The sequence below is a fragment of the Ornithorhynchus anatinus genome, chromosome X5 (genome assembly GCF_004115215.2).
Source record: "Ornithorhynchus anatinus isolate Pmale09 chromosome X5, mOrnAna1.pri.v4, whole genome shotgun sequence".
Taxonomy (NCBI): domain Eukaryota; kingdom Metazoa; phylum Chordata; class Mammalia; order Monotremata; family Ornithorhynchidae; genus Ornithorhynchus; species Ornithorhynchus anatinus.
In genome coordinates, this window is record NC_041753.1 from 46,747,067 (window position 1) to 46,891,245 (window position 144,179).

General features: G+C 41.9%; 1 protein-coding gene across 2 annotated transcripts; it reads right to left on the reverse strand.

The window, feature by feature from the left end:
• Positions 1–53,845: 53,845 nt before the first annotated feature.
• On the reverse strand, positions 53,846–96,325 carry LURAP1L (leucine rich adaptor protein 1 like). 2 transcript variants are annotated; one of them, XM_007655622.2, is made up of 3 exons: positions 95,423–96,325; positions 82,571–82,725; positions 53,846–54,942 (listed from the first exon to the last, which is right to left on the reverse strand). In XM_007655622.2, exons 1-3 carry the CDS (start codon positions 95,790–95,792, stop codon positions 54,568–54,570), a joined length of 900 nt encoding a protein of 299 aa, XP_007653812.1. In that variant the 5' UTR covers positions 95,793–96,325; the 3' UTR covers positions 53,846–54,567. The 2 variants fall into 2 exon arrangements, with proteins under 2 accessions (XP_007653812.1, XP_001506869.1); XM_001506819.5 differs by lacking the exon at positions 82,571–82,725 and having other exon boundaries at positions 95,423–95,814.
• Between the last annotated feature and the right edge of the window lie 47,854 nt (positions 96,326–144,179).

The following is a 144,179-nucleotide window of genomic DNA, read 5'->3' on the forward strand; positions in this document are numbered from 1 at the left end:
TCCCATCTTGGCATTGTCTAAACTGTCAGTGAGTCATATGAATGGAAATTTTCCCTTCTCCACAGGGAAAGATGAAATCAAACAGTACATTTAATTGAAATGGTTTTCCAAGGCTCTTAAGAAGTCAATATCTGTACAGTCTAACTAGTTTTAGTAATAATAATAATAATGGTGGTATTTAAGCGCTTACTATGTGCAAAGCACTGTTCTAAGCAATGGGGGGATTCAAGGTGAACAGGTTGACCAACGTGGGGCTCACAGTTTTAATCTCCATTTTACAGATGAGGTAACTGAGGCTCAGAGAAGTTAAGTGACTTTCCCAAAGTCACACAGCTGGCAAGCGGCAGAGTGGAGATTAGAACCCATGACCTCTGACTCCCAAGCCCGGGCTCTTTCCACTGAGCCATGCTGCTTTTACAAGGCTTCCAGTGGGTGCTCAAAAAAACACTATTTCTACTATTCTTTCCTGAACTATTTCCATACAGATATATGAATATTAGCTACTTTAACCCTGGGAAAAGCCAATCGATTTTAGGTGTTATACTGAATACATATATGGAATTCTTGCAAATGCTAGAATTTGTCTTCCTCAATTTTAAAAATTTCAAAGCAAGTTTGTAAACCACGTTTTTCATTTTTCCTATGGCAGCAAAGACAAAAAGATTGTGACACCCAACTCTTGATCAGGCAACATAAAGCCAACCATAAGAAAAGCAAGCAGTTTCCAGATGTATACCCTAAAGTATCCTAAAACCTGCTCCTGGAGACAAGGGAAGCTGTGACCAGACCAAGTGTTATAGCACTAGCGACCATGAGGACTGAATGTATTAGAGGATAGATAAACATTTGAAAAATGTTAGCTACATACGTACTTAAATTACATCACATATTTACTATTTATTGAAAATACATTTACACCAAAACCCTACTGATTATGCCTAGATTTGAATATATGAATATATGAATGTGTATGTTTGTGTGTATATGTGTGTTTGTATTGAGTAGGTTCTTTTCAACAATAAAGATTCTAGACCAATTTCCAATCTGACCTTGGCTAAGAGGAAGGGCTTAATAATGGTACCAGAAAGTCTAAAAGGTAGAGTGCTGAACTGCTGGCTAGGGTAGGGCTGGTTTTTTATAAACCTCCTCCTTACACTTGTTTTTCTTAGGTGTTTATTCTCTTGCCATTTATTGGGCACCCACTGTAAGTTTTTAACCTCTCTCATTATCTGAGCTATGGGGCCCTCATTCCATGCATTCCTAAGAAACTAAGACCAGTAGTTATTTGTGATGGCCACCACTATCCCAACTGAATGATTATTACCTTAATCCAGACTGACACAGCATGGCCAGATGGAAAGAGCAGGAGCCTGGAAGTCAGAGGACCTGGGTTCCAAGCCTTACTCTGCCAATTGCTTACTGTGTGACCTCAGTTGAGTCACTTAACTTCTCTTTGCCTCAGTTACCTCATCTGTAAAATGGGGATTAAGAGGGTGAGGCCTATATGGGACAGGGACTGTGTCCAACCTGATTATCTTGTAATAATAATGTTGGTATTTGTTGGTATTTGTTAAGCGCTTACTATGTGCAGAGCACTGTTCTAAGCACTGGGGAGGATACGAGGTGATCAGGTTGTCCCACGTGGCGCTCACAGTCTTCATCCCCGTTTTACAGATGAGGGAACTGAGGCACAGAGAAGGTGAAGTGACTTACCCAAAGTCACACAGCTGGCAAGCGGCAGAGCAGAGATTAGAACCCACGACCTCTGACTCCCAAGCCCGGGCTCTTTCCACTGAGCCACGCTGCTTCTCTTGTAACTATCCCAGTGGTTAGAACAATGCCTGGCGCAAAGTAAACACTCAACAAATGCCATAAAAAGGGGAGTGGTAAACAATATCAAATGAGGCCAAGGAATCTCAGTTCAGTGGAGTATACAAAGTTTTTTTATTGAGTTTTTAGTCCATTTTATTGTTCATTATCAAATAGTGTGGAGCATTTAGAAATAAATTATCTTTATAAATTCAATGGTTCTGGTTATTATTTAGATACCCATGAAATCAACACAATGTGATTTTACTCAGGTAAAATTGTAATCTAATTTAAGGGCAGTTGATGGATTATTTTCTTCAGAGTAAAGACTCTCTTGCAGTTGAAAAACAATGTAGTAAACATTTACTCCAGAGGAGAGAGACCTATAAATTAGCATAACTTCCAACCTTCAACAGGCACTTCAAGAAACTGGTTTGGCTTTCAGTTTTAGTGCACCCTTTCCTTTCTTAGGCTTAAAAAAAAATCTACTCAAGGAAGACATTTGTGTGGTCATTTTCAAGGGGTGGATGCTTAAAATCCAAATTCCTGTCCCTGAGAATTGTATTCAAGTTCCTGGTGAATGATCTAAGTTCATTTTAATAGTCTTCCTCATCTTCCTGGATGTCATCTCTAGGGAACGTACCTAAGATGCTTTTATTTGTGGTGCAGCACAAATGACAAGTCTTGAAAGTTTTCAGAATAGACCTTTGGCTTCAGAAACAAAATGTCCCTCCCCTCTGGCCAATTAGAAAAATAGGAGCCTACCTTATTATGTACCAAAGCTATTCCTTATTAGTAGGAAAAGCAGCATGTCCCATGGGTGTGAGTATGGGCCTGAGAGGCAGGAGAATTGGGTTTTAATTCAGGCTTTGTCACGTCCCTGCTGTATGACCTTTGGCAAGTCACTTAACTTCTTTGTCCGTTCAGATTTCTCCATCTGTGAAATGGGGATTCAATACTTGTTCTCCCTCCCATTAGACTGTATGCTTCATGGAGGACAGGGATTGTGTCTGACCTGATTATCTTGTATCTACTCCAGTGCTTAGTGTAGTGCTTGACCCATAGTATGTGTTTTTAACAAATACCATAGTTAATATTATTTATAGTAGCAGCAATACAGATGCTTGGGAATCCATAGAAGACACCACCACACCATTTACTATACTAAATCCATTAGTGTTTTGCACTGAACACTTGATTGTCCATCAAGGAGGAATTTATATCTTGGAAAGGTTTTTAGTCTTTTTCTCATGGATGATTTTCCCAAAGGAAAGAGATTGAAGGAGCAAAAAGTAGCTAAACCTATTATCCATTATCAAAAAAACAGCCTAGCATAGTTAATAGTCCTTGAAGAATTCACTCCTTTCCATTAGAGATGCAGCATGGCCTAGTGGAAAGAGCATAGGCCTGCGAGTCAGAGAGCTGAGTTATAATCCTGGCTCCGCCACTTACCTGCTGCGTGACCTTGGATAAATCATTTAACTTCTCTGTGCCTCAGTTCTCTTACCTGCAAATGGGGATTCTCCTATTCTCCCTCCTGCTTAGACTGTGAGTTTCATGTGGGACCTGATTATCTTTTATCTACCCCAGTGCTTAGTACGGTGCTTGATCCATAGTGTTTAATAAATACCACCATAATTATTTCATTCTTGTGTATTACTATTTTGAATGATGTGCTTACATTGACACTAAGGAAAAGGATTTACACAGAACTCTACTTAATAGCAAAAAATATAAGATTTCACCATAGTTAAAAGTAAAGTGTACAATCTTCAGATGGCACAATCAAAGGACTGCTCTCATATCATCCAGAGAAAATGCAGGAAAAAAAAATTACTGATAGGTCACTTTCCCATGAGACTCATTTGAAACCACTTGGCAAACTTACAAAGAAACTGGAAATGTATGCATGCAGTCAAACATGTTAAACAGGTGCCATGGAGTATTTTAATATTAACCGTGTCTGTTGGAGCTGACAGCCAAATGATTCTTTGAGTTTGGTGACTAGACCTGATTTATCTACACTTGATTATTATGAATCAGGGACTCTGTTTTAGTTTGAGCCAGGACCTGAAATATTTGGTTCAGATTTACAAGCTGCTGAAGCAAAATATTTCCTTCAAACGGAGGGCATTTTCATACTATTTGATTAACATGACTACCAGGAGTTTATCACAATATGGTAGCAATTTTAATCAAGGCAACTTGCCAAGAATAGATGCTATGCAATAGGAATGTTTCAACAAATAGGAATGTTTCCTGGGTAGATTCATAAGAAAAACAGGAAATGTTTAAAATGATGGAGTAAAGTCACTAATGTGTCAGTGAGACAGGAGTTTCTTGTGCAAAATGTTTTCAAGTGCTCATCTCTGAAAACCTAGAATCATTAGGTAAAGAGTGGATTGGAGAGGTGAAGCTTCTACTGAAAAGATTCTTTGTTGTACAAATGATGACATTTTTACCTGACTTGTATTATTTCAGTGATTCCTGGTATCCCTGCCAGATCCCAGGGGAGGAGTCAGGCAAAGATGCACCTTGAGACACTCAAGATAATGAAAACTCCTACCCCTCATACTACTGCTGCACACCCAGGGTACATCCCAGTGAAGAAGAGCATAAATCAGGGCAGGGCAAAGGGAGGACCATTATGGAGCACATAGATAATTATTCTCCCAATGTTCCTGCTGGGTCTGCTCAACTATCTACACTGGGTGGTCAAAATATGAATAGAAGACATAAGTCTCAATCGATGGAAAAACAGAGGCTCAGTGGAGGCTCTCCTTCCTTTGTCCCAAGAAAAAAACATAGCCTATGCTCTGGGTACCAGAGAAAGAACCAAAATTACAATTACTGAAATAGACAGCAGAGCAATGTACACTTAATAGAATCAATAGTTCGTCCATTTTACAAGGTTCTGAGGGCTTGTAATTTGAAGAATTTGAGGCATCCTATCTTAAATTGTATGCTGCATCTTAGAAAAAGATAGTTAATTTAGGGGAAAAAAATCAGGCATGCCACCTTTTAATTCTGAATAGTGTTCAATGAATCATCTCAAAGGATGTGGCTGTTGGTGACTGCCATTTGCCTTTAACCTATGAGGAAATATTAATCTCCTAGGGAACAGAGCTGGTGTCTACTAAATCTGTGGTATTCTTCTAAGCAGTCCATATAGTGGTCTGCATATAGTAAGTGCTCAGTCAATATTACTGATTAACAAAATATTACCATGGTGCAGCGTGGCTCAATGGAAAGAGCCCGGGCTTTGGAGTCAGAGGTCATGGGTTCCAATCCTGGCTCTGCCACTTGTCAGGCTGTGTGACTGTGGGCAAGTCACTTAACTTCTCCGTGCCTCAGTTCCCTCATCTGTAAAATGGGGATAAAGACTGTGAGCCCCACGTGGGACAACCTGATTCCCCTATGTCTGCCCCAGCGCTTAGAACAGTGCTCTGCACCTAGTAAGCGCTTAACAAATACCAACATTATTATTACTTTTTAAACACTTACTGTTCTATGAAATAAGTATGAGTTTATCAGTTTGGACACAATCCCCATCCCACATAGGACTCACAGTCTAGGTAGGAGGCAGAATAGGTATTGAATTCCCATTTTACAATTGAGGAAATTGAGGAACAGAGAAGTTAAGTAACTTACCCAAAGTCACACAGCAGACAAGTAGCAGAGCTGGGATTAGAACCCAGGTCCTCGATTTCCAGGCCTATGCTCTTGCCACCAGGCCCCTCTCCTTCACAGGTAGAAGAAGTGTAAATCACATGAGTAGGCTATCTTCTGTTCAGGAACTCCCACTGCTATTACTCTTTTTTGAAAGACGGTCTGACACCTGCAGTTAGTTCTGGTTAATTAATTCCCAGCAATCAGTAAAAACACGTATTGCTCAAATAAATTGGCACAGCATAATACAGAAGCCAAAGGGAGAACACAATGAAGGGTGGGGCCAATTCAAGTTTCTGGGACATCTTGGGCAACAAACCCTAAAGGGTCTCTGGGGGCCCCCTCCCCAGAGTACACATGCATGGCTTACATTTGCATGTATGTAAACCTACCTTCACATTCTGTTTCACTCGCTGGTGCTACTAAGACTCTCTTTAAGCTGGAGCAGTTATGGAGGTAAGAGTGGGTGGAAGGGATATGAGGATGGCTGTGGATGTTTACTTGGCAGCAGGTCTGGAATAATTTTGCCAGTTGTGAGTCACTGAAGAAGATGAAGAGGATACTTGTGAAAAGGTGAATTTACAGGGAATATATTAAATAAAAGAACAAGCAAATTGTGAGGGGAAAAAAAGGCCTCCCATGAAATTCCCTTGGAAGACCTTTATAATGATCTAGATAAAATAAATTCTCTATGCCATCTGCACTTGATCTCAAGTGATCAATCAGAAATTTTGTAATAATAATAATAATGTTGGTATTTGTTAAGCGCTTATTATGTGCAGAGCACTGTTCTAAGCACTGGGGTAGATACAGGGTCATCAGGTTGTCCCACATGAGGCTCACAGTTAATCCCCATTTTACAGATGAGGTAACTGAGGCACCAGGAAGTGAAGTGACTTGCCCACAGTCACATAGCTGACAAGTGGCAGAGCCGGGATTCAAACCCATGACCTCTGACTCCAAAGCCTGGGCTCTTTCCACTAAGCCACTCTGCTTCTTTTATAGTGATAATACCACCATTTTGATTCTGTATGTATAATATTGAAAAATCCACATCAGCCCTGGGGACTATAATGTGTGTTTTAAATTGAATGGAGAAAATAGCCAGCTCTGACCAAAAGTCCACATCTCTTCCCGTGTTTGTTCTGGCAAATAACACACCTATTATCTCAGACTTTTTGAACTTCCCAGGATCTAACATTTTGGTGCGTCTCAAGTCTTTGACCTTCTTTTGTGATTTGTATATGTTATATACATTTTTCTGTGAGATTGGAAGATAAACTACATCTTGGACTTAGCTTCTTCTAGAACTTTTCCTGTGGCGTAAGGTTAATTGTTCATAGTGTGTGTTAGAAAAATCATTTAAGCTTAGCCTTCCTTATACCCAATCATTTGTGGCTTTGATACTTTTCATGGATTGCTTTTGTGATAGCATAGCAAGTGTGATGACTCAAACAGATTTGGGATGGTGGATGATGGAATTCACTATTTGAAAACCATTACCATAGGTAGGTTTTCAGTAGACAATATGTTGTGGTCACAGTGTTTTGTCAGTTCCAGTATATTTTGGAGAACAGAGATACTAAATCAAAGCTCATTAACAGACAATTCTGTATGTGTGTCTATGAACAAGTGTAAGTAATCAAATAATATGACACTATTGTAAAGCTCTTTTATTAAGGTTTTAATAGTCTATGGATTGAGAGTATATTGAAGTACTGAATGCACTAAAAGGCCATTTTAATTTTGTCCTAAAAGTCATAAATACGTGATTTAGAAATGCATTTTAGGTTCATGTTACTGGACAAAGTGATTAAGGGAAGGTTGACTTATCTACAATGTTGTACATTATCAGACATACAGATTCAGCTGACAAATTTAAAATATAATAGCATTGACTGTGTTAAGGGAAACCACCTTACTGAACTGCTGCTGTAACACTGAGAGAGATTGGCTTATTCATGGAAAGAAAAGAGTGACCAAGTAATGGAACATTTCATTTTTCTTCTGGCATGATTGGACAGCAGAAACTAACTCTCTTTTGTGTATTTGCTATGAAGCCTGATAGAGCAAATGTTACTTTAAGCATAGCTTCAATCTTCCTTTTTCCTGATGTCAGTGACTGAAGTAGCTCTTTGAGAAAATCTACCAAGTGGGTGTGCCACCTCTGAGGCTGAAACAATGGAATCATAGAAAAGGAAAGAAAAGAACGGAAGAAATAAAGAACTCTCTGTAGTTTATTTCATGTTGTTAAGCCTCAACGTTTCTGTCCAAGCCAAACAGTTTAGCAATGTGATTTAAGAATTATGCAATAAAAGGCCTCTGTCTTGGTCAATGTTCAGTATGTCTTAATAAAGTCTCAGTGATGCATAAAATTTTAATGGAACACTAGATGAAAGAGCAGAGTGTGGATTTGCCCATTTGAGATTAAAGCATCAGGGCCGATCGGATTTATGTTAATGGACTATCTTTCTTTGGAACCACTTGAAATGGATGAAGAAATGTTCATCAGCTCCTTGTGGGCAGGGAATATGCCTAGCAACTCCACTATGTTGTAGTCTCCCAAGTGCTTAGTACAGTGCTCTGCACACAGTAAGCACTCAAAATATACTAAGGATGGACTGATCATTCAATGTGCACTGGTCTGCATTATATGTTTTTAGAAGCATGACTGTTAAGTGTGGTTTAATAGGTCCTGCAGTCCCTTCATTCCTACTCATGCACTTAGGATATTTTGAATATTTCCTGATAACTTCTTGTAGCTCTTCTTTGGGCTTTGAGACAGATTATTTTGCTGCAGCATAATTTCACTCCCTGGCTTTCCAGCTGTATCCCAGCTCTCAATATTTCACGACTGGTACTAAATTATACCCTTGAGCTACTTCTTCTGCCTGTCCGATTATCCCCTAGTATTATACAAATAATTCAGATTCTGGTATAAGTTCTCATAAAAGACCTGATCCAGTCACGTAAATTTCTTGAAGGAAGGGATCATATCTTCTATTTTTTTAATGTACTCTCCTAAATGCCTAGAAGTAGTAGCAATGATAGTTTTTGAGTGTTCGTTGGGTGAAATGCATTGTAGTAAGCACTTGTAAGAGTGCGGTTGAAGCAAGAAATTTGTTCCCTGCCCATAAGAAGCTTATGCTTGAATCAGTGATATTTATTGAGTTCTTACTCTGTACAGTGCATTTATACTAAGCACTTGGAAGAATGTTATACAACAGAGTTGTTAGACATGTTCAGTGCAGGGGGAGACAGACATTAAAATAAATTATGGAGATGTACATAAATGCTGTGGGCCTGAGGGTGGGGTCAATACCAAATGCTTAAAGGGTACACAAGTACAGAAGCGGGAGCAGTAGTGGAAAAGAGGGCTTAATCAGGGAAGGCCTCTTGGAGGAGATGTGATTTTAATAAGGCTTTGAGGGTAGGAAGAGCGGTGGTCTTTCAGATATAAAGGGGGAGGAGCTCCTGGTCAGAGGAAGATGCAGGCAAGGAAGGGGTTGGTGGTGAGATAGATGAGATCAAGGCACACAGAGTAGGTTGGCATTATGGGAGCAAAGTGAGCAGCCTGGGTTGTTCGAGGAATTCATCGAGGTAATATAGTAGGGGGCAAGGTGATTGAATGCTTAAAGACCAGTGGTAAGAAGTTTCTGTTTGATGTGGAGATGGATGGGCAGCCCCTGGAGATTCTTGAAGAATGGGGAAAAATGGATTGTTATTTTTTTTTTAAAGAAAAATGATATGGATAGCAGGGTGAAGTATGGACTGGAGGGGATGTGGGCAAAAAACTATTTATGACAAGTATCAGCAGAATAAACAATTGAAGATACAACTGAACATACATTTGAAATGCTAGAGGTGGTTGAATCAATATACTCTTGGGCACTGGAAATTAATTGGGGAACAATTGTTACAGGGACTGGGAGTTGAGGAGGTTTATGACCATGAGGAGATGAGTGATCTGCCAGATTTGCGGAGAGAGGGGGTTCCTGACTGGTGAACTGCATGAACAAAGTGGGAAGGGGTAGAGTAAAGAGTGAGGTAGAGCTGCGTGAACATAGTAGGTACTCCGTAAATAATATCGAATGAATGAAAAATAGAAAGTGAGCAGTTATGATCCCATCTACTCCATGGTATATACTTTTGTGTACATTTTGTGTTAGCTATCATAAAACATACAGAGACTTGCTTGGAAAAATATATATGAAGTGGGAATTGGCTTCATGAGGGATGAGGATGTGGTGGACATCTAAATTGCATCTGAGACTATGCCCTAAAAGGTTTTGGCATTATTTTTGAAGTTGATTTAGAATCTTGTCATCATCTGGCTGTATGCTTTGATAAGTGTTACAGGAATTGTAACTTTGGAAATAGGGCAAGGAATAGCACATAAATATTTTATGTATTTATAAAAAGTAGATTAAGGCCATAAAGCCTTATTGAGAGACAGCACAATGAGAGAATCAGTCAAATTGATATTAGATTCTAGAATTCTCAAAGCAATAATGTCACAACCTACAGTGAAAGTGAAACAAAGCATATTCTTTCAGTCTTTAACCCCAGGTGTCATTCATCCATCTTTAAATATTAGTAGATTAATTTTTTTTAAAGAAACTGATAGTTAAAAATTCCAGACTACATAAGATAAAGATAATTTGACTCATAATTATTATTTTATGACAAAAGTAGAGTGAAATAACAAGGCCCATGATGGCTTGTTTAAGTATGGATTTATTATCTGAAGGTCTGTAGGAAGGTACAGATAGGTGTACAAAAGTGGGAATTCAATTTTGTAAGTTTTCCTTGCTACTTGATTTCAAATTTAGAAGCAGCTAAATGAAGAAGCAGAGAAGCAGCTTGGCTCAGTGGAAAGAGCATGGGCTTTTGAGTCAGAGATCATGGGTTCGAATCCCGGCTCTGCCACTTGTCAGCTGTGTGACTTTGGGCAAGTCACTTAACTTCTCTGTGCCTCAGTTCCCTCATCTGTAAAATGGGGATTAAGACTGTGAGCCCCACGTGGTACAACCTGATTCCCTTGTGTCTACCCCAGCGCTTAGAACAGTGCTCTGCACATAGTAAGCGCTTAACAAATACCAACATAATAATAATAATAATTATTTAAACCTGCAGCTACTAAATGAATAGTGATGATAGACATTTAAGTGTGACAACGTTTGTGAAGGGATACAGATTTTACTTTTGTACCCTCTGAAAGTGGTGTTTGTGCCATCATCACCATTACTGGACTTTAATTCTGTTTCTGTTCCTCTCCCATCATTCTTCTCTTTCCTCTCTTCCCAATACAACCACCTCTCTTCTTGGGCTTACACCAAAAGCTTCTGAAGTTTTGCATCCGGTAATCTGGTACTGATGGATATGTGTGTTCCCTCTCCAGCTCTGATTGTGAGAAAACTATGCAAAGAAAACCACGTGTTTATTTCTGAGTCCATGGCATCCATCCAACAATGTGTCTAATTTGTCAAGAGTGTCTGAAGCCTTTTTATCATATGTTGGTGAAATGATGTGCCTGAAGGGGAAATGAAGCATTAATAAAATGAATGAATTACACATTGTTGGTGGAGTCTAAATCATATACACTATCTTCTGTGTATTACACATGCCTGTTTTTTTTCTTCAGATACTCTACCTGGTCAATAATCCTGCATATCAGATCTTAAGAAAGAGCTGTGAATTGATAGAAGTAGAGGATACTTAAGTGACTGAGGGAAATGAGTCCCCGACTTGATCATAAAACTTTGTGTTTCCTCTTAACATGCCTAATCTTTACTCAAAATGACCGACTGCTCAACATCTTGACTTGACTCACTCGGAGTCCATGCCCTCTGAACCCTAATTCTGCACTTGTGTAGTGGTGTACTCAAGGAAAAGAAACAAAAATTTAAAAGTGGGATTATTCTATTTAAAAAAAGTGTTCTTATTTTGAGTTTGTATCATATTGCTCTTTTATGTGTTTCAAAGAAAGAGGAGCAGTTTCTCTCATCACATTAGGGAGGAGATAAATAGAGACCAGTTTGGTTACATAATGCATTTCTTGTTCTTTCTCATTTTAAGTTCCTTTTATGATATTGTCTTCTTAAGGTCCTATCGATCTGTCTTTGAGGATGTCTGCTTCATACCTGGCAGTGTTCCCTCAGGTTGATGTTGCCCTATTTGAATGGCAATTAACTAATGGTATTTATTGAGGATTTACTGTATGCAGTACACGGTACAAACCACATGGAAGAGTATAAGACAGTGTTGGTAGACACCATCCCTGTCTTTTAGTCAATTACAATCCACAGGGGTAGATATTCATTAAAACGAATTACTGGTAGGAAAAGTGGTAGAGGATAAGGAACCTGATAAATTGTTTCTATCCCAACACTTAAAACAGTGCTTGACACATAGTAAGTGCTTAAGAAATACAATTTTTAAAATGATAGCACTTAGTACAGTGCTCTGCAAACAGAAAGCTCTCAATAAATACAGTTGAACAAATGCCATTCACTCCCCTCCTCAGAAACCTCCAGTGGTTGCCTATCAACCTTCACATGAAGAAATAACTCACTATTGGCCTTACAGCTCTCCATCATCTTGCCCCCTCTTACCTCACCTCCCTTCTCTCCTTCTACAGCCCAACCCGCACACTCCGCTTCTCTGCTGCTAACCTCCTCACTGTGCTTTGTTCTCGCCTGTCCTGCCGTTGATCCCTGGCTCACATCCCACCACTGATCTGGAATGCCCTATCTCCTCACATCCACCAAACTAACTCTCTTCCCCTCTTCAAAGCCCTACTGAGAGCTCCCCTCCTCCAGAAGGCCTTCCTAGACTGAGTCCTCCCTTTCGCTCTGCCCCTTCTCCCCTCCCCATTGCCCCTACTCCCTCCCTCTGCTCTACCCCCTTCCCCTCCCCACAACACTTGTGTATATTTGTATATATTATTTATTACTCTATTTTATTAATGATGTGTATATACCTATGATTGTTTTTATTTTTATGGTATTGATGGTTGTCTACTTGTTTTGCTGTCTGTCTCCCCCTTTTAGAATGTGAGCCCGTTGTTAGGCAGGGATTGTCTCTATCTGTTGCCGAATTGTACATTCCAAGAGCTTAGTACAGTGGTCTGCACATAGTAAGTGCTCAATAAATACAATTGACTGAATGAATGAATAAGGGCTGTGGGGATTGGGGAATAACTAAGTGCTTAGGTGGTGGGACAAAACATATGGGAGAGTCAGGGGATGGGAGATGAGAGATTTGTCTGGGAAGGCTTTTCAGAGGAGCTATGATTTTACTAGGGCTTTGAAGACTGGAGAGTCTGGTCTGTCAGGTAGGGGAAAAAGTGAGTTAAGGATCGATGGCAGGTGAAGTGAGGGCAGTGAGTAGGTTGGTATTAAGGGAATGAAGTGTGTGGGCTGGGTTGTGTAATGACAGTGAGGCAGATAAGGGGGAGAGAGCTGACTGAGTGCCTTGAATCCAATGATGAGGAGTTTCTGCTTGATGTGGACATGTAGATGGACAATCTGGAGTTTTTTGAAGAGTGAGAAAATGTGCACATATTTTTTTAAGATGATCCAGACAGCAGAATGAAGTATAAATTGGAGAGGGGAAGGACAGGAAGCAGGGGTTGTCAGTGAGAAGGCTGATGTGGTAGTAAAGATGGGATATGACAAGTATTCACCAACTTGAAAATTCTCTGTCTCAGGGTACATGTGAGTGTGCCTTTGAAAGTGATGGTTTCCTGTAGGGAAACAGAAAAGAAGGAGACCATGTGTAGGAATGTTTGTAAAGTGTGTTCATGGTCTTATTCAGATGGTTGTGAATCCATTCACAGAATCAGCATGGTGATCCATACTGACAGTAATTCTGAAGAAAATGGAAGTTATGGAGATTCTATACATTACCAAAGATTTTCACTAGAATTTAATGTTGTCACCAAATTTTGCTGGTGAGCAGTACACTATCAAACAGTGTATGGATAAACAAAGACATAGACAACTGAATAAAGAAGCCAGCATAGCTTTAGGAAGATTAACAGAGTTTTACAAAAGTGAAGCTTCCTGCCAAATCGCTACAGTGTAGAAAACTGTGGTAGTGTCAAATCTGGGAGTCAAAAGGTCATGAGTTATAATTCTGGCTCCACCACTTGTCTGCTGTGTGGTCTTGGGCAAGTCACTTCACTTCTCTGTGCCTCAGTTACCTCATCTGTAAACTGGGGATGAAAATTGTGAGCCGTTTGCAGAACAGGGACTGTGTCCAATTCTATTTGCTTGAATTCACCCCAGCACTTAGTACAGTGCCTGGCACATAGTAAACGCCTAACAAATACCATAATAATAAAGAGCACAGGTCTGGGATTGATGACCTGGGTTCTAATCCTGCCTCTGTCACTTGCCTGCTAAGTGATCTTGGGTAAGTTACTTAGCTTCTCTGTCCTTCAGTTTCCTCATCTGTAAAAAGGGGATTCAATGTCCCCTTGGACTGTGAGCCCTATTTGGGACAGAGACTGTGTCCAACTTAATTACCCTATTTAATTCCCAGGGCTTGGAGCATAGTAAATGCTTAACAAATACCATGATTATTATCACTACTGAAATACTTGCCTCAAAATAACATCAAATCCGTGATATTTATTGAGAGCTTACTGTGTCAGAGCACTGTAGACATGTTCCCTGCCCACAAGGAGCTCATAGTCACATACATCCAGTTCTATAATGTGGGGTGTTGCGTTCTTGCAGGAGCCTTTGTTAAGGAGCTCTCACAAGTACATGCACAAAGTTTCTTCTGACGCTGTACTGCACAGTATTCAGCAAGACCCATGTTGTCTGAAGAGCGCTCCTTAATTCTGTACTTGTACTCTAGCCAAAATGTGTAGCAAAAACATGTGTTCTGGCACATCCCAAACACCTTGTAACTCCTCATGACACAACCAAAAAGGAAGCAAATAAGAGCCTGTAGGGCTTTTAAGATGTAAAATTGGCAATTTCTATATAATGCCGAATAATGTTTATGAATGAACGCACATTGAATGCAACACTGAAGAGTAAAGACAACAGTCACCTTCACTATAGAGAAAACTGAAAAGATCACGATCAAACGTCACCCATCTCCTTAATACACTTTCTAATGTCATAATGAAATCTTAGTAAGCACAGCTATTCGACCAAGATTCTTCCTATTCTCTCCAATAATAAGAATTGTGATATTTAAGTGCTTACAAGATAATCAGGTCAGGCACAGTCCCTGTCTCACATGGGACTCATAGTCTAAAGGGCAGGGAGAACTGGTATTTTATTCTCATTTTACAGATGAGGAAACTGAGGCATGGAAAAATTAAGTGACTCCCACAAGATTGCAAAGGGGGCAAGTGACACAGGTGGGCTTAGAACCAGGTCCTCTGACTCCCAGTCCCATGCTCTTTTCACTAGGCGACACTGCTTCTCTCACTCACTCATTCTCCTTTATAAAGGAGATTCTCATTTTTCCCTCCATTACAGTTAATCAATTAGAAAGGTCAATGATACATAGGAGTTCTTGTCCCTTGGTTTCCTCTTTTCCTTTGCAGACTTATTTTTGAAGAAAGTAACTAAAGTTGCCCTGTTGAAAATCAGCAATGAAAGGAATTTGGATGACTGTAGTTTTGGCACAGCGTAACTCATAGCTGGGGTAAGAATCATATCACTATTTAAATCACTGACTGAAGAGAGAACTAAAGGGAACAACTATTTTAATTGCTTTGCTCCACCCCATCATCACCATCAGATTACCCTAAGGATTACTTTACTGGGAAAATACTGTCACAGTAAATTGAAAACAAAAAGCACAATATTCCCAAGGGAAAGGAATCTTTTATCAACGATTCATCACAATTCGTGAATATAACTCAAATGTGAATTGAAAATTACTCATTTCCGCCCCCCCTTGGAATTCCTAAAACAGGTCCCATTTTAAAGAAAAAAAAGTCTCTAATACCCTGGGAGAGCTCACTGAAAATTCTTAGAAAAGTTTGTGAGAATACACACACACACACACGCACACACACACACACACACACACACACATGCAGAGTTATAGATTTTTGCAGCTGGTATGAAATCCAATGCCTTCATATTTTTGGGGTGAGCCATAAGTGGGTGGTTCCCCGTTGAGCCGCTTTCAGAAGTTGTTTGTCCAGGTTTAACTTTTCATCATCAGAATAGCTCTCTGTGCAGAGTTGGCTCTACCTGCCTCTGATTAAATATCCTGGTTCAATAACCCCCACATGATCCTTCATGCATCTGTGCAGATGTATCTTCCCCTCTCTTCCCCCTCACTATTGTTTCTCCAGCATGCATTCATGTGAACCTGTCAGTTCCTCCCAAAAGAGAGAATTAGGTAAAATATTTAAGTACCTGCTTGCACAGTGCTGTTAGGCATTGTGTAATTAAAGCTGACATGCACAGTCCACACTCATTATAGAGCACGTACAATTTCAATCAGAGGGTAGACAGGGACACAACTCTCCTGTGAAACATTTTCTTCAAACACAGGGAATGTGCTGTAGAACAAGGAAGATGATAAAGTCATTATTTGACAAATTTTACTTGGTTTATTCTACATTCTTATTTTTCATTTCAAGCATTCCTGCTACTGATGGTCTTTATTAAGCATTTACTAGGTGCCAAGTCACTGTCCTAAGGATCTGGGGTCCACACAAGATAAACAACTTGGAAAGAGTGCCTTAACAAATACCATCATTATTATTATTATCAGATAGGGCTCAAAGTAGGAGGGAGAACAGGCAGCTATTTTATCCTCATTCTACAGACAAGGAACTTGAGCAAAGCATCAGGTAATATGGAATCTCAGCTGAAAAGTGGGAGATCACTCTCCCAGACAGGCTAAAAGTAATAGCATAGGAGAGGCTTTTTTGAGCAGAAACTTCGAGAGGATCATGACACAGACACAATAGCCAAGCATGACAGCACAATAAATGCCAGTGTGTGTTCCCTCCTCCCCTCCTTAACTTCTATTTTTAACTGCTCACTCTCCAATGGCTTCTTTCCCTCTGCCTTCAAACATGCCCATGTCTCCCCCATCCTAAAAAAAACCCTCTCTCGACCCCACTTCCCCTTCCAGTTATCTCCCTATCTCCCTACTACCCTTCCTTTCCAAGCTCCTAGAACGAGTCGTCTACACTCGCTGCCTAGAATTCCTTAACTCCAATTCTCTCCTGGACCCCCTCCAATCTGGCTTCCGTCCCCTCCACTCTACCGAGACTGCTCTCTCAAAGGTCACCCATGACCTCCTTCTTGCCAAATCCAATGGCTCCTACTCTATCCTAATCCTCCTTGACCGCTCAGATGCCTTTGACACTGTCGACCATCCCTTTCTCCTCCACACCTTATCTCACCTTGGCTTCACGGACTCCGTCCTCTCCTGGTTCTCCTCTTTTCTCTCTGGCCGTTCATTCTCGGTCCCCTTTGCAGGCTCCTCTTCCCCCTCCCATCCTCTAACTGTTGGGGTTCCTCAAAGGTCAGTTCTTGGCCCTCTTCTGTTCTTCATCTACACACCTCCCTTGGTGAACTCATTCGCTGTCAAGGTTTCAACTATCATCTCTATGCAGATGACACACAGAGCTACATGTCTGCTCCTGTCCTCTCCCCCTCCCTTCAGGATCGTCTCTCCTCCTGCCTCCAAGACGTCTCTACCTGGATGTCTGCCTGCCACCTAAAATTCAACATGTCCAAAACTGAGTTCCTTATCTTCCCTCCCAAGCCCTGTCCTCTTCCTGACTTCCCTATAACTGTGGATGGTACGACCATCCTTCCCGTCTCTCAAGCCCGCAATCTCGGTGTCATCTTTGACTCGGCTCTCTCATTCACCCCACACATCCAATCCGTCACCAAGATCTGCCGGTCTCACCTTTATAATATCGCCAAGATCTGCCCTTTCCTCTCCACCAAAACGGCTATTTTACTGGTACAAGCTCTCATAATATCCCGGCTGGATTATGTGTCAGTCTTCTCTCTGATCTCCCTTCTTCCTGTTTCTCCCCGCTCCAGTCTATTCTTCATTCTGCTGCTCGGCTCATCTTCCTGCAGAAGCGCTCTGGGCATGTCACTCCCCTTCTTAAAAACCTCCAGTGGTTGCCTATCAACCTCTGCACGAAACAGAAACTTCTCACTCTAGGCTTCAAGGCTGTCCATCACCTTGCCCACTCCTACCTCTCCTCTCTTTTCTCTTTCTACTCCCCACCCCGCACACTCCGCTCCTCTGCCGCCCACCTCCTCACCGTCCCCCGTTGTCGCCTATCCCGCTGTCGACCCCTGGCCCACGTCCTCCCGCTGTCCTGGAATACCCTCCCTCCTCACCTCCGCCAAACTGATTCCTGATTCTCTTCCCCTCTTCAAAGCCCTACTGAGAGCTCACCTCCTCCAAGAGGCCTTCCCAGACTGAGCTTCTCCTTTTCCCTCTGCTCCCTCTGCTGCCCCTCTACCCCACTCATCACCTCCCCTCAGCTAAGCCCCCTTTTCCCTCCCTTTCCCTCTGCTCCTCCCCCACTCCCTTCCCTTCCCCTCAGCACTGTGCTCATCCGCTCAATTGTATATATTTTTTATTACACTATTTTGTTAATGAGATGTACATCACCTTGATTCTATTTATTGCTTCTATTTTTGTCTGTCTCCCCCGATTAGACTGTAAGCCCGTCAGTGGGCAGGGACTGTCTCTACCTGTTGCCAATTTGTACATTCCAAGCGCTTAGTACAGTGCTCTGCACTTAGTAAGCGCTCAATAAATACTATTGAATGAATGAATGTGTGTGTCTGTGTGTTTGCAGGTGCACATACATGCAAACTGTGAGGTTGGGCCTGTGGGTTCTCCATGCTGGGATTCTTGTCCACCCACACACCAGTAGGATGGATTTCACCATCACTTGCTTCTTTAAAGATGACAAAAATCAGACTCAATCATTTAAATAATCAGTGGAATTTACTGAATGTTACTGAGTGTGGAACAATATACTAAGCACTTAAAAGAGTATAGCAGAAGCAAGACAAACATTTTCTGCCCTTAAGGAATTCACAGTCTAGACTGTAAGTCATTCATTCATTCAATTGTATTTATTGAGAGCTTAATGTGTGCAGAGCACTGTACTAAGTGCTTGGAAAGTACAATTTGGCAACAAATAGAGACAATCCCTACCAAACAATGGGTACTGTAGGCAACGAATGTGTCTGCTATATTGTTGTGCTGCACACTCCCAGCAAAGTGTACTGCACACAGTAAGTGCTCAATAAATATAATTGATCGAAGAGGGATGCCGACAGACAAAAATTATGAATAGTGTACGACAAATGATCTAAAGTAATTCAAGTTTATCAGGATGAAATCCTGATATTGTGAAGTAGAATAAGCTGAAAATAATAATGATTTTAAAGTGCTTACTGTGTGCCAAGCACTGTATTAAGCCCTGGGATAGACTTGATAAAGGCAGATAGACACAATAAAAGCAGATAGGACATTGTCCCTGCCCCACATGTGGCTCAGTCTAATGAGGAGGAAGAACAGGTATTTGATCCTCATTTTACACATGTAGGCACTGAGGCACAGAAAAGTGAAGTGATGTGCCCACGGTCATGCAGCAGACAAGTGGCAGAGTCAGGATTAGAACATAGGTCTCTGACTCCAAAGCCTGAACTCCTCCCAGTGTGCCATTCTGCTTTTTGATGAAATTAAAATCCCAATACAAATATACATAATATTGAGAGTAGGAAGTAAAAGAAAAGACCAGTTCAGTCATTTTAGAAAACCAAAAAGCATGGGTAAAATAATGCCTCAACAAAGCTTGGAAGCTTTTTATTTAGGTCACACCATTGCATCCACTTCTCAGGTGATATGTCCAAGTCCCAAACTTTTCAACCTTTACTGCATGAGCAGCATGGTAAGACTAGAAAACCTTCAGCCGCACAATTGTTGACAGTCGTGTGGCATTGGAGAGTGCCACTCCTGATTAGCTGTACATCTATATTACTACTGAACAAAGGTGGTATAGCAAAAAGAGGTAACTGACACACAGCCACTCAGGGATATTCCTGCCCTTCCCAGTGTAAGTGTGGTAAGGGATTGGTGAAGACAGTGTGCCTGAGCTGAAAAAAGACTCCAAACTTGGTCGCTTGAATTGCACCACTGAAGCAGGACTGAACATCCCAAGCCTTGATAACCACACAAGCTCTATGAATCGCTATGATTCCAGCGATGAAAGCTAGAAGCTCTTGCCTAAGAAATGCCACTGCTGCCCTGATTGCAGTGGGAAAGGCCTGGATAATCCACAACATGGATAAACCACAGCAGGATAATTAAAATATGCTTTATGCAGCAATGTCCTTTGTTTTTGAAGATGGTGCTACCAAAATGAAAATCTTATCCATGTGTGCAGGTGTGGCCCAAAAAGAGCAACTAATGGCTTAACTCCTCTGTGTTTTGTGCATGGCAAATTGGTTCAGTACTGTTTTGTCACATTTGCCTAATGAAGGAACTCTCTCTGTTTTCAAGATTACCTCTTGGTATCCCAATTTTTGGAAATCCACTGTTTAAGGAGAACATCTCTTTTACTACGCTTATCAGGCCCTGTTACTTCACTTTGTTCTAGATTGTGCTTCACTATATTTTAAAATTTATTCAGCTTTCCATAATAATAATAATAATAATGGTATTTAACTATTTGCTAAGCACTGTTCTAAGCGCTGGGGTAGACACAAGGTAATCGGTATCCCTCTCAGTTCATCATGAAAAATATGTTTGGCTAATCTACTGTCATCTATTATCCTTACATGTCTCATCTATTGAACTGTGCTGCTATAAGCCTTGCTTCAACATTGGTGATCCGCCTTTATTCCAGGACCTCATTGTTGCTAACCTTATCCTACCATTTTATGTTAAGTATGGTTTGTAGGCCACACTCGTGAAACAGCTCAAGTATCTGGATGTGTCTTCTTTAGTAAATCCAGGTCTCACAGCATACACATTAAGCACTCAATAAATGTGATCGATTGATTAACATGGAAGATACCACAATAGCCTGGTAGGCTTCTATTGGAATCAACCTCCATGGCCCAAGTCACTGAACTGTCTGTGTCTCAAGTCAAGCTAGCCTTTTTAATTCTTAACTTCACGGACTTTTCTATATGTGCATCTTGGACAGTTTTCGAGAGAATGGAATTCAATCATCACGTAAAGTTCTGTTACTGATGAAAATCTATGAATATGATGCAGAGTTGTCCTCACTAAGATAATATATGACCTTGGTTTGCCTTGCATTTTTTTGTATATTTACAGTATGTGCCAACCCTGCAAAGTGACGTTTTTATGGTATTTGATAAGCACTTACTATATTCCAGGCACTATTCTAGGTGCTGCGGTAGAAACAAGTTAATCAGGTTGGACACAGTCCATGTCCCCCTTGGGGCTCACTGTCTTAAACCCTATTTACCAGATGAGGGAACTGAGACACAGAGAATTGAAGTGACTTGCTCAAGGTCACACAGCAGATGCGTGGCAGAGCTGGGATTAGAACCCAGGTCCTCTGACTCCTATGACTGTCCTCTATCCACTAGGCCATGCTGCTTCTCATGATGATCCATAATCACTTGTGTGCCTTTGTGTATGTGAACCTCAAACCCACAGTTGTCAGCATAGAGCAGTACCTGGATGACTTTCTCTAAGACTTTTGATGGTGCTCATTGCCAGATGAGTTAGAAGAGTTTCCTGGTGGATTGGAAGCATATGCAGGTGAACCCATATTAGACAGCCAAGCATGGCAGCATAGAATGGTTTCAATAAGGACTAAATCTTCCACATGGCTTGTTCTGCTCCAGTTACTATGGGGAATGGGTCATTTGAGGAACCTTCACCTCTGACTTGACTGACATTACTGTCATGGAGTAGCATCAAGATTTTTGGTGAATTCCTTATGACAGCCAGTGTGGCTCAGCAGTTGTCAGAGACTGGTCTGCTGATTAGGTCAGTTGTTTTGGTAAGGTTTCTGTAAACAGACCAGGCATTCATCAACTTCAGATACTTAGAGTTACTGTGCATGGCACAGCAATAATTCTAAATTTACATTGTTTCTGCATTACAACATATCGGTTTCGGATATACAGCACTAGCTTCCTTTATGGTGCTGACTCCATAGGTAAAGGTGGTATGTGGGTGAGGGATGCACCAGGGAATCTCTGTAAATTTTGGAAGGAATGCCATCAAATCAAGGTACTTTACCATTTTGCATGGCTTTAACTGTGAAAGTTACTTCCTCAAAAAGTTAGAGTCTGCACATTTTGGATGGTTTTCTATGCTATAAAAGACTTAGTGGTGGAAGGCATTTCCAAAGATCATTGTAATGGCCTTGCCATATATCTAAGATTACCTTTACCTCTGTGATGAAGGTGGTTCCATATGCTTTCCTAAGTAGCACTGTGATGGAGTGGATGGGGTCATATATCTTCAGCATTGAATAATGGTCTTCCCTTTGGTGGTGGTCAGCATATGATTGGATTTCTGCAATTTTTGCATTCCACCGTTTACTAGTCCATGTATCTTAGCTTGATTTGCATGTTTCATCACAGGTTTTTGTAGGCTTCTATTTTGTTAAAATAATGAGAAGCTGCAAGATAGTAAGTACTCTTGCTTTGCTCCGCTCCTCAAAATCCTGTGCCCCTACACATCAAGAAAAAACTCACAATTGGCTCCAAGTTGCTTCACTAACTCACTTCACTTCTATATCTATTTTCTTCACCTGCTACTTCACAAATCTTTCTTTTTTTTCTTCATTCTTCCCAAGTCCACCTTCTAAATGTACTTTTCTCTCAATTCTCCCATTTCAGTCCCCTTACTCTCATTTTTCCCCCAGCTTGGAACTTCTTTCCACCTCAAATCTGAAAGACTAGTGGTCTTCCTATATTCCAAATCCTCCTACAAGCCCACCTCCTCCAACATGCCTTCCTCTTTAAATGCCAGCATCCCATCATATAAACCCAGTGGCCTCCTCTTACACTGAAGTACTTATCCTCACCTTCAGCCCTTGTGTTGATACATATTTATTCAATTATACATTCAAATGTAATTTTTTAATATACTCCGTAAATACTTTTTTGTCTGACTCCCCTATTAGATTTTAAGCTCCATGTGGTCAGGGAATGTGTCAGCCAGTGGGCAGTGAATAAATGCTGTTACTACTACTTTGCAGCAAGAAGTTTAAATCCGAATCACTTCTATTAATTCATTCAATTGTATTTATTGAGCGCTTACTGTGTGCAGAGCACTGTACTAAGCGCTTGGAATGTACAATTCTGCACAGTTAGAGACAATCCCTGCCCCACAATGGGCTCACAGTCTAAAACGGGGAGACAGACAGCAAAACAAATAGACAGGCATCAATCCCATCAAAATAGATAGTCATAGATATATACACATCATTAATAAAATTGAGTAATAAATAATATATACAAATATACACAAGTGTTGTGGGGAGGGGAAGGGGGTAGAGCAGATATTCACCATACTGTCTCCTTGCCAAGGCCAAGGTATTACTGACTGCCTAATGTACAGTGAATATACACTCTTGGAGAGGTTTTTGCAGCAGTCAGAAGAGGATGTGTAAGTAGTGCCATCCAGACAGAAAGGGGTTAATCAAGTTCATTATATGTAAAAAAAGTACAATAAATGCTTCTTTCTTGATTGCCTCAACCATCATTATTGACTTCTTGTATTTGGAAATAAACCCACAGGCTATTAGAATGACTCATGGGTCTTATGACTATAATGTACACAAAAATTGATAAATGGATAAACAAAGTGTGGCCAATTGTCTGAGTTTCTCCAGCTGTGATTACCTTTCTTCAAGACCGATCTTAATGATGTTCAGCCTAGATAGTGCAATTAAATCCTTCAGGAAAGATTGTTTTTTGAAAACATGCTATCTGAATGTGTTTTTATAAGGCAATGTGCTTTTAAAACAAAAATATGTCACAGTTATATTCTGTCTTTCAAGGCCTAAAACAAAATCAACTGATTAGTGAAAATGCATTTTTATGTCTGGTCATTGCTATAATTTTGTGTAAAGCTCCATTTGCCAAGCAACTTCATTTGTTTATTCAGGATACATATAAATCCACTAACTGTGAACCCAGCTGTTTTATTCATTGTTTGTTGCACTCAGAGACATAAATAGAAAAATAAGAAAACAAAGAAGTACAAAAGCTATTGTATTTTCCTTGCCCAGTGTTTCAGTGTGTCTGTGATCTTTCTGGAAAGAAACCATAAGACAGTGATTAAAAACTGAGGTGCCAAGACCTCCCATAACATATCCTGAGTAATTCCCAACCATTCTTCTACAAAGGTACCCATGAATTCACATCGACCAGAGTTAAGTTTATATCTCCCAGTTAATTTATGTACTACTATTTTCTATGTTTGTCACTCCTCTCCTTTCATTGTTGATATAGATTCTGGATGAACTGTAAGAAAGCGTTGTCACTGGAAAGTTACACTAGTTTTGTTCACTTTATTTAAAAGAATAGTTCTTTTCATGCAGTTTTCTGGCCATCCACCATGCATACCATATGTCATGATTCATAATAAGTTAATGCTTTATTCAGATCAAAATTCAACTTCCACATTTTTGGCTTTGAAAGCTCTACAGGGATTCCCTCTCTTTGGCTCATGTACAAGCCAACCTTGATTAAGGAGGCAGAAGTTAAACAGAGTCTGTATTTCTCAGTCACAGAGCTTTGTTTCAGAATATCAGACATTTTCCCCACAACTCAAGGGGTTCCTCTCAGAGCCAGCAGGCCCAGGCAATCAGGAACAATACTGTGGTCAGGGAGTGGTGGGGCTGGGAGGGGAATGGGCAAGTTAGGGTCCTGACAACCAATGCTACTATCCCCAAAGCAACTCCAAGCAGACAACTTCAGAGTTTTAAGTCTCTGATTCTCCTCTCAGGCATGGTAAATGCCTAGTGTATAAACCAATTAAAGGTCTGTCCCCTTATCAGTTATATAAAAAAAGTCCAGATCCATTGAAGTTTCTACTCATCAGTTAACAGGCATGGTTGGTTATTACGCACATATGGAGGAGTAATTTCAATGCTATCTTCTTGTGGTGGCTTATGTGGCCTGCCCCTGCCTCTAGACATAAAAAAGCTAGAGCAAGTTTGAAATAAAGAATTTGAACTGGTTTGTTTTCTTTCTTCACGGATATTGAATTATGTTAATGACCTGATCTCCAGTCAGGTGCAACATCAAACAGGAATACTTTATTGAATTATAGTCCACTTCACTCTACGTTCCAAACACAATGTCCATATTAGAGAAGCAGTGTGGCTTAGTGGAAAGAGCACGGATTTGGGAGTCAGAGGTCATAGATTCTAATCCCGACTCCACCACTTGCCCCCCCGTGTGACTTTGGGCAAGTCACTAAACTTCTCTGGGCCTCAGTTACCTCATCTATAAAATGGGGATTAAGGCTGTGAGCCCCACATGGGACAACCTGATAACCTTGTATCTACCCCAGCATTTAGAACAGTGCTTGGCACATAGTAAGCACTTAACAAATGCCATTATTATTATTATTATTATTATATATGTATGGGTAGGGAGCATTTCTACCAGCTGTGTTGTATTGCTGTGTGACTGTGGGCAAGTCACTTAACTTCTCTGTGTCTCAGTTACCTCATCTGTAAAATGGGCATTAACTGTGAGCCTCATGTGGGACAACCTAATTACCCTGTATCTACCCCAGCACTTAGAACAGTGCTCTGAACATAGCGCTTAACAAATACCAACACTATTGCGTTCTCCCAAGAGCTTAGTACAGAGCTCCACACATAGTAAGGGCTCAAAAAATGCCATTGATGATGATGCTGTATCTTTCTATACATATATATGATCATTCAATTATTTACTCAGGTATTTCATTCTGTTATGCTTGCATTACTTCCTACTATATCCTTGTTCTTTGTCCTGTTCCCCTATTAACAAATAATTTTCATCTTTTCGTTTCTCCCATTAGATTTTTAACTTCTTGAGGTCAGGGATTGTGTCTACTAATTATTGTATTCTTCCAAGCAATTAGTGCAGTCTTCTAAAATGTTTTTCAATTAATACTATTGATTGATCTGACTTGCTGGTTCCTCTCTTCATAGGCTCACATCCCTGGTCAAATGCACTCTTCACTTTTCCTAGGAAAGGCCAAGAATCCAAGAGCTCTTCAAATATAGAAAGTGTATACTCTCAAAGTTAATTAATGACCAACTCACCCCCTTTGTTTCTGATTATCTGTTAACTATCTTACCATAGTCTCTTTCAAGGTTGTGTGTATTAATACCCATGACTGCCCTTATTAGTCAAAATACTTAGGCATTCAATCAATCAGTGGTATTTAATGAGCACTTACTGTATGTAGAGTACTGAAATAAGCACTTGGGAGAATTCAATACAACAGAGTTGATAGAAGAGTCCCCTGCCTACGAGTTTACAGTTTGGAGCTTACAGTCTAGGAATTCCTTAAAATACTCTTCTTTTTTTTTTTCGTTAGCAATGGATGAATGTCATTGAATGATATTTTAGGTCCAAAACTTTTCATTGTATTTAATGTGCCCTAATCCTAAGGCTGTGCAGCTATTTAGCTGTTGCATATATACATGCCTGTAGAATGGGGAAAATACACTCCTAGTGAGGCAAGCTCATCCTGCAACCTTTACCATTAATGGAAGAGCCAGTTGGCTGCTAGCAGTTCTTGCCTCCAGAGAGTGTAGAGTTCGTATGCAAAAAGGACACAAAACTCAAATTTGAGTAGGAGATCCACAGCTGACCACATTGCTATGTACTCACAATAGCATTTATTAGGATGAATTTTAATATTTAAGCACTAGAAATTTTGTAGTCTTAGAAATTGGATGTGAAGTCTTTGAATAAGAAATTTTTGCTTTTCTTTGTTTTTTAGGCAGATGAAAAAAGAGAAACAACTCATGAGCCTTACAACTTCTGGTCTTGGCCTGAAACATTTCTTTTTTTTCATAATGCATAAACCCATTTTTAAAGAAGTTAAGCAAAACTTTTAAAAGTGCCAAGAAATATTTGGTTTGGATGCCATTTGAATTGCATCACTAGGTTGAACAAAGTCTTGTTTAAATCTAAACTAGTTTAGCCATAAGCCAGAATGGAGACCTTGTTAGATCCTGAGAAGATGTAACTGGGCTTAGATGAATAGTCTTGAGGAGAAACCTTCAAATCTCCTTTGGTTACGTCTACTGATACAAATCTGAACATGGCACATTAAAAAGGCTCAGCTGACTGCTACCAAGGTTTAGATTTTATTACCACAATGTCATGCTACAACAAGAAGGAGATTCAAGCAACTTTTCACATGAAGCCCTGCCCATTTTCTGGAACACAGGCAAAGGAAGGAGGCTGGGAAACAGAATCCAAATTTCTGTGGTTTTTCATACTCCTTGTTGGAGCACATCTGAATGAGAAACATGTGAGCAGATCTCTAGTTCAAAGAAAATGAGAAGCCATTATATAAACAGGAGAGATTGCTACCCCCAATTCCTTCTCATACCTTGCCTTTTCTTTAGTTTTGAATGAGCATTTGGTATAAATGAGAAGCAGCGGCTTAGTCGAAAGAGTCCGGGTTTGGGAGTCAGAGGTCATGAGTTCTAATTGGGGCTCTGCTGCTTGTCTGCTGTGTGACCTTGGGCAAGTTACTTCACTTCTCTGTGCCTCAGTTACCTTATCTGTAAAATGGGGATTGAGTGTGAGCCCCACGTGGGACAACCTAATTACCTTGTATCTACCCCAGTGTTTAGAACAGTGCTTGGCACTTAGTAAGTGTTTAACAAATACCATAACTATTATTATAAACTGTTTCTATCTCTTGTAGGTGAACTCCACTTGCCATTTTCTCTGAAATACAGGGCAAAATATGAATATTATGAATATTTATATTGTGTAGAGAAGAAATGAGGGGCATAAAGATTTAGCAAATACTTGAATCAAGTAAGGAAGACTTGAGTGAAAAGTTATGTCATGGCTTATGTGATTCTCAACCTGTTGGTTTCCCCATACAAATTTGTTTTCAACAATCTTGAGTGTGGGTAATTGTCATACTGCATGACATTAGTCAATAAATCAGTGGTATTTGAGTGCTTATTGTGTGCAGAGCACTGTTCTAAACATTAGGAGAATGCCATACAACAGAGTTGTTGGATATGTTTCCTGCACCCAGAGAACATCTTAGATATTAAGATAAATTATGGATGCATACATTAGTGCTGTAGGGCTGAGGGTGGAGTGCTTAAAGGGTACAGATCCAAGTGCATAGAAGGAAGAGGGGGTAGGAGTAGACGTAGGGAGTAGTATATTCTCTACCCCCACCAACTCTGAATTCCCTCTGTCTGATCATGACCTTCTCACCTTCCTTCTCTCCCACACACTCCCTCCCTGTAAGTTTGTCCTGTTCCCTCACAGAGACTATGGTATTTTGACCTGCACCAATTTTCTCAAGTCAAATGCCGCTGGCAGAAATCCGGATTTCAGGTCAAACTTGTCAATCTCAACATCATCCTTGCCTGCTTTAACTTTGCCCTCTCCACCACCTGGCAACATCATTTCCTAATCTTGGCTTTGCTGACACTGTCCTCTCCTCATTCTCCTCCTATCTCTCTGGCCTTCATAAGTGCGTACGTGCTGAAGTAACTTTTATTATCATTCACATTAATTAAGGATTTACACTGTGAAAGGTACTGTACTAAGTGCTAGCTTAAGTACAAGAAAATCAAATTAAGATCCTTGGCTCACAAGAGACTCACAATCTATGTGCGGGCAGTAAAAAATATATAACCGGATTTGACTCCTGCAGTTCTCGGGAGGAGGGGAAATGCTGATCTGGGCAGAGGGCAGCCCTCTGCAGTCGCCAGTGGCACTGGGGCTCCTCCATTTGACCAACATCCACTAGTGCAAAGAGATCCAACCTACAGAGACAAAGTATAGAAGGTATAATAGTGTTGCTTTATTAAGGAGAAATGGTCTTCATTCTCAGTGCTAGAAAGAGGAGTATAAGAAGTATCGTTCTATCCAGCAGTGCCCAGGAAATATTTCAGGTTTTAAAATTAATTTAGAGACACTTAAGTCCACTTTTCCTTCAAGATGAGGCCTGAGGGAATCCTTTACCAATTTCTGAACTGCCTGAAACTCAGAAATTTCTAGTTTCACACTGCCCTAGATGAGCCCAATGTGAGGTTATACGTAGTCTTGTAAAGGAGCCCAGAATTCTTTTCACTGCTATTTGTGCAAAGACATAGTAGCTAATGAATTGCTAATTGGTCCACGGGAATTCTGGACCATAAAGTCCTAGAAGGCTAGGTCTAGGTCCCCCATGCGCTGGGCAGGTGGAGCAAGGGAATGCATTGCTGTGGTGATTCTGCTGTAATAATTCCCACAGTGGGGTTTAAGGGAAATTCCTATTCTCTGTTTCCAGAGGGCACAGTATTGTTGCATAATAAAGATAATCAAGGCAGATTCACCCCAATTTCTTGAAAGCAAATTTCTCCTTTTTCACTTTTACTTCATAAAAACATCAGTTAGTGCCTTACTGTGCCATATTGGCTGTTCTACATGTGGGCAATCTAGTATCCTTTTCCCCTCATCCTCCATCTCTTGCCCTTAATGATGTGGCCTTATACTTTATTGCAAAAATTAAAACCATCAGGTATGAGCTCCCAGTGTGGCCTAGTGGATAGAGCATGGGCCTGGGAATCTGAGGACCTGGATTCTAATCCTGGTTCTGCCACTTGTCTGTTATGTGACCTTGGGTAAGTCACTTTACTTTTCTATGCCTCAGTAATATCATCTGGAAAATGGGGATTAAGACTGTGAGCTCTGTGTGGGACAGGAACTTTGTCCAATCCAATTACCTTGTATCTACCCCAGAGCTTAGTACTGTACCTGGCACATAGTAAGTGTTTAACAAATACCACATATTATTGTTATTATTATTGTTACTATCATCTCCCTAAAACTTCTCCTCTCCAGTCCTATTCTTCTCCTGACCCTTATTCAACCTCTCATCTTTCCCAGGAGTATCTCAAGAAGAGATCTCCTACCTCCTCTCAAAGTCCACCACTTCCCAGCACCTCCAAACCCTTTCTTGGTACATTATCTAAACCCCTGCTCCTTCCCTTCTCCCCTCCCTGACCACCACCTTCAACTGTTCACTCACCAATGTCTCCTTCCACACTTTTTCCAAACTGTTTCAAATGTGCTCATGTAACCCTATCCTAAAATACCCCCATAACTCCCTCCAGTTATGTCCCATTTTCTGCCTAGCATTCCTCTCCCAACTCCTTGAGTAAATTGTCTACACCCACTGACTCCACTTTCCCTTCCAGTTCTCTCCTTGTCCCACTAGAATCCGACTTCTACCCGCTGCACTCCACAGTAACTGCCCTCTCTAAGGTCACCAATGACCCTTTTCTTGCATTCAAAAAGTCAGTGATATTTATTGAGCATTTAGTATGTGGAGAGCATTGTACTGACTGCTTGGGAGGTTACAATACAACAGAATTAGTGGACATGTTCTCTGCCCATAGTGAATTTTACAGTCTAGAGGACTTGCCAAATCCAATGGCCTCTACTCCACCCTAATCCTCGATCTCTCAGCTGCCTTTGAAACTGTTGACCTCCCCCTTCATGAAACATCATCCAACCTTGGTTTCACTGTTACTGTCCTCTCCTCATTCTCCTATCTCTCTGGATATTCATTCTCAGGTTCTTTTGCAGGATCTTCCTCTGCTTTCCAGTTTTAACAGTGGAAATCTCTCAAGGCTCAGTTCTGGGTCACCTTCTATTCTCCATCTACACCCATTTGTTAAGAGCTTACTGTATGCCAGGCATTCTTCTAGCCCGAATGAGAGCTCACCTCCTCCAGGAGACCTTCCCAGACTGAGACCCCCCTTTCCCTCTGCTCCCCTTCCCCTCCCCCCCACCCTCTGCTCTTCCCCCTTCCCCTTCCCCCAGCATTGTGCTCATTTGTATATATTATTTTTATATATTATTTATTACCCTATTTATTTTGTTAATGAGGTGTACATCCCCTTGATTCTACTTATCTCGATGATGTTGTCTTGTTTTTGTTTTGTTCTGCTTTGCTTTGCTTTGCTGTCTGCTCCCCCGTTTAGACTGTGAGCCCGTCATTGGGCAGGGACTGTCTCTTACTTTTGCCGAATTGTACATCCCAAGAGCTTAGTACAGTGCTCTGCACATAGTAATCGCTCAATAAATACTATTGAATGAATGAATGAATGAATGTTCTTGGAGAACTCCTTTGCTCCCACAGCTTCAACTACCATCTCTACAAAGATGATTCCCAAATCTACCTTTCCAGCCCTGATTTCTTTCCGCTGCAGTCTTTCTTTTCCTCCTGGCTTCAGGATATTTCTACCAGGATATCCCACTGACAACTTAAACCTAACAAATCCAAAACAGAACTCAACCCTCTACCAAAACCTTGTCCCCTCCAGTCTTTCCCATCACTGTTTTCAAAACTATACCTCCCTATCTCACAAGCTGATAACTTTGGCATTATCTTCAACCCATATATTCGATCTATCATGAAATTCTGTCAGTTATACCTTCATATCATTTCTTACATCTGCCCTTTCCTCCCATTCAAACTGTTACCACACTAATCCAAGCACTTATCATGTCCTGCCTTGACTATTACATCAACTTCCCTGCTGACCTCCTTGCCTCCTTTCTCTCCCCACTCCATTCCATATTGTACTCTGCTGCCCAGATCACTATTCTAAAAAGGCATTCAGTTCGACTCTGCCCCTTGTCAGCTGTGTGACTGTGGGCAAGTCACTTCACTTCTCTGTGCCTCAGTTCCCTCATCTGTAAAATGGGGGTGAAGACTGTGAGCCTCACATGGGAAAACCTCATTCCCCTGTATCTACCCCAATGCTTAGAACAGTGCTCTGCATGTAATAAGCGCTTAACAAATACCAACATTATTATTATTATTATTCATGTCTTGATCTAATCTACCTCTCCACTGCCCTTTGCCCAAATCCTCTCTCTGGCCTGGAACTCCTTCCCCCTCCATATATGATAGACAGCCACAAATCTCCCCACCTTAAAAACCTTAATGAAATCACATTTCCTCCAAATGGCCTTTCCCAATTAAGCCCTCTTTTCTCCAATCAATCAGTTGCATTTATTGAGTGCTTTCTGTATGCAGAACACCATACTGGGCACTTGGAAAGTACAGTATAAGGGAGTTGGTAGAGGTGTTCCTTTTCCACAGCAAGCTTGCAGTCTAGAGGGGCAGAATAAAGGGTATCAATCAAAGTGCAAAGGTAACATAGAAGGGAGAGGGAGGGAGTAGGGAAAATTGAGGAATTATTTGAGGAAGACCTCTTGGAGAAGACATAATTGTAAAAAGGCTTTGAAGGTGGAGAGAGTGATGGTTTATAGGCTATGTAGGGGAAGGGCATTCTAGGCCAGAGGCAGGACATGGATGAGGGGCCAGAAGGGAGATAGAAGAGATTAAAGTACAGTGAGTAGGTTGGTGTTAGAGTAGCAAAGTGTGTGAGAGAGATCATAATAGGAAATCAGTGAGGTAACGAGAAGGGGGTGAGTGCTTGAATGATAATAATTATGGTACTTGTTAAGTGCTTACTATGTGCAAAACACTGTTCTAAGCACTGGGGTAGTTGCAAGTTAATCAGCAATCCCTGTCCAGCATGGGGCTCACCCTTTCAATCCCCATTTTACAGATGAGGTAACTGAGGCCCAGAGAAGTTAAGTGACTTGCCAAGGTCACACAGCAGACATGTGGCAGAGGTGGGATTAGAACCCAGGACCTTCTGACTCCCAGACCTGGGCTCTATCCACTAAGCCAAATACAGTGTTTGAAGTGGAAATGGATGGGATACCACTGGAAGTTCTTGAGAGTGGGATGATGGGAACTCAAGTTTTTTTAGAAAAATAAGCCATACAGCAGAGTGACGTTATGACTGGAGTAGGGAGAGACAGGAGTCAGGGAGGTCAGCAAGGAGGCTGTTGCAATAGTCTAGTTGGGTTATGATAAGTGCTTGGATCAGTGTACCAGCAGATTGGATGGAGAGCTGAGGGAAGGTTCTAATGATGTTGTAAAGGCAGAGCCAACAGGATTTAGTGACAGATTAACTATGTGGGCTAAATGAGAGATGAATTAAAGATAATGCCAAAGTTATGGACTTGTGAGACAGGGAGGATGCTGCTGCTGTCTACAGTGACAGGAAAGTCAGGGGGGAGGACAGTTGCCCAGATCAGCTTTTCCTCTCTTCCTAAGAACTGCAGAAGTCAAATCCTGTTATATGTTTTTTTCCTCCTACATTTAGAGTACCTAATTTGATTTTCTTGCACTTATCCTAGTACTTAGTACAGTACCTTTCACAGTGCAAATTCTTTATTAATGCGAATGATAATAAAAGTTACTTAATCACTTAACCTTAGCATTTATAGAATGGCTTAGTTGAAAGGGTGTAATAATTCAACTTTCTATTCGTTATGCTAGCATGATATATCTTTAAAAGTAGGAAGATTTAGAATCAGGCACAGAATACTGCAGCAAATAGCCCAAATCAATTAGAGAAAGTAAAGACTTTGTGAGAGATTCACTTCTAATTATTGCTAGTTGAATATTTTTTATGGTATTTGTTAAATGCTTACTATGTCCCAGACACTGTACAAGCTAATAGATACAAGCTAATCGAATGGGGCATAGTTCCAGACCCACATGGAGCTCACAGTCTTAATCCCCATGGGGATCAAAGTGGCCTAGTGTATAGAGCACAGACCTGGGAATCAGAAGCTCTGAGTTCTAATCCTGGCTCTGCCACTTATCTGCTGTGAGACCTAGGGAAGTCACTTAACTTGTCTGTTCCTCAGTTTCCTCACTCAGTGTGCACTCAAAAGTTCAAAAACAACTAGAAGCAGAGAACCATAGAAGCAGCGTGGCTCAGTGGAAAGAGCACGGGCTTTGGAGTCAGAGTTCATGGGTTCGAATCCCAGCTCGGCCACTTGTCAGCTGTGTGACCTTGGGCAAGTCACAACTTCTCTGTGCCTCAGTTACCTCATCTGTAAAATGGTGATTGAGACTGTGAGCCCCACGTGGGACAACCTGACTCCCCTGTGACTACCCCAGCGCTTAGAACAGTGCTCGGCACATAGTAAGCGCTGAACAAATACCAACATTATTATTATTATTATATCCTTTTTGAGATATTTTCCACTGACTCTCAGGAGCAAGTCAAACTCTATACAAATTTTTTCGAGGTGTGAGCATCCTTCACACTCAGTTCTACTTTCCAGGTGCTCTAACTGGTCCATGTCTAACAAGGGATCATTCTTCACTCACCAGCCCTCACTTTGTATTCAATTCACTCCTGGTTTCATTTGTATTTTGACTGAAAAGCAAACCAGTTCCTGCATGTTTTTATTAAACAACAAATCTCTTGTCTAGTCATGGGCTTTAGATGCAGGTAGTCCTCAGGCTTGTAACACAACTGGTTCTTGAGTACTGTGTTGTAAGTAGAAATGTTCTAACTTGACCAATTTTTTCCCCTGGGAAATTATTATAAATGGGGGATTGTGTTTCCTCAGCCAAGATCAGTTAACTTATTTTTACCCAAATCACTCAAAATTGGGTACTCAGTGAATTACAGATGTGTAATTTATTTTAATTTCTGTGCCCCCTGGAGACTGTAAGCTCCTTATGGCTGGGGATCATATCTACCAACTCTATTATATTGTAGTTTCCTAAGCACTCAGTACAGTCCACTGCTCACACAGTAGGTGCCCACTAAATACCACTGTTTGACTCGTTAAAAGAGCTATATTAATACATCTGTATGGATTCTGAGAAGTTACCCAATAGGCTAGTCAACTTTAACTTCACTGGAAGTAAAATGGGTTCTCCTTAGTCATTTTTTATGGTATTTGTTAAGTGTTTACTATGTGCCAGGCACTGTACTAAGCTCTGGGGTAAATACAAGGTAATGTTTGGACACAGTCCATATTCCACATGGAGCTCCAGTCTTAATCCCCATTTTACAGATGAGGTAACTGAGGCACAGAGAAGTGAAGTGGTTTGCCCAAGGTCACACAGCAGACAAGTGGTGGAACTGAGATTAGAACCCAGGTCCTTCTGATTCCCAGGCCCGTGCTCTATCCACTAGGCCATGCTGCTTCAGCCCAGCCTAGTCATTTGACTGGGTTGGTAACCCTTTCCCTCTCTGTCTCCCCTGAAACCCCTACTCTCTGCCCTGTTCAAACTTACACCATTTTCCACCCCTCCCCTAGTTGTAGTTTTTGTCATTGTTTCTTCATTTTCCAGTGACTCCCACGTGTCACATGTGAAAGAAAAACTTCACAGACTCTGCATTGTGTTTAAAAGGGTATGTGAGAGACAAGGTTATTACTACTAACACTCGTCCAGCACTAGTAGGGAGAGGCAGTTGCCCGGCAGAGATTTCCCTGCTAGTCAAGGCCAGCTCAACTTCAAGCAATACAGAGTTTCTTTACATAATGTTGGTATAGCATTCATGACAATCAGAAGAATACCATATAAGAGAAATATTTTAGGGTAGAAAGTAGTAAATCCCTCGGGCATTTTCAGTTCAGCCCCAGGCAGGCTTTGTTTTAGATGATCTGATACTACTGATAAACAGGGCTGGGGTTTGATTAGTTCAAGGGAGTAGTTTGATCGTGTCCTAATGTGCTTGACTCGTATCGAACTTGGCTACTTGATTTGAGTCATTCATGAAACCAAGTTGGATTGAGTCAATCAAGTGACCAAGTTACCGACTCAATCAAACAACTAGACTTGGCTTTAGTAAATCATGCCATTAGGCACAGCTAGAGTGGTCAAGCAGGCCTAGAGTGGAAAAAACTCAGAGGGGAAAGGTCATAGAAAAAGGGGGGACAAATGCAGGGCCTTGACCATTGTGCTTTCACATACGCCACAAACCCCGCAACTGCCTGTGCCCCAGAACCAGTGCCATAAAGGAGGCTGGTCTCTGTGAAGTCAAAACTGAGGTGTTTTAAAGCTAAAGCAGGTTGTTATTTTTGAAATGTTACAAGTGCCATCTCTATTGACTTGAAACATGTTAAGGAGAGGGTAGCTGCATGGCCTAGTGGAAAAAGCATGGACTGGGAGTCAGAGGACCTGAGTTCTAATTTCAGATCCTCCACTTGTCTGCTGTGTGACCTTGGCCAAGTAACTTAACTCCTCTGTATGTGTTACCTCATCTCTAAAATAGAATAATAATTGTGGTATTTTTAAAGTGAGCAGTGTAAGCCAACTGCTGTACTAAGAGCTGGGGTAGGTAGAAGATAATGAGGTTCCAAATGGGTGAGCCCGTCAATGGGCAGGGATTGTCTGTATCTGTTGCCGAATTTTACATTTCAAGCACTTAGTACAGTGCTCTGCACATAGCGCTCAATAAATACTATTGAATGAATGGAAGTAGGAGTTTACAATTTAACAGGAGAGACATGTTAAAATTAATAATGAGTGGGAAAAGCAGCTGCATATAAGGATATGTACATATCTGAGGGTGGGGAGTGAAGTGAGTACCTAAATGCTTAAACAATGCTTAAGGGGGTATGAACTCAAGTGCATTGTAACACAGTAAATTGGAAAATTATGATGGGGAGATGAGAGATTAGTCAGGGAAGGCTTCCTGGAGGAGATTTGATTTTAAAAGGGCTTTAAAGGTGGGGAGAGTGTTGGTCTCTCATATGGGAATGGGAAATATTTTTTTTTAATGGTATTTAAGTGCTTATTCTGTTTCAAGCAGTGATCTAAGCAATGGGGCAGGTACAAGTTTATCAGAGTTTATCAAAGTTCCTGGCAGGAGGAAGGGTGTGAACAAGGGTTTTACAGGAAGAGACAGTGTTAGAAGAGCAAAATGTGAGGGTTGGATTTTAATGGGAGAGGAGTGATATCAGGTAGAAGGGGGAGAGCTGATTCAGTGCCTTGAATCCAATGGAGAGGTGTTTCAACTTGATGTAGAGTTGGATAGGCAAACCATTTGAGGTTTTTGAGGAGTAGGGTGACGTGCACAGAAGAATGTATTAAAAATACCAATGCCAGAGCAAAGACAACTCCAGATTTCACCAATAGGGAGGTTGGAACCAATGAACTTGGCTCCTTAATAGCTATGGTATCTATTAAGCACTTTTGCTCCAGAGCATTGCTCTAAGCTCTTGGATGGATACAAAATATATCAGATACGATATGGGACCCACTTGAGTCTCATAATCTAAGAGGTAGGGAGAGAAGATGTCGTATTTCCATTTTACAGATAAGGAAACTGAAGTACAGAGGGGTTAAATGACTTGCCCAAGGTCCTCCAGCAGACCAGGGAAGAATAAGGACTAGAACCCAAGTCTTCTGATTCCCAGTCTTATGCTCTTTCCAGTTTGGTCATACTCCTGGCTCTATTATCTGGGTTGTGAGAATTGATGAAGTTAAATTTATGTTGAATTTAATCTTGTCAGTGTAGAAAAAATCCAGAGTTCACTTTGATGTTAGATTGCCCATTGTCCTCCCCTTTTGCTTCTGCCTTGCCAGCCCAGACAAGAAATGAGAAATGTTTTCCTGCTGTGCATCTTGTTTCCATTTTCCAGTTCATCTATAGCAAAATATAGATATAGCCTAATGCTGGAGGATTAAAAAAAATGTTTTTAGAAAAAAGGTAATTCCCAATTCTTTTGCATAAGTATTCATTTTGTAGACACTGTTTGCACTGGTAGTTATTTTTAATTGAAATTTTTCTTCCAAAGTATTTACATTCTTTAGCCAAATTCTAAGGCTTGTTTCACAGAAAGGTTAAGTGAAGTCAACATTAATCTCTACTTTTTTATCTACACTGGTGAAAAGAGACTATTTATTTTGGAGGAGGATGTTCTTATGCTTGCTGTTGCTAAACAAACATAATTTTCTTTATAAAAAAATACATAATTGCAGTATTTCAGCATCATTTGTTTCCTAGAAAAGTGGAGAACAAAGTTTCTTTCTATGAAGAGACAACTTAGTTCCTGATGATCTCATGATCTATAGACAAATTAATTCAGTGTGCCAAGAACTCCTTAGACAATCAACACAAATTAATAACTTTGGGTTCTGTACAAAAAGAAACTTTTTTTGGCCATAGATTCTATAGTCACTCTGATTGAATGATGTGGATGAAACATACAGTAGCCACAGCCCAGAGAGTATACCTTCTAGAATTATCTTTTTGTCCAGTGGGCTAACGCATACACCTAAATGAGTCTGCTATTAAATATAGCTTCGTCAGTCAGCTCCAGATTGAAAATGATTTTAACAGGTCATCTTTCAGAAATAGAAATTATGTCTTCCATAACAACTTGAAAGAATAATACACATGAACTATAGAAACCAAGGCTAATTCTTCTAAATTCAAGGACTCTTCCATCCAATTAGAATGGCCTAAACTGTATCTTCTATTCTGATAGTGGAATTTAAATTATCTTTAAGACTCTGAAGAAACAATCCTTATTTTAAATAATCACTCTAGTTTCCCTCTCATTACTTAGTCCACATCAACAGCTCCAGGGCCCTCCTGTTAAAGAGAAGAAAAGAGAAAGAGAAGAAAGTAAAGGAGAAGGAGAGGGAAAGAGAGCGAAAGCGAGAGAGCAAGCACGTGCCGTTTTTCACTACCATTCTCCAATGTTAGATTGGACACCACAAGGCTAGCAGTGTTGCCGGTTGCCTCTGCCAGCTGCAATCGCTATCAGGGTCATTTAGGTGGGGGACTAATGGGTTTTTTGATGCATGATGTAATTACATATAACCACATTGGGACTGTCTCCCATATTAACATTATCAATGATATTTATCAAGCGCTTACTGGTGTAGAGCACAGAGGTTGGAAGATTTCAATATAACAGAGTTTGTAGACACATTCCCTGCCCACAGTGAGCTTACGTTCTAGTGGGGGAACCTCTCCCATTCACTTCAGCTTCCTCACATAATTCTCCCACCAAGTGGGAAGTGATGACTATTTGTATGTTCCTCGGATCACTTCTTTAATAATCACTGATCTCCTCTATGGTCGCACTGGCTAATTGATCAGGTTTTGCCACTGGGGCCAGCAGGTGTGGCTCCACCCTGGTTGACTCTCTTACAACTAAGGATTTGGGGAATGGGGATGACAGCTCCTTCCCTTTCCTGACTTACAGAAACTGACCTGGGATCTTGTAAAGGGGGCAAGCCAAGTGGCCTAGTGGAAAAAGCATGGGCCTGGGATTCAGAGTACTTGGGTTCTAATACCAGCTCTGCCACTTGTCTGCTGTGTCACCTCGGGAAAGTAACTTCTCTGTGCTTCAGTTTCCTCATCTGTAAAATTGGGGGTTAAGACTATGAGCTTTATGTGGGACAGAAGCCGTGTCCAACCCGATTATCTTGTATCTACCTAGGCACTTAGTACAGTGCCTGGCACATAGTAAGCGCTTAACAAACACCACAATTATTATTATTATTATTATTATGTACTCCTGCCCATTGTCCCCAGGGTGAGTGTTTCTCAGGAGCGTAGTGATTTGGGGAAAGTAGAATCCTTCCAGCAGCTTTTGATAGGGCTTGCAGTGGTTCTCAACAGTTCATACCTGGGGTATTTATTAATAGATTAATTGTTCAGTTTATGGTGCCTGCTAGTTTGTGATGCTCTAGCATAGCATCAGACCTATGCTGCAGTAACTTTGTCTTCAATGGGCATAGCATGTAAAAACAACCAACCCCTTTGCTTGCACACCTTTGCAGTGTGCTGCACTCTTGCTTGACTTGTTTGTTGCTCTTTATGTCTCAGCAGGAATATAACCAACAGATAAATGAGAGAATGAGAGAATGAGAAAGGGGCCGAATAATAATTATCACTGTTATCAACTCTTTCATATGGGTTATCTGTCTTGAGGTCTCAGGACTGATTCATTCATTCATTTATTGAATGCTTACTGTGTGCAGAAGACTGTACTAAGAGCTTGGAAGAGTACATTATTACAATAAACAGATAAAGTCCCTGCCCACAAGGAGCTTAAAGTCTAGATGGGGAGACAGACCATACAAAATAAATTGAAGATATATTCATAAGTGCTGTGGGGCTGGGAGCGGGGATGAATAAAGGAAGCAAATCAGGGTAACTCAGAATGGAGTGAGAAAAGAGGAAAGGAGGGCTTAGTCCAAGCCGCCTGGAGGAGACATGCCTTCGGTAAAGCTTTGAAGGGGCAGGGGGTGAGTAATTGTCGGATGCGAGGAGGGAGGGCGTTCCAGGACAGAGGCAGGAGATAGACGAGATTGAGGCAGAGTGAGAAGGTTAACGTTAAAGGAGCGAAGTCTGTGGTCTGGGTTGTAGTTGGAAAGTAGTAAGGTGAGGTAGGAGGGGGCAAGGTGACTGAGTGTTTTAAAGCCAATCGTGAGGAGTTTTTCTTTGATGTCAAAGTGTATGGGAAGCCACTGGAGGTTCTTGAGGAGTGAGGAATCATGGCCTAAACATTTGGCTCAGTGGCAAGAGCCTGGACTTGGGAGTCAGAGGTCATGGGTTCGAATCCCGGATCTGCCACAACAGCTGTGTGACTGTGGGCAAGTCACTTAACTTCTCTGTGCCTCAGTTCCCTCATCTGTAAAATGGGGATTAAGACTGTGAGCCTCACGTGGGACAATCTGATTACTGTGTATCTACCCCAGCGCTTAGAACAGTGCTCTGCACATAGTAAGTGCTTAACAAATACCAACAATATTAATACATCATTCTCAACAGGAGATTCCACCATAGTGCAGGAAGAACATCAGATCCATGTTAATTACTCCTTTTGTCACATTCTTGATTAAAAGAATGTCTTGTGTATTTTGGTTTTACTATGCTTAGTTCTTGACAATCCTTAAATTTCAACTGTATATGCTAATCATTATTTTAAGGTTTCATCTAGTGTTTTTGTAAGTCTCTGTCTTTGAGGTCAAGCAGTCACAGCCAACTTGACATCTTTTATCAAATGAAATAAATGATTCCATATTAAAGACATACCAAAGCTCTCATTTTCTTCTATAGAATAATACCCTCAGGTTAGTTCCACTGTCCAGAGATTTCGAGGAGGGAAATGATAATATTTGAAAGAAAATAATACAATACTATTGTAATTTCCTCCAGTGATGATTATTGGAAAAAAAAGGGGGGTGGGTACTGAAGTGCCCATTAAACCTGAGACCCTCTGCACAGGCTTCACCTATAAATAGAGAGTGAAGAAAAAACTCAAGATTTGTTTGGCACACAGTGTTCACTTCTGACACGTTCCAGATATTACCATGCCGGCATTTAGTTGGATTTCTGAACTTCAGCTGTACATTTTCAATGAAGGGTCTCATCATTCAAAAATGTTCCAAGCCATTGACCTGAGAAAAAATCCCTGTTGGGTTTTCTCTAGACAAGTATGGTCTTGACTTTTTGCAAGATCTCACAGGGCATGTAAACAGCACCAGCTTTACTGACATGGCAAAGTTGAAGTTTACTTAATTTCAGCCACAAATCTGCTTCATTTTGTACATAACTGGATATGGATGTCTTGTAAAGTGGGAAGGTTGAGGCTGAACATTTCTATTCATTCATTCAATAGTATTTATTGAGCGCTTACTAAGTGCAGAGCACTGTACTAAGCACTTGGAATGTACAAATCGGCAACTGATAGAGACAGTTCCTGCCCTTTGACGGGCTTACAAGTCTAATCGGGAGAGACAGGCAGACAAGAACAATGGCAATAAATAGAGTCAAGGGGAAGAACATCTCATAAAAACAATGGCAAATAGAATCAGGGCGATGTACATCTCATTAAACAAAATAACTAGGGTGATGAATATATCTACAGTTGAGCGGACGAGTACAGTGCTGAGGGGGTGGGACGGGAGAGGGGGAGGAGGAGAGGGAAAGGGGGGAGAAGAAGGTTTAGCTGCGGAGAGGTGAAGGTGGGGGTAGAGGGAGCAGAGGGAAAAAAGGGGGGAGCTCAGTCTGGGAAGGCCTCTTGGAGGAGGTGAGCTTTAAGTAGGGATTTGAAGAGGGGAAGAGAATTAGATTGTCGGAGGTAAGGAGGGAGGACATTCCAGGACCGCGGGAGGACGTGGCCCAGGGGTCGACGGCAGGATAGGTGAGACCGAGGGACGGTGAGGAGGTGGGCGGCAGAGGAACGGAGCATGCGGGGTGGGCAGTAGAAAGAGAGAAGGGAGGAGAGGTAGGAAGGGGCAAGGTGATGGAGAGCCTTGAAGCCTAGAGTAAGGAGTCCCAGGATTTCAATATGGAGATTTCCGAGCACACATAGCTCATTACTAGAAAACTGTTCTGTTACAGAATATCAGTAACTCCAATTAGAACTATGATATACCTTTCCCTTTTGGTTTTTCCACAGTAATCTGCTGGAGCAGAGCTGACACAAATTTTTCAATTATCCAGTAAGGGGGAGGGCAGGGGAATATGAGCCATGAAGGACTTTAGCTTCTAGTATTAGATTCAACCTGCTCCAAGGACAGTATTCGGTGGGAGTTTGTAGTATTGCACCTGCCAAACTGAAACACCTGTGTCTTAAAGTGAGTCCACGGAGGACCAAAACCTCCAGTGGGGCCAAAGTGGAAAAGCTCACTCGTTCTCAATTTCACTACTGATACCTACCTTCAAAGTGGAATCTCACTCTCCTGCTGCAATTTGGAAATTTTAGGATATGGCAAGGACCCCAGTCTTGTGGCAGCTAAGAGGTATCTCTTGTAGTTCCTTCTCCCAATTGGAAGTCTGGGGTTCTTCGCTCGAGCTTGTCTCAATCAATTAATTGATCAACTGTATTTATTGAGAACTTATTGTGTGCAGAGCACTGTACTAAGAATTTGGGAGAGTACAATATAATAGAGCTGGTAGACATAATAATGTTGGTATTTGTCCAGTGCTTACTATGTGCTGAGCACTGTTCTAAACACTGGGGTAGATACAGGGTAATCAGGTTGTCCCACATGAGACTCATAGTCTTAATCCCCATTTTACCGATGAGGTAACTGAGGCACCAAGAAGTTAAGTAACTTGTCCAAAGTCACCCAGCTGACAGGTGGTGGAGCAGGTATTAGAACCCATGACCCCTAACTCCTAAACCTGTGCTCTTTCCATTGAGCCACACTGCTTCTCCTTGCTCACAACAAGATTACATTCTAGAGAGGGAGACAGATGGTAATATAAATAAATAAATTACAGATATGTACATAAATGCTGAGGGGGTGAGGGAGGAATGAATAAAGGGTGCAAATTAAAGTGCAAGGGTGATGCAGAAGGGAGTGAGAGAAGAGGAAATGAGGACCTAGTCAAGGAAGGTCTCATGGAGGAGATGTGCCTTCAAGAAGGCTTTGAATGTGGGGAGAGTGATCTTCTGTTGGATATGAAGAGAGAGGGCATTGCAGGATGTGGGCAAGAGGTTGGCAGTGAGATAAGCGAGATTGAGGCAGAGTGAGTAGTTTGGCATTAGAGTAGCAAAGTGTGCTGGCTGGGTTGCAGTAGGAAATCAGGGAGGTAAGTAAGGAGCGGGCAAAGTGATTGAGTGCTTTAAAACAAATGGTAAGCAGTTTGTTTGATAAGGAGGTGGAAGGACAACCACTGGAGGTTCTTGAGGAGTGGGGAAACATGGACTGAACATTTTTCTAGAAAAATAATCTGCGAAGCAGTGTGAAGTATGGACTGGAGTGGTGGAGATAGGGGCCGATGCAGTAATCACCTCCTCCCTCCTCACCTCCACCAAACTAACTCTCTTCCCCTCTTCAAAGCCCTACTGAGAGTTCACCTCCTCCAAGAGGCCTTCCCAGACTGAGCTTCCCCTTTTCCCTCTGCTCCCTCTGCTGCCTTTCTGCACCACCCCCCTTCACCTCCTCTCAGCTAAGCCCTCCTTTTCCTCCCCTTTCCCTCTGCTCCTCCCCCTCTCCCTTCCCCTCCCCTCAGCAATGTGCTTGTCCACTCATTTGTGGTATATATTTTTATTACCCTATTTATTTTGTTAATGAGATGTACATCCCCTTGATTCTATTTATTACTGTTGTTTTTGTCTGTCTCCCCCGATTAGACTGTAAGCCCATCATTGGGCAGGGATTGTCTCTATCTGTTGCCGAATAGTACATTCCAAGCGCTTAGTACAGTGCTCTGCACATAGTAAGTGCTCAATAAATACTATTGAATGAATGAATACTGAGAGCTCACTCCTCCAAGAGGCCTTCCCAGACTGAGCTACTCCTTTTCCCTCTGCTTCCTCTGTTCCCTCTCTGCCCCTCCTCCACCCTCTGCTCCTCCTTCCCCCCTTCACCTCCCCTCAGCTAAGTCCCCTTTCCCTCTGCTCCTCCCCCTCCCCATTCCCCTCCCCTCAGCACTGTGCTCATTTGTATATATTTTTAATACCCTATTTATTTTGTTAATGAGGTGTACATCCCCTTGATTCTATTTATCGTGATTATGTTGTCTTGTTTTTGTCCGTCTGTCTCCTCCAATTAGACTGTGAGCCCATCACTGGGCAGAGATTGTCTCTAATTGTTGCCGAATTGTACATTCCAAGCGCTTAGTACAGTGCTCTGCATATAGTAGGCGCTCAATAAATACTATTGAATGAATGAATCAATCAATCAAGGCCACATAGGATTAATGCTTGGATTAACATGGCAGCAGTTTGGATGGAGAGGAAAGGGTGGATTTTAGGGATGTTGTGAAGGTTGAACTGACAAGATTTGGTGACTGAATAGGAGGGTTAAATGAGAGAGTTGAATCAAGGACTATACCAAGTTTACAGGTTTGTGAGACAGAGTGGATGGTTGTGATGCCCACAGTTTCAGGAAAGTCAGGAGGAGGACAGGGTTTGAATGGAAAGATGAGGAGTTCTGATTTGGACATGTTAGGTTTGAGGTGTCGGTGGGACATCCAAGTAGAGGTGTCCCAAGGGCAGGAGGAAATGAGAGACTGCAGAGAAGTGCAGAGATCAGGGCTGGAGATAAAGATTTGGGAATCATCTGCTTAGCGATAATAGTTGACAGTTGAAGGCATCGGAGTGAATTTACCCGCCAGAGGAGTTGGTATAGACGGATAACAGAAGGGGACTCAGAATTGAACCCTGAGGGAATCCCATAGTCGGGGTGGGAGGCAGAGGAGGAGCCCGTGAAAGAGACTGAGAATCAACAACCAGAGAGATAGGAGGAGAACCGGGAGAAGACAATGTCAGTGAAGCCAAGGTATGATCATGTTTCCAGGAGAAGGGGTTGGTTGACAGTGTCGAAGGCAGCTGAGTGGTCGAGAAGGATTAGGATGGAGTAGAGGTCATTGGATTTGGCAAGAAGTAGATCATTGGTGACCTTTGAGAGGGTAGTTTCCGTGATGTGAAGGGGATGGAAAGCAGAATAGAGGGGGTCAAGAAGAGAATTGGAGGAGTGGAACTGAGGGCAGCGGATATTGACAACTTCCTCAAGGAATTTGGAGAGAAATGGTAACAGAGTGAAGGGGTGATAACTGGAAGGAGCCGTGGAGTCAAAGAAAGGATTTTTTTGCCGCGGCGGGGGCGCTAGGGCTCCTCCCAGGCAATGGGGAGCGCCCTTCTCAGAAGAACAGTGATGCACTCCCTATGCTTGGTGAAACTTAGAAGGCCAACCTCCTAGCATTCATTCATTCAATCATATTCATTGAGCGCTTACTGTGTACAGAGCACTATATTAAGCGCTTGGCAAAATTTCAGCTATAAAATCAGCTGAAATCATGTTGTCAAATCCTATAAGAGAAGGTGTTTTTGCAGTTTGGTGAGGTAGTGCGTGGCTCAGTGGAAAGAGCCCGGGCTTTGGAGTCAGAGGTCATGGGTTCAAATCCTGGCTCTGCCACTTAGCTGTGTGACTGTGGCCAAGTCACTTAACTTCTCTGTGCCTCAGTTACCTCATCTGTAAAATGGAGATTAAGACTGTGAGCCCCACGTGGGACAACCTGATTCCCCTGTGTCTACCCCAGCGCTTAGAACAGTGCTCTGCACCTAGTAAGCGCTTAACAAATACCAACATTATTATTAGTGCCCCCAAGGGACAGGCACCATGTCTCATTCCCACCTATTCCCTAGGTGGGAATTCCCTATTCCCTATTCCCTATGTCTCATTCCCTAGAGAAGCAGCGTGGCTCAGTGGCAAGAGCCTGGGCTTTGGAGTCAGAGGTCATGGGTTCGAATCCCGGCTCGGCCACTTGTCAGCTGTGTGACTGTGGGCAAGTCACTTCACTTCTCGGTGCCTCAGTTCCCTCATCTGTAAAATGGGGATTAAGACTGTGAGCCCCACGTGGGACAACCTGATTCCCCTGTGTCTACCCCAGCGCTTAGAACAGTGCTCGGCACATAGTAAGCACTTAACAAATACCAACATTATTATTATTATTATTACCTATGTATTCTCTCCCAGTGCTCAGTTCAGTGCTCTGCACAAAATGCCTAATAAATACTATTACTACTAGTGTTTGGGAGAAGATAAATTCACTAGCAAATATCAATCAATGTACTTATTGAGCACTTACTGTGTGCAGAGCACTGTACTAAGTGCTTGGGAAAGTACAATATAACAGAGTCGATAGGCACATTCCCTGCCCACAGAGAGCTTACAGTCCAGAGGGGAACACAGATGTTAATATACATAAATTACAGATATGTGCATAGGTGCTGTAAGGTGGAGGGTGGGGTAAATAAATGGTATATATCCAAGTGTGAGAGTGATGCAGAAGGGAATGGGAGGAGAGGAAATGAAGGCTTTGAATGTGGGGAGAGTGATCGTCTGTCAGATGTGAATTGGAAGGGAGTTCCAGGCCAGAGATAGGATGTGGGCAAGGAGTTGACAGTAAGATAGATAAGATTTAGGAACAGTGAATAGGTTGGCACTAGAAGAATGAAGTGTGTGGACTGGATTGCAGTAGGAAATCAGAGAGGCAAGATAGGAGGGGGCGAGGTGATTGAGTGTTTTAAGGTCAGTGGTCTGCTTGATGCAGAGGTTGATGGGCAACTACTCAAGTCTTTGAAGAGTGGGAAAACACACGCTGAACAGTTTTGCAGTAAAATAATCCAGGCAGCATATAGTATATCATTCTTGAGGAGTTATAAATGGAATCCCCAGACAACGCTTGGTTACCTATCACTTTCTAGCTGTTTGATTTGGCAGTAGGTTAGGCATCATTTCAACTCCTTTCTTAACAGAGGGTTCTACCTTTGACAACCTCTAAAATAAACTGTTTAACAGCAGCATCATAAATCTATCAGTGTAAGCAATGATTCTTTATCTAATGTAATATCTTTGAGGGATCTAGAGGAGCAGGTGACACTTTATAGTGCTTTATATTTCTTGAAGTTCTTTCAGCATAGCACTAAGCGATATAGGAAATAGCATATTAATAATGCTTTGGAATATTCCCGATTGTGAAAAATTGTGTCTGCAGATTGGTTGGCCTGCCAAAGTGATTTGAGTAAATGAAACCTGGATTTAGCACATTTATTGAATCATAATAATAATAATGGTATTTAAATGCTTACTATGTGCCAGGCACTGTCATAAGCGCTGGGGTGGATTCAAGCAAATCGGGTTGGACACAGTCCCTGTCCCAGATGGGGCTTACAATCTAGATCCCCATTTTACAGATGAAGTCACTGAGGCACAGAGAAGCTAAGTGACTTACTTGCCTAAGGTCACACAGCAGACAAGTGGCAGAACTGGGATTAGAACCTGTGATTCTGACTCCCAGGCCCGTGTTCTGTCCACTATGCCATGCTGCTTCTCATGATGAAAAGGTGACAATTGCATGAAAACATAAAGCTGATATTCTAGACCTTACTTTGCTTAATATATATGTTTGAACTATGACTCAAAAAACAGTCGAGAAACAACCACTTTTAGTTCTTTTAATTCATGGCTATCTCTCTCTCTGTTAGGTAAGGTAGAAGTATTAATTTTGAAGTGGCTTTTTGGCAATAGCTTTGCAACTCTGGAAACTGGGGTGGCAGGAGTAAAAACTTGGGTTGAGAGAAATATATCAAAGTGCAGCTGTTTATCTGAAAACCTATCTTCGAGTGTCTGGGGAAATGGTTTCTTTTTGTTGGAAACACTGAGCAATTTTAGGTGAACATGCTGTGTGTTTATCTTACCAATTCCAGGCACAAAACAAACCCTTAATAAGGAGAAGGAAAAGGAGGTATAAAATATTTATAGTTTCTCTTTGGACTAGGCAATAAAATATCTGTTACATTTTATAAAAGTACACAATATTCAATAAATGTTTTTGGTACTCATTAAGCCTTTCTCTATTTTTCAGGATCCCTCAATCTATCTTTGCCTCCTGATTCTCCCAATACCTCTAAATATCTCTAAATATGCAAAACGGTCTCATCAATCTTAGCCAAACTGGTTGCATCCATAAGAAGAATTCAGTATTTCAGCACTGACCACTGTCACATAAAAGGAACTGGGTCAACTCAGTGCACTGGATACCACACACCAGTAAGAACACTTTAATACTGTTGCTTTTAGATTGTTCTGAAAATAATTTGACAAACATTATTTTTATTCATTCAATAGTATTTATTGAGCACTTACTATGTACAGAGCACTGTACTAAGCGCTTGGAGTGTACAATTCTGCAACAGATAGAGACAATCCCTGCTCAACTACGGGTTCACAGACTACATCCATACTTGTGTATAAATCAAATATAGCTCTACTCATTACCTCTCAATATTTTTCTTATTCTATTGAATATGCATGAGGAGGCAGGAGATCATTTCCTCCTTTATTATTAAAGTATTCCTCCTTTTATTTTTTTTCCCTCTTTCTCTTACTCTTTATGGAAAGCTAGGGAGAAGCTTCTCAGTCAATCACTGGAAGTTTATTAATTGTGCCAATCTCTGCCAATGTCCTCCTTTAGAAGAATAATTGATTTTTAATTAAATTTGGTTGCCTTCAAATAGGCTTATCCTTGCATAAGTTATATAGCATCACATCAACGCTTTAATCAGAAATTGTTTTTTAATCAATCAGTGGTATTTATTGAGCTTTTACTGTATCCAGGACCTGCACTACAGCATGGCTCAGTGGAAAGAGCATGGGCTTTGGAGTCAGAGGTCATGGGTTCTAATCTAGGCCTCTCCATTTGGCAGCTGTGTGACTTTGGGCAAGTCACTTAACTTCTCTGTGCCTCAGTTACCTCATCTGTAAAATGGAGATTAAGACTGTGAGCTCCACGTGGAACAACCTGATTACCTTGTATCCCCCCCAAACCCTTAGAACAGTGCTTGGCCATAGTAAGCACTTAACAAATACCATTATTATTATTATATGTTTGGGAGGATATAATAGAGTTAGTAGGCATGATCTCTGCCCTTGAGGAGTTTACAGTCTAGCAGGAAAACTGGTTTACTTTATAGATAACAAAATGTGAAACAGTGGTAAAGTTCCTTTCCTCTAATCCACAATCTTAAATGGTTATTGGAAGGAATTTCTGATATATGGGCTGTGGGTAATTACATCATTATCCCAGTTTACTGAGAACCATAGTGGTGGATGGATACAAATGTGGGCGAGGCACTTTCCCTTTGAACCTCATTTGAATCAGCCAAACATATTGATTGAGTGTGGAAGTGTGTTCAGGGAAAGATAAGGAGACTTGAAAAATAAGATTTATGTTTTACTTGAAATTGGGAGTCTGTGATCACTATAATTGGTTTCTTCTGTAATTTGAAGTGTATGGCTAAACACAGCAAGTGAAATGGACAGATCACTGGAAGGGAAAACTGCTCTTGAGAGGAGATAGACTAGTTACGCCCAATCTCCAAATTATCCAGTTTGTGGCCTGGATGATAGATCATGGGACTGGAGGTTAGGAGACCTGGGTTCTAATCCTAACTCTGTCACTGACCTGCTGCGTGACCTTGGGAAAATCACGGTACCTCCATTTTCTCATCTGCCAAATGGAGATGACGTATATTCCCACTCCTAACTACTTAGACTGTGAACACCATGTGGGGCAAGGATTGTGCCTAAACTCATCTTGTAACTATCCCAGCATTTAGCACAGTGTTTAATACATAATATATTCCACAGCTAATAAATACCCTAATTAACTAATAACGATTCACCAGATAATTGTTAAATTTCTTCTTCACTGAACCTATATTGATATTGCTTTAATTGCAATGATATCTTTACTTAATTACTGAACCCAGACCACTAGTTTCTGTCACCAAGTGCTAAAGTAAGAAGAGAAGGAAAAAAATGGGATTGTAGTGGGGTTCATTAAAAGGATGGAATTTAAAGAGAGGTATTTAGTTGCCTTCAGTTTAAAGATAATGCTCTTGATGATGAGCTTATTAGCTTGTGTGGGTGTGTCTGACAGATCCTTTTGCTCCACTGTTGCATCTGTTACTCATAGTGCCTGGCACTATTCTCTGGCTCTTAGTGCTACATTCTCCATGAATACTTTGCCTGTCCTCCTTTTTAAAGTTTCCTCATTTTTATTTCAACTCACTGTAGAGCATCTGTTTAGGTAGTCTGATATCATCCATTCTCCTCACATGTCCTACCCCCTGAAAATGTGATATGCCTAGCATTGTTTTGATGCCATTAGTCCAACTGAATTCCAGGATTTCTTTGCCTTTGCTCATGTCTTACCATTTGGTGATAAATATTGCATGTAAGTGATATGACTGGAGCTATTCGAGAAGGCAAATGAATGACCATGGTAGGTCCAAGTCTCTGAATTATCCTTTTGCTAATTAATGGCTGTAAGCTCATTTTGTTCTTGTAGGGTGGATAATCATGTGGATGTGAATATTTCCCTACTCAACTGTCTTATGGTAAGGAGAGAGAAAAAGGGGTGGGTAGCTCATGTTATGTCAGATTAAAGGGCTCACTGACAGAATGATTGAATGTCATAGCATTTAAAAGATAGCATTAGAGTCAAATAGGTGTGATCTAGTGGAGATAATTTGGACCTGGTTTTAAATCCCGGCTCTGTTTCTTGGCTGCTGTATGACCTTGGGCAAGTCATTTAATGTGCTTCAGTTTCCTTATCTATAAAGGGGGGATAAAATACCTGTTCTCGCGTCCTCTTAGACTGTGAGTCTCATTTAGGATGGATACTATATCCAATATGCTTGTATTGAATCTACCCCAGGGCTTGATATAATGCTTTGCTTGTAGTAAGTGCTTAATGAATGCTATTGTTATTATTAGTAATAATGTTGGTATTTGTTAAGTGCTTACTATGTGCAGAGCACTGTTCTAAGCGCTGGGGTAGACATAGGGGAATCAGGTTGTCCCACACGGGGCTCACAGTCTTAATTCCCATTTTACAGATGAGGTAACTGAGGCCCAGAGAAGTTAAGCGACTTGCCTACAGTCACACAGCTGACAAGTGGCGGAGCTGGGATTTGAACCCATGACCTCTGACTCCAAAGCCCGTGCTCTTTCCACTGAGCCATGCTGCTTCTCTAAGTAGTAGATGTATTCGTCCAAGATTCTTGAAAAAGAAAACTTTAATAAAGGTTCTCCATGACTTCTGAGTTGGGGTAAATTTCAATTTGTGTAATCTTCAATAATTTTAGTTACTTTATCTTCAGATTATTGAGAATATGTTAATATGATATGAGTTTGAGTTCACAGATAATTGATTTTTACTCCTATTTAGACAACATTAAATATCAATTATTCTACTTGTGAATGCCACAAATAACATAGCTGAAAACTGCTATCAAGTATGCTACAAAGTCTGAATGGGGTAAAAAGCATGAATAAAATTTCTCGAGAGGGTCAACACTCAGAGACTCTAGGGCTAGGAGCAACCATTCCTGTAAAGGGCCCTAGTAGTTTGGGTGAAGAGGGGATTTAAAGAGCAGAAACTCTGCCTTTACATCTCTTCCCCCATTCCTGATTGAAGTAGGCATTTTGGGAATCAATCAATGGAATTTATTGAGCACCTATTGAGAGCTGTACTAAGTGCTTGGGGGTGTACAATAGAATCAAGATACAAATTCTCTAACCTCAATGAACCATGAGGTTCACACCATTTTCAGTTATTAGAATCCAGAGAAGAATTTGGGATCACTCTAGCTAGAATTTGGGGCCATGTGGCTAAAAACCAAAAATCAAAACCAATACAGCCATCCTGTGTTTAGGAGGATCAAAGGAAGATATTGATTTAGAAATTCCACCCAGGATTCCATTAAGAAACCTGTATAAATTCCAGGTGCCATGACTAAGCTGCACCCACAAATGGGCAAGAGAAAACAAACATCAAATACTGAGGTGGAGTTTCACATGATAATTATCTACAGCTCCTGAAGGATTTTCAGATTGGTTAACAGACTATCGATCTTGAAATCAGTCCTTAATCCGCTAACCAAATGGACTTAGGCCTGAGCTGCTTGGGAGGTCCCTGCAAATCTGAGTTTAAACTGAAATCATCCAACAACATTGCTTATAACAAACACGGTTAACCTATACTAACTTTCCATTTTATATAAGATGTAGTTTGGAAAAAGGGAACTATCTTACCACGTGGTGAATTAGGCCTTAGGCCTTTAAGGACCAAATCAGAACCTCCTATCACATTCCTAGCTCCCAGCAAAAGTACCTTTTTTTCCTTCCTCCCCTTTGACAGCCAGTTCATCTGACCCCTGCATTCTGCAGGAGAGAAGGAAGCCAGGAGAGTCACTCCCTGAGGGAAGTGTAAATACTTGGCTGTGCCAATTGGGGAGACGGAGTGGGGAAGAAGTAAGGGGTCAGATAGTTGGAGGGGTAGACCATCCACCAACCTGGGGATGAGAGGGAGTAAGCTGCATGCCTGGGAGAGCAGGACACAGGGAGAGCTCTTGCTGTGGACCCTAGATGGACACAGGACATAGGAAAGGATCCAGAGGATCCAGTATTAGGATTAGGATACCCCGGAGGTTTGGGCTCCAGAGTTAGGACTCTAAATGAACAAGGCAGGAGAGGGTGAGACTGGAACTGGGGACTTCCCAAGAGAAGAGGAAGCAGCATGGCCTAGTAGATAAAGCACAAGCCTGGGAGTCAGAGTATCTGGGTTCAAATCCTGGCTCCATCAGTGACTGCTGTGTGGCCTTTGGCAAGTCACTTAAATTCTCTGTGTCTCAGTTCTTTCAACTGCAAAATGGGGATTCAATACCTGTTCTCCCTGCTACCTAGACTGTGAGCCTTATGGGGAACAAGGACTATATCAGGCTTGATTACCTTGTATCTATTCCAGAGCTTAGAACAGTACTTGGCACATATTAAGTGCTTAACAAATAAAAGATGGGGGGAAGACCAGAGGAACATGAGTCTCAGGATGCCTACCGGGGAGTACTAAGGGTCTTTGGGGAGAAAGTACTGGAGCTAGGGAAAAGTAGTTTGCATTGGAATTGTTTTCATAGTTTGTAAATTAAGGGATCTTGGTTTCTTTCTGTGGCAGGGGCTGTAGGAGAAGCTCCAGGCACTAGAGAGACACATGGGACTGGGAAGCCAAGGCCTTGGGAGGAAGTTCTTTCCCCATAGGCTGCCTGTAACCCAGCCCCATGGAAGGGGGGCTGGTAGGCTAGTTTCTGATGACCCCTTCACCTTCAGGGAGGGACTTTTCATTCTGTTGGCCTAAAAGTCATTTTCTCACCAGATAATTCCAAACACCATGAAAGGGTGGGTGGAGGGGGGACTTTACTAACCTGATGGCTACCTGTGGCTTGGATAACATCTGTGCTTTCTCAGGGAAATGAGTTTCTGAAGAGCTGCCATCATGCAGGGCAGCAGGGGAGAAACAGAGGGCTCCAGTGACTTGGGAATGCAACTGCTATTCCCTTTCCAACTACCTTGTACAGGAGAAGCTCTGTGGAGTTCCACTGACTGGGAGGCCCAGGGGTGAAGCCTTGGATACAAGGACTGGGTCAATTAACTGCTTAGTCCTAACCTGGAGATATCTCTAGTTAGGTTATAGAAATTTCTCCAATATTAAGGAAAGAAGAATTGAAAGTTAAGATTCTTATGTTCGGGAGTCCAGTGAACTACCTTCACAGGGCTGATGAAGAGCTGAGTTTCTCACTAGGATTGGAATGACCAATGTGAAGAAAACCCAGAGATTTAATGATCATATCCTACTGAAGTTTTGAATCTTTGAATTAGCCTATAAGTCCTAAAGCTTCCATGTATAGTTTGTGGTTGATAGCTTGAGGAATATTCATTTATTTCATTTCCATTGGAAAGAAATCAGTCAAAATTTTGAATAAAGACTATTGTTTTATAACTTCTGCAGTATTTACATTGGTATTGACTCTTCAGAGGAAATTACGTTAATGCATCAAATGAAAAAAAAAATGTATCTGACTGCATATCATCTTAGGGTGTCTCCAAACATACTTCCAAGCCTTCGCATAATTTTAAACCAAATGACTTTATGTATAAAAGAGAGAACAGCAAGGACCATATTCACCGTACAACAAGGGAAATTACCAGTGAGATCATTTAACCTGGAAAAAACAGTTTCTCAGTTTGCTGAAGGTTTGGTCAATTTGGTACAAGCCAAAAACTAGAAATCATTCTTAGAGGGCTTTATTGAAGAGTTGCTAGCTAAAAGAAAATGATTGGAATTATTCATTGATTTGAATGGCAAATGATTTTTCAGCATTTGATTTATTATCTAGCTTAAGCAAAATTCTCACTAGCAATCCCTGAGTCCTTGCGTTATAAACAAAGTTGAGAGTTTGATCTTTTACAGTTCAATTGTAACATAATAAAACAAAGGGGAAATCACTGCAATAAATTAAAAATGAAGATTGCAGAGGAAATAATTCAGATAACATATTAGGATTAAGAGAGTGTCTTAAAGCATCTTGGAAAAAAATTTCCAATGAAAAGGTGGCTTTTTCTTTATTGGAAACATAGCAGCAAAGAAAGATAAATACACATTTCCACACCAGTCCCACATGAATGCCTTTTTCATTAGCCAAAGCAGTAGTAGTCAGAATCTACTTTGGGGTGCTTCGGTTTTGTCTGTGTGTCCTCTATTAGGGAAGAGTCACTGAACTGGTCCAAATCTGATGGGGTCTGGTGACCGGGAACATCATCTGCCAAAGTGTCCAGGTAGCTTCCCACGGAGATGCCATCCAGTCCATCACTGTAGTCTTGCAAGCTATTGCAGCTCCCTCGAATTGAGGTGCTCTGGCTCTCCAACAGGCTGCATAGGCTGCCACTCAGACTGCTGCCTCGGCTCATGATGGTGCCCTTTTCTTCAATCACCCATTTAATGGATTCAATGCTCTCATTGATGATGAGCAGTTGACGCATGAGCTGCACATCAGTGGCTCTGAGGTTAACCTTCATGGGGAGGGAAGATAGGAAGGAAAGAAGAATCATTCAGTTTTAGAATTTCTCAGTTACCCAGTAGGAAAGCAGATTCTTTGGTAAAAACGTGTCCAAGTGGCACACGTTTCCAAGAGCTTTTCTTTTCCGTTTCTTGCATCCTAGGAATGATCCAAAGATTCTATTGCCTAAATAACTCCATTGAACACCCTTAAAAAGGTACGATTATTCTCCTTTCTCACAATTTCAGTATATAGGATTAGATAGCTGAGACATTTCTGCTGATAATAATAATAGTAATATTTGTGCTTGCTATGTGCCAAGCACTGTACTAAACACTGGGGTAGAAACAATATAAGCAGATTGGACACAGTCTCTGTCTCATATGAAGCTCACAGGCTACGAGATAAGGGGAGTAGGTATTTTATTCCCATTTTACAGCTAAGACAACTGAGGCACAGAGAAGTTAAGTGACTTGTCCAAAGTCACAGAGCAGACCAGTGGCAGAACTGGAATTCAAACCCAGGTCCTCTGCATCTTAATCTCATGCTCTTTCCAATAGGCCACACTCCGTCTCCTGCCAATGCCCTTTAGGGGAAAGAAAGCCCAACATTTTCAGTGTCTTCTGCTCAAGAACTTCCTCTTCTTGCTGGACTAGGTTTTGAGGGTTGAAGGATATAAGTTACATGATTGAAGTTGCACTGTGGCTAGAGACACAAAAAATTGTTAGCTCCATGAACCCTGTTTTCTGAGAAGAAACCAGAGGACAATCCCAGCCCTTGCTCTCCGACTCCAGGGTGCCTAAAGATAAGGAAACGAGGGGGTTATTTGAGTCTCTGGTCTCCTTAGATCCCTCATAGAAGCCCACAGATTTATTTCAGGGGTGGCTCTTGGCCTTCAGGAGCTGTACGGGCATCCCCTTTCCCTGACCTTTCTCCTCTATTTAATAAAGAGCAAAATAGGATTCAGGGAATATCTGGGTTTGTCTTGGTCACTAAAGGAGTAGGCCACTGCTGTGCCTTCATACGTGTGTTCCGCAGCTAAGCCGTGATGATGATCTCCTTGATAATATCTATTGCATATACCTTCTGTCTGCAATTGTAATTCCTCCTAACATGCAATTCCTAGTTTTGAGTTAGTGTTTGAGTTAAGATTTGAGTTAATGAATCTTGAATTATGTATTAATAATGAACAAAAGTTCAGAAAATATTTCATTGACTACTCCACAAATAATGAAGTTCTGTTATACTTTACCAAGAGCTCAATACAGTGTTCTGCACACAGAAAGCACTCAATAGATATGATTGTATTTACTGATTACACGTTTTAGGAACTGCGATATTTTATATACAGCTTTTTTAAAAAGTTAAGTAGCTGGAAAATGGATGTTTCCTGGAAAACTGTCATCATCTTTCCTCAAAGAACCATAGAAATAAACATGTCATAGGAAAAAACATCTTGCACAGAGGCCAATTCATATACAGATGGCATAGATTAAATTCTAGCCATAATCTTACATAAAGCTGCAGGTATTTTCCTGAAGACAGGTGACGGTTAAGCAGAGAAAATTAAGCAAATTATGTCATCCCAGAAGAATATATTAAAACTATGATAAAGGGTAGCAAAGCATTTTGGAGTCCACTGTGGCCAAGTTACCAAGCCAATTCAGCAGGTGTAAGAGTGGCAGGAGGCTACAGGAGAGGGGAATGTGGAAAGAAAAGAGTTTATAATCCTTAGCAACACTACCTCAGACTCTAAGTCTTTGAACATGCTCAGAATTTGGGACATTTCTGGAGAACTTCAGCTTGAGTATCAGCAGCATTTCAATAGCTTGGGCATAGTAAAAAAAAATTACTTCAGGCTATGCATCATATCAGGTTAAACTTAATGTCTGATAAGTAATAAAGTAGGAATAATAAAAATTTCTTTCGACAGACTGTAGCACTTAAAAAGAATCATTCTTTTGAGACTAAAATTGCTAGAGGACATGGAACTGAGTTTTAAAAAGAGCCGTGTTGGGTAGAACCTGCTGACCTGGTTAGTCAATAATTTTGGAATTGGTGTCAACACTGTGTCCTCATAGATTTAGACTATTCAAAATTCTGGAATTCAAGAAAGCCAAGGAGTTGGAGTGGGCACACCCAAACCTTGCTTGTATGCTTGGCCTTTATGATGCCTTTTCCCCTGTATCTTTCAGGGAAGGAAATTCTAGTTACCTTTCCAATTTGAGAAGTTTAACAATCTGCTAAACTATGATGTTGCTTCTATCATTACAAGCTGCCCTTCCCAAGGAGGTGTGATTCCTTGCTGGGATTAATCCTAAGGAAAATTGGCAATCATCTAGGCAAGATTGTAAAGATATTTGCTTTCAGTTAGAAATAAACCAAACAACTTTGCCAGAGAACAAGTACCCTCATGCATGAGAAGTGTCATAACATCTACAAATGTTTATCTACTAATACTGTATTGCAACTCCACACCCAAGGTGGAGAGAAGTTTTTATTTTGCCATTAATGCCTTCCTCTCAAAGTCATATTAATAATAATGGCATAACACCTTGGGGTTTTGTAAGGCATCAGTGACAATACTAGCTTTGGGAGGCATTTCAGGATTGATGCCATGTGATAACATATTCATTTATCTTGAGGGTAGATGGCCTAGGAATTCAAGTACCCTTCTGTTCAAGGTCTTGTCTATCATTTTCTGACAGTTGTCAAAATTGGGCTATTGTGGTTCTTGAGGTGAAGAAGCTGTGGGAGAGAGAAAACTACTCCATCCTGTACCTTTACAATCATAGACTTTCCTCCAGTTCTTCTAATAATAATCCACACAGCCTACACCAAATCTAGAGTATTCTCGGCCTAAATATTCTGTTTCTGGATAATTCAGGCTCCTAACTTTTCCTCCATCTACCTTCTGCTCTCTCCCTTTCAAAGATCTCCCTCTTGATGAGTACTAATACTGGTGATTACATGGGAATGTGAATGAAGTAAAATTAAAATTAGTTAACTGCTAATTCACTTTGTCCCTTTTGCCACTGAATAGGTTCAAACTAACTAGCCAAAAGGAATGCAGGGAGAAACCGTTCTGGCAGTCTCATCTTGGATCCTTTACTTGAGTCTGAGGCTTCTGTGGGGACTAGTTAATTTAGCTTTCACACAGCACTGGTCCACCAAACCTGCCCAAGCACACCCCTGTCAGGGATTTATACCCCAGGCTATGTACAAGTGGTGGGTACATGAAAGGGGTGTGATTCTCCTCCGGCACACCACCCCATATAAACCCGCACTAGCTAGGATAACATGGATTTATGTGAATCCAATTTTCTCGCAAGAGTGAGAACTGAGCATATTAGTTACCTTTAGTTAAGCTTTGATGGAGAAATAGAAACTCATGACTTTGATGAGGTTGTTTAGAATAAAGGCATACCACAGATTACAGCCTTGGCTATTTTACTCCAGGTTACCATCACTCCACAACACAACCACCCCAGGGATACAGCCTATGCCAAACACCATGACATTCCAGCCAAACACTATAGGTAAGCAAATTCCTTCCTGCCTCCCAATCTAAACTGAGATTATGTAATCAAAAATGAATGGATCTTGGAGGAAGCTCTGTCTACAGTTTGTTTTAGATTTTCAGGTTTAGGAGAGATCCCTGAGCCGATAACCAAAAGATGTTATTGAACCACAGAGGCAGTTTGTTTTCAAAACAAACAAAAAAGTTATGGTGCCTCTACCACTGCTAAAAATTTGGGATTCAAATGTTTTGGATCAATTTTAAAGAAAGCCGGTGAATTTACAAATATGATTGAGGACCCTGATGGAGAGAGGTGTTAAAAGTATGAAGTGGTGTTGATCTGCTTCCTGGTACTTTATGGAGAAAAGAATTAGACTGTAGTTTAACTTAAATTGGACAAAATCTTCTCTACATTTGGCAAACTAGGAAAGGCAGCAGAACAATCTACTTCTGCAGTCACCTTCAAAGGCTTGCAGTCAACCTATGACATTTAGTGTTGTGATGTGATACTTTAATAGTTTAGTGATGCTTAATGTAATGTCTATAGCACATAAAGGAATTTCCTATTATTTTTCCAGGGCTTCTGGGACAGATCTCAATTTACAACATGTAATTTCTGGGAAAACACACCCCATGGTATAGCAATTCATGGCACAACCATGTTTTCAAGGAACTCATCATGGCTGTATTTACCCAGCCATTCCTGGCTCATGTGACTACAGTTAAACAAGAGTTGGCCTTAAAGATTTATAGTGCTAATTTCTGAGGTGTGTATGCATATATATGTGTGTGTATATCTAATATATTTATATTAGATATTATATGCATATATTTATTTCAGTAAATCAATAGTATTTATTGAGTACTTACTGTGAGCAGAGCACTGTACTAAACGCTTGGCAAAATACAATACAACAGAGTTGGTAGATGTGATCCCTGCCCACAAGGAGTTTATTGTCTATGGAAAATCTTGCACTCAGTTGAGATTCTAAGAGCTCCTATCCATGTCTCTGTGTGTGTGCATGTGTGTGTGACTAAAAGACAATCTCTTCCATGTGGTACCTATTAAAAATATAGTATGAGATCTTTTCTAGTCCCTTACCCATTCCAGATGAGCATTTTGTCCATAAGTAGGATTATGTTCAGAAATTAAGATTGTGTTGAAAGACTCTGATGTTTCTCCATCAACAAGTGACCGATATGGGCTGACTACATTAATATAGGACTTTTAGGTTGGAGATGAGGAGGGAAAGCATAGGTCCTATTGCCAGCATGACTTGGGTTTGGTTTGTTTTTTTTAGTAATTGTGAAGGGTTGTGCAGGACCATCTCTTGGTTGATCCTCCCATGGCTAACAGTATGCACTGAGATGGCTAGCAAAGACGTTGGGAGTAGTGTATAGCGTGGAACAGAATATTTCTGTGAGACCTGGTCAGCACAGATACTGCTAGGCCTTCACCTTTTTCAAAACCCTTGTTGAGAGTTAATACTCACATTGAACTTATTAAACACTGGGAATTTTTTTGTTTCTTACTTAAAAAATGGAAAAACAAATTAACCCCGCTCCCCTCCCTACTGCCACCCCTCCCCACCCCACCCCACTGGAAAGAAAAAAGGAATTGAAGGTAAAATATAAAAGTCCTCATTTGCCTCCTTGAAGAAAAACATCTCCTAGATACTTCTCTTCCCTCTGTTTCCCTCCACCTAAAATGACTATTTTCATCCTCTGTATACCGTATCTGAGATACAAATACTTTTTCACCTCAAGGACACATATTCATTCAATCATATTTATTGAGCGCTTATTGTGTGCAGGGCACTGAACTAAGCGCTTGGACGGTACAATTCAGCAATAGAGACAATCCCTGCCCACACCAGGTTTACAGTCTAGAAGATGCACTGCTGAATATATTTGTTGAAGCTAGAAAGTTTTTATTGCAATCTGGACCCAATCAATGACTACATAGCACCATCTTCTCCCTTATCACATTCGATTCCAATATTGTTGATAGCTTTTTATGTCCCAACCCTGGCTATTGAATAGAGATTAAACTTCATTGGGTCCTGAGTGCATGTTTCAGTTTAGAATCAATGATCACCATGAGCAAAATTGGAAAAGTTTATAAAATTAAAATGTGAATTCAAAATGAGGCATACTTCACACCTGCATTTTTAAAAAGCATTTTGTGCAAGGGAAGAAAAGTAATATTAGAATTGGCTCTAAGGGGATAAATATCACATGCCTAATTTCTATACAAGGATATAGCATTGGCATTGTTCATTCAGTTTTGCCTTAGTATTCTAAGGAAGTGAGGTCTTTATCTCATTCTGGCAAGACAACTTTCTTGGCCATGGCCCTTTCTTCTTTTTTTAACCTTTCAAGAACTTCACACATGGGAGAAGCTTGCTTGAATAATTGCTTTACCACTGGTGTTCCCTAATTTGACACAGTGATCATTTCAAAACCTTCTTTTGATCACATATCCCTGAATTTGACAGCTTTATTAACAGTCATGTTTATTAAACATGTTCCTAACTATCCTCACAGCAAGATCATTTAAAAAAAAAATTATACTTGGAACTCAATGAGGCAAAACTGCTCTGTTGGATGGGTATAACTTTGGGACCAGAGTTAATCACAAGATTTAAACACTTCTGATTATCTTTCTCCTTAGCTTCTCATCCATTCCAGAAAATCATAGAACAAACTTCTGTATGAGCAACTCAGAGTTAAATGTTAACCATAGTTACTGTTGTCATCACTGTTCATTTGTGATGCTCTTTGTTCAATTTGAGAAACTGAAGAATAATTGCCAACAGACTAATTAAATTTGGTATCTAAAAATACTATGCACAACACAGCTACTAATTTAGGAATTGTTGGCTGATAAATCAAAAAAACACATTTTATTTGTTTCCAAAGGGGCACATAGGACACCTTTAAATTCTGGCTTTGAATTTATGCCACCAAACTGTCCATTTTAGAAATGTGGAGAACTATATTAAGCAGCAATTTTACTGGTCTTTGGCTGAACACTTTAGTGCCCATGACACACATCTTTCCCCAGTTCTGGACCTCCTTCTTCACTGTTTTTCCTTGCTGCTGTATAACCTGAGAGGGAAAGGTGCGAAAAAGCCAGCTATTTCTATGCCCTTCCCTTTTTGCCACTGCCATAACTCCCTGCTGTATGGCAAGGAGAAAGCTAATGGAAAGGCCCCATGACCTCTCCTGGCAAGAACCTTTCTCTCCTTTTACAGCAGCTGAGTTGGGAACACTGTTATAGCACTTTTCGAAGGGAAGGGAGTGCAGGACTCCAGGATCACCTTTACCCTGTTCTCAGCAGGGCTGTGTATCTTGGGTTTTCTTCCATTTTTCCATCTATTAATGAGTTCTTCTGACAAGGCTGTGCTTTTGTTTTATATTTTTCCATCTACTATTGAGTCCTCCTGAGTCTCTCATTTCAAGGTTTAATTACCAAGGGAAAGCTTGTCCTGTCCAAGCAAATTTTATTTCCTGATGTCATAGATCAAATAGACAGGACCTTTCATTTACATATTTTAATCCCTAAAAAATCATTTCCCCATGGGTGTGTTCAGCATGTGATTTTTTTGCCAACATAACAGCAGTAAACAATTACAGATCTAAAAGAGTAGATTATGATGACTAAACAAAATATAATCCCATCATGACTGGCACCAGCATTTATTAAAGCTCTGTAGCAGAAAGTTACAGAACAGTTTGAATTCATTCTTTTCAAACTCATAGGGGTATTGAGGGAAAATAGATAAGATGTTAAAGCATTTTGAAAAAAAAATACTAATTTGAGATGTTAGTATTACTGTTAGAATATACCTCAATATGTCCCTTAAATGGGTTTGAAGTCACAGGGAACATTACAGTGCTATTTGGAAGGCTTGTATTGATGAGTAAATGCTGGTTCCTGATACAAGAAACATATATGTGCATTGGAGGATACTTGAATAAATGTTAAGCATGATATATCCCTTTAATATACTCCCCTCCTCAAAAATCTCCAGTGGTTGCCTATCAACCTTCACATGAAGCAAAAACTCTTCACTATTGACTACAAAGCTCTCCATCACCTTGCCCCCTCCTACCTCCCCTCCCTTCTCTCGTCCTACAGCCACCCCACCCCATACACCCCATACACTCCACTCCTCTGCAGCTAACCTCCTCACTGTGCCTCGTTCTCGCATGTCCCGCTGTCTTCCCCTGGCCCACCTCCTACCTCTGACCTGGAATGTCCTCCTTCCTCACATCCGCCAAACTAACTCTCATTCCCTCTTCAAAGCCCTACTGAGAGCTCACCTCTTCCAGGAGGCCTTTCCAGACTGAGCTCTCCCTTTTCCTCTGCTCCTCCCCCCCTCCCCATTGCCCCTACTCCCTCCCTCTGTTCTACCCCTTTCCCCTCCCCACAGCATTTGCATATATTTGTACATATTTATTGCTCTATTTATTTTATTAATGATGTGCATTTATCTATGGTTCAATTTATTTTGATAGTAGTGATGCCTACTTGTTTTGTTTTGTTGTCTGTATCCCCCTTCTAGACTGTGAGCCCATTGTTGGGTAGAGATTGTCTCTGTTGCCCAATTGTACTTTCCAAGCACTTAGTACAGTACTCTGCACACAGTAAGTGCTCAATAAATACAATTGAATGAATGAATATGTCCAGAGAATTGTGTTCTCCTGAACTTGGCCTGAAAAACATTTCTGATAGTATTCAATGTCATAATAATGATAATAATGTTGGTATTTAAGTGCTTACTATGTGCAGAGCACTGTTCTAAGCGCTGGGGTAGATACAGGGAATCAGGTTATTCCACATGAAACTCACAGTTAATCCCCATTTTACAGATGAGGTAACTGAGGCACAGAGAAGTTAAGTGACTTGCCCACAGTCACACAGCTGAGAAGTGGCAGAGCTGGGATTCAAACCCATGACTGCTGACTCCCAAGCCCGTGGGAGCACGTCATCATTCTACTATTCATCATCCCACTTTTCTTATTCTTTTCTCTCTCTTTGCTGTATACTTCTTTTGCTGGAGACTACAGAAGGTAGGGGAGAAGGAATTCAGTGAGTCACAAGAATATACAGAAGTATATCAAGGAAAGAAGAAATGGAAAATTCAGATTAGCAGTGATACTTTTTATCTTGAAAAATGCCTGATAATGAAATGAATACTAATTACCAGATTTATGCAAATTATGTCATCCTACTATATACTCAGTAGATATTTGGGGAAATATTAATGGAGATGTGTTGTCAATGAACCTGATGAGAAACCCAACATTATTAAGTCAACATTTACAAAACAAAGCAAAAGAAGAAAACCTTTCAGCTGTCTTCTGGTAAATGGCAGATGTGACAATAATAGGAAAACTAAGATGAGCAAATGGAAAATATGGAGGTAAAAATTATGGCACATTCTGGTATATTTTTCTCTCAAGGTATGATTCTTTCAAATGGCATAAATACTTGCTCTCCACCCAGATGAGACAGATGGTGCATTTCTCATTCTTTCTCCCTCCATTTTCTCTTCCTCACTCCATTTACTTATAGTTTCCTTACTCTGCCACTGCCTTCCTCTGCCTTTGTATTCCCCTGTCCCTCTCTCTACGTGACTCTTGTCCTTGTGTGTCTTTTGTCCCATGTTCCCCCCTCAGTGCCAAAGAATGTTTCATTGGGACTATATCTCTGTGCATTGGGAAGGGGAAGGAGAACCTGCATATGTGTTTCTCTGTGAATGAACAGTGATATGTGTAGTAGAGGTGTATAGTGGATTTAAAGTAAATCATTAGGAAAAATAGTGTCAGTCAATCATTTATTGAATGTTTACTGTGTGTTTTGTTTACTATGTGCTTTGGGTACCACGTGCTTAAGAGAATACCCTATAACAGAGTTAGGAAACATGTTCCCTGCTCATAAGGAGCTCAGTCTAGAGGGAGAGACAGGCATTAAACTATGGTTATGTACATAAGTGTTGTGGGGCTTGGGGTAGGGTGAATAAAGGGTACAAATCCAAGTCCAAGAGTGATGCAGAAGGGACAGTAGGGAAATGAGGCCTTGGTTGGGGAAGGCTTCTTGGAGAAGGTTTTAAAGCACTCCATCACCTTGCACCACCCCACAGCACTTACATATATACCTGTGATTTTATTTGTATTGATGTATGTCTTCCCCCGCTCCAAAGCCCTAGACTGTGCTCACTGTGGGCAGGGAATGTCACTGTTGTTATATTGTACTTTCCCAAATGCTTAGTACAGTGCTCTGCACACAGTAAGTGCTTAATAAATGTGATTGAATGAATGCGCTTTTAATAATCTTTGAAAGGGGAGAGTAATGATCTGTTGCTTATGAAGGGGGAGGGAGTTCCAGGCCAGAAGCAGGATGTGGGAGGGGGTCAGCAGCGAGATAGATGAGATCAAGAAACAGTGAGTAGATTGGTGTTAAGAGGAGTAAAGTGAGCATGCTGGGTTGTAGTAGGAAATCAGTGAGGTAAAGTAGAAGGGGCAAAGTGACTGTTTCAAAACCAGTAGTAAGGAGTTTCATTTTGATATGGAGGTGGATGGGGAACGTGGACTGAATGATCCAGCAGCAGAGTGAAGTATAGACTGGAGTGGGAAGAGACAGGAAGCAGGGGGGTCAGTAAAGAGACTGATTAAGGGATAGGATAAGTGCTTGGATCAACATAGTACCAGTTTTGATGGAGAGGAAAGGGCAGATTTTATCTTTGTTGTGAAGGCAGAACAGAAAGGATTTCATGACAGATTGAATATGTGGGTCCATAGAGGTCAGAGTCAGGGGCTGGGGGAAGGGTTGCTGCAGCAGATCTTAGAACCCCTGTAACTGAGGAATTTGTTCTGCCTGGAGTCTGGAGGCCTGTTTCCCCCAACTCTTTTTGGTCCTGCTCCATGGGAGTCCTGACCCTTTCCCACCTTGGGTCCCCAATTATGTGGTTAATTTAAGCCTACCATCTGTTATGGAGGGGGTAGGAAGGGTGGGGGCACCAGGAAAAGTAGTGAGAAGCAAAAATAGGAGACCAGATGGAAGAGTCTTGCCCTCAGGGTGGCCACCTAAGCCCTGAATCCCATGACTGGTCAGGCAATGAATGGCTCACGTATGGTAAGGTATGTGAATATGCATTTGTAAATATAGAAATGTGAAGTAAGTGTGGTGGGGAAGGTTATTTTACATATGCAAATGGATGTGTCTATGTATGTATGCATATGTAGATGGCTCGGTGACACTACTCCAGGAATCGGGAGACTTGGATCCTAGTCCTGGTTCTGCCTCTGTAGCTGCCTAATCTGGGCCAAGACCACACATGTATTTTGAAACATACTGCTCCCCTGCTTGCTTACTCACTCATTATATTCCAGGTTCCAATGGGAACAAGACTGGCAGGGATATGGGAGTGTGAGTTGTGCTGTGTGAGCCTCGAGCAAACAATTCCATCTGTCCTTTCTGATGGGAAACTATAACCATGCGTGGTAAGTGTAGCTCTGTGTGTGTGAATGCATGTGGACTGTGAGTTAGTGGGGAGGTTTGGTGTAAGTACGTAAAGTACTTCTATCGTAAGAAAAAAGTGTATGTTCATGAATGTTGGAATCGGTGTACGGTTGAGTAGAGGTTTGGATATTTGAGTCTGTGTGAGTATATACTTTGCAGGATGGGACAGAGTGATATGCAAGGGTGGACAGAAGCTAGTGCATTCTTTCCACTCCTCAATTTCTAAGCATGAAGATAATGCAGCCCTAGAAAGCACTCCAAAATCCCTTCCCACAAACCCTTGCTACCACAGCATCAGAGCCAGGATTCTGCTCACCTCCCCGGCTCGTCCTCCCCCGCCCCGCCACTTTTTAGGGAAGACCTGTGTTGCCGATGAGGGCAGCCAGGCCAGAGGAAGTAGGAGATAGAGATGCACTGGGGAAGAGCTGGACCATAGCAGTCTTTGACTCTACTATGTAGCCCCCACTTCCAAATCCTCTCCCTCTGCACTCTAAGATGAAAACTGAATGTGCTCGAGGCCTAAACGCTCCTCCATAATGTGGGATCCACAGTCCCAGCCACATGGGGCACACAAAAGGTTGTAAGTTGGGAGTGACTGGTGCTGTTTTCTCTTTTGCCTCTTTGTCTCCTGGTGAGTGATTGGCATCTTATGCCAATAAGCTTTCCCTTTGGGAATAGGAAATGAGGAATAGGCAGTAACTTGTTCTGTGAACTTCTGGGTTTTCCCCTCATATCTCCAGATGTGAGTCTAGTCCAGCTTGACAATCATGCAGCCAATCAATAGCCTGGGTTGTGGTGACCCATATGGAAACTATATCAATTACTCTATCGTGTTTTAATAAGGAGGTTCACAACACTTTTAAACAAAATGTTGAAGTAAATATACAATGAAATATTTAAAAAATACATACACTGCCTTTCCTTTGAAGAATTCAAATACTAAAACTCTTATTAGCCTCATTATCCTCCCAGATCATAGGTGCAGGGAAGCCCGTACTGACATTGTCAGTTTGCTTTTGCTTGGAGATGTAGTCATATTAGTGTCAGTAGTTGATGGCCCACTTGGTGCAATGCAATGTTTTAAGCGCTTGTGAAGTACAAAACACAGAAGTGACATGTTCCTTCCCCCAAAGGACCTTCCTTGTTTAAGGAGTACAGGCCCAAGTGCATAGGCAATGCAGAAGGAAGGGAGAATAGGGTAGAGGAAGTGAGGGTCTAGTCAGGGAAGTCTCCTTGGAGAAGATAGGACTTTAGGAGGGCTTGAAGATGGGGAGGGTGGTGCTCTAAGTACATCACTCCACTCTTCCTAAACCTCCAATGGTTGCCCATCCAACTCAGCACCAAACAGAAACACCTCACCACACCCAGCCCCAAAGCGCTTAAATCCATATCCATATATTCTGCTGCTTCCTCTCATTGTAATTTATTTTACTGTCTCCCTCACTGGACTGTAAGCTCCTCGAGGACAGGGATGGTGTCCTCCATGCTACTGAACTGTTGTGAAGCAGCGTGGCTCAGTGGAAAGAGCCCGGGCTTTGGAGTCAGAGGTCATGGGTTCGAATCCCGGATCGGCCACTTGTCAGCTGTGTGACTTTGGGCAAGTCACTTAACTTCTCGGTGCCTCAGTTACCTCATCTGTAAAATGGGGATTAAGACTGTGAGCCCCACGTGGGACAACCTGATTTCCCTGTGTCTACCCCAGCGCTTAGAACAGTGCTCAGCACATAGTAAGCGCTTAACAAATACCAACATTATTATTATTATTATTACTCTCTCAAGTGTTTAGTAGAGTGCTCGGCCCACAGCAAGCACTCAATAAATACCATTGACTGACTGACTTATTGGTATGAAAAAGTGGCTAGTGATTTGGCCAGCCTTGGGTAAAGTAATTGAACAACTATTTTTTTCTATTCCACATGGAAATGAGTTCTGGAAATCACCCTGAATTGTTCATTTTAAACCTAAATAAATTATATCCCAGCTATTCCAAATGCAGAAGGTTTTAGGTCCTTTCAAAAATTATGGCCTACAAATTTCTGCAAGTTGTTCAAGTACTAAGCATGTTTACTAGTTACTTTTGCTAAGTAATTCAAACATAAAGGAAACTACAATTCTCAGAATTCAGGAGTATTCTTGTAAGCTCATCCTCTAGTCCACCAACTCTGTTATACTGTACTCTCCCAAGTACTTAGTACAGTACTCTGCATATAGTAAGTGCTCAGTAAGTATGATTTATTTTTCCCCTTCTCATTTATTTCCTTCTCTTGCATTCACCACAGTGGAGGGCCAGGTTGTCCTGCACAGCTAGGAAGTATGGTCTCTTTAGCTTTGAGTGAAGTTTTTGCAGCCACAATATCATTGGTCAATGATCCCCATCTGATCAAGTGGCTCCCCAAAAAGCCACCCTATTCCAGCTCTCACTGACAACAGTATGTTTCCTTTCATGAACCAACAGTCTCTTTAGTCTAGTTCCAGCATATGTTCCTTCCTTCAGATTCTAAAAACCTACTTTTTCAGATATAATTCTCTTCTAGAGCCTTTCAGATAGGTTACAAAATTATTCAGGTTCACTAGCGGTTTTACTTTCCCACCAATTATCTCACTACTTCCCAAGATCACTGATGTCATGGGAAATTATGCTTTTACACAAAAAGCTGCCCTTCACTCCTAGTCCTGAATCCTCAATAACAGATGGCTTCAAGACACTGTAAACTACCCCTCCCTGGAAATGAATACTATAATTAGGATGGTCATACCTCTCAGTTTAGCTGGTAGAGAACTAAATTCCCTCTCAGTGACTGTGAATGATGGAGGAGGATGTATTGAAGTTCCCAGCATTTTGGAATGAACATACTGCAAAGAGCCAGAATGCTTTAGGATATAAACTAAGTATATATTGAAAATGATCTTGCCCAGATGGTGAAGTTCAGGGGTTTAAAGTGAGCAAGCATAAGAGGGAATTAGTACCCATTGGTTGGCTAGTTTAGTCAGATGGTCCCTGACACACAACATAGTTTGACAAAAAAAAAAAATAGGCAATTTTTCTCATTTTAATCCATAAAAATGTGGGCAATCTAACAATAATGCACTTGGTTTGGCAGGTAGTTTTTCAATTCTTCTCTTCCCGGTAGCCCCAAAGGAAAGATCTTAAATGTAAAAAGCATAGTTCTGGCCAGACAGAAACACTCATCACGTACAGCCCCAAAAGTACATTGGCAGCAGCAATAACTGCTATTGACATTGAAAGGAAGGAGGGCAATGAAGTAGGGCAATCTCCATCTTTCCTCCTTGTTGCCATGGGTTATTTGGTCATGAGCTCTGGGACTCTCTCGGCCGCTGGCCGCTTGACTTTGAGTCTGATCGGGTAGGGTCGGCTCGTCCCCCGACCCTGGTCATCGCCTGCTTATTAACACTATTGTAGTGTGCCTTACTGTAGCATGTTGCTATATTAGCGATCTCGCTTGTTATTGTTTATTGTCGTCAGACTTTGAATTTGATCAGGTCGCCCCTTAATCGAGTCTACCCCCGACCCTGATCATCGCCCCTTTTATTAACACGACTATATTATATCATACTGTATCATGTTGCTATATTAGCACTACTGTATTGTATCATACTGTATCATGTTGCTATATTATCGATTTCGTTTATTACTGTTTATTGTCAGTGCTGCCACCCACCTCTCTGGCCTCGCCATGTCCCTCCTCCCCCCCTCCCCCCTCCCGCCCCTTCCTATCCTCCCCTTCCCCTTCCCCTCTCTCGCTCAGCTCTTTCCCGCTCTCTCCTCTGTCTCCTCCCCGCTTCCCCTCTCCCGCCCTAGAACCCCACTTTACCAGCGCTACCCCTCTTCCCCCTCCCCCTACTCTTCCCCCCACCAAACCCCCTCTTCACCCCCTCCCACCTTCTCTCTTCCCCACCCATGCCCCATCCCAGTCCTCTTGTCCCACCGCTACCCCTCATCCCCCTCTCCCCGTCCAGGGCCCCGCCACCTCCTGCCCATCCAAACCCTCCCCTCCCCCCGCCCTTCCCCTCCTCCCCCCCTTGCACCCACAGCTACTTTCAAGTGTGGCCTCTGGAACCCCCGCTCTATTACAGGTAAGCTACCTTTCATCCATGACCTTTTCCTCTCTCGCTCTCTCCTCCTCCTCGCCCTTTCGGAAACGTGGCTCTCTCCCGAAGACACGGTCTCCGTCGCCGCTCTCTCCAGCGGAGGCCTCTCCTTCTCCCACTCCCCCAGACTCACCGGTAAGGGAGGAGGCGTCGGCTTCCTCCTCTCGCCCCGTTGCCGCTTCCGCACTATCCCTCCTCCCCCCTCCCTCTCCTTCCCCTCCTTCGAAGCCCATATCATTCGCCTCTACCACCCACTCCAGTTACTTGTCGCTGTCATCTACTGCCCTCCCGGTCCCACCTCCGACTTCTTCAACCACCTTGACCCCTTTCTCACCTTCCTTCTCTCCTTCTCTCTGCCCACTCTGATCCTCGGAGACTTCAACAACCATATGGATGTACCCGACGACTCCTCTGACGCCTGCCTGCTATCCCTCCTCGACTCTGCCGACCTCCTCCTCCACCATACCACGCCCACTCACCGACTCGGTCACACCCTCGATCTCGTCATCTCCTACCGCTGCACTATCTCCTCCCTCACCGACTCTGAAATCCCTCTCTCTGACCATAACCTTCTCACCTGCCTCATCTCTCACACTCCCTCCCCCTGCAAATCTTCGCTACTGCCCCACAGAGACCTCCGCTCTCTCGATCCCATCCGTCTTTCCAATAGCATCTCTCCTCACCTTGCCGCCCTGTCCTCTCTTCCCACTCTCGACGATCAGGCCTCCGCTCTCGACTCCACCCTCTCTACTCATCCCGACTCTCTGGCCCCCCTTTCCCTCCGCCGCTCTCGCTCCACTAACCCACAGCCCTGGATCACCTCCTCCGTCCGCCTCCTACGCTCCTATGCTCGAGCTGCCGAGCGCTGCTGGCGAAAGTCCAAGCACCAAGCCGACCTCACACACTTCAAATTTATCCTTTCCTGCCTTAACTCTGCCCTCTCCTCCGCCAGGCAAAGCTTCTTCTCCTCCCTCATCGACACCCATGCCCGTCACCCCCGCCGACTGTTCCGGACCTTTAACTCTCTCCTTAGGCCCCCTGTTCCTCCCCCTCCCCCATCTCTCACCCCCAATGATCTGGCCACCTATTTCCTCACGAAAATCAACACGATCAGGTCTGAGCTCCCCAAAGTCACCCCTCCGCCTCTCCCCTCCCCCGCACCAACCCCCTCCCCTACTTTCCCATCCTTCCCTGCAGTATCCTCAGAGGAGATCTCCTCCCTCCTCGCAAGTGCCACCCCCTCCACCTGCGCCTCGGACCCCATTCCCTCTCACCTTCTTAAAACCATCGCCCCTGCCCTCCTACCTTCCTTAACTTCTATTTTTAACCACTCAATCTCCAAGGGCTCCTTCCCCTCTGCCTTCAAACATGCCCACGTCTCCCCCATCCTAAAAAACCCGCTCTTGACCCCACTTCCCCCTCCAGTTATCGCCCTATCTCCCTACTACCCTTCCTTTCCAAAATCCTAGAACGAGTCGTCTACAATCGATGCTTAGAATTCCTTAACTCCCATTCTCTCCTAGACCCCCTCCAATCTGGCTTCCGTCCCCTCCACTCTACCGAGACTGCTCTCTCTAAGGTCACCCATGACCTCCTTCTTGCCAAATCCAATGGCTCCTACTCCATTCTAATCCTCCTTGACCTCTCTGCTGCCTTTGACACTGTCGACCATCCCCTCCTCCTCCATACCTTATCTCACCTTGGCTTCACGGACTCTGTCCTCTCCTGGTTCTCCTCTTACCTCTCTGGCCAGTCATTCTCGGTCTCCTTCGCTGGCGCCTCCTCCCCCTCCCATCCTTTAACTGTTGGAGTTCCTCAAGGGTCAGTTCTTGGCCCTCTTCTGTTCTCCATTTACACTCACTCCCTCGGTGAACTCATTCGCTCTCACGGCTTTGACTACCATCTCTACGCAGATGACACGCAGATCTACATCTCCGTCCCTGTCCTCTCCCCCTCCCTTCAGGCTCGCATCTCCTCCTGCCTCCGGGACGTCTCCACCTGGATGTCGGCCCGCCACCTAAAACTCAACATGAGCAAGACTGAGCTCCTCATCTTCCCTCCCAAACCCGGTCTTCTCCCAGACTTCTCTATCACCGTGGATGGCACGACCATCCTTCCCGTCTCTCAGGCCCGCAATCTCGGTGTCATCCTTGACTCGTCTCTCTCGTTCACCCCACACATCCTATCCGTTACCAAGACCTGCCGGTTTCACCTCTACAATATAGCCAAGATCCGCCCTTTCCTCTCCACCCAAACGGCTACCTTACTGTTACGGGCTCTCGTTATATCCCGGCTAGACTACTGTGTCAGTCTTCTCTCTGACCTCCCTTCCTCCTCTCTCGCCCCGCTCCAGTCTATTCTTCACTCCGCTGCCCGGCTCATCTTCCTGCAGAAACGATCTGGGCATGTCACTCCCCTTCTTAAACAACTCCAGTGGTTGCCTATCAACCTCCGCTCCAAACAAAAACTCCTCACTCTAGGCTTCAAGGCTCTCCATCACCTTGCCCCTTCCTACCTCTCCTCCCTTCTCTCTTTCTACCGCCCACCCTGCACGCTCCGCTCCTCCGCCGCCCACCTCCTCACCGTCCCTCGGTCTCGCCTATCCCGCCGTCGACCCCTGGGTCACGTCCTCCCGTGGTCCTGGAACGCCCTCCCTCCTCACCTCCGCCAAACTGATTCTCTTTCCCTCTTCAAAACCCTACTTAAAACTCACCTCCTCCAAGAGGCGTTCCCAGACTGAGCTCCTCTTCTCCCTCTACTCCCTCTGCCACCCCCCCTTTACCTCTCCGCAGCTAAACCCTCATTTTCCCCTTTTCCCTCTGCTCCTCCACCTCTCCCTTCCCATCCCCACAGCACTGTACTCGTCCGCTCAACTGTATATATTTTCGTTACCCTATTTATTTTGTTAATGAATTGTACATTGCCTTGATTCTATTTAGTTGCCATTGTTTTTACGAGATGTTCTTCCCCTTGACTCTGTTTATTGCCATTGTTCTTGTCTGTCCGTCTCCCCCGATTAGACTGTAAGCCCGTCAAACGGCAGGGACTGTCTCTATCTGTTGCCGACTTGTTCATCCCAAGTGCTTAGTACAGTGCTCTGCACATAGTAAGCGCTCAATAAATACTATTGAATGACCTATTGCCATCATAGCTGTGGACCTACCACGACCCCTGCTCAATTACAATTATAACAGAATCAGAAATCAAAGAAGCCAGGTTTCCCATTTGAAATATCTTTTGAACAAACTTTGGATTCAATTCCTATTAAGTTTTAAAGTTATTAAAAAACTAATAATCAGTTCCAAGAACTAGAATCTGGATTCCTGGGATTGCTAAAAGATTTTAAGCTCACTGAGGTCAGGCACCAAGTCTTTTATTTCTCGTGTATCAATCTCATTTACTGTGTGCAGAGCACCATACTAAGCACTTGGGAGAGTACAATATAACAGAGTCGGTAGCCGCATTCCCTGCCCACAACGAACTCACAGTCTAGACAGCTGTATGCTCCTCAAATACCAAAGATGGTATTCTGCACACAGCAAGATCTCAATAAATACTGTGGATCTTCTTTTATAAGGCTTTTAATTCAGCCTGAGACTTTGGGGGAAATCCCTTAACCTCAGTTGCTATGCTTCTTCAGAGAGGTAATTTGAGGCTTAATTAATGAATGCTCGTAAAGCAGCCAGAGATGTTAAGAGAACGAAAGACACTGCGTTATGGCATATTTCTGTAATTAGAAGGCTATATTTTCAGCTTTTACTCCCCATTGCTTGAGAGCAGGGATTGTCTACTTTTTTTTAATGGTATTTGTATTTTGCTTGGTGGTATTTGTTGACTATTTCCTATTTGCTAGTCACTGTACTAAATGCTGAAAATAAAGCAGTGGTGATGAGGAGTGCTACTTTTTTTTTTAATGGTGTTTAGGTGCTTGCTGTGTGCCAAACACTATACTAAGCTGTGGGGTATATGCAGGATAATCACATGGGACACAGTCCATATCTCACAGTTTTAACTCCCACTTTAGAGATGAAGTAACTGAGGAACAGAGAAGTTAAGTGACTTGCCCAAGCTCACACAGCAAAGTAGTGGGGCCAGGATTAGGACCCAGGTCTCCTGATTCCCAAGCCTGTGCTCTTTCCACTAGGCCATGCTACTTCTCAAGTGGTCTTTTTCTCTCCCAAGTACTTAGTACATGCTCTGCAAATAGTTAAGTGCTCAGTAAATACCACTGATGGATTGATTGACTGTAACTCATTGGTGCAGTATTATTAGCTGAGTCCCAAATATTTTCAGTTGATTTTACACCTTACTTTTTAAGTAATGTGTGTCTGTGTTCCATCATATTGGATTTGGTTTCTGCTAAAGCCCAATCTACATATAAATTGCTAAGAAATGGTAGTTTCATTGATTGTGAATTAAAGTTGCATCTACATGCCTTGTGTACAGCCTGGAGATACTTTAGAAAGGAAGCTCTGTCTACTTTTATGGCATACTTGAAAAACTTGGCTGGAGGAAACACAAACAAACTTCTTTGCACAGACTACCATTTATCAGCCAATTAAATATGTCAACGGCATTATAGAGACTGTAGCTTTCCCATGACTATGTTGCAGTATGCTGAAGTTTAAAGAAACTGCATTCAAGTGTACCTGCCCAAAATGGTCTCAGAACCGGAGAAGGATCTCAGTGTTTAGGAACCCCAATACGAAGCACGGGAAGCTAAGTGTGGCCTACTGGAATGAGGCTGGGCCTTGGAGTCAGAGAACTTAGGTTTTAATCTTTGCTTTGCCACTTGCCTGCTGTGTGACCTTGGGCAAGTCACTTCACTTCTCTGTGCCTCAGTCTCTTCATCTGTAAAATGGGGATTCCATAACCCTCTTTTCTCCTAGATTGTGAGCCCAATGTGGGACAGATACTGTGTCCAATCTGGTTATCTACCCATGGCTTAGTACAGTACTTGGCCCATGGTATACACTTAACGAATACCACAGTTTTTACATATAGCCATCTGTCCTTCCCTGGAGACTGAAGTTTACTGACAATAGTCTAGAATAGCTGTTATATTTATATTTGTAAAAGCCATATCCTTTTAGGCAGTATGTATTTAAGAAAACTGAGATACATAGATGTAAAGAGACTAATCCTTCCCCCATGCCCCTCCCAGAGATTGTATTTACACAGTACTGAGTGAAGAGAGTGTTAGCAATTATCTTGTTAATTTAATCTATGCTGATAGGCAAACTGGGTAGTTCAGGCCTCAAAGTGGTGAGGTTTTTTTTGTTTATTTGTTTTTGGCCCAAGTGTTTGGTTTGGTTGTCTGTATAGTCCAAATTAACTAGAGAGATGCTGTTTTTCACCTTCATTTTTACAATGACATCATTGTTGAATGAGAAATGACAGATAATACAACTAAGCTTTCCTGATTTTGATCCTCTTGTTCTGGTGGCTAGAAAACCAAAACCCACTTAATATTGGAATCAGGTTAAATGATGCATTTTCCAAATATCCCCAGTACTGAACATGAATTTAGTTAAAGTGCTGGTTAAAAGGTTACACTCATACCCATGAAAATGAACTAACTCGGTGCTAATTCAGCATTTCCCGCTCCAAAGGGCCAAAAGTTAGTGTGATAAAAGCAGATGTCTAGCATATTGCTGCAGATGGGAAAGAGCACTCAAAAGAGAGCAAATGGAAATACAATGTTTCTGGTTTTCTCTTATATGTGATTAGGACAGGCTAATTTGATTTGGGGCAGAAGGGTAGGGCTAGAAAAGAAAACCGCAAGGATATTTTGACTTTGTGGAGCCCTGAATTTCTTAAATGCTTTTAAATGTACCGGAAATATACAGGGCCTGTTGGCTAGAGAAGTACACTGTACTGGTATGTTTTGCATTATATTGATATGGGAACACAGCTATGAAAACCCCTAAAGCAAACTTCCATGCAATCGAAGGCATGATAATACAAGCATAACCATTTAGGTCAATACCCAGTGGCAAGATATGACTGTTGGTGTCAGAAAGTATCAGAGCAGATGGTACATAATGGATTAATTATAACATGCCTGGACATCTGGTGCAACAGTAATGCAGAGCTTCCCTCCTCCTCCATCAGCTGGCAGGCACCCTGTCCCAATAGAATAGCTAGGATTTCAACTACAGTACGTTTACATCTCTAAATAATCCATGTCCCTTATTGTAAACTTGCCTGAAGAATGATGCTTACTATTTAACACATAGAACTGACACATTTAGTCAAAATCCCTTTGTGGTGGATTAAAAATCTCATGCTAAGGCGTCGATTCATAGGAGGGACTGTCCCTTAGCATATTAACATTAGCCTGATTTAGAAGAATGATTCTTCTTTGGTCTGTGGATTATTTTGTAAATTCAGATGAGTAAAACCATAAAAGAGTAAATACTTTGTTTTTTTAGTGTTATTGGTAGACAACATATCTGTAGCTATAAGTATAACATTAAAAAGATCATTTGTGATGCATATGTAAATACAGTTTTGTCTAATAGTGAACTTTACCCATATGTATGGGTGTGCCTGGAAAAAGTCATGCATAACCAACTAATCTATTATACTTAGCACGTGGAATGCAGAAACAAGAATATTCCTTTGGGCATGATTAGTATTCTTAGACTACCCGAAATTCTTCAATTAAAAGCAAATTTACAATCTGCATCGTTACTAATTCATTACGGCAACTATCGAGTCTTAGAGATTTTTGTTAACAAAACAAAAAAATCCCTTTGAACCCCAAATTGTTTATAACAAGAGGAGCTGCTAAAAACAATGCACTCTGGGCACTGGGGATATATTTGGATACTTTACTTGCATCTATCTCAGTAGTCAATAAAAGCTTTACTTGGAATCCACTGACAGTTAATATATTGCAAAACTCGGAGTAGACATTTTAATGGAAGGTTTGGGGTTTAGGTTTAATCAGTTGGGAATAGGTGCACACAAATTCAATTATTATGTGAAAGTATACATGTTTCTATTGTCCCTATGTTAATCTAAAAATATTTTCTTTTTCATTTATACATCTATTACCTATTTTCCTTCCTCCTCAAGGTAATTAACTTTCTCCCTTATGACCATTTCAAAACTCCAATATATTTACAATAGGGAAATTAGTTTAGCTTCCAAGAATACTTGCAGAAAGAAGGGACTAAATGAGTAAAAATAATTAGAAGTTGGATTTCATTATTTCTTAAAAGAGAAAGTTGAGGTAGGAACAAACTTAGCAAGTGACTTGCTCTTGACTCTTTTCCAAATGTACTAATCAATCTGGTATTCCCTTCCTTATGTATTTTGTTTGCTTTTTGAGAAACTAACAGACTGATGTAACTCTTAATTCTGTTCATGCAAAGAGTTTTGAGATATTTAACTTATGGACTGCTTTTTCAAATTAATCAACTGAGCCTGAGAATTGAATATTGTACTATAATTTTTTCCTCAAAAAATAGAATGGAATTTAAATGCACTGCAAATTTGTATCAAAGATAAATGATACAATATTCCCCTTCTGACTTTGAGAGCCTCCACTAAATATTCCTAGTCATTTGTGGCTTTTGTGAGAAAAAGTGTGGAAAACAACAACAAAAAAAATCATTTTTATTATTTAGAAGCTGCATGGACAATAATAAAAGTTTGGAAAATCTGAAACCTGTGAATTTTAGCATTGCAACTACAACTCTCTTGCTCAACATCCTTTCCCATTGGAACATTAATAATATGTACTCTGAGAGTTGCTGGTTTTTAGGTAGCTAATAAGGTGTCTAAATAATTATCACTTCAGCTTTCCCACACACTAATTCCAATACGGAGACACGGTTATGTATGATTATAAAATGAGCTCAGATACAACAAGAAGCCCTCACTGCTATGAGTTAATGCTATTTAATGGTTTTGCTAATGGCATCGGAGATTACTGCCATTCATTTTCATAGAATGTGAAGCTCTCATGCAGTAATGTTATAAACGAACAATACTGAACTACGCTCTTAGAGCTTTGGCTTTTCCTAGAATAATACCAAATGTTGTTGATTAGTAACACTCAGTGAAGAGAAGATGGCTTCACCTCAAGTGCCAAGTGAAAATTTGCAAACACAGTCCACAAAAAGAAGCATATTGGGGCCAATGATCTGGTCTAGGCTATACTTAAAGCCAAACAACGATGGGCTGGCCAAAGGTGGACCAAGGCTCACGATTAACAAACGAGACCCCAAGAAGAAGAAGAAGACATCCATCCATATAAATCCCCAAAATACCCCAGGCAGAACATTTGCGACAGAGATGGTACACTATGATTGAAATAGAACTCAGTGGTTTGTCATCAACTTCACTGCGGAACCAATGGGGCAAGACAGATTAAAAATAATTTAATGAAGCTATAATAATTTGATATGAGCTTATTTCACTTTGTGCTGAATGAAGTCATTACATATGTTATGTTATAGAAGTTTCTTGTGGGTTATTTTAAATTTTGGACTCTTCCTTACCCCTGTATCGTATCTTAGCTAAAGCATCTTCTGGCAGTTTAAGCCTCTCCAAAACATACTGATTTGATCAATTCTGCTCCCATGCAAAATGCCAGCTTCACAGGTATGAGGACAGGCGGTTACTTCATTGGATAAATGTTTCACCAGCTGGGAAATTACACTGTTTTACTGATCAGGGAAGACTCGAGTCACTCATTACCTTTCCACCTGAACCTGATATGGCTGGGAGGTAAAGAAATGGGAAAAAAACATTGTTATTTAGTAACCAAATAACAATAGAAGAGGGGCCGGATAGACAGGCTCAGGCTCAGGATTACATGGGATAATTATTAAAATGAAGTAGAAAGCACCTCGTTCCAGGGATAACCTAATGAAAGAAAGCTCTGGAAAAGCAATTTTGTAACTACTTAAAAATATAACTTCTGTTTAAAAAGGCATATACTGATGTAGGTGGCAATTTGGCTCGAAAAATGCAAATGTGGAAAAACACAGTTTCTGGATAAATGTGGTTGTCTACTGGGAAAAAAGGTACCTTTTATGCAGCTAGTGTTTCATTTGTGCTAGGGTTGTTCTAGAACATAGCCCTGCCAATTCTGAGCTTTGCAGCTCATAGCACCAGTAACCTTGGGCTTCAGTGTTTCATGTTACACATCAGGAGTGTGTTGTGCTGCTGCTTATAGGAGCCCCTTCAGCTCTTTCATTACCCATTAGGCCCTGAGTGAATCTTTCACAATGACCAATTCACATGCCCATGCATAGGATTACATCATTTTTATCTTTGTGACTTAAACCTGGGTTCAGGACACAGGGGTGACTTCTCTGACAGGCAACACCACAACTTCCTTTCACCACCTAAGGAAGTTACTAGGTTTTGGGGGCAGGGGGTGTCACCAGAATGAGTAAAATTACTAGTGTGCATGGTTATTGTCCCTGTCCACAGATGCAACAGAGGGAGAAAGTGCCTACCTCTAGGGCAGCCCCGCCAACCCCCCTACCTCTTGCAAGAGTCAGGGAAGAAGAGCAATTCTGCTTGATCCTATTTTTTTCCCCCCTACCCGCCCATGTAAATCCAACCTGTCCACCCAGGTTTATGTAAGCCAAATCCCTGTATTATAGGGGGAAAAAACAATTTTGTGTTTATATAGTGACTTCCTCCTGAAGAACTTTTTTACAGGTTTCTTCTTAATCTTCAAAACTTCCCAGTTAGGAAGGTATTTGGAAGATACCATTCCATCACTGAGGTAGTCTACATAAGGTCAGGAAGGAAAGCTTTAGAGAAAGATCAGTGTTGAACCCACCCTATTTCCCAATCAAGCTCTTTTTGGCCTTCATCAAGCTGCTCTGTATCATGCATTGAGTAAAGATTAGCCTTTGATTAATGAAATATTTTCTGTCCCATTCCCTAATCTTCTAAATAACATCTAGGATTCATTTCAGTGGAATTAAGAGTACCCCCCCCCCAGCAAGGCCTCCAGAGACCACTAATGATCTTAAACCGTTGCTTCATACAATCTCTTTTGAAGAAAGCCTAATGTACTTTTTTCAATTACATACCACCCCAAAAAGTGGTAACGTGCATAATCCTAAAAAGATTCATGCCTATTTGTCAAAGATGTAAATGGAATAAGAACCACAACAATGTGGCTTATTTTTCTTCTGAGGAAAGCTTAAAACTCAGTGGGCTCCATTCTCCACCGTGCCTGCTACTTAGCTGGTAGTCACCAAGAGCTTAGAACAGGGAGTAAGGGAATGGTAAAGTTGAAGAATTCAGTTGCCTGCCTGAGAGTCTAACCTTGGAAGCAAGGGTTGGCTCTCTCCAGGGGTTCACCAAATTAAAATAAAAATAAATAAATGTTGGTATTTGCTAAGCGCTTACTATGTGCAGAGCACTGTTCTAAGCGCTGGGGTAAACACAGGGGAATCAGGTTGTCCCACGTGGGGCTCACAGTCTTAATCCCCATTTTACAGATGAGGGAACTGAGGCATAGAGAAGTTAAGTGACTTGCCCACAGTCACACAGCTGACAAGTGGCAGAGCTGGGATTCGAACTCATGAGCCCTGACTCCAAAGCCCGTGCTCTTTCCACTGCGCCACGCTGGGTTTGAGACAACCCTTCTAAACATTCTCCAAACAGGACCAGCTCCTTGAAGCAAATTCTAGTGAAATCCTGCTAAAATCCTGGGCAGAAATCCTGTCTGGTGCTTGACACTGTAGCTAACTTCAGAGGGACCTAAAATAGCAGACCCCATCCCACCATGTAACTATTACCAACCTGTCGCATCTGACACAACTGCTGGCCTGGCAGACACCTCAGGGACATATGGTGGGTTAATAAGCCTTCTAGGCATAGGTTTCTGCATAGAGAAATGTCCTATTAGCAGGATTCAACAAATGTTGGTTTAGTTGTCAATTAAGTAAAATTCCCAACTCTCAGACTCCCTCTTCATCTGCTTATCTGTTTGTTGAATGTGGTGGTCTGACTCCTGCTGTATTTGCTAATTACCCATAAGATTAAGGGAGCAGCTGCAAGTCACTAATCTATGGAAAGAAGAGAAAAAGACTTGCAGGAAAGTGAATTGTTGAGGCCTGCCTAGAGCAGATATTAAGGGGTTGGTCTGGCCTGGGAGAGTTGTAGAATGGCAAGATCCAGAGAGCAACTTGGTAGGGAGAGTTTTCTTACTTACAGGGGTAGGTGCCACAAAGTTAGAACTCCTCTCCTATAGTGGAGTTCTTTTTTGGTTTTTGTATGTCAGCTTCCTGTAGGGACAGCCTGACTACACAAAGCTAACTCCACTCTGAAAAAGCAGTTAATGATCATAACTCCAGGACATTCTTGTGTATGGGAAGAAGCTCTCCCTCCCTCCCTGCAGTGGTAAATCGACTGGCAACTTCACAAGTGCCTTTCCTGCTGAGATCTACACTGTAACAATTGATAATGGAAAACAGCAGTCATGTATTGAATAATTTAGCTGTGGTTTAACCTAGGGCTCAGTATTTCTAAAGCCTAGTCACCAGGTAAATATTTTACAAAAAGGAGACCCCTCCCTGAACATCCTTCCTCTCATGTCTACGAATCAAAAGAGTAGGTAATGTTATGGACAGGTTGTTGGGGAAATGGGAAGATGAGGGCTCGTAAAGAGATATCTATTACTAGTAAAGGTAGAATGGGTAGAAGACAATATAACAACTTTTACTTCTATTTGAAATAAAATTGTTGTATTGTTCCTCTCCAATCTCACCCTGTCCCCTCCATGCTGCTCTTTAAAGTCTTGGCACATAGTAAGCACTTAACAAATAATAATATCGGTATTTATTAAGTGCTTACTATGTGCGGAGCACTGTTCTAAGTGCTGGGGTATATATAGGGTAATCAGGTTGTCATTCATTCATTCAATGGTATTTATTGAGCACTTACTATGTGCAGAGCACTGTACTAAGCGCTTGGGATGAACAAGTCGGCAACAGATAGAGACAGTCCCTGCCGTTTGACGGGCTTACAGTAATCCCCATTATACAGATGAGGTAACTGAGGCACAGAGAAGTTAAGTGACTTGCCCACAGTCACACAGCTGACAAGTGGAAGATCCGGGATTCGAACCCATGACCTCTGACTCCCAAGCCCGGGCTCTTTCCACTGAGCCACGCTGCTTCTCTACCAACATTATTATTATTTTCTGTTTTGTCATTTGGCAATAATGGATTGTAGTTTGATGAGGTCTTTAGTGGACAGCAATACCTCCAAATAAAATACAATTAACTTAGAGGCATTGGCTTTATTCATTTCTCAATGAAGTTGCCACCTCAGTTCAAGATCTTCTTTAGTTATCTGCTCAGGGATCTCTTCAACCCCTTGAAAAATCTGATGCAAACTGTGAGCAGAACTTCCTCCAAAATCCATCCAGCGCTGATTAATCTCAATCCAGGTGGGGAGGGTGCGGGGGAGGAGGCGGGGGAGGGATTTACTTACCTGTAGCGCTCGGCCAAAACAGTGGGGGCCGGTCGGGCGTATACGTGGGCAAAGCATCAAACAATATAGGATGTATTGAAGGGTGGTTGTAACCCGGGGAAAAGTATCAAACAATATTGGTTCTTTCCCCAGAGTGGTTGTAACTTGGGGTATGCCTGTAATAACAATAATAATAGTTATTATTATAATCTGCACAATACACTATGGTGGCCAGAGGGTGCTTTTGCAGTCATTTCTGCATTACCAGGGCAAAAATACCATTAATAAAGGGCCTCGGGTGATTCTGGATCTAGTAGCCAAGCCAGAATATATGGTAACCAAGTTCATTTGGGGCTAATTTCCAAATTATGGTCCTGCTAAAAGGTCAAGTGTGGGTTAGAGTATATTGTGGCATACCATCCATTTCCACGATTTCTTAATGGAAGTCAGGAATGCTGCAGTCAATCTTCGGTGTTTATCACCAGGGATGCTGCAGATTCCTCCTGGGTCTCTTACTTAACATAAAACAGTGCTCAATGAATAGTAGTAGTTATAGGAATAGTAGTGATGGGTTCTTTTGAGTTTCCACTGAGTGCACTCTACCATTCCAAACTCTTGGGAAAGTACAACAGATGCATGAGACACATTTCCTGCAAATGAGAAGCTAACATTCTAACTAGGAGAGACAGAGTTTTTTTCTAAACAGTACTGCTGCTACTGATAGTGTCGGTTTTCTGACTCAGTTTCCTCTTTTGAAGAGCAACTGACAGAACTATTGTAATGCTTAAAGTCTTCCAGACTCTTGAGGTAAAATGTTCAATCTACAAGTCAAATGTGACCATGATTAACTTCAAAGACGAATTCCTTTAAGTGTACCATGAGTATTCAAGAAATCAATGACCAGGGGATTAAAGTTATCGAGACCCTAAATTATGCCTTATAATTCAATGATTAATTGCAAATAGTCCCATTAATGGTGTATTTTTCAGGTATCCTCATTACTGACTAAGGGTAGATTTTTAATACTCAAGAAAAATCCATCCATCAATCGATAGAATTTATTGAACACCCGTGGGGAGACTGCTGTACTATGCACTTGGGAGCATACAATAGAGTAAGCAGACAATTCATAAACAGTTCTAAAGATTTCCAGATAATTTAAATCAATGAATTTTGAATTCAGGCAGTGTCAGGTCAACCAGAATTTAACGTTCATATGTCAATGTGCCATTTAATTTTAGAGTATCGAATGACCCAGATAACCTATCTTTTTATATCATGGGATGAAATCCAATTTATAGTGCTTCAGGTATCTTTCTGTATTCTCTGCATTCAATCTTTGTTCAAAATCCTTAGACAAAAAGAATCAGGGGTTTTCTCATAGCTTTTCAGTTGTGAAGATGTACCTCCTCACTGACTTCCCTCAGAACTGAACAGAGACATTAACTCAAATTCAAATATTTGCTAAGAAACTCACCCATCATATTCATATAAATGCAGTCTAGACAAGAGGACGATAGCTCAAACTGGCTGCAGAAACTCTAAAATCATCCACTTTAGGAAAACTGTCTCCTGTTATGCCATCAGGAAGTACCCAAGAGCTACATCAGTTGGAGTGACCAGGTATGCTCAGTGACCTTCCACAACTCATTCCTCCAACTGATTTCAACTCATGAAACTATGCCATTATCCTTCTGAGTTTCTTATTCAAATTTCCTTATCTCCCTTTCTGATCCTTGAAATCATTTTCGATGTGTAACTTCCACCTCAGTCCCATCACTTTTCAAGACTCTTTCCCTGGTAAGACTTGAGGAGTTGAGCCAGAGCTTATAACTCTTATTTGGGGGGTTGCCCCTGGTTGTCATTAGTCTGCATATAGGGTTGAGGACTGGGTCTCTGCTCTTTGTTTTGTTTTTCCACACACTAGTCTCCAAGTTGAGGCAGGCATTCCTGAACTCATTGGTACCTGTGCCTTGAAGGGATGGTCCATGCCCAGATTAGTATTTGGGGGCTCTAGAAAATATAATTTAATAATCTGTGTTTGTGCATATAAAATAGTATTTTATCTATGGTAAAGCTCAATGGGAAAGGTAAAAAAGAAAAATGGCCAAGCAGGTGTAAGCCTAGGTTGTTCACCTAGCTCTTTTGATAATTAAAATTTTGAAATGTGCACAACCTATACACGCATAGAGGAATAACACACTAAACTCCAAGTATTTCTTTGTACGGTTAAGTCCTCTTTATCACTGCAGTTAATCTCTCACTGCTCACAGTTATACTGGATATACTGTCCTTGATAGAGGAGGAGATATTTGGACTGGCTGTGCCATTCATAGCAGACCCCCAGCACTTCATGTCTGCAATTACCTCGGGGCTCTGGGAAGATCCCAGTCAATGTCCCTTGTCTATGTCACTTTTGTGAGCATCAGGGTCATGGGACACACAGCATCTCCTCCATTAGATTGTGAGCTCTTCAAGGACAAGAGGTCATGTCTTTATAGTTACTGTATGTTCCTAAGTGCCTAGTACAGTACCTTGATTGATTGACTGAGTCCAGGAGACCAGCATTCTAGTCCCAGCTTTGCTATTGGCCTGCTGACTAATCCTGGTAAGTAACAACCTCTCTGGGTCTCAGTTTCTTCATCTGTAAAATGGGAATAAGACGGTGAGCCCTGTGGAGGGTGGGGACTGTGCCTGATCTGATAATCTTGTGTCTATCCTGGTGTTTCACCCACAGTAAGTGATTAATAAATGTCATCATTATGACATTTTAATGATTGTCTTCCAGAACTCTTCCCAATGCCACAGGCACCATTCTGGCTGACTAATGACACTAGCAGATCCCACAGGGACAGTGCAGATGCTAAAGCTTTGTATAACTGGCTTTGACTCCTGGAAGTGGTATCTGTTTAGTGCCTACTACGGGCCAAGTACTCTACTCAGCACTGGGGTAGATTCAAGATAATCAGGTCGGACATAGATCCTGTCCCACAACAGGGCTCAGTCTAAGTGGGATGAAAAATAGGTATTGAATCCCCAATTTACAGATGAGAAAACTAAGGAACAGAGAAGTGACTTCCCCAAGATCCAACAGCAGGTAAGTGGCGGAGCTGGGTTTAGAACCCAGGTCCTCTGACTCCCAGGCCAGTGCTCTTTCCACTAGGTTATGCTGCTTCCTATCATTCTCTCTGGACCAGGCATAGACCAAATGTTAAACAGAGTTAGGACCCAAAAGTCAAGGGACTTGGACAGAGCCTAAGATTGGTCCTGGGGAGGGTGAAAGATTTTCCTTTCCCTCACAGACCGTCGGGCATTGCTCAAACTTAGTCATCTATCTCTTGTTGCTACACACCAACCTGGTCTGTAGGCTATTGGTGTTTCCTGGTACTTAGTGGCTAGGCATAGCCTTTCAAATTGGGCTATGGGAAAAAAAAATATTGAATCAAAATAAATGAATCAGTAACAAAACACCAGTGAAATCCTATAAAACAATGATATCATTTTCCAAATTGTTTGCCTTTGCCTAGTGAGGGAAATGGAAAGAGAAGTAGCCTTCTCTGCCTTACTTCCCCTGCCTCTACCTTCCCCGCCTCATTCTCCCTCACACCACCTTCTCCCTTCTTTCTCGTACACACACCCGACATCCAGTCCCCTGCACTCACCACAAACTCACTTGCCCAGTCACCCATTCCATCCCTCCCAATCTTCCCACACAAACACATTTAGCCAAACACACACCCACTCATGCAGATGCACATACATGCACACACAAATATACACTGGATCTTAGGTACAAAGAGATGAAGGAAAGGAGATGGCTGCCCAGACAGAGGGGAGGAGTTGACCTGATCAATAGGTCTCTCTTAAGGAAGGAGTGAGGTTGTTGCCACCATACCAGCGAGAGACAGGAGGAGGGAAAGATGGGGCCATCAATCCCCCTTTATTAATGTAGTTGCCACAATGGCAGAAAACTGGGAGATAGGCTTGCGGTGGGGGAAAAGAGAAAAAGATAGCCTGGGCCATCAGTTTCTTCTCCCCAGAGAACCGAGCTGCTCTGGTACTGGCATTCATGATGGGCAGGGGTGGGATGATAGGCCCAAACAGACTTAACCTCCAGATATTGCTCTCCAAACTGAGTCCATCCAGATGCAGACCTGCCTAACGGAGCAGACCGAGTAGGATCCTGAAGACCTTTTGGATGTGTGCTTTGGAAACAATGTGGCCTAGGGGAAAGACTACAGGCCTGGGAGTCAGAGGACCTGGGTTCTAATCCCATCTCTGTCATTTACCAGCTGTGCAACCTCGGACAAGTCACTTTATGCCTCTGTGCCTCAGTTTCTTCAGCTGTAAAATGGAGTGTCAATACTTGCTTTCCCTCCTCAAACTGTGAATCCCATGTGGGACAGGGACTGTGTCCAACCTGATTAATTTGTATCTACTCCAGTGCTTAGAATAATGCTTGACACATAGTAAGTGCTTAACAAATAATTATTACTTTTTATATATATATACATACATATATACAGATTAAAAAAAGCTCACAAGAATTCCAAAATTCCACCCTTATAAAAAGAACTTTAATCATTTGTTGACATTTAATGGTAAGCCCTTATTCCTTCAATTGGTCTACAAATTGATTCCTTCAGATCCATGACTAAAATCCACCCTTTTCTCTTCATCCAAACTGCTACTTTGCTGATCCTAGCACTTATCCTATTCTGCCTTGGCTACTGCATCAGCCTCCTCGTTGACCTCCCTGCCTCCCGTCCCTCCTCACACCAGGCCATACTTTGCTGCCTGGATCGTTTTTCTAACAAAAACACAATTCAGTCCATGCTCCCCACTCCTCAAGAATCTCCAGTGATTGCCCATTCACTGCTGCATCAAACAGAAATTCCTTACCATCGCCTTTAAAAGCACTCTGCTTGTCCCTTCCTACCTTATCTCACTGATCTACTACAGCCCAGCCCGTACACTTTGCTCTTCTAATGCCAGCTTGCTCACTGTTCTGATCTCATTTTCTTGCGGCCAACCCCTTTCCCAAGTCCTCCATTGGACCTGAAACTCCCTCCCCCTAAATATATGCCAGATAACCACCCTCCCCACCTATTAAGGTCAAATCTCCTCCAAGAGACCTTCCCCAGTAAAGCCCTCTTTTCCCTGGCTCCCTCTCTGTTCTGTTTTTTCTATGCACTTGAATGTGTGACCATTGGGCATTTGGTATTCACCCCACCCACAGTACTATGTATGTATAAATTATATATTATAAATTTATATTAATGTCTGTCTCTCCCTCTAGACTAAGTTTGTTGTGGGCAAGGTATGTGGTTACCCATTCTGTTGTACTCTCTCAAGTGCTTAGTACAGTGTTCTGCACACAGTGAGCACTCAAATACCACTCAAGATCTGACTTGTTTGATAAAAATAGTTACAAGTGATTGGCCTGTTATGACAATTTTATATTGGTATGCAACTAGGGTACCACTGATGCCTAAAAATCAGTCTACAGAGAAATACTTAATTTTCTCTTTTTTACCAGTGTGCCTACGTGTGAGAGAAATGGTAAGGGAGACATTCATTCTCGAAATGGATTTTGCTTGACTTAAAGAATTTGACATAGAGAATTTTAAGTCCTTTCAGAAATGGGGAATTTATTCTTAACAATCAAAAGAACATTTCAAAACTTTTGGTCTACCACTGGGAGAAATGATTAAAAACAAACTAGCACAGATTTCTTCAGAGCCACTTGAATTGCTTTAACATAGGTGTTAACTTTACGTTTTCTGTTTGTAGGGAATGTCTTTTGCTGCTGTCATTTTCCCAAGTGCTTAGTCGAATACCTCACACCCCACTGAGTGCTCAATACAATTACTCCTACTACCCCTATTTCAACCATAGTGACCAGACATCCTGCTTACGTGTTCTGTCCTGCCATTTGAAAACACTTAGGACAGGGCGGTAGAAGGGACCCTTCAGCTGCCACAACTGTGACAGTAGGGAGAAGAAGAGGGAGAGGAAGTGGGGGAGGGGGAAAAAGAAGTGGTGGAGGAATGGGAAACAGAGACCAGAGGAGGAGGGGGATGAAGAACCATCACCACTAAAGTGAACTGACACCTGAGGGGTGGTGTTAAGAATAGGAATTTCTGGTGTGGGTGGAATTATGTACTTCCTAGTACATTGAAAACTCCCAGCCATGCATGCCCCAGTCAGGCCAGTTCAGCTGGGAAGGCTGACAGGGCTGCTATCGCTGCCACCTGCAGATGTGCTGACAGCAGCCTGGTTGAACTGGCTTGTCGGCCATGCCACTGTCGCCACTTCCACCCAGTCATACCAATGGCTGAATTGAATGGTCTATTATGCACTGTTCTTTTGCTCTCATTATGGTGATCACCATCGTCACCAGGAAGAAGCGGCAGTGGCAGAAGCACCCAGAACAGTGGGTGAGCTTTCCTCTCTCTCTCTTTTTTTGCTTTCTTTCCCTTTCACTGATCCCCTTTCTCTTTTTCTCTTCTTTCCTCCCTCTTGCCCACTCTTCATTTTCCTCTCTGCCCCTTTACTGCTCCCTTTCCCCTTCTACTTTTCCTTCTCTCCTTATCTCACTTCCTTTCTCTGTCTCTGTCCCTCCATCTCTTTCTGGCTCTATCCCATGCCCACCTTGAACTAAGGAAATCTGTTCACTTTAGTTTTCATACAAAAGTGCCCAACACTGTCAAGTGTGAAAGTATCTGGAGTTGAAATGAAGGCATTTTTCACATTTACTCTTTTACCTGTGTTCATTTAGTGTTCCTGTATTGTGCTAGTCTTAAAGTCTTCTATTTCTCATTGTTGTTGGAGAGAAAAAAGAACTCTTTATTCTATCCAACACCAATGAAGAGTGGTTTGGAGCCAATTAGAAAAATGCAGGAAACATTTCTCTTCATACTCACACCTCTTCTGTGCTTTATATAAACAATCCAGGTTAGAGCTTAGGGGAGGGTGCCCCAAAGAGGTAGCTTCAACCCTGCTTGAGGGGGCTATCTGTGCTCTCAAGGGCTGTATCAAGTACTGTATGCAAATGATTACCATTGAGTTTCTATTGGTTCCTCATTCAATTTATCATAACCAAATAGGTACTATAAAGACATTAGTGTTACAAAGCTAGTAATATAGAGTGACATGACCATAACTAGGAATTGTGAGGGGTTTTCTTCAAAGACCTTAAAAATAGTTGAAAATAATGATCCTGATTCTCCCCTAGGAGGCCTCCAGGGATGCAGCATGAAGTCACAGGAACAGTGTAGGGAAACATAAGTTGCCTCTGCAAACCAACTTTGATCAGAGAATTGACCCCAGGATAGGAGTGCACTGTACTCCCTAGCTACACAGTCAGTTAGGACTGTGTTTCTAGTGAATGAAGTACGACCCAACCATTCGTGCTTAAGCTTAGTGGCAATTTGGGTATCCAAGGTCTGGCTGGTATAGGCTGGGGTGCCCGCTCCAGCTTGCAGGTGTCCCCTGGGCAGTAGGTAGGCTGGTTTTGGATTCAGGGATTCCACAGGAGACTGGTATTGTTCTCTGAATCTCATTTAGAAGTAATATTAAAATTACATACACACAAAACCTTAAAGGTTTCCATCTTTCTTCATTTTTGGAGCATAGGGGTAGAGCATTAACCCCATCATTTTCACTATCCATAAGGATGGCACTTGCTCTCCTCCAAAATACTTCTGGTTGCACAGGAGGGGTAGGGAATGAGGTTAAAACAATGGTAAGAGCATATCCAGACCAAGTAGTAAGATGGTCAATTTATTCCCACTCTTTCCTCTCTTCACTCATTCCACAACTCTCTGCCCACATAAACTGCCCTTCCCAAGGGGGAATCCAACTGACCCTCTTCTTCAGCTGATAATAACCTCACAAAATCATTCTTTTAATTTTCATCCTCATCCCATACCAGGGGTACTAACAGTAAGTAGAGCAAATGCCTGGAGAGAAGAGTAAAAGGAAAGAGAATGAAGGTGGAAGTGAAGGTATTGTGAGACTCTTCTTGCAAATTATGCAATATCAACCGATTGATCAATGACAGTTATTGAGTGCTTACAAGTGCAGACAGCTATACTAAGCGCTTAGGTTCCCTGCCCACAGGAGCTTGGGAAACACAGGAAATGGGACTAGTAGAGAGGCCAGGAAAATGACAAAATTAAAAAAAAATCACCGACTCCATAACCAGAAAGTGCTCAAACCTCCAATTTCAGGTTCCTCGACCCCTTCTCCCCACCTTGCTACTATTAAATCGCCATAAATGAAGACACTGACAGCAACATAAAGAGGTGACATTATTTTAAGTGGGATTGGGTACTGGTTATATGTCACATCTAGCCATAGCTGGAGCACTTGATGGCTACTTCTGGGTGATAGGGGTGTTTGGTGCTCACAGTTTGCCTCTGATAAGCTTTGGACATTCTCCCACCTACCAACTCCACTCTAGCCCGTTCATCCCTGGTTAGCCTGGGAGAACAGAAGGAGAACCAATCAGTAGGAAGCCCTGCCCAAGGGCCAGGGGAGCTAGGTAGCTGAGACAGAAAACCCATTCCAAGCTACAGTGGACCACAATTGGAAAACTGGACTATAGAAGATCAGTGAAGTAAGGTAGGAAGGGGAAAGCTGATTGAGTGCTTTTAAGTCAATGGTAAGGAATTTCTGTTTGATGCAGAAGTGGATGGGCAACCCACTGGAGGTTCTCCAGGAATGGGGAGGCATGAACTGACCTGAACTCCACCCTCTGCCCCACAGCACTTCTGTGCAAGTCTATAAATATTACAAATTATATTATATTAGTGCCTGTCTCTCCCATGGCTTCATTTCCATTTCTAGTCCTGATCTCTCACCTTCTCTACAGCCTCACATTTCCTCCTGCCTTCAAGACATCTCTACTTGGATGCCCCAAACACCTCAAACTTAACGTGTCCAAAACAGAACTCCTCATATTCTCACCCAAACCCTGTCATCCCCCTGACTTTCCAATCACTGTAGGCAGCACCATCCTGTCTCATGAGCCCCTAACCTTGGCATTAACCTTGACTCATCTCTCTCATTCAACCCACAATCAACCTTCAGAACATAACTAAAATACACCCTTTCCTCCCCAAACTGCTACCACCTTCACCCAAGCATTTATCCTATCTTGCCTTAATTATTGTATCAGCCTCCTTGCTGACCTCCCAGCCTCCTGCCTGTCTCCACCTCATGCCATACTTCACTCTGCTGCCCAGATGATTTTTCTATAAAATCATTCCAGTCTATGTTTTTCCCACTCCTCAAGGACCTCCAATGATTGTCCATCCACCCCTGCATCAAACTCTTCACCATTGGCTTTAAAGCACTCAATCACCTTGCCCCCTCCTATCTCACTCTGTTACTCTCATACTACAATCCAAGTCTGCGCACTTCGTTTCTCTGAAGCCAACCTACTCACTGAACCTCTATCTCCCACTGACCCCCTAGTCCAGGTCCTGCCTCTGGCCCAGAAGTCCTTCCCTCCTCATATCCGGCAGACAATCACTCTCCTCACCTTCAAAGCCTTATAAAAAAGCACATCTCCAAGAGTTCTCTGATTAAGCCCCCATTTCCTCTTCCATGCCCTTCTGTGCTACCCTTGCACTTGGATTTGCAACCTTTAGTCACCACTCCCTTAGCCCTACAGCTCTTATGTACATATCTGTAATTAATTTATATTAATATGCATCTCCCCATCTAGACTGTAAGCTCATTGTTGGCAGGGGAAATGTTGACCAACTCTGTTATACTGTACTCTCCCAAGCACTTAGTTCAATGTTCTGCACAGTGAACTTTCAATAAATATGATTGATATGGTAAAGGCCTAATGGTTAGGCCAAAATTTATTTTATGATTAAGTGTAATTATCCAGAGCTTTAAATCCATATGTTGTATATCATTATTTTGATAGTAAAAATGACCCACAAAACGCACACATTTCTATATTTATCTCTCTGTCATCTCCTTTATCTTGGTTTACTGTCTTCAAAACGTTAGACTTTGAGCCTGTTATTGGGCAGGGATTGTCTCTGTTGCTTGAATTTTACATTCCAAGTGCTCAGTAGAGTGCTCTGCACACAGTAAGCGCTCAATACAATTGAATGAACTGAATGAAGTAGCGGAATGGTATGTATATGGCACTTTTCAATATATTTACAAGTAATTGAGTTCAGTTTTATCAAAGATATGAGACACATTAGCACTGATTTTTTCATTACTAGACAATATATGCTATTTCTAATCCTGGCTTTGCCACGTCTGCTGAGAGACCTCTGTTAAGTGACTTCACTTCTCTGTGCCTCCATTACCTCATCTGTAAAATGGGAATAAAAGAGTGTGAGCCCCATGTAGGACAGGGACCTTGTCCAACTCAATTAACTTGTATCTACCCTAGTGCTTAGAACAGTGTCTGGCACATAGTAAGCACTTAGCAAGTACCATCATCATATGAAGTAGGGTTTATGCATCTAAAAGCTTGTTTTTATTTTCAGCAAATACTCAATTTGGAATGAAAAAAATCCATCTGTCAATGCTAGAGACTAGATTACTTTTTTGAAATGGTTTTAGTCCTAATAGCTTGGAAGACTTGTGGTACAGAATCTGTTTAAAGACATGTAATGAGCATTCCCCCTGCTACCTTATCTCACTGATCTACTCATGCCCAGTCCACAAACTTCACTCCTCTAATGTCAACCTCTACTCTCTGTACCTTGATTTCATCTATCTCGCCACCAACCCCTCACCCATATCCACCCCAGTCTGGAACACCCTTCATATTCGACATAGCACTGCCCTCCCCAACTCCATATCTCCTCCAAGAGCCCCTATCTGAATATGCCCTCGCTTCCCCTATATACCCTCGCTTCCCCTATATACCCTCTGCTCTGTGTTTCCTCTGCACGTGGGTCTGTACCCCTTAAGCACTTTTGAGACTCACACCCCAGTCCCACAGCACTTATTCTCATATTCTCATACTTTGCTCAGCCCGCACACTTCGCTCCTCTAATGCTAACCTTCACACTGTACCTTGGTTTCATCTATCTCCCTGCCGACCTCTCCACCACGTCCTGCCTCTGGCCTGGAATGCTCTCCTTATCTGACAATTACTCAAAATCTTATGGAAGGCACATCTCCAAGAGGTCTTCCCTAAGTCCTCTTTTCCTTTTCCTTTACTTCCACTCCCTTCTGCGTCACTGGGACTTGCTCCCTCTATTCATCCCCCTTCCTAGCCCCACAGCACTTATGTATACATCTGTAATTTTATTTAATGTCTCTTAGCCCCTCTAGACTGTAAGCTCACTGTGGTTAGGGAATGTGTCTGTTATAGAGTTGTATTGTACTCTCCCAAGCAGTGTGCACAGAGTAAGTGCTCAAATACTGACTGACTTTGCTCCTTCCCCAAATGTAGCATATTTTAATGTCCGTCTCCCCCCACTAGACTAAGGTCTCTGTTGGCAGGGATCATCTCCTAACTCTTGTAATATACTCTCCACAAGTGCTAGTACAGTGCACACAGTAAGTCCTCAGTAAATACCACTGACAGATTGATTGGTAGAGGCAGAGGACTTAACATAAATGTCTACTAACTCCATTATATTGTACTCTCCCAAGCACTTAGTATAGTGCTTTGCACACAAGTAAGCACCCAATAAATGTGATTGATTACAACACATCTGATTACTACCTTAATGATGTTTTATCTTTGTTGTTATAAACCTAAGTAAACTTAACTAGCGAGTTGGCCCTTTCTACTATGAGACCCTGAAATCTCTTCTACTGGATGCCTCTGCTGCGCCAGAGGACCAGCTGCTAGTATAGTTCAAGCAGAGGCCTCACAGTAGTTGCTTTCATTAATTTTATTAGCAGTGTTCTTTTCAGAAGGGCTGATTCCATGGGATCAGGGGAGTCAGAATTCCCTGGTCAGTGTCTGCCAAACCAGCTACAATGCCTGAAGAGGGGCAAGGGGAACAAGGTGGATGGCAAAGCTCCCCAGCAAAGCTCTGACTGGGATCACCAGCTCCAGTGGATCAAAGATATGAATGATCTCTGGATCCCCCTGAAACAGGACCCTCTCGGGAAGGACAGAGAGAGCCCTGGGTTCCACAAAATTTGAATTTGGGGCTGGGAAGCTGGGACCCACTGTTCACAAGAGCCAGATCTGGCGAGGTAGTGGTGTAGGCTGAATCGTGCGGTCTGGAAGAGGAGGAGCAGCAGCAGCTGAATCGTCACAGTAACAACAGCCGCAGGAGCAACAACAGCAGCAGCAGCAGCTGTCTCCTCTTCTCCCCCGCTCCTCCCCACCAGGAAGTAAAGTGACGGGAAGGAGGGGAGGAGCAGGGTCACGTTCAGGGGTGAATGCCAAAGGGACCCCCGCCCCCCGGATCCGATCGGACGTTTCACCGTATAGACCAGCCCCAAGCGGCTCGCATTTCCACCCTCCGGCCCAAGGTGCACTTTGCGTTCTTCCCTGATCCCTCCCCAGCCTCCTTGATTTCCAAATTAAAGAAACGAGAGGCTTGATCTCCCCGCTTGTGGAAGAAGGACGGAGAGGGCCCGAGGCACCGTGTCTGTGCGTTCGGAGTGCCCTGGGCGCGTCGAGGACCACGAGGATCAGTCCAAGTGTATTACGAGCGAACAAATTTCAGGGTAAACACAAGGGCAATACATGGCCGGCCTCAGGAGAAGCCCTTTCCCTCTTCCCGCGGCGCTCGCCAAGGACTGGTTTGTTTCAGTTTTGCAGTCCCTTCCCCCTATCCCGTTTTTGCCCGGCCTTGCCCTCCTGCACCTCTCCCGTCTGGGGCCCCGACGGGCGGGTCCGCGATAAAGTGCCGTACTCACCATCTCCCGCTTGAGGAGGTGCAGCTTGGTCTCCAACCTCTCCAATGCGCTCGAGTTGGAGCGTCGCGCAGGGCCGGTGGCTGGGGCAGAGGAGGACGAAGAGGAGGGAGGGAAGCTGCTGCCCGGATCCTTGTCCTTTTCCACGTCCCGGGTTAGAGGCTCTTCCCCCCGCAGAGAGCGCACCAGGCTCTCGGGCACTTTGCGTCCCAGCTTCAGCTCGATGTCTCCCAGGTCTGGGAGAGGGTGGTCCTCCATGGCTCTTTAAAACAGCAGACGGGGCTTTGGCGATGCAAAGGAGCTCTACGACGTCTCGGCAGTAATAGGGGGAGCGGCAGATGTTCTCTCCCTCCACCGCCTTCAGCCGCGGCATGAAGAGTTCACGGTCCTCTCCATAGCTCAGTATTATCCTCTGCCAGGCGCACACAGGCGGGCTAGGGGCAGCAGTTCATCTGAGCGCAGGTCATGGTAATCGCTGTTGATTTTCGAAGAGGCAGGTGGCTTTGGTTCTTTTTTTTTTTAAAAAAAAGGTTCAATTGCAAACTGAAAAAAGTGACCTGCCAACAAGGTAGCTCCCAAAAGAAAATATAAACTTTCAGATGTAGCTTCCAAATCCGATGATAAATTGCCCATTCATATCACGGTACCGTTCACTAACTGCCCATCTGGAAAACAAGAGAAAGGAGTGATGATACACACTCGGGCTGTTTAATTTTCCAGCCACATGTCTCTAAACTCTGAATTTCTTGGACAGTTGCTCCAATGAAGAAAAGAGCCGTGTGTGTGTGTGCGCGCGTGTATGCCCGCAAAATAGAAAGTTTGCGTTTAATATCTTCTTTCCTTGATGTATCCTGCCCTTCTTCTTTAGACAGTTTGATTCAAGTCGTGTTTTCCCGATCTACTGAAACTTTAAACTTCACTGGCAGGTGGAACAGAGCAGGGCCAACCCTCGTACCGTAAATCGTAGAAAAGAAAAGCACGATCAATTTTCCAAACTCAACTGGTCAGAACCGTACTTCGACTTCTGACACTGAAAAGGAGTTGCTGATAAGGGCACTGGATCTGCACTCTCCAGCATGTTAGCCTTGCAGTTCCACGTTTACAATAATAAGCACAAACTAGAGAAAGAGGAGCAAGTTCAAAGTAAGCAGACTACTGTAAAGGCTAATTTTACAAATGAATTTTTCTTATTCCTACTAAATCACAGATGCCTTGTCGAAGCTGAAATCATTTCTGTCATTATATTACTCAGTTTATCTCCAAATACAAACAGAAATATTTTTATGGAATAGCTGATGAATGACAATAAAAAAATATACAAAAATGGAGAAGGAAAAATACTTAAAAATAGGAAATGAGTGGTCAAATTTTGCTTAGTCATGTTAAATATCCTCAGCTTTTTAGGAGACATAACATATGCAATGCCACCTGTGTTGAGCCAAGCCTCTCCTTCACCTGAGACCAATACCACATTTTACTTCATTGTAAGTTTGTGGGAGAGGTCAGAGCAGGTGACAAGAGAAACAGCCAAAAGTAGAGGAAAGTTTGCTAGGACTCTACCATCAGTGCTGAATATTTCTGACTGAAGAACCAGCTATGGTACCTCATGTGGTGGATAGGTTTAGCAAGAATCTTGAAATCCTAGCTCTGCTACTGTTCTGCTGTGTCACCTTGGGTAAGTCACTTCACTTCTCTGGTCCTCTTACCTTATGTGTAAAATGAGGACTGAGACTGTGAGCCCTGTGTGGGACAGGGCCCGCCTGACCCGACTTGTTTGTATTCACTTCAGTGTTGGATACAGTGTCTGGCACATAGTGCTTAACAAATACCATCTTCAAAGCACTCAAACCCTTTCCTCCCCTTCCCCCACGTCCCTACCGTTATACTACAACCTAGCCCACACAACTTGCTTGTTTTGATGTCTCTTCCCCCCTTCTAGATTGTGAGCCCATTGTGGGCGGGGTTGTCTCTGTTGCTGAATTGTACTTTCCAAGTGCTTAGCATAGTGTTCTGCACACAGTAAGGGCTCAATAAAGTCAATCGAATGAATGAAATAGCTGGCTAACATGGGCAGTGAATACTGCAGCAGATATGGAGGCAGCTATTCTTGCAACTGCGCAGCTAATCTTGCAACTGCTTAATCATCTTTGGTGTCGCAACACAGTATGAGCACTATGCTGGAGGCATTTGGTCAATGAATGGATTTTCTATGTGAAATTCTTGTGTGCTACACCCCTGCCCCCCTTCTTGCTTGCCGCATCTATTGCCCCAGTTGGGTCATGACCATAAGCTTCTTGAGGACAGAGATCTATTATTTAAACTCCATTGTGTTCTCCCAAGCACTCAGTGCAATCAGTAGTATTTCTTGAGTGTCCTATTTGTGTAGAGCACTGAGCTAAGTGCTTGGGAAAGTATAATAGAATTAGTAGACATGATCCCTAACCTCAAGCCGCAGACAAACTAGTAGAGTGCTAGGAAATTGCTCAGTAAATACTGTTGATTGATCACTGGCAGAGATGAAAGACTGAGTGGTGCTGCACAAACAGGTAGCACTGTAATCTATTCCTTCATGCAGGTTCTTGGTCCAGAAATCTTTGTGACTAAGCCAAGCCTTGTATGCTATTTCAGCCCTGAGATCCCAGCATTGTAAACATCGTTGTTCACTCCAGATACGATCATATGAGCAGAGGCCAGTGTGATCTACTGGAAAGAGTGTGTGATTTGGACTGGGGAGACTCCCAGTTCCGCCACTGGTTGGCTATGTGACCTTGGACAAGTCAGTGTCTCTGCCTCAGCTTTCTCATCCGTAAAATGGGGTCGCAATCCACCCTCCCTACTTCTTAAGTGTCATCCCCGTGAGGGGCAGGGACTAGGTCCAGTATGATAATATTAATAATAATTATTATTACTGGTTTTTAATGGCATTTACTATGTCCTTGCCATGTGCCAGGGACTGTACTAAGCGCTTGGGTAGGTACAAAGTTGCACACAGTCCTTGTCCCACATGGAGCTCACAGGCTTAATCCCCATTTTACAGATGAGGTAACTGAGGCATGGAGAATTTAAGTGACTTGCCCAAGGTCACACAGCAGATGAGTGGCAGAGCCAGGATTAGAATCCAGGTCCTCTGGCTCCCGGGCCCATGCTCTTTTCACTAGGCCAAGCTGCTTCCCTAATACTTGTGATATTTTTTAAATGTGTACTATATACCAAGCACTCTACTACGTGCTGGAGTAGATACAGGATAATCAGGTCCCACATGGGACTCACAGAGCAAACAGGAGGGAGAAGAGGTATTGAATGCCCATTTTGCAGTTGAGGGAACTGAGGCACAGGAAAGTTAAGTGGCTTGCCCAAGATCACACAGCAGGTAAGTGGCAGAGGTGAGATTAGAGCCCAGGATCTCTGTGTCTCAGGCCCAGGCTCCTTCCCCTAGGCACACTGATTCTCTGGTGATAATTAAGCACTTCCTACATTTCTGGCACTGTTCTAAGCTTTGCAGTAGATACAAGTTAATTAGATCGGTCACAGTCCCTGTCCTACATGGTCCTCACAGTCAAAGTTAATCTATCCCAGCAGTTAGCACAGACTGTAAGCTCCTTGAGGTCAGGAATCATGTCTAGCTACTCTATTGTACTCTCTCAAGTTCGTCCTACTGTGCTTTGCACACAGTAAACCATCAATAAATGCCATGCAATATGTAAGCATATTATATGTAAGCATAATGTTGTATTTACATGTAAGCATGTAATAAAATCCACAATTACCATTGTCCTCTGCCCCCCACCATCTAACTGTGGGAGACCCTCAAGGCTCAGTTCTGGTTTCCCTTCTGTTCTCCATCTACATCCACACCCTTGGAGAACTCATTCACTCCACAACTTCAATTACCATCTCTAGGCAGATGATTCCCAAATCTCTCTCTCTAGCCTGACTCCTTTCCTTCTCTGTAGTCTCACATTTCCTCCTCTCTTCAGACATCTCTAATTGGATTTCCCACTGACAACTTAAACTAAACATATCCAAAACAGAACTCCTCAGCTTCCTACCCAAACCTTATCCTCCCCTCAGCTTTCGTGTCACTACAGATAACAGCTCCATCCTCCCTGACTCAAAAACCTGGAACCTTGGCGTCATCCTTGACTCATCCCTCTCATTCAACCCACATATTCAGCCTGTCACCAAATCCTATCCTTTCTGTTTTCACAGTCTCTCTAGAATCCACCCCTTCCTCTCTATCCAAACTGCAACCATGTTGAGCCAAGTACTAATAATTTATCAATCAATAATATTTGAGTGCTCATTGTGTGCAGAGCACTGTACTAAGTGCTTGGGAAAGTATAATGAAATAGAGTTGGTAGACATGCTCCCTGGCCACAAAGAGCTTATAGCCTAGAGGGGGAGGCAGGTGTAAATATAAATAAAAAATTTATAAGATACAATTTATATATACATATATCCATAAGTGCTATGGGATTGTGGCTGGGCATATATCAAGTTCACAAAGGGCATAGATCCAAGGGCCTAGATGACACAGAAGGGAGAGGGAGCTGAGGCGAAAGAGGGCTTAATCGGGAAGGCTTCTTGGAGGAGATGTGGCCTGAATTAGGCTTTGAAGGTGGGGAGAGTGGTGGTCTGGTGTATTTGGAGGGGGAGGGAGTTCCAGGCTTGAGGGAGGATGGGGGAAAGGGGTTGGCAGTGAGATAGATGAGATCGGGGTACAGTCAGTAAGCTGGCGTTAGAGGAGCAAAGTATGTGGGCTAGGCTGTAGTAGGAGATCAGTGAGGAAATGTACAGAGAGGGTGAGCTGAAAGGAGTTTGATGTGGAAGTGGATGGGCAAGCATTGAAAGTTCTTGAGAAATGGGGAGACATGGACTGAGCACATTTTTTAAGAAAAATGATCCATGAAACTGAATAATTATAACTCTTCTTGACTACTGTATTAGCCTCCTCCCTAACCTCCCTGCCTCCAATCTCTCCCCACTCCAGTCGTGACTTCATTCTGCTCCTCAAAAATTGCAGTGGTTTCCTATCCATCTCTCCATCAACAGAAGCTCCTTACCACTAGATTTAAGGCACTCAATCATTGGATTTAAGGCACTCGATCAGCTCTTTCCCTCCTATTTATCCTCTCTCCTCTCTCACCACAACCAAGCCTGTGCACTTTGCTCCCCTATGCCAATCTATTCACTGTATCACAATCTCATCTTTTTCACCGCCAACCCTTTATCCAGGTCCTCCCTCTACCCTGGAACTCCCTCCTCCTTCCTATCCAACAGGCCACCCCTCTCCCCATCTTCAAAGCCTTACTAAACTCAATCTCCTCCAAGAAGCCTTACCTGATTAACCTCTCATTTCCCCACCCTAATCACTCTTCCTTCTGTGTCATCTATGCACTTAGGTCTATGCCTCTTAAGTTCTTTGTTACCCCAGTCTCACTGCATTTATGTACAAATCCCAAATTCTGTAATTTACGTTAATGTATCTTTCCACTAGACTAAGGGCAATGATCATGTATACTGCCTCTATTACTCTCCCTAGCTCTTAGTACAATGCTCTGCACATAGTAAGTATCCAATAAATATCCTTGATTGATTGATTCAGCCATTTTGATGTATATGATAGCATGATTTATAGTAAGAGAAAGTACATGTTATTTAAGATGTTTTATTTGCAAGACAAATAAATAAATAATTTCCCTTTTTTATAAATGTTCAAAGTGTAGGTTACTGTGGTACTTCACCTGATCCTGTAAGGTTTTGTGTTCTTGGTCTGTGCTAAGCTTATTCCCGGTAACATGACTGGTGTTTTGCACAGTGTTGGTATAGAAGTAGACTGTCATTTGTATTCATTTTAGAAATCCATCTAAGGGTAGGAAATATAAACAATATTAACTTCATTTTTCATGTCATTGAGACTGCTACTAAAGTGCACTTTGTCAACATACCAGACATCCATAAACTATTTCTCATTCTAAAAACAAAACAAAATAAATAAAAACTTAGTGTATATATCACTGTAAATCAAATAGCTCATTTTAAAATTAATAGTATCTTATATGGAATCATAGAACAAAACAAACTCTAGACATGTTATATGCCTTAAATTTAGAAAACTCCTTGGACAAGAGTTATGCTGAAGCATGTTTTTGTTATGGAAGCCATTAATTCCCAAAGAGAGTAGCTTTGAATATAATGCCCAATACGAAACTCAGCATAGACTTGCTAGGGTATACTACTTAAATATTACTACATTGTCAGGTTTGAACACGGTCCACAGTAAAAGTTTCATTGTCTTTTTTTATGTTAAACCTACATAAAAATGAGGCACAGTTTCACTTGTGATAAGTAGGGCATGAATTTGAAGGCTTTAAAATCCATAATTTAGGAGGAGATAATTTTTTTTAATGTTTTAATTCAGGCTAAAATGCAGTTTAAATTTGTCATTGTATTTTAGCTTTTATTTTTATGATTCACATAAAACAACATCTGCATGGCAATTATTTCTTCAGTAAGTTTACTCCTTTCCAGACTCAATGACTAAATGAAACACTGACATCGCAGCTTCCTTTTGGCAGTGTTAAGATAATTTAGGCTTTAGCCTCCAGCAAAATTTGACAATATCCAAATCTTGGTTTTGAGGTGAGGGCTTTATTTTGAAGCAAGAAGGATGACGACATGCAAGATACAAGCATAAAGTGACTATGGATCCCAGTTACCCAAGGAAGCTCCTGACTCTTTTACAGAGTAGGGAAAAAGGAAATTACCCAGAGAAAATCCACACACACAAAAATCTATGCTGCATTTAAAATTGGCTGAATCTTCCTGCTAGCACACTCCAAAACATGTGTTGATTCTTATAAAGACAGTGGAGAATTCACTGCACAAACCTTAAATTGACAGTGTTACATTACATTAAGGTACATTAAATTGATTGTTAGTTGGATGTGTACATTGATTTAAGTTCTTATTGGCAGTGAAAATATTACAGAAATTGTAATAACAAAAAAAGTGTTCATATAATTTTTAGTTTAACACTGATTTTAAAATTATTTGAGAGTTAGAATTTGGGTTAATAGAATTTGGATTAAATAGAACAAAACCCTAAAATGCATACCCTACCAACATGTTACATACAATACAATTAACATTTGGCTTATGTAGAATTAAGTATATTAATTTTTTCATGTTTCACTTGGAAACTGAAGTCCAAGGAAAGGAGACAGATCAATCAATCAATCAATCTATCAGTCCATCAATGGTATTTATTGAGTGCTAACTGTATGCAGAGCAGTGTACTAAGTGGTTGGGAGAGTAGAATACTCACCTACAAGGAGCTTACAGACTAGAGGGGGAGACAGACACCAAATAAATAAAATGAGTGATTTTATTAACAAGGTAGCAGTTTGCCTGGAGAGGAAAGGGCAGATTTTAGTGATGTTGGGAAGGTGGGACTGACAGGATTTGGTGACAGATTGAATATGTGGGTTGAATAGGAGTTCTCCCAATTCCTAACCAAATGTAGTCCAAGTTTACTTTCTCCACCACTGTCATTCCCGTAGTCCTCCCGGTGGCTCTGGTGTCAGTCCCAGTGAAGAGAAAAATCTTGCAGTCACACATGTAACTGGCTCCATTTGAGCCCCCATTGCTCAGGAACAGAGCATAGCAAGACTAAGGAGAACACAGTCTTAAACTCCCCTGTCAGTTGATCAGAACGCCAAGTGCATGCGATAGGTTAAGCCACTTATTCCCTGGAGCCAGTTATCTGATGGAGACAGATATGTGGAAGGCATCTGGCTTCATTCAATGAGTTCATTACCAGGCTCTAAAATGAATTCCCCATCAGTGACCTACCTGACCACAGGAGTTTTTGAGCCTATGTATAGCCCTTTAAGTTGGGAAGGTGCAGAGCCAGGATCAGTTGTAGATGAGGAAGCCCGGAGCACAAAGTGGGGAAGAGATTTATCCAGAGTCATCTTGAAAGTCAGAGGCACACTGAGGAATAGAACACAGGTCATCTGCCTCTGTTGTCTCCCAGTCCCGAGCTCTAGTCAACTGGTTCCAACTACTAAAGAGCCTATATGTTCATTATAAGAGTTATTAGCTTTCAGAAATATTTTGATGCTGTTCGTCAGGGTTGAAGTATGGGATCCATAGACACAACATACACAGGGCATAATATGGGTGGCCCCCAGCCATAGAGTAGAATCGGTGATTGTTATTGAGTATTGAATTATTGAGTATGCACTAGAGGCAGAACACTGAACTAGACATTGTATCCCATGATAGTCTAGGAGTAGGCTGGAGATATACCACAAAGTATTTCAAATCTAAAATTATTCTCACTAGAGTGTACATGCCTCGAGGGAAGGGATCATGTCTACTAACTATACTGTACTTTCTCAAGCACTTAGTACATTGGTCTCCACAGAGCAAACACTCAATAAATGTTATTGATTAATTGATTGATTCAGTTGATTATTTAATGAATGATATAAGCATTATTTGGCTGTTAGTTCATCTATGCTGGGGGTAAAATTTACTGACAGTTAAATACAGGATCCATGAAAGTAGTTGGAGGACCATTTCCCCCACAGGAATCGGGCTGAGAGGATGATGCCATTATCCTCACCCCCGTAGGTTTGATGACTCTCCTCTTCAGGATTCAGAGATCCGACAGCCTGATCAGCATTTTTTGGTTATCTCCAGAATGCTGGTCTCAGTTTCTCTTCATTATGTGGTTGCTTTCAGGTAGTTACTGCTAGTATTAGAGTGTTCAGGATCAATCAATCAGTGGCATTTATTGAGCACTTACTGAGCACTGTACTAATAATAATGTTGGTATTTGTTAAGTGCTTACTATGTGCAGAGCACTGTTCTAAGTGCTGGGGGAGATACAGGGTCATCAGGTTGTCCCACATGAGGCTCACAGTTAATCCCCATTTTACAGATGAGGTAACTGAGGCACAGAGAAGTTAAGTAACTTGCCCACAGTCACACATCTGACAAGTGGCAGAGGCGGGAGTCGAACCCATGACCTCTGACTCCGAAGCCCAAGCTCTTTCCACTGAGCCACGCTGACTTGGGAAAGTACAATACAATAGAGTTGACAGACATGACCCCAGCCCACAAGGAGCTTATAGTCTAGAGGGGGAGAAAGATATTAAACTATATTACAGATAGGCAAAATGGTGGAGTGTAAAGATATTTACTTAAGTGCTGTGGGACTGGGGTGAGTAACAAAGTGCTTAATAGGTATACAGCCAAGTATTTTCTGACAAAGAGGACAGAAAAAGAAAACCCAACAACCAGTGGTGAGTAGTGAGGGGTGACAGCAGCTCAAGTGCCATTGATGAGTGGTGGTCAGGGGCAGCAGCAGTGAAGCAGCTTGAATGGTGGAGACCAGGCAAGTACTGAAAGTGGCAGGTGGCAGAGATAATTAGGTGAAGCAAATGGCTGACTGAATTAGAGTGGGTGGTAGAAGGATAGTGGGGAGTAGAGAGGAGAGGAGGTAAGCAGTGGGCAGGGGAGAAGAAATGGATAGAAAGATAAGCTAGAGGGGAAAGAAAGAGGAGCAAAGGAGTGAAAAAGCTGAGCGGTGAGCAGAGGGAGATGAGAAAGTGGGTGGGAGTAGTGGAAGAAGAGAAGAAAATGGAGAGAGAAGGGAAACTACAGAGGTAGAGGAAAAACATCCCCCGACCATGAAGGAGACCACAATGAGAAGGAACCCCGGTTAACACAACTGTTGACTCAAAGACTACAGGGGCTGGAATTTTTCTGTGATGATCTTCCTGTGCTCTCCAATTTGACCTGCACATGTGTAGAAGGTAGGTCTTTTTTTTTTTCCATAAAATGAGGAGTAAATTAGATGATTAGAGAAGCAGCGTGGCGCAGTGGAAAGAGCACGGGCTTTGGAGTCAGGGCTCATGAGTTCGAATCCCAGCTCTGCCACTTGTCAGCTGTGTGACTGTGGGCGAGTCACTTAACTTCTCTGTGCCTCAGTTCCCTCATCTGTAAAATGGGGATTAAGACTGTGAGCCCCACGTGGGACAAACTGATTCCCCTGTGTCTCCCCCAGCGCTTAGAACAGTGCTCTGCACATAGTAAGCGCTTAACAAATACCAACATTATTATTATTATTATGATGGACTGATACTTAAAGTTGAAATATTCTTACCGGTAAATCATGTTTACTCTTGAATAATGAAAATGCTTGACAATGTTTTCAAAAACTTTTCTTTGGGAAGGGCATTTCATCATGTTGTGATACTTGAAAAGAGGAACTTCAAGTAATAACATGGACATACTGGAGAAGATTTGGTTTACTAAAATTGAAGATAATAGTGAACAGGTGACCATGAGTGCATCCTAAAAAATGCAGAAACTCTGAATGTACTTATTGCCACAAGTAAATATCCTTAGCTACATTATGTTCCAGAAAAAGAAAAAATTTTCTGTTTTGTATGCAGAGGCTTTGAAGGTACTACAAAAATCCTATTCTGTTTGTGGAAGAAAGCAGTAGAAAGACCTCAAATCCAGAAAAAGTTTATCATGTATATGTTCTAAAAAATACTTATATGGAGTAAAGGTGGTGTTAATGTAGTTGTTAATGTAGTTTCACAAATACTTGGTGGTCGTAAAGAAGAACTGAAAATAGCTCACATGACTTTAAAGATAATTATATCATCACATAAGAATTTGTCATTGCAAGGATTGGTTAAAGGGGGACATGATGACAGTGTGAATTTCAATACACCTCTAAGAATAAAATAATCATAATTGCATTTGTTAAGCACTTACTATGTGCCAAGCACTGTTCTAAGTGCTGGGGTGGATACAAGGTGATGAGGTTGTCCCATGTGGGGCTCACAGCCTTAATGCCCATTTTACAGATGAGGTAACTGAGGCACAGAGGAGTTAAGTGACTTGCCCAAGGTCACACAGCTGACTAGCGGCAGATCTGGGATTTGAACCCATGACCTCTGACTCCCCAGCCCATGCTCTTTCCCCTGAGCCATGCTGAGTTATTACCAAGTTAGGCAGTTGGTTAAAATGCTGCAAATTTTAAGTGAATATCACATAGAGCTCAAATAGCACCATTAACATTTTTCCATCTTAGATAGAACCAGTTGCATTTCAGTTAAAGATCAAATATATCTGTTCATAAGGACAGTTGACAAAGAAAGCTTGGATATTGAGGAGAATTTCGTGGGATTGTATAGGACATCCCAAACAGATTCAGAAACACTATTTTTTTATTGGCAAAGTCTATGCTCACCATATTAAATTACCAATAAATAACGTGTGTGGCAATGTTTCAAGATCATAAAGATCTTTTTGCCCCCTAAAATGGATATTAAGACATGCATCTTTAGCCTCTGTTTTGGCCTATTAAAAAGCAATCATTCTTTTACAAGTTTCAGGCCTTAAACTAAAATTGTATATCACATCAAAGCTATAGGCTTTCAATAACTATTGTGAAAACCAAATACAGGAATATCCTATAATACACTCATAATGTATTTATGGTATTGGATAAGTGCTTACCATGTGGCAGACACTGTATTAAGCATTGGGTTAAGCTAATCAGCTGATTAATCAGATGATTAAACTAATCAGATTGGACATAGTCCATGTCCCACATGGGGCTCACAATCTCAATTCCCATTTTACAGATGAGGTAATTGAGGGTCAGAGAAATTACGTGACTTGGCCAAACAGCCCCACACTGTTCAACCAGTCTGAAACATCTTCCCGGTCCTAATCCAACAGACCACAACTCTCCACACCTTAAAGCCCTCCTAATATTCCTCCTCCTCCAATAAGCCTTCCTTGAGTAAATTCCAGCACCCCAAGTCACACCAACCCATGAGCCACAGCCACCTCTCACATGCACCTTTATTTATGTTCTTCCTCAACACTCATGCATATATGCTTGAGCAATTATACTGATTTCCCTTTCATAAATATTTTTATATCTCTCTCCCTTATCAGAATGTAAGTTCCTTGTGGTCGGGGACTAGGTCTCAATTTTTTATTGCACTTTTCCAAGTACTTAATATAGTGCAGTGCAGTCCTTTTAGACTGCAACCTTGTTGTGGATAGGGAATATGTCTACTTGAATTGTGTTCTCCCAAGTGCTTAGTAGAGTTCTCTGCATACAGTAAATGCTCAATAAATACAATTGATTGCATTGCACCTTATGGCTCTCAATCAGTGGTCGAATTTGCCTTTCCCCCCACTTCTACTACAAAGGAAAATTCTTCATTTTGAAAAGTCTATTTCATTATTTGTTACTCTGACATCAGGGAGAGATTGGTTGCACTTTGGGAATCTATGGGAAAACAATAGTCAGGTCTTCATTTAAACAGCAGAAAATACAAAAACATAAAGCTCTCCATGGGACATCAGCATAATTTGGCTAAATATGAGCATCATACATTTGCTGCTCAGACTAAAGTTGTAAACCTATACATTATTAATCATGGTCTCCGTGGCCTCCATTCAAAGTTTAGTAATTCCATTCAAAGATATGAAGTACAATTAGACTTGTTCCTAATCAACAATGATACTGCTCCATGATGACAGAATTTTCAAAGATGATTAGAATACTAGTAAATTAAGACTTCCTAAAGAGATGTCCATGATATTCTTCATGTGCAAAAATGGACTCTGTTGTGATGGACATCTTCAAAAGTAAGGACCAGCTCTAAGAATCTCTTACAGAATTATATGACCTAATTAAAGTCTGAATAACTATTCCAATTACCATCTATATTACTGAGCATAACTTTTTATGTTAAGGAGGTTATAAATCTAATGTGGATCTTAAGTGATGCAATGAGAAATGGAGTGGCCTAGTAGAAGAAGTAGCATAGCCAAGTGGATATAGTATGGGCCTGGGAAACAAAGGACCTTGATTCTAATCCCCGCTCCACCAATCATCTGCTGTGTGACTTTGGACAAGTCATCACTTAACTTTGCTGTGCCTCAGTTTCCTCATCTGTGAAATGGGGATTAAATCATATTCCCTCCTATTTTGGCTGTGAGCCCTAAGTGGGTTAGGGACTGTGTCCAGCCTGATTATCCTGTGTCTACCCCAGTGCTTAGTGCAGTGCTTTTCACATATATGCTTAATAGGAACTATAACTACTAAAAGCTCTTAAAAATTATTTATTAGCTATGAATTGCCATTCAAACCTGACAACTTATATTGATGATAAAAAAATGAATTTGTAAAAATGTACTGGGTGCCACAATACTTTTGTTTTAAGCCCTAGTTGTTTGTGTTGTGCCTCTTGTCAAGAGTTGTTGCCATGTATGTTTCTAAAATCTAAATCAGTAGAGCTAGCAGTATAGTTTTTTCTTGTCTGGTGTCTCAGTCCTGATTCTGAAGGTTAAATTAACAAATTCAAGGTGCTTGTGCTTTCATAATAACTCAATGTTCTTTCTGCCTTGAATTTTCTGTAGTGATTTTTCATGCCATTTTTCTTTTGCCAGAAAATGTGAGGTTTATAGATTTTTAAACTTCATCTCCCTCTAAAACAAATGATTTAACCTCAAAACATTTGTCATTCCTCCTCAAGACACCTATATATTGTTGGCATTATTTGTAAGACAGCCACCCCCAAATTTTTCTGCACATTTAAAATGAAAAGCGGGATCTACTACCTAGTCATACTCTACCCATATAAAACTGTCTTTTGCTTACTGCAGTGTGTAGTGCTTTTTATGCTTTTACCTCCCTGTCTCATGATCCTTGTGAAGCTTCTACTCATAAAGCCTCTCTTGACTGCTGTACACCATGCTGGACACTATGACAATTAACTTCCATTTTCCAGCTGAAGGGCAGCATTGTTTCAGGATTTGTACTACTGTTTCCGCTGTCCTCATTTCTTTTTGTTTTTACCCCAAATTACAGCTCACTATACAGCAGCTATTGGCTATCCTGCTATTGTTTATTCTCCTCCCAGCCAGGAAAGTGAAGTCAAGGGCAGCATAGCTTCGATACTCAAGAGACTGTATTCATTCCAGTACTTCATTTATCTCTATCTTGCCTTACTGTTTGATGGAACAAGGAATCAGATGTGATGCCAGTGGGAAGTCCAACCATATAGAAGGACTACAGCTCTGAACATCATAGTACCATATTGGAGCCTAGTACCATATTGCCACCACATGGCTTGACAGCCTTCTAAAGGATACACTGGCTTTATTCTATTTTATACAGTCTTCTTTGTGGTTACATTGTTGGTCAGTTTGCTGTCTAGGTAACCTAATTCTAAGACAGCATCTAGCTCTGTGTTGTCAATATAGATTTTTTTGTCATACAGCTTGACACATTACTCCTTTAAAAGCTTAACTTTCATCCATTACACTTGGTTGATTCAGCAAAGAAGTTTGCAACCATTATATGCCTTTTTGGGTCATACTTCCGCGATGCAGCATCTACCTATAGCAATTCTTGAAGGATTAAAATTTGGACTTTGGTGATGGAAGTCTGTTGAGTTGGAGTTTTCCAGAGAAATGGTAGTGTATTCCCATTAGATGTGTCCAAGGTCTTTGAGCTCATTTTTCCAGTCTGTCTAAATAGAATAAATGGAACATGGAGGGCTACCTGTTTTCTGCTTTATCCCATTGGCAGTAAAGCGAGGACTGTGTGGGGCATCCTCTGTGCTGATCTGGAAAGCCATGACATCAGAAAGTTTTAGAATCTTAATCAGTTAATGGTATTTACTGGGCAGTTAATGTGTGCAGAGCACTGTACCAAGCCATTGAGAGAGTATCATACAATAGATTTGGTAAACACAATCTCTGCCCACAAGGAGAACACATCCAGGCAATCAAATTTATTAAGCATTTTCCTAAATCCAGTTGCATTTTTTATGTTGTTTAAGTGTTTACTATGTGCCAGGCACTCTACTAAGCACAGGACTAGGTACAAGTAATCAGGTTGGACACAGTCCCTGTCCCAGGTGGGGGTCACAGTCTTAATCCTCATATACAGATGAGGAAACTGAGGCACAGAGAAGTTAAGTGATTTGCCCAAGCTCGAATGTTTCACAATGTTAATGATGATAATGTGGGTGACCACTATTACTTTGGTTATTTTCTTTTTATCTTCTAGTTTTTTTTTCTCTTGGTTGAAACACCACTGGCCTAAAGGCCAACAGAAGTAGTACTCTGAATTGGTTTTGAGTGAGTGGGTGAATTCTATTGTACTCTCCCAAGTGTTTAGTACGGTGCTCTGCAAACAGTAAGCACTCAGTAAATAACAGTGAATAAATTAGGCAAGCAAATCTTAGGGCATTTTTCCTAGCCCCTTCTCCACTGAGTGTAAGCATTTCATGTGTGAATAGGGTTGTTCAGCATCCTGATTGTCAATAAATGCCTCTGCTGTCTCTTCAGCATGCTAAGAATTCCTTGGGCTCTCTACCTGCATCAGACTTTAGTGTAGGGGCTGTCCATCTTTATTAAGATACACTCTTCAGTTGTTTACCCAGTTGTGGTGATAGCTTGCCCTGAGCCATCCTCAGTCTCTCTCCTAGAGTGCATTCTGAAACGATGGAACAGTATAACCTCAGTTCTCGTAATCTTTGGTTATGTTCTTGACGAAACCCACCTTGGTTGATTCTGCATGCCTGTGAGCACCAACATTGCATCATGTTCTATCCATATAGATGTGCATTATTGGAATGTACCCTCTTTCCCCCAGTGGCCTAACAATGTTCTACCTGTGGTGAGCCCACAAGAAGCTGCCCTACTAGTGCTGTTTATGATCTCACGAACAGGGAACAGGTTCACGAAGGCACTGATGGGCTTTACCTGAGACTGGCCTTTGGGTGCAGAGCATGGAGAGAGGTGTCGCCTTCTCTCACTGCTCTGCCCAGTAACGGGCCTGGACCAGTCAATGATTGCCATGTAGAGCCCCAGCTGCACTGCCTAAGGCAGATAAAAGGCAGTCGCTTTGAACTACGAGGAGGCATGCAGAGAAGCAACATTGAAGCAGCACAAAAGCACACAGAATCGCCATAACGCACCTGGCCACGGAAGCAGCACACAGAAGGCATGCTAAAGCATGCAGAGAAGACCCTGGAGCAGAAGCAAGAAGAAGCACGTGAGAGAGCAAGCATTCATCAGAAGCAGCGGGAGAGTAGCACTCGAAAGTAGCAGAAGGCAGTAGTACTTGGAAGCAGAAAGAAGAAGCTTTTGGTATAACAGGCTCCAATGCCCAGCACACTGGTATTGGAGAGAGTGAGTGTGTGTATATGTCACCCCCTTGCACGTTGGTAAAACTAAATAAAAGACTTTCCACAGTAACTTTGGAGGTCGGTGGTGTGGTTTGACTCTACTGTGTGTCACTGAGCCTCCCCCGATCCAGGAAGGTCCTAGTTGGTAGTAGCAGGGGGCTTGCAACACTATCCAAAATGGGTAGTGAAAATACATTTTATGGATGATCGAAGTGTATCATGTGTATTCTCCTCAGCACTAGACCCTGCTGTTCACTCATCCGTTTCACACACTGATCTTCAGTGTATCACTTCCTGCCTCTTTAAAAATGATTGGGTTCTTTGCTAATTACACATCTTCTTGCCCGGTCAAGCTCTTGCCCCATCATCTTTGAAGTAAAGCAGGGTTGGATAGTAGGTCAGGGCCTGTTCAGTTGTCTGAATATGTTTCCCATCCATCAGGAAACCTTTCCAACTCAGTTTTGAACAACATATTGTAGGAACTAGATCCAGGAATAAGAAGGCAAGAAGATAATTATGAACTTCTTCATACTCATCTTCTAGCACTATGACTGATAATAAACCCAGATTATAACTTATCTGTGCAAGGAACACTTGTCATGAAGCTAAAGTTTTCCTTAGACTTGGAGATCTGAAAGTTGAAACTCAATGATGCTCTAACGAAAATGTCCTAGGCAATGATGAACAGATAGACAAAATAGAAGAAAACCAAACAAAAACGTTCTCTGATGGCCTGGTACTTTGTGATGACAATGGAAGAACAAGCTTCATTCCAATCTAAATGTTTACAAAATCATTATTATAACTATTGTATCCCTGTGAAACTTATACTTAGCAGAGAAGGGACATCCAGCTTTTTGAACAGTTTTGTCAGTATCACTAGCTTACTTTACATAATATGGCAAGGACAGGTAAGCATATTGAGGTAACGCTCATGGCAACCAGCATCAGTGAATGAGTCATGTGTGAAGAATGGATGATAGCAGGATACTCAAGCAACTGCAGTATGGGGATCCAAAAAGGGGAACATATAATCAGGATAGAACAAACAGTTGAAAAATGTGCTCTTATTGTGTGCTGAGCACTGTTCTAAGCACTTCAACTTTGCATGAGATAGGAAAACTTGAAAGAGAATAGGCATATTTTGGGGGCAGCATGGCTTAGTGGAGAGCACACGGGCTTGGGAGTCAGAGGTCATGGGTTCTAGTCCTGGCTCCGCCACTTGCCTGCTGTGTGACCTTGAGTAAGTCACTTAACTTCTCTATGCCTCAGTTACCTCATCTGTAAAATGGGGATTAAGACTGTGAGCCCCACATTGGACAACCTGATTACCTTGTATCGACACCAGTGTTTCGAACAGTGCTTGGCAAATAGTAAGCACTTAACAAATGTAATTATTATCCTTCTAGACTGTGAGCCCGCTGTTGGGTAGGGATTGTCTCTGTTGCTGAATTGTTTTTTCCAAGCACTTAGTGCAGTCCTGTGCACACAGTAAGTGCTCAGTAAATACAATTGAATGAATGAACTGCAAGTGAAGACAATGTTGATGTGAGATGGATTAGAGGAAGAAGAGGTAATTTTCCTTGGTCATGGTGGAAAATATAATCAGGGATATTGTGGGAGTTAGAGGGCAGTAAGATAAGGGGAACATTAATGAAGGTCTTGAAACAGAATTTGAGCAGATGAGCTGTGGTGGGGAACAAACTATGTCATCGAGTTGGGTCTTGTTGGTTCTGTTTTCTAGGCTAGTGCCATTTGTAAAGATACAGTGACAGCGTGGCTTATGTTGTGAAGTTGACATCCTGGTCGCATGAACTCATTGATTTGTCCCCATTTCATATGTCTCCAGAAGCATCACAATGTTCCAAAAGGTTACAGACCTTGGACCCTCTCTCCATCCCTGTTGTTAGGACAGGCGTATGATGCTTGGAAGTTGTGGACACGCCATTAATTCAAAGCCCCAAAAGAGGTGGGCAGGGGTTTAAAGAGCATTGGTAGTTCAGCCCTTAAACCTTCTCCCACATGGTTTGAATCTGGGAGGCTTCAGTTCTGGTTGGAAATCCTCCCTTGGGCTTGGTCCGTGGAGGGGCCTGCCTAAGGAGCAAAACCAGTGGAGGTCTGCTTTTTGACCTTCCCTCCCCATTGAAATTATAAAATGCTGGTTTGTCTGGGACTGCTGAACACCAGTGTTGACCAGGTGGGGCAGAGCGTTAGGGAGATCCCTTTGATCTTTTTCAAGGGCTACTAAAACGAATATTCTAGATGTCCAAGTTTCTCCCCAAAAGCAAACCATTTCACAATTTCCATTATACTTATCCTTGTCTCCTGCAAGTTTGGGCTCCAAATTTTTCTACTGGAACATAAATTCAGAAAATAAGCTATTTTCAGGGTCGACAACCACAGGACCTATATGATATTAGTCGAGGGTCTAGGCTTCATGTTTCTCACATAATCCCTAGGAGCCCCCACAGTTATCTGTGGTTGCAACAGAGATCGGCATAACCAAAGAGCTTTTCCCTTTCCTTCGCTCCATTCTTTGCCACATTGTTGCTCTTAGCTATAAATAGTCCTGCAAGTGCCTGGAGAGAAGGGAACGTATGAACATGCTCCTGGGGGTATAACTTCAGCTTACGGACACCTGGGACTCGATTGTGTTGGTAAGTATATTGTAACTGCATATTTTTAGGAGCTTAACATACAAATCCAAAAAAAAAAAGAGAAGGGAGGCTAAACTTGGAACTGCAGGCAAGTATGCATAAAGAACAGACTGAAAATTAGAGGATAGAATCCTGCAAACAGCAAGGCTGCTGATACCAGAATTCTGAGGACTAAGGCCAGGGACATGGCAAACCCAAGGAAATAGAGCTGAGTCATTCTTCCTAGTATAAACAACAAGGTTAAGAGCACCATCTCTCTCCTGCATCAAAACAAAATTGGTCTTTGATTTTGATCCCTGCCCTCTTTTCCCACAATTCAGTGCCCCTGCCTTCCAACTTCTCTGCCTTGTTTTTGGGTTCTGATTTATTGGTGGAAGATTTATCTTTTGCCTGATCTTTATCAGGACTTTTGGGTTATTTTCTGCCTCGTATGACACCTCAGTCTCACTTGATGTTTGAGCAGAAGGAACCTAGACAGAGCCCCAGCAGGACCAGCAGACAGGGATGGTTAAAGGGCAATTTTGTTGGGGAGGCAAAGGGAAAAAAGAGATCTGGTGAAAGAGAGAAGGGGGAAAAGGGAGAAAGTGAAAGAGGAGAGGGAAAGGGGGGAGAGAGATTCTTTAAACTACTTATCAAATCTGTGTAAAGTCCTTTAATGAAACCAGGAAACTAATCCTGGACTTTTTTTAAAGATATTTGTTGAACACTTACTATGTGCCAGGCACTGTACTTACTAAGAGCTAGGGTAGATACAAGCTAATAAGGTTAGACAGAGTCCATGTCCCACATGGGGCTCACAATCTTAATTCCCATTTTACAGATGAGGTAACTAAGGCACATAGGTGTTAAGCAACTTGCTCAAGGTCAATTAGCAGGCAAGTGGCCAAGCTGGGATTAGAACTCAGGTCCTCCGATTCCCAGGCCTGTGCATTTTTCCACTAATCCATGCTGCTTCACATTTGTAACCTAACTTGAACAGGCTGGCTATCTAATCCTAGTTGTGTTAGGAGCCTAACCTACTCAACTTCACTTAATATTTAAATTAGAAAATGCTGATTATGAGGGGATATCTAGTATAATAATAGTATTTCTTGGCCTTGTGTACATGATCAGACTTCTCCGTGCTCCTGCTAGGATTACATATCCCACCAGAAAATTAGGTAAAAATGATATCTCTACTTCCTGAAGGTCAGAGTGCTGGATGTTGAGTCAAGAAGAGGTTCTATAATTACCAGGCTTGACTCAGCCTAGGTACTGGAATTTGACCCTTGCAGGCCTCTATTCTATGCCACTTTATAATGAGGACTTAAGGAAAGAAAAATGAAACACATACACCATCTCTTTTGCCTTTTGCTAAGTTGTATGCACGTAAGGTTAAATTCCCACTTGAGCTCAACTTGCAGTGAAGTATTAATATTATAATGCATTGCTGGTGTCATATTGAATTCTTGCCAGTTTTATCAGAATAGGGAATATATATCAAATACATATCCAATTCTACCAATATTCTTGATTTCTTTTATCTATGGTTGGCTTGGGATGGATTCTTATGAAATTCAGGTCAAAGCTATATTAAATGAAAGGTTTAGTTAATATTTAACCTGGCATGGCATCATTCTGCATTTTTGATGAATAACAATTTGATAAACAAATGATTTGATAGATTCCTGGAATCCAGCCAATTTTCAGAACTCAAACTTCCTTGTATAGCATTAAACCTTTGTTTTGTATTATACTACCCCTAATTATATAAGTGTACACTTTTAAAAAATAGTCTGTAAAGGCCAAACCACATTTGACTGAATCATTATATGTTGCTTAAACAAACTCACTATTTAAATGTAAATAGTAAGGCACAGTAAGAAAACTGTCCCCTACATCCAATTCTCTCATTCAACCCAGCATTTTTATGATATCAAATTCCCTGTAAAAAAAAAATTGGGAAATTTTATATGGAACTTTCATTCTGCCATTTCCATTTAGTAGAGTCATCATTTATTCAAATTTCAAAAAAAATTCTGGGTTCTTTACAACACCCTTTTTCCTTATTCCTTTTACTTTAAACCCGTTCCCTTTTCCCTTTGTAATCATTAATTCCTTTTATTCTCTCATTTCTCCCTTTCTTGTTGTTCCCCATTTCCCATCTCAGAGCAACAGGCAGAAAACAGTAGGCTGAACTTCTTATGTGACATCCCCCCCTGCCCCCCAAGTCAGAAACTTCTTGTAGAATGAGTAAACCTACCATTCATTCATTCAATCATATTTATTGAGTACTTACTGTGTTCAGAGCACTGGGAAAGTAAAATATAACAATAAACAGTGACATTCCCACCCTCAGTAAACTCACAGTCTAGAGGAGAGCTCACACTTCCTACCTCCCCTGTGTGAGAATCAGCTGGCCACTAGAAGCAAAGGAGGGAGGAAGGCTCTACTCCACTATCCAGCAATATGCATCAACTCTACCCTACCACTCTACCTGTTACCTGTGTAACTAAGTTAGGTGTTCCTCAGGAAGTCACAATGAAAAGGATGACTCTGAAGTATAGGTATGACATTTTCTATTATCATTGTGATATTTAAGCACACATAGAATGTGTGAAGGCTAAGCCTTGCAAAAAAGGTACAGTAGTATTAAAGTAGGCACAATTCCTAGTACATGGGGGCTCACAACTGAGAAGTGGAGGAAATGACCAGTGATCTACTCCTTGTCAAATCTAATGGACTAGTTTCTCTTCTAATTCTCCTCAACCAACTTCTCTACTGCATTTTACACTGTGGACTACTCTCTTCTCCTGAAAACATTATTTACCCTTGGGTTTATTGACTCTGTTCTCTCCTTGTTTTCCAGTCACTCCTTCTCATTCTCTTTCACTAACTCTTTCTCTGTTTCTTATTCCTTGTGTGGGGGTCGGTCAAGACTGTGTTCTGGGTTCCCTTCGCTTCTCACCTAAATTCACTCCCTAGTTAAGTTCATTTGCTCCTATGGATTCAACTACCACCTCTATGCAGCCCGACTCCCAAATTTACTTTCCTTGCCCAGACCTCTCTCCTCTTTTCCTTTTCTTCCACTCTCTTCTGTGTCTTCCTGACTTGCTCCCTTTATTCAACCCTCCTCCCAGTCCCACAGCACTTATGTATATAACTGTAATTTATATTCATGTCTGTCTCCCCTTCTAGACTACTCATTCTGGGCAGGGAATGTGTCTATTACATTGTTATATTGTACCCTCCCAAGCACTTAGTACAGTGCTCTGCACACAGTAAGTTATCAATAAATACAATTGATTGATTGATCTTGTATTTCTTCCTGCCTCTGGGACATATCCAAATGGATGTCTCTCTGTCACTTTAAGCTCAATATGTCTAAAACTGAATTCCCTTTCTTCCCTATCAAATCTTCTTTTCCTTTTAACTTTCACATCACAGTTGACAACACCATGATCATCCTTAATTCTGCATTTCACAATCTTGATAGTATCAGTCTGTAACTCTTTCCTCTCATTTTTCACCCATATTCTATCACAAAATCCTGCTAGTTTTTCCCCCAAAGCATTTTGCAGATCTGCCCCTTCCTCTCTATCAGAATGGCCATCTTATGGTTCCAGGTACTCTTCATTTCCCAACTTGAGTACTGCATCATTCTCCACACTGGTCTCCCTGCCTCCAGTCTCTCCACTTTCCAGTTCCCATTCAGAATGGTTTAAAAGTTAAGAAACTTAAGAATTTTATTATAGGTTTCAAAGATCATCATGATCAATTATTATATCCCAATGATATAGGAGGTATATTAATATTTATGATTTATTTTGATAGGGAAAAGTGATGGTGCATCAGGAGATATGAGTGCCTTGCCCCACAGTCTGGCACAAAATGTAATTCAGGGGCCAGTTGAATCCAAACTGACTCAGGTCTGGCTTGACTGAATCCAAGGAGTATTGGATCTGAATATGAGACCAAACCATCTAGCCCTGACATGATTTTGGGGAGGGGAACTGACACAATTGTGCATAAGTGGTTGTAACTGTTGCTGTGATTCATATGTTTCATGATTTCAGGATATTTTGGAGCATTGCAATTGCCTGGCAAATAGTTGTCCTTCAGTTTGAAGATGACACTACTGCTGGTTAGAGTGTAATCTTGAGTGTCACTGAGACAGAATCACTCACACATACACAGTCGACATGACAATAAAGTAGGGTAGTTGCATGGTCTAGTGGAAAAAGGGGACCTGGGAGTCAGAGTACCTGGGTTCTAATCGTGGTTCTGTCATTTGCCTGCTGTGTGACCTTGGGCAAGTCACTTAATTTCTCTGTGCCTCAATTTCCTCAGCTGTAAAATGAGAATCCAAAAATTTGTTCTGCCTCTTACTTAAGCTATGCCCCCCCAACATGGGAGCTGATTATCTTGTATCTACCCCAGTGATTAGCACCGTGCTTGGTGCATAGTAAGTGCTTAACAAATCCATAACTATTATTATTATTAGTAGTAGTAGTACTTCTGCCCCCTTGCCTTTGGATCCTCCAACTGCTTGCTATGGGCCAGGACCCTATCTGGTCTAAACCTATCAGCGGGAGGCACTTAAACACCACCCCCCACCCCACCCCAGGTACCATGAAACTAATCCGACTGTATGGACACAAATGCTCCTGACAGGAAATTTCCCCAGGTTCGATTGTTTTTGAAGCAGCTTTACAAAGCTAGGATTCCCTCTTTGAAATGTTTCTGGCTTCTAGTGAAGGGAGGGAGCTCCCTCCTCAGCAGGGCTGCCTGCTCAAAGACGGTCCATTCTCCCCCAATTTTTCTTAGAGCTGGAAGCCTGGGTTCCAGTCTGCTCAGCAAACCAGGTTATGAGGGTGGCCAGAGGAGGGCAAAGGGAAGCTCGAGGAGCCTTGTGCTGTCCTAAGGCTTTCCTAAGATGGACACTGTGCTGGAATCAAAGTGCCACTGCTGCACTTTGAGGACAAGCAGCTTCTAAACTGTTCTCATCTAAACAGTTTCCTCTCTCTCCTCCCCCCAGTTTCTGTTTTTCCTAGGAAAATAACACCAGATTGGTTGTTAGAAATGGGAAACAGTGCCTGATCACCCACCTTCCTGGGTACTAACCCAGCGAGGATTGTGTCACTGGCATTGGAAACTTCTCAGTGGGCAACAATTGTCTAACAATCAGTTCCTGTCTCAGGGAACCAATCAGAGGAAGGGGCAAGAGGAGTCAATCATAATCCAAAGGTTGCCCAGATGGGTTTCATTTGTCATGGGAGTTGCCCATTAGCAAGCTGTAAACCTATCCTGAACCTGCCCTCTATCCCAAGAAAACTCAACTGTGGTGGTATTTGTTAAGCACTTACTAAGTGCCAGGTACTGTACTAAGCACTGGGTAAATACAAGCAAATCGGGTTGAATGTGGTCCTGGTCCCACATGGGGCTCACAGTCTTCATCCCCACTTTACAGGTGATGTAACTGAGGCACAGAGAAGTGAAGTAGCTGGCGCAAAGTCACACAGCAGACAAGTGGCAGAGCTGGGATTAGAACCCAGGACCTTCCGACTCCCAGGATCGTGCTCTATCCATTAGGCCATGTTTCTTCGACTAGGTCATGCTACCCCTCCACAGCAGTCTAGCCTCCGAAAGACTCTAAACTATCCTATCCTATCTACAATAAGTTTTATATTTATTGGGAACAATGGTGATATGCATTACTCACTATACTAAACATTTCAGTGCCTTTTATACAACCACAATCAATCCTTGAGCATAGATATTTTAGCAAAGACTTCACCAATAATGAATTTTCTTCAGAGAAAGAAAACATACTGGCCTAATCCTCAATTCTATTGCTACATAAATTCATTATTAAGCAATAAATTTGGTAATGCTTAAACCATGTAAGACTCGGGATTTTGAATTTAAAAAGTGAAGGCATTTGTCAGAGTTGTTGTTGAATGTGATTTGTATGTAACTATCCATGGAAACCTGACTGCTTGTAATATCATCGTTTTGTCTGTTAGAAAGAATGCAGAGTTAGTGACATTTTTGTGGTGCAGAAGTATGCATTTTAAAACTCATTGAACTCCTTGGAATACCCGGAGCAATGTAACGAACACTGCAAATTATGAAACCTGGTTACCAAAGGTTCCAGCAATCGTGGCTCAACTGCTGTTGTCATAGCAATTGAGCTACTGTTTATTTTTTATTGGGTTAACAGTCACACATAGAACTTCACACACTGGGCTGTTTCTGGGGAGGGGAGGAGAACATTGACAAGGAATAGGGAAGAAGGAAAGAAGAGAGGGAGGGACTAGGGGAGAGAGTGATGGGGGAGAGAGTGAATAATCACAGGAGAGAGCAGAGTATTGGATTTCTGTCATTTGTGACCCATTGCATCAGAGATCCTCTCTTTGAGGCATAGTTTGTTTCCTTTTCACAGTTCACTGATACCAGCCAGGAAAGTAGAACAAAGGAGGATCATATTCTCAGACTAGGGTGGGCTATACCTCCTCTAGTTGTGAGCCAGTCCATGCAGGGAACAAAACAATGAGAAACATTAATATTTAATGTTTAATATAAATAAACCCCTGCCAAAACCTCAAGAATGGACACATGATACTTTGCTTTTCCTTCTCTGATCCACATTACTACTGTCCCAACCATCCTTTTCCCTTATGCTGTCACCTAGTTATTCAGTTAATCAAGGGTATTTTTTGAGTACTTACTGTGTGCAGAGCATGGTACTAAGTATTTGGGAAAGTACAATATAACAGAGTTGGTAGGTGTGATCCTTGTTCACAAGGAGTTCACAGTCTATAGAGGGAGGCAAACACTAAAATTGTTGTTGTCTTATGCTATTGAGCCGTGTCTGATCCATAGCGCCGCCATGGACAAATCTCTCTCAGAACGCCCCACCTCCAATTGCAATCATTCTGGCAGTGTATCCACAGAGTTTTCTTGGTAAAAATTCGGAAGCGGTTTACCATTGCCTCCTTCCGTGCAGTAAACCTGAGTCTCCACCCTCGGCTCTCTCCCATGCCGTTGCTGTCCAGCACAGGTGAGTTTTGACTTGTAGCAGATTGTCTTCCACTTGCTAGCCATGCCCAAGCTAGGAATGGAATGGATGTGCCTCTGCTTGGCTCTCCCTCCAGTAGTTGAGATGGGTAAAGTACTGGAAACTCTCCAGGTGCAACCCTGAGAGGTGAAAATAAAGGGAGGGAAAAAAGTAATGTAAAAGGATATGTATGTAATTGCTCTGGGGCTGGTGCATACTTAGTTGATGGTGAGGAGAGGGCAGATAGAGGAAAACCTCAAAAACTTCTCACTCTAGGCTTCAAGGATCTCCATCACCTTGCCTCCTCCTACCGCTCCTCCCTTCTCTCTTTCTACTGCCCACCCCAGACTCTCCGCTCCTCTGCTGCCCACCTGTTTACTGTCCCCCGTTCTTGCCTATCCCGCCGTTGACCCCCGGGCCACGTCCTCCCACTGTCCTGGAATGTCCTCCCTCCTCACCTCCGCCAAACTAATTCTCTTCCCCTCTTCAAAACCCTACTTAGAGCTCACCTCCTCCGAGAGGCCTTCCCAGACTGAGCTTCCCCTTTTCCCTCTGCTCCCTCTGTTCCCCCTATACCCCCCCTTCACCTCCCCTTAGCTAAGCCCCCTTTCCCCTCTTTCCCTCTGCTCCTCCCCCTCTCCCTTCCCCTCCCCTCAGCACTGTGCTCATTCACTCAATTGTATATATTTTCAGTACCCTATTTATTTTGTTAATGAGATGTTCATCCCCTTGATTCTATTTATTGTTATTGTTTGTGTCTGTCTGTCTCCCCCGATTAGACTGTAAGCCCGTCAATGGGCAGGGACTGTCTCCATCTGTTGCCGATTTGTATATTCCAAGCACTTAGTACAGTGCTGTGCACATTGTAAACGCTCAGTAAATACTATTGAGTGAATGAAAAAGCGCTTAGTCTAGGAAGATCTCTTCAACTAGATATAATTTAAGGAAGGTTTTGAAGGTGGAAAGAGTGGCAGATATGAATGGGGAGGGAGTTCCAGGCTCGAGGGAGAACGTGGGCAAGGGGCTGGTGATGGGGTAGATGAAATTGAGGCACAGAGAGTAGGCTGGTGTTAGAGCAGAGTGTGGGGGTTGGATTGTAGTAGCTCTCACTATACTAGTTCTCAGTATAGCTTCATTTCTGATGAACAGAGCAGCTTCCATGGTGGTGTTTATTACCCAATACTAAAATGTCTGAACTTGCTCAGTGAATTGGGAAGGAAGGGCAGTGAATCATTTATTAAGCACTTACTATGTTCAGAGTACTGTACTATGCACCTGGGAGAGTACAGTTTAACAGAGTTGATAGACACCATTCTGAGTCCACCACAGGCATCATTTGTCCTGTGAAAATAAAATGAATAGTAGAACGATATAAAGCTGTACATTAATGAGAAAAGCAGGTAAACTGTACTGAATGTCTTAGTGAATCCAAGTCAGCAACTGAGAACAGAATCTACTCTACTCAAGATTGGAAAAGGATAATCACAGATAGTTGCCTAAGGGAAAAGAGAGGCTTCCCTGGCTGCAAAAGCAAATTAAAAAATACACAGAGGACCATTGAGCCAATGTGAATCTGGGTTTACCTATGTATTAAAGTCAAAAGCAGGACAGCAAGTGGAGTACAGAGGTGAATCGGCCTCATTAGAGGGAAATAAAGCCTACTGCCTATCTACTCTGCCTTCCCCCAAATGCTTCAAAATAAACTTTTCAAATAATTTAGGCTTTCTGGGTTAAATAAACGAGAGTAAGTACAGACTGAAGGAAAATCCAGGAACATAAACTCTGAACTTCTATTGCCTATCCAGTGGTTCATCTTGTAACTCAGAGAAGTCACTTCACTTGCCTGATCACTATTTTCCTCACTGTACATTCTGGGGAATGCAATGATACCTTGGAATATCGAGAGTTCTTGTAGTAAACAATGCAAGGTAGAGCATAATGTGTTATTTGAAAGCATATTCTCAAGGTCAAAACATTCTTAGATTTATTTATTTTTTGCGTGGATGTGATGACCTATCACTTATAATAGTGGTATTGGTTCGGGCCTTACTAGGTGCCAAGGACTGTACTAGACACTGGGGTAGGTACGGTACAATCAGGTTTGACCCAGGCTCTGTCCCTCACAGAGCTCACAGTCTAAATAAGAGGGAAAACAGGAATTGGATTCCCATCCTAATACAGATGACTAACCGAGGCATGCAGAAGATAGAGAAGCAGCATGGCTTACTGGATAGAGTATGGGCCTGGAAGTCAGAAGGCCCTGGGTTCTAATCCTGGATCCACTACATATCTGTTGTGTGACCTTGGGCAAGTCACTTAACTTCTCTGGGCCTCAGTTACCTCATCTGTAAAATGGGGATTAAGACTGTGAGCCCCATGTGGTACAGGACTGTGTCCAACCTGATTAGTTTTTATCTAACCCAGCACTTAGAACAGTGCTTGGCAAATAGTAAGCACTTAAGTGTCATAATAATAATAATTATTATTATAAGTGAGTTGATCAAAGCCACACGGCAGAGTTGGGATTAGAAAGCAGATCTTCTAATTCCCAGAATCATCCTCTTTCCACTCTATGATCGCTTAACAGATCTTTTAAAGGTCAATAATGGCCTTGAATCACTAACAGGTTTATCTACTAGTTTCCTTTCAGAACCACACCTAGATAATAATGTGTCTGTATAAGGCAAAAGAGTTTTTCCTAAACTAAGTTTTCAGTATTGAACTCTTGTGCCAAGATCACCACAAAGGGAAGGTTGCATGTTGATAGCTAAATAATACTCCCCCTGGATAGTTATCTGGATACCACAGCTGTTGGAGAACAGATATCACATTTGTCTCCTTTCTGAGCCCACTCTAAGGATGTTTGCAGATGACTGGCAAAGATTATCTCTAGCTCTGTGGCCCAGCATGGTCTGAATGTCCTGAAGGCAATTTCTAAACTCCAAACAGTTGGGTGGTATAAAGGACTGTCTCAAGCATCCCAGTCAATTAATCAGTCAATGATATTTGAGTGCTTACTGTGAGCAGAGTACTGTATGAGCAGAGTACTGTATTAAGCTCTTGAGAGAGTACAATAGCCCACATGGAACTTACAATCTAGGGGGGGACCCAAGCAATACACTGAAACATACAAATGCCTGCCACAAGTAGGAGGCTCTGTAAAGAAATATATCTGTGACACAGTGGACTGAACCACAGTATGCCAGACAGAACATATTTGTCAAGGCTGGGACTTTCTCCCTTTTTAAAATTAAAGTTGAATTTTCAGGCATTTTCCTTTTGGAAAGTTGTTCTTCAGGGTAAGTACCAGAAAATGTATTGCTTTCAGAATCCTCAAGACCCTTTAGGAGGATTTTTGTTTGGCTATTATTTACTTATGCTCTATCTTTTTTAAATGGTATCCCTCACTATCTGCATAGCTTTTTTATGATATTAAGAGCGTACTTTGTGTCAGGCCCTGTTCTAAGAGCTGAGGTGGATACAAGGTAGTCAGACCGGGCACAGTCCATGTTCCACATGGGACTCACAGTCTTAGTCCCCATTTTACAAATGAGGTAACTGTTGTACTATCTGGGCTATCCCTAGGTTAGATATATCAGTGTGGTGTTCAAATCATTTCCTTGAAGCTCCTTTTGCAATCTGGCTCAGTGAACTCTGGCCCTTCCTCTATACAGTTTCTTCCTCCTCACACTTGTTTACTCTAATCCTCCTTGTGTTCTCTCTCACCAGATTGCCCCTAGTCAGTGCCTGGCATCTTCTTGTACACAGATGTATTGTTGTCCAGGGTGTAATGCTTTGCACTTCCTTGTGGTTAGTTGTTTTAAAAAAGGAAAAAACACCCCCCCCCCCAAAATACTGGGTGAAAGGAACTTTCTCCATGGAAGTGTCATCCCTGGAAAGTCCCTGAGAATAAACTACACTCCCTTAAGGCCCCTGGCAGAGATTCCTTTAGTTTTAACTTTATTTTAGAAACAAACTGCAGGAAACCATAGCCCCAATAATAATAATAATGATTGTACTATTTATGTACCATGCACTGTACTAAGCATAGAGATTGGACACATGGATCTCACGCTCTAAATATAAGGGAAGCAGGTTTTTAATCCCTATTTTACTGATGAGGAAATTGAGACAGAGAGAGCTTGAAAAGCAGCATGGACTAGTGGAAAGAGTCAGAGAAAGAGTCTGTCTTGGGAGTCAGAGAACTTAGAATCCAAACCTGACTCCACCACCTGCCTGCTGCATGACCTTGGCAAGTCACAACTTCTCTATACCTCGGTTTCATCGTCTATAAAATGGGAATTCAGTGCTGTTCTCTCCTTACTTAGACTCTGAGCCCCATGTAGGATAGAAACTGTGTCCAACCAAAGTATCTTGTAACTAATCCAGCACTTAATGCAGGGCTTGGCACATTGTCAGTGCTTAACAACCACAATTATTATTTACTTGCTCAAGGTCAAAGAGCAAACACGACAGAGCCAGGATTAGAACCTAGTTCCTCCTTCCCTTTCAAATTCCCCATTTCCAAGGATTAGGAAGTACTATTGCTCCTCCAAGGGCAACAAACTGTTATAGCCTCTGAACAAACACTTGAGGATTCATTTGAGATAAAAACAATTTTAAGTGATTTATGGTGGCTCTCTTCTTTTGCAGGAAGCATATGATAATGATAATGATGGCATTTGTTAAGCGCTTACTATGTGCAAAGCACTGTTCTAAGTGCTGGGGGGTACAAGGTGGTTAGGTTGTTCTAAGTGGGGCTCAGTCTTAATCCCCATTTTACAGATGAGGTAACTGAGGCACAGAGAAGTGAGTGACTTGCCCAAGGTCACACAGCTGACAAATGGTGGGGCTGGTATTAGAACCCATGACCTCTGACTCCCAAGCCCGTGCTCTTTCCACTGAGCCATGCTGCATATGACTGTGTTAAAATACCCTCAAGAAATGGGCTAGGATGCTTTTCAAATATTGCAGTCCCATTGCTTTTTCAATCTAAAGATGTTAAATTTTAATGTTCACTTGCATGGATCTTAAAGTTTTCAGGCTTTCAGTGGTTCATTTTTTTTCTTAATTATGCTTTTCCCAGTATTAACTCTTATATTGTTACTAATGAAAAATTCTCAAACACTGAATGTTTTCCAGATTTGCAGTCCTAGTGTGGGATAAATGGGCTGATGTTCACATGCTACCTTTAACCATTAACTGTTATAGATTATATTATAGTCACCCATCTGAATAGCTGCTGGATCCCAACAAAGAATTTGTCCACTGTCTAATTTGAGGCATCATAGTTTAAACAGACTTCTTGAAAACCTTTTTCTACAAAATTGATTCAGTAGGTAGAGTTGGGAAAGCGAGCGTATAATCCTCTAAACTACAACACTCTTTTCATAAGTACATCTATGATTGCCAAGTAGATAAACCTAAAATCAAACAAATAGGGCTATCCCCAAAATAAATGGTTAGAAATATTTCATTAAACTACTAGCTCCAGATTTATTTACTCTGGCAATGCGTGTCAGAAACAGCTCCAGTGTTTAGAGTTAACCAATCTCATAACACAGAGACACAAAGAAAATAAAGAAGATGGAGCAGTGTGTCTATGCTTGTTCTAAATTTCTACATTAAACTCCTATAGATATTTCTGCACATTTCGCTTGTTTTCACATACAAGTGCCAGAGCTAGGATTAGAACCCAGGTCCTTCTGACTCCCAAGCCCATGTTCTATCCATTAGGCCATAATGCTTCTCACTAATGCTTCTCTTACTGTTTTGCAATGAAGAGCTATGTACCAACCTCACATCCATTGTGAATAGCAGCAGTAATGATCAGGAAGAGAAATGCAATTCAAGAGGTGTGTTATTGTTCCAGTACCACTTGTAGGTATATTTTTGGAGTCCAATGACCTCAAAGAGCAGAATTTTTTCCTTTTGCACATAATGCAATAGTAGAGAGGGACTTAAGCATTGGAGAGTTTAGAATCCACAAGAGCATTGGATGAAGGGGTGCAACAGGACCCATGCAGAAGAAAACAGGTTCCTCACATCCCCTTTTTGCTTCAGTTGGAGCAAAGAGCCTCTACCAAGGCAGTTGCCTATTGGGTTATGGAGCTGCAACCCAATACTGACACTCTACTATAGTCACCAGTAAATGGACCCTGCACATCATTGTGTGTGTGTGAATGGTGTTATGCAAACCACTAACATTCGAAAGAATCCTTCATGCAGGTTCTCGGTTCTGAGACTTGAAGACTGAGGCTCATCTGTCCTTACTGATGGGGAATTTCATCCATCTATATATCAGAGGATTCAAGCTCCAGAGCATAAGGGATTCACCTACTGCTCTTTCTAGCACTGTGGGCCACAGTGCTAAGAAAGGGCAGGCACTATTCTTGCAACTTCTGTGCTTGGGATGCATTTTGCAAAGGGGGGAACAGCAGCATTCCCTCTGCACTCCCGCCCCCCCCCCCCCCCCCCGTAGATACTGCCCACACCAATGGGTCCTTATGTCATCAGGGTTATGCCTTGGCTTTAGGAAGAGCCATCTCTCCTACCTATATAGACCAGCCAAAAAGGGAGAGAGGATAAAGGAACATACAAGGATTGGCAAGAAGACGGCAGAACTTCAGCTGAACTCAAGCAAGTTTAGAGGGAGAAATAGAGCCTTCCCCCAGATGGTTTTCCATTTCTGGGTTAAATCAAGGAGATGGAAAATGAAGGTAGAAATGGGGGAATTACTCCTAATGTTAGACGATCACTAATGAAATAGTTTTCAAGGGAAGTTGGAGAAGATTCAAGCTGTTAGACATATAAAGGTAGAGTTTCAGAGAAATGACCTATTTTGTGGACAGGAGCTTTGAGTCATGCTAATTCAGTTCCTTGCAAAGTCTTGCCACCTAGGTGCTCTGCAGATCAGATATGTATGAGGACAAATGAAATAGTATTTGGAAAATACTTGTCAGCTTTGTGAAGAAAGGAGTTATGGGCTATTATTAACAGGTTCTATTTTCTTTAGTGCTTAATTGGGCTCCCAGCAGGTAAGGTGATGAATGAGGTGCATTGGAGAAGCAGCGTGCCTCAGTGGAAAGAGCCCGGGCTAGGAGCCAGAGGTCATGGGTTTGAATCCCGGATCTGCCACCTGTCAGCTGTGTGACTGTGGGCAAGTCACTTCACTTCTCTGGGCCTCGGTTCCCTCATCTGGAAAATGGGGATGAAGACTGTGAGCCTCATGTGGGACAACCTGATTACCCTGTATCTACCCCAGCACTTAGAATGGTGCTCTGCACATAGTAAGCGCTTAACAAATACCAACATTATTATTTGCTCTTTTGGGCCATACCAAGTCATGCCTGGGTGTTGAATGCGAGCTCTAATTTGCTTGCATATTAGTGAGTTAAATATCAAAAGGAAAGGAAATGTCAAAGTCCATTTGGTAATATTCTCTAGGTAATAAAATATTACAGATTGTGACTTTGGGCAATTCACTTAACTTCTCTGTGCCTCAGTTACTCATATGGAAAATGGGGATTAAAAATGCGATCCCCACGGGGGATAACCTCATCTTGTAACTACCCCAGAGCTCAGAACAATGTCTGGCACAGAGTAAGTGTTTAATAATAATGTTGGCGTTTCCCCATCATTATCATTATTATTATCAGTATCTCCCCCGATTAGACTGTAAGCCCGTCATTGGGCAGGAATTGTCTCTAACTGTTACTGAATTGTATATTCCAAGCGCTTAGTACAGTGCTCTGCGCATAGTAAGCTCTGAATAAATATTATTGAATGAATGAATGAATAGTAAGCTCTCAATAAATACTACTGAATGAATGAATGAGGTGTAGTTAGCATGTCCATGATGGAGCTCCTCATTTTCCCAACTGGGCCCTGTCCTCCCCCTGACTTTCCCATCACCGTAGACAGCACCACCATCCTCCATGTCCAACAGGCCCATAGCCTTGATGTTATCTTCAACTCATCTCTCATTCAACCCACAGATTCAATTTGTTACCAAATCTTGTTGGTTCTATCTTCACAACATTGCTAAAAATCTGCCCTATCTTCTCCATCCAAACCACTACTATGATTATCTAAGCACTTATCATATTCTGCCTTGGCTACCACATCAGCCTCCTTACTGACCTATGTCCCTGCCTCCTGTCTCTCTCCGCTTCAGGTCTTACTTCACTCTGCTTCCTGGATCAGTTTCTAAAAAAACTGTTCAGTCCATGCCTCTCCACTCCTCAAGAACCTCCAGTACTTGCCCATCCACCTCTTCATCTAACAGAAACTCCTTACCACTGGCTTTAGAGCACTCAGTCAACTCACCCCCTCCTACCTTATCACACTGATTCACTGTTACAACTCAGCCTGCACACTTTGCTCTTCTAATACCAACCTACTAATTGTACCTTGATCTCCTCTATTTTGCAGCCAACCCTTTGATTATCTTTCAACAAACTCTATTATATTGTATTTTCCCAAGCACTTAGTACAGTGCTCTGCACACAGTCAGCACTCAATAAATTCCTGTTGGTTGACTGATTTCTTAAGGTCCTGGGAGTCAGAAGGTCATGGGTTCTAATTCCAGCTCCTGCTTTTTGAACATGAACAAGTCACTTAACTTCTCTGTGCCTCATTTACCTCATCTGTAAAATGGGGATTGAGACTGAGCCCCATGTGAGATAGGGACTATGCCAATCTGCTTCTATCCACCCCAGTGCTCAGTGTGCACCTGACACATAGTAAGCATTTAACAAATATGAGAATTATTATTATTATTTCTTCTTATCAGTTACACCCCAGCTCATGTTTTTTTCACTCTTCCCAAGTAGATTCCCCTAATGCGTCTTGCTTTTGACTGGTTGGCACCCAACACTTCCTCCTTACCAGGGATTCTTTGCCCACTCCTACTGAATGTACTAAGTGCTTGGGAGAGTACAAAATAACAAAAGATCAGCAGATCTTCTGGTAAATCAGATCTTCTCTGCAGGAGCCAATAAGATTATACAGCTCTTGAGCATGCTATATAAATCAACCCATTCAACTGGTTGGAGGATGATCAGATAATGGCAGCCCAGGAATACCTATGATCCAATCTGACATAGTAAAAGCCAATGTGCAACTGTATTGAATGTCTGTTGATGGTGATGGTGTGTTTTACCTGTTGTAGTTTTACAAGAACAACCATTATTTAGCAGCCACCCTGCTTCTAGCCTCACCCCAAACTGTATTTCACATTTTGGGGAGCTGTAGGGACAATGAACCCTCTCAGGGTCTCAACTGGAGAGTTTCCGGTACTCTACCAGTCTCGACTACAGGAGGGAGAGCCAAGCAGAGGCATATCCATTCCTAGCTTGGCTAGTGGCTAGTGAGTGGAAAGCAACCTGCTACAAGTCAAGACTCCCCTGTGCTGGGCAGCAGCGGCATGGGAGAGAGTCGAAGGTGTAGACTCAGTTTTACTGTGCAGAAGGAGGCCAGTAAACCACTTCTGTATTTTTACCAAGAAAACTCTATGGATACACTACCAGAACAAGTACAGATGGAGGTGGGGTGTTTTGGGACAGCTGTGTCCATGGTGTTGCTATGGGTCAGAGAAGACTCGATAGCACAAGACGAGACAAGGGACAATGTGTTGCATTCCTATGAGCACATCAGACATATCTCTGTAAATCCTTTGAGTGAATCTTCCACTGATTTACACAGTTCCATTTGCTCAATGATCACCAAATGTTTTCAACATTGTTTTCTTTTTTTTTTTTGCCGAATGTTAGATGAGGTTCGATTATGTTAATTTAGGAACTGTACTGTCATAATGAGTGTCTCTTTATCCATTGCTTACATTTACATGTTATTTGTTTAGAGAAAAGTAGAGGTTGTTTCATTTGCTTTTCTGATTTCAGAGCTAAAATGGTACAAAATTATCTTGTCTGTATTTATCATGTCGTAAACATTTGAGTTCTGCCAAGATTTCTCCATCACATCATGCTTTGGGCAGATTTTTCCTGCCACTGCCATGGAGAATTTTTCCTCCCTCTTGGCTTTTTGTGACCAGCCCCAAATGGGGATGTACATGTGTTGGTTTGTGTAAAAAGTAGCTATGTCTACAGAAAAATATGGTGTATTTGTGATTTGAAGACTCTGAAATCTTACTTCCTCTATTTCTATGAACACTTGGATTTGATTTTGCATTGCACGTTCTCAGAATCTCATTCATTCAGTAGTATTTACTGGGCGCTTACTGTGTGCAAAGCACCATATTAAGCACTTGGGAGAGTACAGTACAACAGACACATTACCTGCAACAATGAGTTCATAGTCTAGAGAACCTAATCTCTGTGTGTGTACGTATGTGTGCATGCGTACATGTATGTGTAATTTAGCCATCTTTCATATTCAAAAATAACACTGCTGATAAGTTTATATCCTTGGGTGACTGTATAGCCTAAAGGACAGCCTCTTCTACACTGAAAAATAAAATAGAATGTCTCTTCCAGTCACTAGCCTACTGGGGGTGTGCACAGACATTCCTACCTATTCAGCAACTGAGGATCAAATATGGGGGTGCTTATTTGCAGAGGACTTCAGTTTAAGGTTAGAGGTGGGGAGTAATGGGCATGTACTTAATTTGTTTTTCCAGAATTGACAATGGATGTTCTCTTTCCTGATTCCCAGGTGGTCAAGAGCTAGCTTTATGAGAAAGGTGGCATAGATTGTGGACACCCAGTCTAGTCCAGTCTAGGCAGTCTAGGGTGACTAAATAGCCTAAGCAGATACTGTTATGCCTTTTACTCTGTTCAAAAACCATTATTGAACATGGCACTTGTTTGCTCTATGAAGGGTTAGGCTTCTGAAATCCAGAGGAATTTAGAACTACAAATGATTTACATGTACTTGAGGTCTATCTGGAAATGAACATTAGCTGAAGCATTTGAAAGGCGAGACAAAGGATCAAAAATAAAAAAAAAAAGAAAGGAAAATTGCAGTTCCTTCCATACACTGGGTATGTTGTCTTTAATGACACTAATCTAAGAAACTACCTTTTCTCCAGTTTCCCCAAGTTATAAATCAACTCTTTCCCAGGGTACATAACCTCCACCAAAATGTAGAAGAGCAAGAGTGACTTGTATTTTAATCACAAAGGAGCTAGACAGTCCCTTCATATTCTTGCTCTGTCCCTCTGTTGGACTATCACCACAGCAGATGGATGTCTTGTCTGGCTTGGACACAGACATTCTTATTTCCTTCAACTTCTGAGAATATTTTTACTGTGTCCCAAGATGAGATCAAAGTCAGAATTGGCATCCTCTGCTGATATTAGTTTGATAAAATTGTGGCAACCAACATAATATTTGTTGGCATCCAATTAATATCCCCTTCACCCCCTTCTTGCCTTTCAGTGTTTTTTTAAGCAATACACTTTTAAGAGATCAACTTACTTGCCTTTGATGGCTCTGCACTATTGGAAAGTTAAGTAATTGATAGGACAGGAACTTTATGTATTTCACCTTTGAAGAGTGCCTAATCTTATGTATATGACCCACAGAAAGCTATGAAAAGATAAACATCTATTTTTGTACCTATGCACACAAATGCACAAAATGAGACTTTATCCCAGGGTGTCTTTGTACTGAATGAAATGTTCTGTTTTAACTGGTCGTTATGGAAATATTTAACCAGCTGCACACTGACATGAAAAAAAACTATACAAGATAAATGGTTGCTAGGAGAAGGATGGTGCAGTTCCCCATGAGTAAACCTACTGAGAATTCTAAAACACGTACAACAGTGTGTCACTACTAAAACATCTATTTCTCACACATTTTTCTCATAGCCTCTCGGAACATCATAAAACTAGTTCTTCCATGCCAACGACAGCAAACTTCAAGCTTGACTTAAAACAGTGTTCTGCCATTGGTTGTAGAGATTTCATCAACAGTCATTAAATCCATGTTGTACTAAAATGACATATTTAGGTGTTAAACAGTTTCCTGAAATCCTGCTGTAATTTAATTTTGGAATCAATTTTATGTAAGATCCAAGAGCAGAGAAAAAAAAAATTCAGCCTGTCATAGTCACAGCTGAAGTGGATTACAGAATTCCACCTTCACAGTTCTTTGGAGTTGGAGTATTTTAATATTCATAGAGGGAAAGACACTTAATTTTTATTCTCCTTTGTTGGGATAGGCCTCTCAGTTACAGCTGGAAGCTACATTTAGCCAACTTGTTTCCTTTTACTACACATCAGTTCTGTCCTACTCCTAAACTTAATAGTGGTAGGAGGGAGTTGGGGAAAGGAAGAAAGCCCATTTTCCTCCCAAAAATATGTTCAAACCCAGGACACATGCTGTTATATGGCAGTGTGAAGCTCCATTAAACTCTATTTTAGGTAGTCATTGCATGACAGGGACCGTGTCTAATTCCCACCTGTATATGCATTCTTTCTTAGAGTTTAGTACAGTGCTTTTCATGCATTAAGAACTTAATAAATATTACTACTGCTACATTGCGCTAAAAATGATAGATGGATCCCTGGCTGCATAAAGCTGATAGTTTTCAGGGGAACTGTGACCAGAACTGTAAATCCTACATTGGCCTTTTCAGCCACAGAGGTACTTACAGGTGGACTTTACCATCAGTGGTATCGTATTTGAAAACAAAGAACTATTATATGTGCAACAGCTATTTGAGAATCCTGTTGCCATTTGTCCTCCTCACATGTCCCATACAGAAGCAGCATGGCCAAGTGGAAAAAGCATGGGCCCAGGAGTCAGAGGATGTGGATTCTAATATTGGATCTACCACTTACCCTCTGAATGACCTTAACTTCTCTGTGTCTCAGGTTCCCCAACTGTAAAATCAGGATTCAATCAAGCAATCAATCATATTTAGTGTGAGAGGTTACAGTGTGCAGAGCATGTACTAAGTGCTTGGGAGAGTACTATATGACAGAGCTGGTAGATCTGTTTGGCTCAGTGGAAAGAGCATGGGCTTTGGAGTCAGAGGTCATGAGTTCGAATCCCAGCTCTGCCACTTGTCAGCTGTGTGACTGTGGGCAAGTCACTTAACTTCTCTGGGCCTCAGTTACCTCATCTGTAAAATGAGGATTAAGAGTGTGAGCCCCATGTGGGACAACCTGATTCCCCTGTGTCTCCCCCAGCGCTTAGAACAGTGCTCTGCACATAGTAAGCACTTAACAAATACCAACATTATTATTATTATTATCTGTTCCCTACCCACAATGAGCTTACAGCCCAGAGATTCAATACTTAGTTAATATATGTTAATATATAAATGTGCAGATATTTGCAGATATGCAGATGTGCTGCTATGGGTGGTAATTAGTGCATGGATTTAAACAATTTACGTGTATGACCCAGGTGGCACAAAAGTGCTGTAGTTGTACTTGGGAGGCTATATCCTGAAGAGAAGAAAACTCATCAGGAAAAGCTCCTGGAGGAGGTGGGATTTCAAAAGGGCTTTAAAAATGGAGAAAGCTGTGGTCTGGGGCATTAGAAGGGAGAGGGAGTTTCAGTTAAGAGGAAAGGCATGAGCATGGTGTTGGGGGCAAGAGAGAAGCACAGTCCAGAGCAGTGGAGAGTTTGAGCTGGTGTATAGTGGGAGAAGAGAATGAATAAGTAAGGGGGAGAAAGCTGATGGAATGCTTTAAAGTCATTCAGGAATTTCACCTTGATGCAGAGGGAAATGGGTAACCATTGAAGGTACTTATGAGTAGAGAGAGATATTCAGAATGAGCTTTGGAAAAAATAATGATCCAGGAAGATAATTAAATATGGACTCGAGGAGAGCGACTTGAGGCAGAAAACCAGTGAGGAGACCAGGGTGATAGCCATTTGGCTGGACAGGAAGGGGTAGATCCAGGAAATGCTTTGGGGGAAAAACCAATAGAATTTAATGACAGATTGTGAGAGTTGAGAGTCGAGGAAAAAGCCATGGTTGCAGACTTAGAGGCCAGGGAAGGTTGTTGATGGTGTTATTATGGAGAAGCAGCATGGCTCAGTGGAAAGAGCCCAGGCTTGGAAGGCAGAGGTCATGGGTTCTAATTCTGATTCCACCACTAGTAAGCTGTGTGACCTTGGGCAAGTCACTTAACTTCTCTGTGCCTCAGTTACCTTGTCTGTAAAATGGGGCTTAAGACTGTGAGCCCTATATGGGACAACCTGATTACCTTGTATCTACCCCAGTGCTTAGAACAGTGCTTGGCACATAGTAAGTGCTTAACAAATACCAACAGTATTATTATTATTATTATGGGAAAGTTAGGTGGAGGTATTCATTTAGAAAGAAAGATGAGGTTTTCAGTTTTAGACATTTTGATCTTAAAGTACCAGTGGAACATTCATGTGGAAATTTCCTGGAGGCTAAAGGAAATGCAAGACTGCAGGAGTGGTGAGAGGTTGTGACTAGTAAAATAAATATGTGAGTCATCCACATAGAGGTGGTTGTTGGCAGAGAATATGTCTTTTTACTGTTATACTCTCCCAAGGACTCTGTACACAGTAAGCTTTCAATAAATACAATTGAACAATCAAATGAGTGGTTGAGGTCCCCGTGGGAATGAGTGTAAAATGAGAAGAGATGGGGACCCAGAAAAGAGCCTCGAGGACACCCACAGTTAAGGGGTGAAGATGGAAGAGGAGCCAGTGAAAGAGATGGAAAATGAATGACAGGTAAGAGGAGAATCAAGAGATAACTCTTTCTGTAAAATCAAGGTTAAATAGCATTTACAGGAAAAGGGAGTGGTTCTCAGTTTCAAAGCAGTCAACAAGTCACAGAGGAACGGATTGGTTTAAGAAGAAGCCTTTGACCATGGAGAGTGTGATCTCAGTGGAGTTAAGGGTGGAAACCAGATTATAGTGAATCAGAAAGGGATTTGGAGGAGAGAAGGACTAAAGTCCTCTAGATTCTGTGATGAAAAGAGATAGGATAGATTCTCTGGAGGAATGAAATCATCGATGAATATTATGCATTTGGCCAGTATTTCACAATGTTAGCAAGTGAAACTGTGCTAATCAAACCACAGAATATTTTATCTCTTATTTGGCTTATTCATATTTAATGCACATCTTCTTTGGAAAGCCATTCCTGGGTTGTCCAATCAAATTTGGCTGGAAAGAGGAATCTTCGTATACAGATTATACTGTACCCCAAGACACTGCCATTATAAAGCATTTTACACTCCTGAAACTCTTGTGTTACATAAAGGTGAACAAGCAAAGGCTGTGTTTTCATTGAAAGTGAAACCAGAAGGGCAGACTTCTGTGTTATATTTTTGTTATCATAATTCCATGGGTGTGAATGATTCTGCTTTAATATGTCATGGGGAAGAAATTGAAAAACAGTACGATAATGTTCTGCTGAAATAATTCCCAACACATTTCAAGCCTTAGAGAAAAATGATCGATTATCTTTCATTTCCTAGTAAAATGACAGCACCTTATGTTGGCTTCCATAATGGCTAATCCCAATACAGACTTGGTCAGCTCAGTTCCAACTGGGCCCTCAGCTAGCTGTAGTTTAGCTCTACAAGTAGTCCTGCTGCTGGTCCCGTGGAAAGAGAGCTGCTCTGGAATTGTGGACACCTGCATTCTGATTCTCGGTCTGCCATCTGGAACTAAACTATCAGTGATGAAGACATCTGACTGAAGAACAATCTAGGATGTTCTGGGAGATGGACCAGCCCAGTAAGAATCCTGAAAAATAGATGGCTGATGTGCGTGGTAAAGACCACAGCAGCTACCAAGGCAACTGGCTGCTGGGTAATGGTACTACAGAACAGGATCAGGACTATGCTGAAGTAAATAGGTCTGGCACATAAAATGCTTGGACTTAAACTTCACAATGTGTTCCTCTCTTGCCTGTTTACCTGCTCACTGCACTTTGTGCCCCAACCGAAACATATCATGACAAGAAAGTACCAGCTACAACTGGCTATAATTCAATCATACTTATTCCATCTTATTTATTGAGCATGTACTGTGCAAAGCACTGTACTAAGCACTTGGGAGAGTACAATATCACAAACGTCAACAAATAATCCATTCTTTAGTGTTGTTTTTCAGATCTGAAATTTCAGGACCATCAGAACCAAGGCTCCATCCATCATTACTTGTAAAGTATATGGGACATTTTTGGAATTATTCTAAAAAGGGTGACTGATTGTCCTCCCCATGGGGCCATTCATATAATTTAAGAGCCAAGTAAAGAATCTTTTTTCAGGCTCATTTGCCGTAGCCTCAATTCTTCTATTTGCAGGTAGTTTAATATGCCTATAAGTGAGATTGAGTCAAGCAATACCAATTCACTTCTCTTGCCTCAAACCATCCAAACGAAGAACATGGTCTCTTGCTCAGAAATGCAGTTGACCAAGGAGGACACAATCATTGTTCTCATTCAACCAGAAAGAATCCTAACGATCTTGTGGATCAAAGCCTAGGTCTTTCTGAGGACTTTATCAGATACTTTTGGTGCTATTGAAATTCTGATTTCTTGACATCAAGAGAGTTCACAAATCGAAATAATCCATTGTTTCTGAATATGGTCTGAAATGCTTAATGACACCCAGGCATAGTTCTGTTTAAAGTGCAGATTGAACATCTCCACCCAGGGGAACCAGATTTGGAGTAACTAATTTGCCTTGCTATCTGTGTATACAGAATCGTAGAGGAAAAACAAATTAGGAATGCTTTCATGTTAAATATAGTTCGAAAGCTTCAAAAGTTACAATCCCCATTTTTGCATGGTGAAAATCGAAGTAAAGCAGAATTCTATCTGGCCTCCTTATTCCTACAGATGTTTGGACATATTGACCAGTCTTTATGATTTGAGCTTTGTTAGAGCTGCTGCTTCCATGATATACTAGTGCTTTGGTTCAAAGATGAGGTACCTGTGGTGAGAGCAGAGTGCATCCTTGAGTGTCTTTAGTGCACCTTTTTTGCCCCCCTGCCATTAGGGGAAGCATTACTTAGTTGTAAATGGAGACATCGCAAGTCTCTAACCAGTTGAAGTTAATTATACAGAGATAGCATAACAGTCCAAGAAACAAAGTAATCAGACATAAATGCTTTACAGAATCTACTGTGATTTTTTTTTCAATTTATCTGTAGGTCCAGGAAATGAAAAAGCTCTAAATTTTTACTTGGCAATTCTGAGGGTGATTGTCACACTGCATGAAAAAATGTAGAGAGATTAAAATAAGAATGTCACCAAGCTCTCTAGGCTGTAAGCTCATCACTAGACCGTAAGCTCACTGTGGGCAGGGAACTTGTCTATCAACACTATTATAGTGTCCTCTCCCAAGTGCTTAGTACAGTGCTTTGCACACAGTCAGCACTCAAATACCACTGATTGAAGGGTTACTGCGGAAAGCATAGGGGTTACTGTGTCTCAGAATGATGGCTCACCACTGGTAGTGAAATATTAAGTGTTCCTCCTGGTAACTGCTTAATAGACCCTGGGAAAAATTTTATCTGTGTGTTTCACTTTCTCAGTCATATTCACTTGAATTCAGGGAAATGCCACTAGGCCCATATCTTTGTTTATGCTATAGATCTTTTTGAGAAGCTGAGGTGGGATTTATGGGCAGGGAGAGAAGACTAAATTCTACAAGGAGATGTCACTGTTCAAGTTCTTCTTAGTATCAGAAACTAAAGTCATCTTATTTGAAGACAGGACAAGTGTTATGTACAAGTGCCTAATTTATGTGCCAAAATGTCTTTGCCAATAACAGGAACTGCTCTATACTGTCTTCAGTGCTGTGAAATCCAGCAAAAAAATGAAGTGCTTGCAGGGAGCAACAGATTGCCATAGACAGAATATTTGACCAAAGTCAAATACCATTATGAACCAGGAAACCCTTCCTAAGAGCATCCAGAGCTGTTAAAGAATTCTACAATCTGGCAGCACACAGCTTAATGCAATGTTATGAGGAAACTAATTTTTTATAGTTTTTGTTAAGTGCTTATTATGTGCCAAGCACTGTTTTAAGTACTGGGCTAGATACAGGTTTATCAGCCCAGATACAGTCCCCATCACATATGGGGCTCACAGTTAAGTAGGAGGGAGAACAGGTATTGAATCTCCATTTTGCAGTTGAGGAAACTGAGGCACAGAGAAGTTAAGTGACTTGCCCAAGGTCACACAGCAGGCAAAAGGCAGAGTTGGGATTAGAAGCCAGATCCTCTAGCTCCCAGGCCCATGTTTAATCCACTAGGCCATGCTGTTTCCCATTGAAGTAGTTGAACACATTCAATTCATTCAATCGTATTTATCTAGCGCACACTGTGTGCAGAGCACTGTACGAAGCACATGGAAAGTACGATTCGGCAAAGATAGAGACAATCCCTACCCAACAATGGGCTTACAGTCTAGAATCAAGAAAGTCAGTCTGTCCTTTCATCTATAGCAGTGGAGTGAAATATATCATTATAAATTGATATTTGTACCCTACCTTCTCTTTAGATGTTTGGATACCTCCTTACCATACATATTATAGCCCTCAATCAGCTCTTCCCCTCCTACCTTACCTGACTAAATTACCGCAATCCAAGTTGCATACTTCACTTCTTTAATTCATTCATTCAATCGTATTTATTGAGCGCTTACTGTGTGCAGAGCACTGTACTAAGTGCTTGGAAAGTACAATTCAGCAATAGAGACAATCCCTGCCCACAACAGGCTCACTGCTGACTTCTTGCCCACGTTCACCCTCTGGCCTGGACTCCTTCCCCCTTGACATGCACAGCAGGCCACCACCCTCCCCACTTTCAAAACCTAATTAAAATCTCATCTCCTCCAACAGGCCTTTCCCAACTAAGCCCTCATTTCCCCTACTCCTTCTCCCTTCTGCAGCACCTTTACCCTTTAGATACTTGATATTCACCCCCCACCATCAGACCCACCCCACTTATATATGTATTCATCATTTATTTTAATATCTGTCTTCCCCTCCTTCTGAGCATGGATCATATTTACCAACTCCACTGTATGGTGCTCTCCCAAACTCTTAACACAGTAATTTGAACACGGTAAGCACTCAATAAATACCATTGATTGATTCATCGATTTTGATGGAGAAGTTGTAATTGTTAATTTATTGAGCAATACTGTTGGTCAGAGCTGATTTGAGGCTTAGGTACTATTCCCCAGTCACACTGTCCTGGTGGGAGAGTCATCGTTTTCAAAGGACTCATTGGTGACTGTCTGATGGCCCACAATGATTGAACTGACAGAGCTCTATTACCCTGTCCAACTTGCTCTCTCTTCCACCATGGTTGCTGCTCTCAGCTATACACACATACATGAACACATATGGATGGAGATGCACTATTAAGGATCCCAATTCTTCTTTCATTTATATTTTTGCCTATAACATCTACATCTATTTAACCATTGTTTTAATTTACATGTTCAATAAGCATGCAAATATTTTATCTTTGCCATTCATCACTTTCTTTTGAAAATTCAAAGTTGTCTGAGGATACATTTGGCTACTGGAACATTTTACTGATAAAAATGTCATTGAAAACCAAAATGGTTTATTTGACTTTACAAATAATCCAAATTTTCACCAATAATTTTACTGGTTTGGTCCAATTCTCTGCATGGAAGAAACAAAGCAGGTGATGAAGAGGAGGTGAGACTGTCTGAAGCATCTTTGCACAGGGAAGCAGCATGGCTTAGTGGATAAAGCACAGGTTTGGGAGCCAGAATGCCTGTGTTCTAATCCCAGCTCTGCCATTTGCCTGCTGTGTGACCTTAGGCAAGTCACTTGACTTCTCTGTGTCTGTTTTTTCAACTGCAAAATGGCGATTCAAAACCTGTTTTCTGTCCCTCTTAGACTGTGAGCCCCTGTGGTACAAAGATTGTGCCTGACCTGATTAACTTGTTTCTACCACTCAAAAGCATTATAGATTTGGTATGTTGCTGATGAATACAATTGCGTTCCCATAGGAATTTGTGCAAAACTGCAACTGCTACATGATAACGTTCTACCCTCCTGCTCCCTTAGCTAGATAGCATTGTTAGGAATAGCAAACTGGTTGGCAGCAATCATAAGAGGGGTTTCTCTCTGAGAAAGGCTTAGTGAAGATCAGGATATTAAGATTGTTAAATTGCATTCTGGTCATATATTGGCGTTTTTAACCACTCTGCCCACATAGATAGGATCTCTCTCACCACCAGTAGCATCATCTCTGAAAACCAAGAACAGTTTTGGTTTTTTTTTTTTTTGTTTGTGTGTGTATGTATGGATCAGCTTATCATCTGACATGGCCCATAGGCATATACAGAGGATGTTTGAGGCAATAATTCTGCTGCTGTACAATTATGTCAAGTTGCAGCTTTTAAGGAAAAATGACTGTGAATTCCAAAGTGATTGCAGTTATCTTCCCTCTCAGCACTCACATGCTGATAAACATTTGCTGGAGACATCCAGGCCTTCTCTCCTTTTCCCAAGCCTAACCAGATAGAAAATGGGATACAGTTGGGCATTCTTAACTTTGGTCCAGAAGAGAACAAAAAAGTACCTCAAGGAGCGAGTGGTCTCAGTATTTTCTTTCTATTGGGACTTGATGTTTGTGAGAAAATATCCCCTAAGAAAACAAGAACAATAGTGCATAAAATAGTTTTTCTGGCTTAAACTCCAGGTAGCATGAGCTACTCAGCATGGGGGTGCCTAGTGAAGGGAGTGACCGGGGCTCCTGTGCCAAGCCGCTGAGTCCAGTGACCAGGCATTGTTCACAGTACACTCTAAGCCTGTGAGAGGAGGGTGAAGAATGTAACATATCCCAGAAGGTGGGTCAGGACTTCAATCCCTCTGGTCCTTTCTGTGCAATAATAATAATAATAATAATAATGATGGTATTTGTTAAGCATTTACTATGTACCAAGCACTGTTCTAAGCACTGGGGGAGATACAAAGTTATCAGGTTGTCCTGGGTGGGGCTCGCAGTCTTAATCCCCATTTTACAGGTGAGGTAACTGAGGCACAGAGAAGTTAAGTGACTTGCCCGAAGTCACACAGCAGACAAGTGGAGGACACAGGATTAGAACCCACGACTTCTGACTCCTAAGCCCGTGCTCGTTCCACTAAGCCATGCTGCTCCTATTAATAGTAATAATGATAATGTTTGTTAAGCACTTACTTGTACGTAACACTGTAATAAGCACTGAGGGAGATATATAATTAGCTCCAATGCAACTCATGTCTCACATGGGATTTGCAAATTTAGGGAGAAGGAGAAAGTTATTTAACCCCCATTTTATAGAAGAGATGAGATAGGAAAACACAGAGAAGTTGACTCACCCAAGGTCAAATAGAAGGCAAGTGGCAGAGTGGGGATTAGAACCCAAATCCTCTGATACCCAGGCCTGTGCTCTTTCCACTAGGCCATGTTGGTCCATCACTCCTCTACCACCTGCCTCTTTGGTCAGTGTGTATTATCTGAATCTTCTTTCTGCTTTCCCTAATGTCCACTCCCTAGGGTGAGTTCATAAAAGCCTGGACAAATTGCTATTTTATCCCTGACTTGGACTTCTTAATTTTGACATAGGGTAAATATGTAGGAGTTGCTTGGCAAAGGCCAAAATGCTGCAAGCTTGTACAATATGTGAGCAGAATTTAAAAGAAATTAAAAAAGCTGTGGATAGAGAATAACTTCAAAAATCTATTAAACTGACATCTCATCTGTAAGAGGAGGGCATGTTAGGCTGTACTAAGGTCAGATAAAGACTTCTAAAGAAAGCAATGAAGCTGTATTTGGGCCCCACGCAGGATGGGAACAGGATGTTTGCCAACTCCACAATGGCAGTCTCTCACCATGGTTTATAAATTACCACTTGCCCCTCTCCCTGGGGCTGGAGGAATATCCTGGGGTCTTGAAGAGCTTGGCATCGAAGAGCATGACTTCCAGGGGTGGTGGTAGCTCCATCTCTGTCTGGTATCAGAGGACAATAATGCCCTTAACTGTTCTTAGAGCCTGGCAGGGGTACGGAGAACAGAGCACCCCCACCGGGTTTCCAAAGCCTGGGAAAGAAGGAAAGATCCTGGGAACTGGAGGACCTGCCCAGTGTACTGCAAGCAGAACTTCTTCTGGGGGTTCTCTGGCAAGGCTGGGAAGAGGGAGTAGAGTTTGACTTGTCTCCAGTTTTCCCAGATTCCCCAGATTCCTCCAAAATCCCTCCCAGGCTCTGGGGCTAGGCCAAGGAGCAGAGGACTCCCTGCATGGGGGAACAACAGAAGGGGAGCTACCATCGTGGCATATCCATATCCAGCTGGTCCCTATTTAGCTCCAAGGGATGGGGAAGACTAGATGCCTGTCCTGCCCAAGCATTGTGTGTGAAGAGGGGAGAAGATGGGGGGGGAGGAGAGGAGGAATTATGCCAATGTCAAATATAGTGCAAAGAGGGCAGTTTAACCAATCCCACTCACCCAAATTTGGCTCCTGTGATGCAGGAGCCAGTAAAAGAATTTCCAGTACAGACAGGCACAAAGAGGGAAAAGATCCCCAAATGCACCGGTCTCCCTCCCTTGGTCCTACTTACAATAGCCAGGGTGAGATGGCAGTGGTAGCGGGCAGGGCTTGGGCTGGCTCCCTAATGGAGCCCACATCTGCCACCTTCTGTGTATGAATAGAGAGTATTGAGCTTCACATGTTGTTTAAAGTTCTCATCAGGATACTACAACATACTACCTCTTTATTAGTTAGAATGTTGTAAAAACCACCTACATTAACAGAAACCCCCCCCCCCCTCATGTTTCATGAGCATTAAAAGTAGGCTGCACGATTAATTAA

Coding starts and splice junctions, on each gene's coding strand:
- LURAP1L (XM_007655622.2), bottom strand. CDS start 95,792: ATGCCGCGGCTGAAGGCGGTGGAGGGAGAGAACATCTGCCGCTCCCCC. Junction 82,726..95,422: donor ACCTCCTCAAGCGGGAGATG/GTGAGTACGGCA, acceptor TTGTTATTACAG/GCATACCCCAAGTTACAACC. Junction 54,943..82,570: donor GTTTTGGCCGAGCGCTACAG/GTAAGTAAATCC, acceptor CTCCCCATGAAG/GTTAACCTCAGAGCCACTGA.